Source organism: Spermophilus citellus (assembly GCF_964194105.1).
Source record: "Spermophilus citellus genome assembly, chromosome: 16".
NCBI lineage: Eukaryota > Metazoa > Chordata > Mammalia > Rodentia > Sciuridae > Spermophilus > Spermophilus citellus.
In genome coordinates, this window is record NC_138196.1 from 11016820 (window position 1) to 11160998 (window position 144179).

A 144179-nucleotide genomic window follows, 5' to 3' on the forward strand; every position below is an offset into this window, starting at 1 on the left:
TTCATATATTTGCTGAATGTTGGAGGTGGTAAATGGTGGTGGTGCAGAATAAACAAATAAAGGAAGCACCATCTACCCTTAAAGGAACTCAGTCTGATTACAGAGACCAAGGCAGGAAGGGTTATGAATGTTTGAGCCAAATACACTGGTTTCCATTCTCCTGTTCCAAACTAGAGCATTGATATTATGGTGGATGCCATCTTAGGTCAAATATAAAGTGCTACACAGAATTGGAAAATCTGTCCAATGAACATTCCTGGAAGACCTTAAAATTGGAAAATTATTTAGCCATGACAAAAACAAAGACTTTTTTTTTAAATCCCAAAATTTTAATAAAATGTTTGTCTTGATACATTGGAAGTTCATTCTTGTTGGTAAGTGTTGTTTTGTCAAACACAGGAAGCCATTACCCTTCTGCCCCCAATCTTTTGGATTTTCCACTTCCTCTGGAGCACCACTTAGCCAGAGCCTAAAATTGGAGCTGAAATTATGGGGTACTGGAGTTGGAATTATGGGTTAGGGTTTCTGCACATACAACCATCTGGTTTGGATCTTACCGTCCAATTTTCTTCATTTCCAAAGTGGGAATAAACATGCCTAATGTACCTGCTGAAAGTATTTGGCTTTATCATGCAAAAAGGACCTTAAATATTTCATTTTATCATTGAGGTAAATAAGAAATTGGTAGGTGGAGACAGGTATATAGTAAAAGATGAAATGTCTTAAATGTGGTTTATGAATTATGAATTCCTATCAAATATTGAATACTAGTCACTGAACATCATGACACCACCACTCATTTGTTTTCTGCTTAACTGAGTTTAGGGTACCTAGACATAAAGGAACGATGTGTCTCACCCCAGAAAGGCTTAACCCCAGGATCTCCCTTTTTAAGTCTAGACCTCTCTCTGCATGGCTCTTCACAGCCCTCGTTCCATCTTGAATGTGGCTCTGAGGTTTATGTTCCTTCACTTTCCTTCTGTGGATCAGACATCCCTGGATTCACTTTCTTTTCTGTCTTCCTTGAACCCCACAGTTGACCAGACAAACCATTCTTCAATAGGAGAATCAATTTTTTTGACACCCAACCCATCCTTCCACCCAACTGCCTAATTTGGTGCCATGATACAAGCAACCTATTTAACCAAATATTAACCTCCCCAAATTTGGGTTTGGAGACTTGGTAGAAGAGCTTTATTACCCTTGGTTTAAATTTAGGTCTAGGTTAGAACTGTGTCTAACACAACATCTCCTTAACTAACTTCTTGGTTTACTGTTTTCTGTTTGATCTTTGGAAAACAAGTGGACCTTTAGGAAAGCTTCCAGAAGTTTGGGGTTTAAGGTTTTGTGTGCTTCTGAATTTTCTGTATAACTTTATTAAAATGTAGTTTTTAGGTACCTGAGCCCACCTCTGTGACATAATTTCAGTTTATTAGGTTAGGGCTGAGACTTGCCTTCTGCATTTTTAAGAATGTTCAGCACTGTGGCTGAATCAAATGAAAAAATAAAATTTTAGTGTCACTACATTGTTTCTAAACTTGGTGAGATGTTAAAGTGATTCAGCAGAATTTTCATGGCTGTTCTGTTGTATCAGTTGTTATTAATCAAAGACATCCATGAAAAATCAGTTGTGGTGCTTTTAATATCATCAGTGCAAAATATTCATCCTTTGCATTCACCCACTCACTGGTTATTCAGGACATTACTTTCAGGTGGGTCCTATCTCCCTTATTCTGTTAGGAAAAAAAAAATTACAGATGATTTACATTTGGTATATGTGTTAGCTTTCTGTTGCTGTGACAAAATACCTGAGATAATCAAATAAAAAGGAAAGATTTATTTTGATGCATAGTTTCAGGTTTCAGTCCATGGTCAGTTAGTCTATTGCTTTTTGGGCCTGTGACAAGGCAATATATCATAGTAGGGATCATATAACACCGGAAGCATAAGGGAGAAAGTGGCTGGGGTCCCAAAGTCCCCTTGAAGGGCACACCCCTAATGACCTTACTTCCTCCTAATAGGACCCACCTTTTAAAGGTATTACCACCTACCCAATAGTGCTATAGGTTGGCAGGCAAACCTCTAACACATGAGCTTTTGGAAGAGCTTTAATCTTTTTTTTTTTTTACAAGACAGTCTGTTTTTTATTGGTTGTTCACAACATTACAAAGCTCTTGACATCATATTTCATACATTAGATTGAAGTGGGTTATGAACTCCCAATTTTTACCCCAAATGCAGATTGCAGAATCACGTCGGTTACACATCCACAATTTTACATAATGCCCTATTAGTAATTGTTGTCTTCTGCTACCTTTCCTATCCCCTACTATCCCCCCTCCCCTTCCCTCACATCTTCTCTCTCTACCCCATCTACTGTAATTCATTTCTCTCCTTGTTTATTTTCCCATTCCCCTCACAACCTCTTATATGTAATTTTGTATAGCAATGAGGGTCTCCCTTCATTTCCATGCAATTTCCCTTTTCTCTCCCTTTCCCTCCCATCTCATGTCTCTGTTTAATGTTAATCTTTTCTTCCTGCTCTTCCTCCCTGCTCTGTTCATAGTTGAGCTTTAATCTTAATTATAGAAGTATGGTAAGATACATCTGCAACAGAAATAAATGCATGTTTTGAATAGTAGCATTTCTGTTTAGGATAATAATTGATAAGTGTAAAGATAATATTTGAGTTATCCACAGGACTTAGAAAAAGTCCCATGAAAGTCTATAGATTTACTACAGCCTTAAAAAATATATATATTGCCACAGCATAAACACTGAAAGTAATGTTGTGCTTTCTCCATTCCTCACTGAAATCACATTTAAATTCAGAGTCACCAGTGCTGGTTTACATTCAATTTAAGACAGCAAGGCCAAAAATAGCCTTAATGACACATGCAAAACATTTTCCTAGGAACAGACTCTGGACTTATTAGTGTCTGGAGTGATCAGTCAATACTCATCTGGGGCACTGGTGTGCCTTCTCCTATCAGTCACTGGTGAATTAACGTAACTGGCTTTAAAGAGCCCAAGTGGAGAAGGAGATTGACTTTAAGTTTGTTCCTGCTTCTTAAAATATGTTATCTTTTCCTGGCTGTAAAGTAGCAATTAAAAGCTGTCCTCTAAAGTGAAAAATAATTGGCTTCATGTTGCAGAACTAGGCTTAGGGTTCTGGAGAAAATACTGGAATACTGGACAAGAAGCAGAGAGCCCCAAGTGCAGTTCCCTGTCTTGTTCTTCTCCATGACCTTGAGTGAGTCAAAATTGCTAGGATTTGTTTTTTTTTTTTCGTTTTTACAATGAAAGCTTGGATTCTCAGGTGAAGGGCTCTTCTGGCTCTAATAGTCAAGATGTTGAAACACAATGTTTCCATATATTTGACTGAAATTGCTCACAGGGAAAAGGGGCCTTTTTGAAGAGGCTCTCACGGTAGGATAGGGGAACATTGCAAATCTGAACATGACCACAGGTTGCAGAATGACAACATATTAGAATTGAAGGGCGCCCTGCAGACCCCTCATCTAACATACAAGGAAGCCAGCTGCCTGAGAGAAAGCACCAATGGACTCTGGTTCGTTAGCCATCTTCTAGCAGCAGGCCCCATGCTTTGCTGGGCTCATGAAGTAAGATGCCATTAATCAATCACTAAGTGTGTGCCATTAGGCACACACATTTATTACATATGGCTGTTATTTGTTGGATCTGATAGTCAAAATGATAAGACATAACATTTCTAGATACTTCACTGACACTGCTAACACAGAAGAGAGAATTGTACTTAGGGGTGGGAAGGAACTCTTGTGGTTGGGAGGGGGAACATGGCAAATCTGAATGACCACAGCTTGCAAGGTGACCACACATGAGAATTGAAAGGCCTGTGGAGATGCCAATTTTGCATCTATCTTCCTGGGAGTTGTGACCTGTTGGTTCATGCACTTAGTAACAGCTCAGACTTTTGGGCAGAGGGCCTAGGTGGATAAGCTTAAAGCTGTGAAGCACGTAAAAGCATTTACTGCCTTTTGAAAGATCAAACTCAGTGCTGGCCACATTAGCCTAGGGTGGAGTGCTGAAAGAAAAGTCTTATTTCCTCCCTCACCTCCTGCTACTATCTGCACCTTTTGTACCAGATGTGGGATTTCTGCATACCAAGCATACTATAAACTGGAGAGTTTTCTGCAGGTATCAGCTTGGTGTCTTAGTCAGCTCTGTGTCACTGACCGAAAGACCTGAAAAGAACAGCGTAGAGAAGGAAAAGTTTGTCACTCAGGGTTTCAGGGGTCTCAGTCTATAGACATCAACCCCATTGTTTGGGGACCAAGGTAAGGCAGAATATCATGGTGGAAGATAGTGGAGGAGGAAAGCAGCTCAGGATGTGGCTACCAAGAAGCAGAGGGAGAGGTCCACTCAGCAGAGACAACATATAGATCCCAAGCACATCCCCAGTGATATGCTTCCTCCTTCCCCACCCTACCTGCCTACTGCTATTACCCAGTCAATCCCTATCAGTGGATTGATGTGCTGATTAGATTAGGGCTCTCCTAACCCAGTTATTTCACTTATAAACTTTGTTGCATTGACTCACACATGAGCTTTTGGGGACACCTTATATCTAAACCATAATAGTGTCCTGCAGTTTGATTCAACTCTGGCATTATCTACTAGAGTTAGTGCAAACCCTCCAGGCTAAAGTCTCAGGTCCCACAAGATTGCACCCTACTTCAGACACCCACCCCAAGTGGCAGGTCTCCATGTTATCCACAACTTTCTCATGACATGACTATCAACTGGAAGTTCCCACAACACCTCCCCACCCCAGGTTGGAATTTACTAGAATGGCTCACAGAATTCCAGAACACGGTTTATTATAAAAAGATACAAGTCAGTAACAGATAGATGGAAGAGATGCATAAAGTAAGGGATCAGGGTAAGTTGTGGAGATCCCATGCCTTTCTGGGTACATCATTTCCATGTGTTCATCAATCTGAAAGATTTCTGAATTCCTTCCTTTTGGGATTTTCTCAAGGTGTTGTTACTTGAGCATGATTAATTAAATTACTACTAGTAATTAAGTCAGTCTTCACCCCTTTGCCCCTCCTGCAGGGTCAGAGGGTGGAGCTGAAAGTTTACCCTTTCTCACTGGTGGGTTCCCCTGGTAATCCTTGGTGACCACCCCACATTTTCAGGCTAAGGAACCACACACACCAGCACCACTGGCCATAGATCACTTCATTAGCCTCATTAGCATATAAAAGACACTTTTATATGTGAGTTTTAGGAAATGTATTTCAGGATGTAGGGGCCCTTTCCAAAAATATATTTCTTACTCTATCACAGTAGATGAATTTATGCTCACCCTTGGACCACATTCTGAGTATGGACTATTATTGATTTGGCTCCAGGGATACCTCATTGATCTTTCCCCTAAATCTCCCTCCCAAAGAACAAATCTTATTACTTATCTACTAGTACTGGAGTGGCAGAACTCAAGGTTGGTTAGGAAGGGATCTCTGAAATTTCATGTATTGATGGCTGCCATTTGTTGTATATCCCTGTTCCAGCACTATGCTGACAACTTTTTGTGACTTGCCTTACTACACATTCACAAAAGCCCCTTTAAGGGGAAGGAAACTAGCTTAAAACAGTTTAGCTGCACTTGCTCCCACAGCCTGTCCAGGGCTAAGGTTGGAGTCACCCAGGGCTTAGTCAAACAACGGCGGCATTCTCATCTGCTTTCTCACCGAGTCACTGGGTAGAGCCCTGACTTCTATTTGACCACAATTTTCAATTCTGATATTGTGGTTTTGATTTTTCCCTTAAGAACAGCTTTCTGTTGTGAGGTCTTCAGAACTTGTTAAAAATATTTAAAAATGCATATAATAAAAATATGTGGTGTATTGGTGTGGCCACTTGGTATTAAGCATGAGATACATAAGTCATGAACTTTTTAATCTGCTAAAACAAAGGACAGCATGTTGGCTGGGAGCCCAGTGATGGTGGTATCCACGTTTTTTACTCACGTAGGGCCTTTGTGGGAAGTTCTTCTTTCCACCATGAGAGGCAAAATATGGATACAAATTGGGCCACTTTTAAGATTGAGGCAGACTTTAGGAACACAGAAGCATCAAGCAGAGAGCAGTTAGACACAGAAAGCTAAGGGGCCACTGACTTAGAAAGGAAAGTTATTTTTAGGTTCCTCAACAAATTGGCATCAGATTTTTGTCTTATGGCAACCACTAATGGAAAGCAACATCCTTTGAATAAAACTGATAAAGTACATATTTATAATGAACTTCAGGCAGCTGCAGACAGGCTGCCTTGAGTAAAAAGGGACCCTTGTAGGCAAAGACTGTCATCTGGGCAGAAATGAACCAGCTGAACCCTGAGATGTGAGAAAGGAAGTTCTGTATTGGATCAGGATAAGACAACTTGTGAGCCACTGAATCATAGGCAGGAGTAAGTGGCAACTAATATAAAACTCTGAAATAAGCCATTTATAATTTGCTTATCTTGCTGTAACACAAGGATAATTATATATGTTGCATATGGATTTAATTCTATAATGAGACTTCCATTTTTTTCTTAATCCATTTGTTGTCTGCAATCAAGATTCAGATGAAAATTTCTCTCCAGAGTAATTTCTGGTGTTCTTTTGCTCAGACGGAGATTACAGTTAACAATAATGTATGTTTCAAAATAGCTAGAAGAGAGAATTTTGAATGTTCTCACCACAAATGATAGGTTTGAAGTGATCACATAATCGCCTTCATTTAATTGTTGTACAATGTATACATGTATCAAAACAACTCACTGTATCCCATAAATATGTATAATTATTATGTATCAATAAAAAAATGATATTTTATTTGTACAAAATAAATCCCTCCCTGTTACTGACTCTGGGGATCCCAACAAACCAGGTCTGGCCACTTGCCCCCAAAAGCAAACAGAATAGATAATGGTGAAAAGAAGAAAAGGAAACTTTAGTTAATCTGGCCATACTGAGAAGGCAGAGTGAGATGCAGCATCCCAGCTCTGTCTTCAGGTAGTTGACTTGAGCTACAGGTTTCAATAGATGGAGAACTGTGACAGGGATTGAGTCATAGGCAAGATTTAGCCTTCTCAGTCAGACTGTGGTCAGGATGATCAACATTTCAATTCTGGTTAAGCAAGGCAGTTCTAGAAAAGTAAGAGTCACTTGAGGGGGGCAATTTTTGTTTATTGTTCAAAATGTTTATCTGCCAGACCTGTGAACCCAGCAGGAGTAGTAATTCAGTCCCCATCAAATGATTGCTTCTGTTAAGGGGGCACATTTCCTGGAAGGTGTAGGCCAATGACCAATGACTTCCAGGAGTCTGAAACAGAATGCTACAAATTGTGTCTCAGTATTGAAGGGGAATGATATAGGCATAGGAAAATTTAGGGCTAATAAACTTTGCATTATTCGTTTTTTAGCTGTGAGCAGAGAGATGAGTAGTTCACAAAATTTAAGGTAATAAAGAAGCCAGATACAAAATAAAGGCAGAGGTGCTGGGCTGTTCCTACTTTCAGTTAGCCATTAGGTTTCTTCAGGACTAGGAAGAGTTGCTGCTGTTAGCAAAGGCAGCTTCTCTAAGTCCTTGTTTGATCCAGGAACATCGATATCTGTTCTGGAGTTCATAGTGGGCCCACCTATTAAGCAGAGCGATTTATCAGGAAAAATGGTCATCAAGGTTGTTTCTTACTCAAGAGCACTACAGATCACTGAGGTTTATCAGCCCAAACCAGGGACAAAAGACCTAGCTTGACACCTGAGTTTAAATAGAGAGCAGGATATACAAAATGAAAAAAACTGAATTGTAGAACATTCCTTTGTTAGTATTTCTTCCAACTACTATTCTGCATTGGAGGGGAGAAAGTTCTAGAAGTCTTTGACTACGTGGGTGTGTAAGATTATGGCTAATATTCAGTATTCCTTTTAAAAAGTAGATAAACTTGGTTTTGTATGTCATACATATTTTTCGTGTGTATATGCAAAGATAGATTCTGTGATATATAAACATATATTTGACGTGATATCTTTTATATCCTGAAACCATTTCCCTCATTTCTTGTTTTTCTGCCAAGAATGAGCACAAAGGACCATAGATTCCAGGATACTATCTCTTGACAGATCTGTGCTGAGAAATTACTGTAGGAGTACCTGCAGTTCTTCATAAAAATTTCAGAAGCACAACTTTATGGGAACCATAAAAGATTTAAGAAAACTTCTGGGACCCCCTAGAAGGGCCTGACATTCTCTCAAAAAAATGTTGACACATTGTTTGACTGTCTTAAGACAGCGTGCGAAGTACCAAAGGAAGACGGCTCATTAAGTACCCAAGGAAGATGGGGCTCATTACTCTTAAAAGTCAGGCAATGTTTTTAATTTAAAAAGCTTATCTCCCAGGTTGATCATAGGCCTCATCAATTGAACTTGGCTTTGAATGACTCTGGGCTATTTCAGAGAGTGAAGTTTTTCTCCAAGGAAAATGAACTAAATGTTTAGGGCATTCAAAATATTATGCCTTTAGTTCTGGTGATGTTTGAAAATTATTTAAAATTCATTTTTTTCAAACAGTGAAGCAACCCTGGAATATATCTGTGTTTTTCCAAGGATACCTTTTTGAAAAGACCAACATTGACTTTGATAAGTTTGTATATACTTGATTTTTTAAATTACTCAAATTATTTAAAGAGCATGAATTTGTTACAGTAGAAGTGTGGATATTCTCCCCCTCTTTTGGTTGCCACACTGATTACTAAAAAGCTGGTTCTCCTTGCCCTTCCAGAATAAGGCAATCCAGTGCCATCCTCTGCAACTTATCTTTGTAAAACCAAGCACAAGTGCAAGAATGACGCAGCTGTCAGTTGAGTATGTTTCTCTCCTGCTAGAGTACCAGCCTCACAGAACAAACTCCATCTCTCCATTGCCAAGAATGTGTCCTGCATGGAAGACATACTTAATAAACATATGATGAAGAGGAAATGATTCGATTTTTGAACTCATTCTACCAAACATAACTAGTTCAACCACAGAAAGCAGAATCCGGAACCGTTATGTTTCCAGCCTATCAATTTGGCTAGAGCTTAGGAGCTGTGTTTAGGGCAAAGAGAACATAGGTAAATTTATCCCCTGCTGAGGAGCATCAGAATCAGTCAACTTTTCTGGGAGGAAATTTGGTAACACATATTAAAATCTCACACCTTGCGATCCTAAGAATTTGTCTAAGGAAATAAGGATAAAAAGTTTTAGACCCTTTTTTTTTTTGGTACCTTGGATTGAACTCAGGGGCGCTTAACCACTGAGCCACATCCCCAGCCTTTTTAAAAATATTGTATTTAGAGACAGAGTCTCGCTGATTTGCTTAGGGCCTCACTAAATTGCTGAGGCTGGCTTTGAACTCTCAATCCTCCTGCCTCAGCTTTCCCAACCCCTGGGATTACAGGCGTGCCCCTCAGTGCCTGGCTTTTTTGACCTTTTGAAAAAAAAATGGTAATCACAGAATAGACCTCTTGAAATCTTTTTGGCCTCACCTGCCTCTGGGGCCACCCATCTCTGTGGCGATTACCATAACCAGGGTCCACAGGTCCTCCCTCTTAGGATTCCACTCATGGCCCTTGAATACACAGACCCACAGGGGAGTTGCGGCCAACAGGCAAAGCTTCGACTAGCGGATTGGGCTGATAAATGACATCTCCCCTAACAGACTGTCTTGAGGCATGGTTTACATGGCTCATCAGAGGATAGTCCAGAAGGATAAGCAATCAATCATACCCAGCTGCAACTGGCTCACATTGTCTTTCTTGCCTCCTCCTCTTGCCACTACTTCCATTCCTGCAGTTGCATACCTACTTAAACTGTTACCCCCTGCTTCTGCTTCTGCTTTTGATTCCTGGGGAATCCCGGGGAACTGAGAAATTGTCTAATTGGTTAAAGAAGCTGTGTTATCTCTGAAAAGAGATACAGATCAGTGCAGTCTTTAAAAATGATATGGGCTCAGCAGAGGCTGAGGCAGGAGGATCCCAAGTTCAAAGTCAGCCTCAGCAATTTAGCAAGACCCTGTCTCAAAATAAAATGAGGCCAGGGATATGGCTCAGTGGTTAAGCGCCCCTGGGTTAAATCTCTGGTACCAAAAAAAGAAAAATTGAGGGGCAGGGAGGCAGTGACTTTTTAAATGAGATAATTGTTACAAAAGTCTATTTTATGATCCTGTATTTGTTATTTTAAAACCAGGTATATAATTTCTGAAATCTTAGCTAGATAATGAGAGCACAGATGTTATTTTCTTTCTCTGATTTCCTGCATTTCCTAAATTTTCTACTTTTATTAACTTTTTAAGGGAAAATTCAGTTGGGTATATTTTCTATAAGAATTTCAACTGGAAAATATAAAAGGTTATAATGTAAAAGCTGTAACCAAGGAACAGTAAATTAAAATTTTTTGAAGAGTTACCATAAATATAAATTGGTAAAATTTTATAAGAGCTTATGAATTGTAAACTTCACAGTATTTTCATTAGTTTTTATGGCATATAGTAGGAATTTTGTAAAAATTGGAAAATATGTAAAAATAAATGAAAGTAAAGTATTACCAAAGAGGCTGTGATCTCTCTTAATGACAGTATAGTGGCTCTGAGAGAGCATGTGCTCTTATAGTTAAAAACAAAACAACAAAAAAGAACCCTTAGGTTTGAATTCTGGATTCTTATTCACTAGACACATGATCATGGGTGACCCAATCTTTCTTTGTAGTAATTAGAAGTAACGCCATACAATTTAGGTATTTTATGGGAACTAAATATGTTTAAGTGCAGTGATTCTATATGAAGCAAGTACTCTAATATAATTATTAATTACCACTTTTTAATAATATCAGGAAAAAGGTGTGTACCAAGCTAACTCATACCATTGTAAGTGCTACAGATTTGTTCAAAGTTGGAATTGATACTCCTCAGATTTGTCTACAGTAACTAATTGCTTTGTTTGAAACCTTAATTCACAGAAATCTATAAGGAATTTGGAAATGTCCCCTAATTTGATCACAGATGATTTGGGGGATATTTGCAACGTCTTTAACCTTTTAAAATCATTACAAGTTGCCACCAGAATTCATTTGTAGGTGTTTAAATGATAAGTTAGCATCTAAAAATATGACTTAGTCATTGTTGAACATCTATCCTTATTAGACAACTCTTCCTCTATTCACCTGATTTTCTCTGGTGTCTGATCCTATAGACCTTGTTCTGCCCTCTCAAGGAGAATGTCAATCAGTCACCAAGCCTTGCTGCAATGTGTCTCAGGATACTGAAATAAGGGTAATTGCAGAAATTTTAAAGAATTTCTAAAGTGAGCAACGAGACAGGGTCTCATGTTCTGAACTTGCCACCCACAACTGTCTGCACTACTTTTATTTTTTTATTTATTTCTTATTTATATATGACAGCAGAATGCATAACAATTCTTATTACACATATAGAGCACAATTTTTCATATCTCTGGTTGTATATAAAATATTCACACCAATTTTTGTCTTCATACCTGTACTTTGGATAATAATGATCATTACATTCCACCACTATTAATAACCCCATGCCTCCTCCCTTCCCCTCCCACTCCTCTGCCCTATCTAGAGTTCATCTATTCCTCCCATGTTCCCGATCCCTATCCCACTGTGAATTAGCCTCCTAATATCAAAGAAAACATTCAGCATTTGTTTTTTTGGGATTGGCTAACTTCACTTAGCATTATCTTCTCTAACTCCATCCATTTACCTGCAAATGCCATAATTTTATTCTGTTTTATTGCCAAGTAATATTCCATTGTGTATATATGCCACATTTTTTTTATCCATTCATCTATTGAACGACATCTAGGTTGGTTCCACAGTTTAGCTATTATGAATTGTGCTGCTATAAACATTGATGTGGTTGTGTCCCTCTAGGATGCTATTTTTAAGTCCTTTGGGTATAGACAAAGGAGAGGGATAGCTGGGTCAAAGGGTGGTTCCCTTTCTAATTTTCCAAGAAATCTCCATACTGCTTTCCATATTGGCTACACCAATTTGCAGTCCCACCAGCAGTGTATGAGTGTACCTTTTTCTCCACATCCTCACCAACACTTATTGTTATTTGTATGCATAACAGCTGCCATTCTGACTGGAGTGAGATGAAATCTTAGAGTGGTTTTTATTTGCATTTTTCTAATTGCTAGTGATGATGAACATTTTTCATATATTTGTTGACTGATTGTATATCATCATCTGAGAAGCATCTATTCAGGTCCTTGGCCTATTTATTGATTGGGTTATTTTTTTTTTGGTGTTTAGCTTTTTGAGTTTTTTATATACCCTAGAGATTAGTGCTCTATCCACGGTGGGAGGGGTAAAGATTTGCTCCAAAGATGTAGGCTCTCTATTCACCTTACAGATTGTTTCTTTTGCTGAGAAGAAACTTTTTAGTTTGAGTCCATCCCATTTATTGATTCTTGATTTTAATTCTTGTGCCACAGGAGTCTTATTAAGGAAGTTGGGGCCTAATCCCACTAATGGAGATTAAGGCCTACTTTTTCTTCTATTAGACTCAGGGTCTCTGGTTTTATTCCTAAGTCCTTGTTCCATTTTGAGTTGAGTTTTGTGCATGGTGAGAGATAGGGGTTTAATTTCATTTTGTTGCATATGGATTTCCAGTTTTCCCAGCACCATTTGTTGAAGAAGCTATCTTTTCTCCAATGCATGTTCTTGGCATATTTGTCTAATATAAGATAATTGTAGTTTTGTGGGTTAGTCTCTGTGTCCTCTATTCTGTACCGTTGGTCTACCAGTCTGTTTTGGTGCCAATACCATGCTGTTAATGTTACTATTGCTCTGTAGTATAGTTTAAGGTCTGATATAGTGATACCACCTGCTTCACTCTTCCTGGAACAAGACAGGGATGGCCTCTTTCACCACTTCTATTTAACATACTTCTTGAAATACTAGACAGAGCAATTAGACAAAAGAAAAAGGTATACACATAGGAAAAGAAGAACTCAAATTGGCACTATTTGCTGATAATATGATTCTATACCTAGAAAACCTTAAAATTTCCACCAGAAAACTTATAGAACTAGTAAATGAATTCAGTGAAGTAGCAGGATATAAAATCAACACCTATAAATCAAAGGCATTTCTGTGTATCAGTGGCAAATCCTCAGAAAGGGAAATGAGAAAAACTACTTTATTTTCAACCTAACGAAAGAGGTGAAAGATCTATAGAATGAAAATTACAGAACCCTAAAGAAAGAAATCAAAGAAGACCTTAAAAGATGGAAAGTTCTACCTTTCTCTTAGAATTAATATTATCAAAATGACCATACTTCCAAAAGCACTATACAGATTTAATGCAATTCCACTCAAAATTCTAATGACATTCCTCATAGAAATAGAAAAGGTAATCATGAAATTCATCTGGAAAAATAAGAGACTAATTTTATTTCCTGCAAAAAAAAAAAAGGTTTTGGTCATGGAGATACTGTGCTTAGTATTTTTGGTTTAAGAAAAACAAGACACTTAATGCAAAATAAACAATAAAACAAATGTACCCAAACCTGCATGTCTTTGAATCACTGGAAGTCTGTGAACTTGACTACGTCCGCAGCTGTTGGAGCAGAGGAGCAAGTGAAGATTACTGAATTAACACAAAATATAATGTGTCTGCCTGTGTTTGTCAGCATGTACTTTGTAAAGGCTTTCCTTGCATTTGCTTAAGAATGCTTCTTTGAAAATTCTTTGCAGTGTGTAATTTTCTAAATAAGGACAGAATAGACATTTTATAGCAGTTTAAATGTTAAGCAGTAGTTTAAAAGGGATACCATTATTGGTTTCTCTTAATTCTTCCATCTTTGTGACAGAATATAAATGGAGAGAAACCAAGATGGCAAAGGAAAACTACTCAGTGCTTGAGGGTCTGAATGAGTGCCAGGCCAAGGGACTTCAAAGAATGGTGCCACCTGAGCCTAAGAAACAGCCTCCTCTTTTTGCTTTTTTGAGTTTTTATGTACTTTGCAAAACATAAAAACAATAGTAGGGAAAACCACCTAAGAAACAGGACAGCTAAGTTGACAAAGTGTACTAGAAAAGCAAAGAGAAAGAATATTAATGAAAAGGTTTTTTTTTTTTTTTTTTTTTTTTTTTTTAAGAATTGGAGGCAGCAACTACAGAAATGGTGCAGCCAACCAATACTAGAGAACTCAACCACATATGGGAATCCAAGCTTTAGCTTAAGTGTTTTGTCTTAAAGTGATACAGGCATAAACTCCCCCAATAGGGTCTCAAGGATCATAAGAAAGGAAGTCCTGCACTGTCCTGTCCTTTCAGTGTTGGATGTTAATAGATGCTAAGTTGACGTGTGTTGAAAGGAGGAGGAGATTTTTATTGACATGACGTTTGCCTAATTTTTTCCAAAAAAGCACATAAGAATTTAAGATAAAGAAATAATCTTTGGTTATTAACAACTTTGATATAAAAAATACAAATAAAAGATCTGTTTTTCCCTAGAAATATGAAGCATCATATTAATTTGTTTAAGGTAAATCAATAATTTTTTTTAAACAGGGTTTGGTGTGGTTTTACCATAAGCAGTCTAAAGCCACTACCAGTTGAGCCTTTGTATACCTCAGCTGAGGAGCTCAGACCCAAAAATGATTGATTAATTCTGATAGGCAGAAGGAAAGAGTTGGGCTACATTTCTTTATGTCTGTCATTATTCAAGTTCGATTCATCGTGTATATTGTTTTTGTGACTGTAAGCACTATCTTGATTTCTGCATTCATCAATATCGCCTTTATTTTTGCTTTCAAATGTATTTTTTTAGAGTTACTACAGTTTTGAAGAATTATTAGTCATTACGTTGAAAAAACTTGGCAAGACTTTTATCTCCGTTTAAATCATCTATTTAAAAAGATGTAGGATATTTTTTTATTTATAATTTTATAAAATATTTATATTTTTTGCTTCATATACAACTTTGACTTCTAAGTTTCATGCTTTTAGAGTGATCAGATTTCAAACATTTAGATATTTAGTTCTTTTTAAAGTTCTAATGAATGTAGCTACTTTAAATTTAATAAATATATGTACATTTGCATTTACATATGTGAATGTTAATTCTGAGACAAAATCCTGAGCAAACCAACCTGATTTTTATGGTGATTTTGCCATTTGTCCCAGAGCTTTGCACAGAGTAGTTACTGAATTGGTGCCTAACATTCAGTTCTTCTAACAGAAAGGAATCAATTTCTTAATTGATTCCTATAGCAGTTACTAATGCACATCTAGCACTATAGGAAATACTTGGAGGCTGGGATAAAAAGCAAAAAGGAGTATAAATCACTTGCTTGAAAGGGGTTAATAACCTACTTCAGAAAAAAATCGAGGGAAATGGATAAAAATGCCCTCAAACGCAGAAAGAATATATTTGTAGAAAATTCAAAGTGAAATAGGAAAAGGTGATTTTCCAGCCATGTTATCTTAGTGAGAGATTATGCCTATTACCTGTGTGATGATGTTCATTGCATTCTAGCATGACATGACTATCGTACTATAAATCCATGACCTTGCCTCTTCCCGGGGCCTCTGATGCTGCCAGGCTAGCAACCGTAGTAATTCACTCGTCCATTTAATCTTCCACATTCTTACAAGTCTGTATTGTATCACCTCCTGTCTCCTCCAATGCCTAATACCTTCTTCCCTGACTTTAATTCCACCTTCCTATTTTGCAGAGACACTAAAAACAATTAGAAGATGATGGCCTACCAATCACTCAGTGATGACCATCTGTGCATGTATGTGTATGCTCTGTCTCCCTCTAAGACCTGGTCCTTGACCTGTGTGTTGGATCCTACTGCTTCCTCCTGTCTCAGCAGGGGCACTGCTTTTACAATTCTGTCCTCTCTTTCCCGTATCATGTCCTCTCTTATCCTGTATAATACTGGATCATCCTCATCAGCATAGAAATAAGCTGTTTTTTTCTCCTACTGTAAAAGAAAAAAATTAAAAATGTTACAACATTTTCCCTGCCATTTACTACTCCATATCTTTCTCCTCCTTGGAAGAATCGCCTATACCCACCAAGTTCAATTCTTCTCCTCCTTTCTTCACTCCAGTAGGACTTTCATGCCCTGCTAGATGCTGACTTGGCTTTTTTCTGAATCAACAGTCACTTCTGGCTTGTCAAGTCAACGTGGCAGTTCTAGGCCTTCATCTTTTTGACCTATTTGACAAATACTGTGTAGTATTTGACACAGCTGATTGCTTTCTGCTATTTGGAACACTGTCTTTCCTAATCTAAGAAGTCATTCTCCTTACAGCTGAGCCTTCTGAGCCTCTCTTGCAGGCTGGAGGGCTCCTATGTGTGCTTGTTTCCTTGGTGATCTCAAGCAGACTCGTGGCTATGAGTCTGTGCCTAAGACTCATGCCTAAGACTTAGAACCTTCTGTCTGTAGCCCAGATTTTCCTCCCAAACTTTCACTTTGAGGACTCTGCCACACTCTACATAAATGTTGCACACAATCTCTTACTTGTTTAAAACAAAGCTTCTGATGTTTGCCTCATCATCATCTAAAATCTTCCACATCCCTTGATGGGTAATCCTTCAGATTGCTCAGACCCAAAACATGTGACAACATCTTTGACTCTCACACCCACATAAAGTCTGAGAAATCCTGTTGATTCTATCTTGAAACTGTATCTATAGCCCCACCATTTTTTCACTACTCCGTTGCCTCTGCCTTGAGTGACCATCATTTCTACACTTGGATTACTGTGGTAGCCTCTGCCTGCAATCTGTTTCCATTCCTGCCTGTCATGTTCCTTTTCAACTTCATAGTCCTCTTAGTCCTGTCAACATATCAGCCCAAATCACTTCTCTGCTTGAAAGCCTCTAGCTACTTCTCATCTCACTTGGAAAAAAATGCCAAACATCTTGTCTATGACCCGAGAGCTCTTACTGTCATCTTTTATTCCTTTCCCTGGCTCTCTCCACTTCAGCCATTCAGAAGCAAACTCAGCTGTCCTGCTCCAACTGTAGCCATTCCGCAGTGGCTGTCCCCTCTGCCTCGAGTTCAGATACATGCATTCCCTTACCTTTGCGCTTTTCTTCAAATATCCTTGATGTAGATTGCCTGGACTCCTCATTTAAAATTACACTTCCTTTCTCACCTTGCATCCTGAATTTCCATACTGTGTTTCTATTCATCCTTTTTTCAACAACACTTATCGCCTTCTAACATGTTATATACTGCATTTGCTTATCCACCTCTCCCCTGTAGAATGTAAGCTCCAGAGGGTAGGGAATCTATTGCTATCAATCATTCACTGATATATTTCAAACTTGGCCCAAACAGTGCCTGATATATGAGTAATGAGTGTGAATGAATGAACTGATGGATGGATTCACAGGAGAATGCAAAGAAGGTTTTCCCTACCACTCCATTTCAAGTTGCCTGTCCACCCTTCTCCATGGTTACTCTCTATTCACATCACTTTAGTTCACTTTCTTTGTTATTGGAAATTATATCACTTACAGTATCTCTTCTACAGGTTGTGTGAGGGCAGTGACTTGAGACAGTTATAGCATGTACAGTAAATATTAGTTAAAGGAATTCTGGAGAAGACATTTGGATTTCTCAAATCAGTTAGCAGCATGTATAATTTTTATCTTATGATTTTTGTGATTATCTGCTTATTCAGTCTGACTCAGTGTTTAGTTATCAGGTTACAAAAGTAATTGTTACATTCTTTTTATCCCTATGATTTGATGTTTTGCCATCAGAAGAATTCTAAAATTGCCTTTGATCATTTGTAATCAATAAAGCAAAGATTTTTGAAAGTTCAATGATTGGCAGAACTCCAGGTAAGATTTTTCACAACACATTGTAGAAACTTTTGCCTATCTACCTGGGATAAAATAAAATTGAAATATTTCTTATATTACAAGGATTTTTTTTCCCTGTATTGTGGATTGAACCCAGGAGCATTCAACTCTTAGCTACATCTTTAACCTTTTTTTATTTTATTTTGAGACAGAGTCCTTCTCTACAACTTTTCAGTACCATTTTGCAACTTGTGATAATCAAAAATCCTGGTCAAATACCATGAGGCAAGCCTGTAGTTCCAGCAATTTGGAAGGCTATAGCAAGAGGATTGCAATTTCTAGGCCAGACTTGGCAATTTAGAAAGACTCTGTCTCAGTTCTGTGATGGATTTAGGTTATGCTGCAATTAGCAGTTCAAAAGGATATGACTGTTTTAGGGAAAAATACAATAGAGTAAAATTTTAGAAGCATAGACTAAGTTTTATAATAAGTTATGATATACCATAAGAAAATAAGTGTTAAAATCTTAAGATTTTTTTAAAACCTCTTTTCTATTGTCTAATAGATATTTGGGTAATATTTTTAAAGTTTATCTCAAAAAGATTGCAAGTTGGGAGTAGTTAATATTTAAGACAAATCCAATATATATCATTTTATATTGTTTCTTTTATATTGTTTAATAAAGAAAATGAGAATGCATGCTTTGCTATTTCACATAGTAAATCTTTGTAATAAGAAATTAAGGAGTCAATACATGGGACACTAACTTTTTTTTTTTAAATACGGGGGATTGAAACCAGGGTCACTTAACCACTGAACCATATCCCTAGCCAGTTTAATATTATTTAAAGACAGAATCTCACTAAGTTGCTTAGCGCATTGCTAAGATATTGAGACTGGCTTTGAACTCACAGTTCTTCAGCCTCAGCCTCCTGAGCCACTGGGCCTGGCCTAACTATTAATCATTTGTTTATTTATTCATTCATCATGATCAGAAATTAATTTTTAAGTGAATTTCACTTAGGGTTTTTTTTTTTTAATACTGTACTTGATCCCAGGGGTTCTTTACCACTGAACTACAACCTCTGTCTTTGTTATTTTTTATTTCGAAACAGGGTGTTGCTAAATTACTGAGGGTCTTCTCAAGTTGCTGAGGCTGGTCTAGAATTTGTAATCCTCCTGCCTAAATCTCCGAGTCACTTGTATTACAGATGTGCACCATCACACCTGGCTTCACTTTGATTTTTTTAATGGTAGATATTCTGCTACTTGCACATTTTTTTAGTAAACTTAAAGTAAACATTATGTTGTATTTGTTCAAATTATTAGTTTCACTACTTGTTGAGTTATTGTTTAGAAAGAAAGCTAGAAATGGAACCATGAATTTGTGCTAATCTGTTTATTCTACTTCATGATCAGAGATATTTTTAAAGTTAATTGTTTTCTCTTTATAATGATAGCTTTTTAAACAGACAAAGTCTTAGTGATTCTAGAAGGTTGTGAGCAAATAAAACTGCTCCTGTTATAATACATCTTTGACAGGCTTCCACAGGCCAGGCCTCTGAAGAGTTAACAGAGCTTCCTTTGGATGTAAGAAGAAACAAGTCCTGTATGCACACAGCTGTCCACAGATACCCTCATGGACATGCCAGACGGCCCTCTCACATACACATCTGTTAATGACTGGTCTGGCATCTGTGTAGAAAAAATGGAGCATATGGCAGTATGATTAAGGCCTGAAGGTAGGGGTTACAATGCCTGAGTCAGCAGAAGCATCTAGAACTTGGAAAGTCGGATAGATGTTTCTGAATACATGTTTTTTCTGGATCATCCTTTCAGGTCTTCAGACCAAATGTTATTAGAATTGGAGTCCAGGGGCTGGGGATGTGGCTCAAGTGGTAGCACGCTGGCCTGGCATCTGTGCGGCCCGGGTTCGATCCTCAGCACCACATACCAACAAAGATGTTGTATCCGCCGAGAACTAAAAAAAAATAAATATTAAAAAAAATTCTCTCTCTCTCTCTCTCTCTCTCTCTCTCTCTCTCTCTCTCTCTCTCTCCTCTCTCACTCTCTCTTTAAAAAAAAAAAAAAGAATTGGAGTCCAGGTGGGAAGGAAAGTGGTGAAGCCAGGCATTCTAGGTCTTCAGCAGCATTTTTAAGGTGCCGCAGTCTTGGCTGGGCACAAGATCACGAGCCACTCACAGCTTTGTAGATTCAAACAGCAATCTTTATTCCCGAACTCACACCGGCCTCTACACACATTCTGGGGCAATCCCATTCTGCTGCCGCCCCAATCACCTACTCCACGAGGCTTTTCTTTTCCAATACTTTCTTAATCTCACGAGAACTCCAAGGGAGCTCAGGTAGCAGGAACGCCCTATTTCCAGCAGCAATAATCCTCAACATCGAACTTCCCTAAAACCCATAGTCTTAAACCGGGAACGCCTTAAACCCAAGGAGCGGGATACTTCCTCAAACCTGCAGGATACACCCTAATCCTGGATCCACCCTGGTCCTTGAGCAAGGTCACCTTACATGCAATGTCAACAGTGAAATTCCAAGGCAAGTCCATTTAACATGGGGTACGCTGGCAAGGAAATTCCGATGCGTCATTCCTACTTGGCAATGGCCCTCAGCATTAAGGTGACTAAATTGCTCTGTTTATGACTAAGTATAATCATTTATCAGAAGAAGCCCACCCTAAAAGTCATATATCAAGTAGAACTATATGAGTTTCTACAGTTGAGCCACCCAGATGGACTCTAAGGAATCCTGATATTGCAGTGTATTGAGCCAGTATATCCAATGCTGTTACAGGAGAGAATGAATGACTATTGCATATGACTTGCTATGTAGCGCATGCCCACCTGACAAAGAGAAGGTACCCAAAGCAGGGAAAGAAATCAGTTGTATTTTATCATGGCATGAGGCAGGAGAAGCAAAAACTAGTACAATAATCCACCTTGACCTCAGGTGCCTTTTCCTTTATAGCCACAAAACAAGTTATAAGGAATCTAAGTAGAAAGAGACAGCAAATGTAGACTCAAGTTATACTGATGTGAGAATAAAGTCCTTATGTTACTAAAAGAGTTAAGTGAAAGTGGTATTATGGACCACATTTGTTACAGGATCAGTGGGTTCTTGTGCTCTGCATCAGAAGAAGCAGATAAAAGTACAACTTCAACGGGAACAAGACTCTTTTTTAAAAAATATTTTTTACATTTTTAAAAATGTATTCTAATTTGTTATATATGACAGCAGAATTCATTACAATTCATATTACACATATAGAGCACATTTTTATTATCTCTGGTTGTATATAAAGTATATTCACACCATTTGTGTCTTCATATATGTAATTAAGGTAATAATGTCCATCTCATTCCACCATTGATTTTACCCCCATGGCCTCTTCCCTCCCCCTCCCACCCCTCTGCCCTATCGAGAGTTCATCTAATCCTCCCATGCTTCCCCTCCCAACCCCATTATGAATCAGCCTCCTTATATCAGAGAAAACATTCAGCATTTATTTTGGGGATTGGCTAACTTCACTTAGCATTATATTTTCCAACTGCATCCATTTACCTGCAAGTGCCATGATTTTATTCTTTATTATTGCTGTAATATTCCATTGTGTAAATATACCACATTTTCTTAATCCATTCATTTACTAAAGGGCATCTAGGTTGGTTCCACAGTTTAGCTATTATGAACTCTGCTGCTATAAACATTTATGTGGCTGTGTCCCTGAAGTGATGCTGTTTTTAAGTTCTTTGAGTATAAACCAAGGAGTGGAATAGCTGAGTCAAAAGGTGGTTGCATTCCCAGCTTTCCAAGGAATCTCCATACTGCTTTCCATATTGGCTACACCAGTTTGCAGTCCCACCAGCAATGTATGAGTGTGCCTTTTCTCCCACATCCTCACCAACAGTTATTGTTGTGTTCTTAATAGCTGCCATTCTGACTGGAGATGAAATCTTAGGATAGTTTTGATTGGCATTTCTCTAATTGTTTAAGATGTTGAACATTTTTTTTAATATATTTGTTGATTGGGGCTGGGGATGTGGCTCAAGCGGTAGCGCGCTCGCCTGGCGTGCGTGCGGCCCGGGTTTGATCCTCAGCACCACATACAAACAAAGATGTTGTGTCCGCCGAGAAATAAGAAAAAATAAATAAATATTAAAAATTCTCTCTCTCTCTCTCTGTCCCCCTCTCTCTCACTCTATCTTTAAAAAAATATATATATATATTTGTTGATTGATTGTATATCCTCTTCTAAGAAGTGTCTGTCCAGTTCCTTGGCCCATTTATTGATTGGGCTTTCTTTCTTTCTTTTTTTGGTGTTTAGCTTTTTGAGGAACAAGACTCTTTACTGGTAGTTCTTTCATCTTTCTTTTTTTTTAAAAAAAATATTTACTCTTTTTAGTTGTAGTTGGACATCATACCTTTATTTATTTATTATTATGTGGTGCTGAGGATCGAACCCAGGGCCTCACACATGCTAGGTGAGCACTCTACTGCTGAGCTACAACCCCAGCCCTCTTTCATCTTTCTTGAGCAGGAGATACAGCATTGACTGAGAGTATCAAACTGACCTACAAACAAAGAAGGTAGCTAGTTTTTATTCCCATGTAAGGAACACAGGGATATACTAGAATCTAGGAATTTTAATTGACTTTGAGCACATCGTCCAAGGTGTTTTCTTTGTGGGCACTGTGCACACACATTAACCTTGGAGGAGCGCAATCAGCCAAATGTTACATCTCTCTCAGTAGAATCTTCTTTGCCTTGGGATAAGAATGCATGGCTGCAGCTGTGAGGACAACACATATGTACGGTGGGGGAAGGAAACAAATCACGTGAGCAACAGGTTAAGAGTCCTGGGAATTTGCTATTTTGGTGACTCCTCCACCATTGTTCTTTGTCATGAGAGTCACAATGAGGATTTCCTGGCTTTACTGATGCACCTGACTTTTGAGGCTGATTAGATGGTTTTAGAGTAAGCAAGTGAGAGATGAGCAAAAGGCACATACTCATAATAGTTAACAAGCCATTAGTTATTGTAATGGGGCTGGAGGGCTGTCTCATTCCCTCCTCAAGAGTGTTTCTTTTTATACCTCTGCCTCATTCCTTTCTTCTTTCTTTCCTCTTCCTCTAGCCATCCAGAAAACCTGGAAGACCTTGGAATAGAGGGTGGGGGGGAGGACAGTTTTATCACAGATTTCAGAGCTCATCGTTACTTTTGGTCTTGGGGTCTGCAGGAGCTTTGCTTCCCTCAAGATCTAGAACACCTCATTAGTGACCCATAGTTGTCAATCTATTGCCATAATCCCCTCTGTTCTGTGTCCCCAGGAAGCCTCTGTTGGGCCAAGGTTTCTTGACTTCTGTTCTTGCTCTGGGGACATTGCTTTCCTTTTTAGGGATAGGGGGTGTGAGTGGGGAGAGAAAGATGAGAATATAAATGGCTACTGACCTCAAAATGTTTATGCCACAAAAATCAGTTAGATCCACTAATTTCTATGAGGTGCTAATTATCTCAGTCTAAAGATAGTGATGGTACAAGGAAGTGATTTGTGCTGGGCCTTAGAAGAGGAGGAATAAATGTGGGGAAACATTTACTTATATATTTATTTTGGTATATAGCAAAATATGTCACATGAAAAATGTCAAATTAAAAACTAGATAAAAATGAAATATATTATGATTATTGTTCTTGGAATAAAATTTACATATTTAGGAAAATTCCAAGAAAAAAATGGAAGTAGCATAATGCTATCAAGGATTTTCAGGGGGCTGGAGTTGTGGCTCAGTGGTAGAGTACTTGCCTGACATGTGTGAGGCCCTGGCTTCGATCCTTAGCACCATAAATAAATAAATAAATAAATAAATAAATAAATAAATAAATAAATAAAATAAAATAAAAGATCCATTTACAACTAAAAAAAAATTTAAAAAGATTTTCAGTGGTAGAACTATGGGTGATACTTATTTTTACAAATTAAAAAAAATATACACACATATATAAGCATGTATTTTAAATTTCGACTTAAGGAGCAGTAGCCCTTGTATCATTAAAATTCGTAATGGATACCAAAAATTGGCTTGTCAGATATTTCAGTTCACTTTGTGTCTACTGTGCCTATATCCAGAGTGTGGGCCTCTTTTCCTACTATGCAAACTGTGAGTAGACCTGAGTAGGACTCTTAGCTTAGTCCCCAACCCAGACAGTAACAGCACAGATTAACTGTGGATTTTTCAGAAATAAGACAGATCTCTACTTTACTCTCCCTTGTCCTTCCTGGCAGGTCCAGATGGGCACTGGTTGAGTAGGGCAAAACTGTTCAGAAAACATCCACTTGTCCACAATGTGAAATACAGATACCAGTTAGAACAATACCCCTTTTTCATCCTTTCTGAGCTTGCTTACTTTGTTCATCTTGAGGATAAGCATTTGCCCTCTATCGGCAGTACTTGCTTATCTGAGAATTCTCAAGACATCAAATAATGAAGGATGACTTAATTAATGTTATCTTTAGTGGCTGAGTGAACTCAAGGGGGAAAAGAGAATGAAAGGTCACCACTTTCAAACTTCCCTGTAGCCATGAATAATAGTGTTAAAGTTGTTACATATATTCTCTGATCCTTTGTCAAAATATTATGTCTTTAGAAATCATGTCTTTACTAATTATATTAGATGTTTTAAAGTAGGGGTAGGGAGGCAAACTCTGTCTTTTCCAGTTCCCAAACTAATGAACTGGGCATTTGTATTCCTGTTTGTGATTCCTGATGTCCAATTACTATAAGCTGTTATTCTGTAAACACTCATTTCAGATCATCTTCACCTTTATTACTTGTAGTGCTTTCAAAGAGAACAATGGCCTTTTTCTAGTTCAAAAATGGGTGGTATATAGCTGAGAACTATTTCATGCATTGGGGATACAAACAAGTTGTAATGTGATAAAGAACAAAAGGGGAAGAAAATGATTGCAACAGGTTTTCATTGTGTCTTTTATTTGATGGGGGAGATTGGAAGGGAGCGATTGTTTCTTTCCTTAATTTTTTTCCCCTTTTCTTCCTTAGACAAAACCCGTTGCATTTGCAGTTAGGACAAATGTCAGCTATAGTGCAGCCCATGAAGATGATGTTCCAGTGCCAGGCATGGCCATTTCGTTTGAAGCAAAAGATTTTCTGCATGTTAAGGAAGTAAGGAAAATAATTTTAATTTCTATCAGTTTTATTTTTCACCTTGAAACATCATTTTTCATTTCTTATTATTGTGAAATAGCCTGAGTATACAGCTGCAGTTGTATAATATACACTGAATCAATGACCCTCAAGTTTTTCTGATATAAATGTACATTTTTAAAGTGGAAAGGAATCAAGGGCTTCTGGCAATAACTTCAGGGCTCCCTTGGGCTCTGTGGCCCAGATATCAGGAATTGTTACAGTAGATTATCCTTTTTTATGCTTAACCTCTACTTTTTCTTTTAAGGTTTAACCTTGACTATGTGTAGATTTTTCTGATGTCTGAAGTTTAGCCATCAGGGGAAGGTTTAATAATTTCCAGAATTCACGAGTCTTCTTCTCTGCTGACAATGTCTAAACTCAGATTACGCGTGCCCTTTTTCCCCCTTGAGTGCTAAATTTCTGTAGTGAAAGGGAGAATGGCAGAAGTTGGAGCCAGTGAGGCAAGAAAGAGATATTAGGAAAATTATTTTCCTCTATGCCATATGTCTCTACCTGTCAGTTAATAACAATATAATGTGCAAATTGGAACAATTCACCCTTATGTTTAAATTTTGTTTGGACTCAACATGTATGAAATGCCTGCTATGTGGGACATTTTATTAAGTGACAGAAAGTCCCCCTACATAATATTGTGTGTGTGCACATGATATTTTTCTTGGATCTGGAGGGATTTACAATTGGAGCATTTTACATATGTCATAGTGTAACACTTTACATATGTAAATTTAACTTATCAATGCACTAAACATTATAAAGAGGTAATAAGTGCCAATTAAAAGACTATCATTTCAGTAACATAAAAGAGATATAAAATATTGGTTATATAGAAAAGATAGAAAAAGTTTTCAGAAGTAGTAGTGTGCCTAGAACCTCACTATAACAAGAAATTAGAGTAACATAAGGTCTCCTCTTGATGGATAATGCTCAGAGGAGAATCTCTTTCTACCACGGAAAGAAAAAGAAAACAATGAATATTCTTTTTTGAAGTGTTCCAGAATAGACTTATTCAGTTGAGGAAAATGAAATTAAATTATACAGACTAAAGATAAATATTCTACCTATAGGAGATAAAGTATCAGCATCAACATAAAGAAAAATCATGTGTGAATTCTGTTAGCAAAATTTACCTTTGTGCAGTTTTACAAACACAAAATATTTCAGATAGATTCCGGTATTTATCTCACTCTTAATTTTTCTAGTTAATCTGATTATTTAAGGGAAAAATCTCTAATTCTTCCTAGTTCCTGATGGTCTTTCACTAGGAAGAGCTATTAATCTCTGAACCTAGAAAGCCTGTCCTACTCATGGTGACAACAGCAACTGTGACAGAATTCTACCCCATCGTAAAGGCAGCACTGAGCAAAAGAAGAAAGCGTAAAGCCTTTAATGGACTGCTGCACACACCAAACGCATTAAACCCATGAACCTAAGGGCTTCTTGAGTTATGATATTTAAGGCATAGTTCATTGTAATTGTCACATTCTCTCTCCATTGAAAATGGTTAATGTGGAAGAAAAAGGATTCAAAGATTTGAACTTCTGATTTTAACACTTCTGATTTTGTGTTTAGAAATTTAATAATGACTGGTGGATAGGGCGACTGGTTAAAGAAGGCTGTGAAATCGGATTCATTCCAAGCCCAGTTAAACTAGAAAACATGAGGCTACAGCATGAGCAGAGAGCCAAGCAAGGGAAATTCTACCCCAGGTATGAGAAAAATGTCAAGAGTTTGTGCAAAAGTTCAGAGTATAACATCATATTTATACTGTTTGTATTCTACAGTCTTATGTATTTGAAAGTAGCCTGGTGATATGGTCTATTGATAGCATAAATACTGCATTTTAAAAACTTCATCCCATTTGGTAGAGAACTAAAGTTAAATATGATCATTAATGAAAATAGCTAAGGTCATACAGTATTAAATTCCAGCTTCAGTGCAGAGGAAATCTGAAGTCCTAATCATTTGCTGAAAATACTCTGGCACAGAGCAGCCGTGGTGACTAATCCGAGTGTCTTTAGCTGCCTGGCATGGCAGGGAGATGTTTTAGAGATGACAGTCTCAGACATGATTGGCAAATAGCAGTTCTTGTCATCTGTTAGTTTCATTTTCACCTAAGAAACTCAATTTTCAGTTCTATCCACTTTTAAGTATTTAAAGAGACACTAGGTATGAAACAAGTTAAAACTGCCTTTGCAGATAGCGATTATGTGAGTTATGTAATCGGCTGGGGCTGAATAATCCTTCCTAGCAGGCTTGAGGTTATTTACCCTTCACTGGACAACTCACTAGGGGGCTGCCCAGACAGGTGGTGAATTTTAAACTGAAACCTATGCAGACAAGTCCAAGGACATACATGACAAACTTCTCCCCACATGAAGGATGGGCTACAGGCAAGACTTTAGTTTAATCTGAACAGCTTGGTTTCTGTTTCTCTATGCTTTATGTCTTGTTTGTTCATATGATGATGCAAATTCCTTTGTCAATGATAACATTTTAAATGTCAGCAAGGATTTTTTTACCCAAGTATCAACAAATGAAATGGAATGTGTCAGTTTGGAATAGCCATCCTCATTAAGTAGCATTTACAACTGTCAAGTTCATAGCATCTTATAATTAATTCCAGGGTTAACTTTTCAGATAGAAGTATAATCTTTCCTTTAGTTCTCAGGATTCAGCCCCATCTCTAAACACAAACTTGCCTAAGTGAATAAAAACACTTCCTGCCTTTGTAGGTTTTTTTCATTTGTCTCCTAACATTAAAAAAAAAATTAAGACAGAGTCTGGAGCAGTGTTTCAAAATTCCAGTAAACTATCAAAACGAACAGAAAAGGCGATTACACTTGGATGTGGTTTACAAATTCGGCATTTTTTATACAAGTAAAAGTTAAGGACTGGCTGGGTGCTGTGGCACATACCTATAATCCCAGTGGCTTAGGAGACTAAAGCAAGAGGATCATGAGTTCAAAGCCAGTTTCAGCAAAAGCGAGGTGCTAAGTAACTTAGTGAGACCCTGTCTCTAAATAAAATACAAAATAGGGCTGGGGATGTGGTTCAGCGGTTGAGTGCCCCTGAGTTCAATTCCCGGTACCCCTCCCCACGTCCCCCCAAAAAAGTAAAGGGCAAATTTGCAACCTGGACATTTTAACTGAGGATTATCTGTCAAAATACTACACAGCTAAAATAATATTTTGACTATTAAACTGCAAAAAGAATGTAAAATAAACCCACACTTAAACTGAAATTATACTTAGTGTTTTAGAAAAAGAAAATACAATAAACTTCTGGAAGAAAATGTTTTGGTTTTGGTAATAGGTGTCCTTACATAACTGCCAGAAACTGCCTCTATAAATACTACTTCTTACTAATTTTACATACTGTCTGGTTACTTATTAAATATAAAGGAGTATCTCTTAAAAACTTAAAATAGATGTAGAGCCCCCCTGGTAGTTACTTAATAGGTTTTTGATATGTCATGTTTGTTTTATATATGAAAATGCTAGAATAACAGCAATGATTCAGTTTTTTATTATTTACTGTTGCTGAGATTTCATATTAATATTCACTATAACATTAATATAGTGAATATTGCCCTTTGATTCACAGACACTGTGACGAATTCTTTCAACTAGATTCTTGCTCATGCATAATAAACATTAAGCAATGGGATCATTTTGCCCAAATTCTGTGTCCTCTTTTAAGGTATTTCTTGTCAGGCTGAGGTTGTGGCTCAGCTGTAGAGTGCTTGCCTTGTACATTTGAGACACTGGGTTCAATCCTTAGCACCACATAAAAAAATAAATAAATAAAATAAAGGTACTATGCCCATCAACAACTAAAATATTTAAAGAAAAAGATGCTGATTGCCATCTTCATTTGTGAATTTGAGTAATATGTTATTGCCGTTCTTGTACACTGATGAAAACCATAAATGCTTTTTTATTTGGTACTGGGGATTGAACTCGGGAGCACTCAACCACTGAGCCAGGTCCCCAGCCCTATTTTGCATTTTATTTAGAGATGAGGTCTCACTGAGTTGCTCAGCACCTTGATTTTGCTGAGGCTGACTTTGAACTTGTGATCCTCCTGCCTCAGCTCCGAGCCACTGGGATTATAGACATGAGCCACCATGCGGCCAATGCTATTGTTTTAATATTAGCTCCAAAGGTTCTAAGATGCAGAAATGTATCTTCTATCAAATTTTAGAATTTGGTGGTTTTCAAGGATATGCTCTTCAGATCATTTCTAAATTAACCCAGTTTAATTCTCCATATTAACTATGCTTATGAAATATTCTGGGTACTAATTGCTGATTAAATCATAAAGTACTCTGTTTCACATTTTTTTCATGTGAAAGGTTAGCAAGCTTTAAAATTGCTTTGTTTTACTTTTATAGGTTGCCCATGAAGGCTTGAGCACTTTGAATCTTAGTATAGTAAAAATAATGAAGCTAAGACAAAGGAGCTGGAACTAAACAAGAAGAAAACATTCAACTTGGGTGTTAGCAATAATATTCTTTGTATTCACTAACTCAGAAGGCCTCCAAATTAAAAAAAAAAAAAAAGCAGAAGAAGTCTCTGTTGTTTAGTCACTTCTGATCTGGCTAGAGAACCTGAAGCCTGCAGAAATTATCCTAGTTTGCTTCTATTCTCTGAAGGCTTTTTAAAATAAAATCTCGGATTTGAAAATGTGAACAGAGACCATCACATAATCATTTCAAGTACTCCAGAGTCTCCACCAGGAAATTACTGTTCACATTCTTGTAAAGAAAAAGAAAAAAGAAAATACATTTTAAAGTTCAATAAAAATACAATCAAGTAGCATGTCTATTAAGCTGTATGAATGTTTTAGAATCTGAAATAAGTATCAGATTTAATATGAGTTTTTGCTTTACTTCAGTAAATCAGGAGGAAATTCTTCATCCAGTTTGGGTGACATTGTTCCTAGTTCCAGAAAATCTACACCTCCATCATCTGGTACGTAGGTGATAAGTGCTGAACAGTATATACTGCATTTCATGCTTCCCCCAGTCTGATCTAGTTTCATGAATTCACATACACTGAATCACTCTGTCAATCCTACAAATGCTAAGATATATCAGAAATCAAAACTAACTAAATAAAAAACTAACTTGTGGAGTTAGCAAGAATTTGGAGAACTTTTTCTGGCTTTGGGTGAAAAAAAAAAGTGTGTCAATTTACTCTGAGTTACTATAGATGACCATAGCAATAAAGAAGTGAATGCCCGCCAACTATCACAGTATAGTGTGAGTTGTAGGGCTTCAGAATTAAATAAAAAGAGAACATAGCATTCAAACTTTAGAATAGAGTGAGGAATGGACACTTAAGTGAAGATGGAGTGATCAGCTTCTCAGAAGAAACACTAGACAGGCTCTGTGGAAGACATAGACAATGCACAGAAATATCAACAAAAACTCTTGTAGGCAGAGTAACACTACTTATTTTTTCCAAAGCAATGGATTTATTCTTATAAGTGCTAAACAAAATAAAGGACAGCATTTAAAGCTGAAAATTTCAAGTAAACAAAAATAATCTTTAGTCTAAGTATGTATTTCATGGGAAATACTTAACACTGAAAATTTATGGATCCTACTTAAACTAAAAAAATGTTTTTATCTGGAAATCAAATTTAAGTGTATTTTGTTTTATGTGGCAACTCTAGCATTTTGAGTAGAGCTTACATTTCTATATCAATAGAACACTCACTGTCTTAGCATGAAAGCTCATAATCAGTGCCTTGGATTTTATACGACATAACTGGGGGTCAGTAGGATTATAAGGATTGGCTGCCAGAGTGTTATAGCAAAATGATCTTGTGTGTGATTTCCAAGAAGCTGGAAATGAGAAAAAAAATCATAAAGAGAATTATGCATCTATAGAAAAGTAAGAAACTGTCGACACTCTGACTACAGTGTCTTAAGAACACAATTCTTCTATTAATAATCATACCAAGTTCCTGAATGTGGACAGCTTTTAGAAACTAGAGATTTAGCAAAAACTACAGATTTCTTTTTAAGTGAGCAAAATCTGAACACAATGAGAAATTAGGATGCATATTGATTTCAAAAGCAATGAGCTTATAACTTGCAGCAATTCTAAGATGCTCAAAATGAAGTAACAGTGTGGTTGAAGGGAAGATTAAACTACTGTAGCTATTATGTGAGGCTTGTATCTTCCCTTGAGCATTAGGAAGAAGGTCTTCCCTGAATGCACAGAAGAAAGGAACCTAATCCTGCTCCACTCAAATGTGTGAAGCTGTACAGATTCCTACATAGACTCATACATTTCCTATATATGTAAAAGAATATCTCCAGGATTCCTGAGGACTGCTACTAGGCTCTTAAGATGGAAAAAATGCTACATCACATTGTGATAAAGCCCCTCTTTTGTCAGCCAGTACAGTTCTTTCATTTCCTCTAACCAGACTGTAGCCATCTAATCATTCTAGCCATATAATGAAAACCAGTGCGTGCATTTTGGAGAATAAGTTAGTGTATATGTAAAATAAAATTTCATTTTATAGTCATATGTTTATCATTACTAAAAATAAGTTCCATGAAGAATATAATAAAATAAAGATGACTTTAAACTTCACCAAAGTTTTATACAGACACAGGACTTTGGAATAACTTCTCTGAATACCAAGAGAATAAAACATTTGACCGACTGGCTTGGAGATGTGATCAACTGTGAAATGAATAATAAGCATATCTTTTTTGTGGTAATTTTTACATCAATAGCTCAATAGATCTAAGGTAAACCTTCAGAAAATTTTAGAGGATCCAGGAACAACTACCCCAATTATCAAGTGTGGATTGGCCTATAATTTCATCTTTTTGTTTCTCAGAGGCCCTATCTATAATTCCCCTCAATCATTGCTAGACCAAGGAATATTAGCATCTGACTGAAGTAAATGTGCATGGATGTTCTCAAGGGTGTGGAAAGGAAAACTTTCTACTTCACATTTGCATAATGGGGAAGTATGCCACACACCTGCATGTGTGTAGACACATCACCCTTGAGCTCTGCTCACCTTGACCCAAGTTCTGAGATAAAACAAAATATACCTTTCAAAAAATGTTCCCAAGGCTCTGTACATAATTACATACATACATGCATATACATGTATGCACATATATAAACATAAATGCTACTAAGGAGGACTGAAAAAGCTATTTTCAAAGTATTTTTTCCAACTAAATATTAATGTTTGCCGAGGTATGGAAATACAGTTCTGAATTTAAAAAGCAGTAACATCTCTTAGTAAAAGGAGAACCATGTGAATCCAACATACTATACAGAACTGTGAAAAAAAGATTCTCTTTTTGATGTGTTCTGAAAGTGAACACATATTCTTGAATTATCAGTGTTATAAAGAAAACCCAAATGCTTTTAGACTTAAGTTAACTAAATTCAGAACCAGTAAGTTGGAAAGTTGTCTCTTTGGGATATGGGGCCCCTGTGTTGAAATAAAGATAAATTTTAGTCTTCACTCAGGCTATGTGTGTGGGTAGCCAAATATCTGAGCACATCACAACATTTATGCATTTCCACTCTTCCTTTTAAAACAAATTCATCTGATGATCACAGCAGACAGGGTTTAGTGGGCAAAGCATAAAATTCAGTTCATGAACTTTGCCATCCCAGAGTACTATCAACTTTGACCTCCAATTGGGCACCCTTAGTTTCAGAAAGGCATTCAGAGGGAACTGTCCCTTGATTGGAGCCTTACTAAGCCAAATAAGAGGTGGAAAAAAAGAAAGAGTATGTGGAAATCTATGGCCAGAAAGGAAATGTATTTAATATTGGTTAAGACCTGTTACAGGAACAATGAAATAATGGCCCAGATCCTCTCCTTAGTCCAGAAAAGTACTAACAATAGTCTTCCTTTTTAGGATTCCAGAAAAATTATTCCTCAAAACTTTCTATTTTTCAGACTTTTCCCATGATAATCATTCAATAAGCCCCATAATGAAACATACCTATATGAGCAAAGGGTTAACCATAGTGTGCTATAAAAGCCAGGGTAGGTTCAAAGCCCTGGGCACATTTTATAATTTCTTGGCACACCACACACTGAACCTTTTAGTTACTCCATATGCATAGACAGTAAAAAGAAAGACATATTTACTAGGTAAATATGTGGAATTAATTTAGTTTATTACTACTTTCCCTTGATAGAAGACGGTACCTGATCTATTATGCAAGCCCAAACTGGTATTTGTAACACTGTACAAACAGTGCCAGGTATTCACTCCATCACAGGTTTTTGACCTTATCAAATGAAACAGAAAAATTAAATGAGATCCTAATTTCCAAATGGCTGAATGATCTAAAATCCTTAATAACCACAAAACTGAAAAATAACATGCCTATAAGATGATCTCCCCTTCTTTGGAAGGTTAAAAGAGACTATTGTGAGCATCAATTCAGCTTGTATGTCACAGGAATGTATATGTGTTGCAACACCAAGCAATCTGTTGTTCCAAATGGTAAATCATTCCTTCAATCTGAAAGTACTGTGGTTTTTGTTAGAGGGCTAACATGTATGATATGGTGTTTTCCCACATGGTAAGTAAATTTTCTTTTCATCTTCCTGATCTAATCTCAACTATAAAATAATTTTCTAGTGAGCTCAACTCTGTGATACCCTCCTGAATCCTGATACCAAAGACATGACCCCCTTGAAGAAGCAAAAGGAATTGAAAGTGTGTGCCCAGATTGAGAAGGACTGAACTGGGGGGCAGCATGGTATAGGGACAAGAATGGACTCACTGCAATGGGAGAACTAGGTTCTGAGTCCTGCCCTGCCGAGTTATTACTGAGAGCATAAACTCTAAGTTCAGCCTTTAAATCTTATATCAACGTCGACCATCTTATTTTTAAGTGCTTCTATAGTTGAAAGAATTGTATCATAATTACGTGTGGAAACATTTTTATAAACTCTGAGATTATGCATCCTTTTCCCATTTGCTACTTTTTAAGAGTAGTATTTTTATGTTGAACGATTTCAAATGGAAGGATGTCAAGCAACAATCCCAAACCCTCACTGTACAGTGGAAAAGAACAGTGACCTATTATCTTAGGTCTTTGTGCCCTCCATTCTGCCTAATGGGTTATAACCAGTGGCTTCATAAGTCACCACAAGCCTTATTGTTTTTATTAGACTGATTTCATTGGGATATCATCAGATCCAGTGTTTTCCAATTAGTCTTTGATCAGGCCTTTCTGAGTGTGCACTTGCCATTCATTTTAATCCTGTCTATCCTGAATCCCTCTCTGTGCTGTTTGGATTGAGGATTTTCTATTCTCTTTCCCTCAAATGCCTGTTGCAATTGTAGTAAATCTTTTCACATGGCCCCTATTTTCCACAAAATTAGAAATATGAGACAAATCCTGTTAAGTTTTCAATATAGTTGCCTATTATCTAAAAGCTGGGTTAAGACACTGTACAAAGTGAAGCAGAATGTTCTGTACTGTAGGTTTATATAGTCTATGTGGAGAATAGCAACATTATATCTGAAACTATAAATTAAAAATATTTCTCAAAATATTCAAGAGATCTAACATGGAATAGATTTGCTCAAGCAAACAGATATGATAAGGGTATCTTTCAGTTTTATCAGATTTGATTACATTGCATTCTTAATGTGCTGTACCTTTAAATTTTACTTTCTTTGTGTACTGTGTTGAACACTTATTTATGATAGCTCTTTTATAGTGGTTAGTTTATTTGGTTTCATTTTATTTTCTTTATAACCTGTTTTTCCTCTCCTGTCCACCTGATGATTTTTGAATTGTTTGTCTGTATATAGCTATAGACATAGATGCTACTGGCTTAGATGCAGAAGAAAATGATATTCCAGCAAACCACCGCTCCCCTAAGCCCAGTGCAAACAGTGTAACGTCACCCCACTCCAAAGAGAAAAGAATGCCCTTCTTTAAGAAGGTAACATGAACTTCCCAGCTCCCGTTGTCCACCCGCTCAACTGCACTGTGTCACATTTCTAGTCCTGTTGACTGTCTGTGTCCTTTGACAAGCCAATAACATGCATGCTCTGTTATTCTTTGTTTCTTTTCCACGCTGCTGTAGCTAAGCAGAAGCAGAAATTGGTAAGTTTACATTGACATAAGCTGTGTTTATCCTGCCACTGGCATCATTAGCATTAATTCTCACAGTTTTATTAAATACAATAATTTCTGTCCTAAGAAAAGAACCTATCAACAGCTAATTGAGTCCATGCATTTCAAACCGGCTAAATTCAGTGACCTGTTAAAATACCATTACAGTACTTATTCTTTTTGATGGAATAATATCTACCACCAAGGGAATTTGTTTCAGCATTCAAAGGATGTCCAACACTGACAACTCCATCTAATGCACCTCAATTGTGCATGCTTATTCTGTCTGTCTTTGTTTCTTTCTTTTTTCCAGAAATTTAACTGATAATCAAGCATATTAAAGCAGTTATTAGATACTGATTTATGATATCCAGATACATAGCTTGTACTAAAAAAGATGATTCAATTTTTAATTTAGTCAGTATTTAAACTTCTAATCCACTAGGTGCAAAATCTGCAGATGAACAAGACCAGTGGAAAACTGCAGGCTTGTTTTGGCGGTTTACTGTGAGTTTTTCCTATTGTCATATATAAATACTCTCCCAATGTTCTTGCCTTCTCCATCAGTCAGATTTCAGCATCTCACCTGTTGGACAATGGGGCTGGTGGCCATGCATAGAGCCTTTGCCATTGGCCAACCAAGATGCTACGCACTGATGCTGCTTGTCCCCTGACTGGAAATTCCAGGGAATTCCTGAGCTCTCTTTATACCAGATAGCCTGATTCCTTTCAGCATGTTTTGTAGCTTCAAGTATTATTTTTTAAAGGAACACATACCCCCAAATTTCCATTTTTCCCCTTCATTTATAAGCCACTTTCCAGAAGCTACTCTGCTGTCGTTTAGACTCATATTTCCTAATGTCACCAACCTAGCACAAACATGGGAATACTCTCTGCCCCATAGTTTCTCAATACTAAAATCTTTTCCTCTGCAAACAAGTATTTTACTCTGTAGAGGAACTCTAGGTTAATTAACTCATTGTATCATATACTGAACCCTACACTTAGTTGTTTTTTTTTAAAAAATAAATTTAGGATACCTTAAGAAGGGAAGACCTCAGAACTTAAGGCAAAACTTAAAACACCTGGATTTTTGTGTTAATACAGAAAGCCCCAACTTAATATTCATCCACTCCAGTGGGCCTATCTTTCTGGTCCTATCTTCTGATCACAGCTAAATCTTGCAGCCAAGTGACCAGCAGTGTCCACAGGTTAGGAACTTAGAAAACCATCATTGGTAAACCACTCTGGACATCACAGGACAAGAACAGCCACTTAAACCATGATGCTGGTCAAGATAGTGTTTGAAGTTTGCTTACCCTTAAATTTCACAACTTTAAAAAGAGCTTATCACAAATTTTTCACTAAATGATTCAAACAAAATAGGGTAAGTAGGAAAGGGAAGATAAAATAGACGTATTCTTGGCTGGGTGCAGTGACACATGCCTGTAATCCCAGCAGCTCAGGAGGCGGAGGCAGGAGAATTCCGAGTTCAAAGCCAACTTCAGCAATTTAGCAAGGTGCTAAGCAACTCAGTGAGACCCTATCTCTAATAAAATACAAAATAGGACTAGGGATGTAGCTCAGTGGTTGAGTGCCCCTGAGTTCAATCTCTGGCACCCTTCCCCCACAAAAAAGACATACTTTTTATCAATAGGGAACAAAGTACCAATATTCCATCAAATAAGGTAATTTCTGTAGCTACCTTATTAAGAAGCCAATTGATTACCAGCATGGGAACCCTTTGCTAGTTGGCAGTCACAGATTGGAGGAACGAAAGAGCTATTAAACACTGTGCCACTTTAGACTTAAAGACTTGGAAATAAAATTTCTTGGTAGCTGTTATTAAAAATGCATGCAATTTATATTCCTAATTATGATGGTGGGAAATGTGTTCTTATACTGCATAGTTATAAGGACTTGGCTTCTAAACATTTTCAGTAATATCCCAGGTGGTATAACATAATAATTTAGTAAATATGCTTATGATGCCTTCGGCACTGGTATTCATTCTTCTTATGTTATCAAATCTGTGGTAACTTTCAACATAGAGCTCAGGAAAAAAAAAAAAGCCTGAGATTCAACAATAAGACTGTTTTCTGTGTTTTAGGTTGCTTTTAGAGTGGTGCTTGTGTGGCATTTGTGCTGTCACTGTATTATGTTTGTCTCTTCTTTTTCTGTTCAAAAATGTATCCTACCTTAATTGTGTCTATTAAAATTAATTTTAAGAGCTAGGTAAAATTTTAATCAGTAAAATGTGACAGCACAGTCACAGTAATATTTTTCTTCCCCTTGATCATGCTGTCTACAAATATTGGTGAAATCTCAGACAGAAACTATTGAATTTGAAATGCTTTTTAAATCATTCCCACAAGCAACTTAAATTCAAACAAAGCGAGAAACTTTATAATAAGCAATTTTAAGCAACAATAAAATGTTTTTCAATGACAGGCTGATACAAAAATTACATTTGCACATTAGTTTACCAAATTCTTAAAATACTTAAAAAGCATTGTTCTTTTGGTACATGTAATTCTTTAAGTATATATATTTTCATGAATATATATACTTAGTGGAGAAGGGTACTCCTTAACCAAAAAAGAGTTATATAGAGAAAAAATTAATATTAACTTTCCCAGTGTCTAAGGCCATATTTATTGCTCTCCTGCATTTCTTTTTTTATTAAAAAGATTATTTCTGGATCAATTTAATATTTTCTGTTATTAAAATAATACAATATACAAATACTATCAAACAAATCAGTCTTAATGTAATCAAATTAGGTAATATATAATTATTTTGAAAAAACTGTATTTGAAGAAAGCTAAAAAATGTTGATAGTTTTAGAAATTACAACAAAATTTATCTCCTCCCCTGCACTTCCAGAAAAGAAACAAATTCCTGCAGAAAAACATGAATTAGTTATGTAATAGAAACACTAACTAAACTACATTTGAGAAGTATATTAGATATGCAAGTTGATAATTAATCTTTGGAGGGCACTGAAGCACTGTTGAATGTTATTACACATTAATCATCTTCTGAGACACAAATCTTACATTTATGTTTTTAAATGCCAACATATAAAAACTAAAAATCCAAAAGCATTAATTATTAACCTGGAAACAGTGCTCATAATTACTGTTTACTGGAATATACATTCATGCCAACTTAAATGCTCACAAAACAGAATTTTCAAGTATTTGGTAATGAGATTCACAATGTTTTGAAATTAGGCTTTATGCAGGTAAGACAAACATCTAAGATACAAAGAAAATAGAATCTTTCTTTTTTCCGTAATTATCCATGATCATCTCAATTCTTCAAAAAACTCAAATGCATTTGAAAAGCAATATTAACTTCCAGTCAAGCCTATGGCACATATTCTGCATGAGGCATGTTTCTGTTTGTTCTACAACTAGTTTTTTGTTCAAAAGTGGCACTTTATGCTTTTGGAACTATTATGATAATAGCATTTCTTGAGATGAGCAAGAAAATCTCTGCACTATTCAGTAACGTGAAATTCAGGAAAATAAACCCACCAACCTTTGATTGGGTTTATTTAGAAAAGAGGCAAGTAGAAAAAAATTTAAATGTCTGGAAAACCAGTGCCTCATATTAGAGTTCAGCAAAGTTATTTTATTAGATGCAAAATCCTACATTTCCCCTGTCTGTGAAACATCTAAATGCATGTCCTCTCTCTGCAGACAGAGCACACTCCTCCTTATGATGTTGTACCTTCCATGCGGCCAGTGGTCCTAGTGGGCCCCTCTCTGAAGGGTTATGAGGTGAGTAGCAGCCTTTGCCTCGGTAGCACACTTGACCTTCTCATGTTAAACTGCTTTGTGATTCTACCTCCCACTTTAAACTATGGAGTTTGAACTTAAAGAGCCCAGAGCAGCAAAGCATGTTGTTTTTTTCAAGTTGTGGTATATGTTGTTTGGTGTGTTCTTGTGGTTGTTGTTTAGGATATTTCTGCTAGCTACAGTTTCCTCAGTCCAGGAAATCATATTAAATGGAGAGTAACTGAAACCATTTGCAGTCTAATTTATTGTCACTAAAGTATCAGGATAAGTTTGGGGAACTCTTTTGAATTATCTTTGCATTGGAACTTAGAAACAGAAAAATATCGTAACCTCACATGCTTCTTTTTCCAAATACAAAGTTAAGGTAATTTTAAGAGTTCTTTTCATTTTTTCCTTTTTTGTATTTTATTTTTCTTAAATTATTTATTTATTCTAATTGGTTACATGATGGCAGAATGCAATTCATTTCATATCACACCTGTAGAGCACAATTTTTCAAGTTACTGACTGTACACAAAGTATTTTCATACCATTTGTGTCTTCATACATGTACTAAGGGGAATGATGTCTAACTCATCCCACCATTATTCCTACCCCCATGTCCCCTCCGCACTATCTAAAGTTCCTCCATTCCTCCCATGCTGCCCAGCCATCACCATTATGAGTCAGCATGCTCATATCAAAGAAAACATTCAGCCTTTGGTTTTGGGGGATTGGCTTGCTTTACTTAGCATTATGTTCTCCAACTTCATCTATTTACCTGCAAATGCCATGATTTTATTCTCTTTTAATGCTGAGTAATGTTCCAGTGTGTGTTTGTGTGTGTATACACACACACACACCAAAGTTTTCCTGTCCATTCATCTACTGAAGAGCATCTAGGTTGGTTCCATAATGTAGCTATTGTGAATTGTGCTGCTATAAACATTGATATGGCTATAAAAATTGTTTTATCAAAGTAGTAATATTTTATCATAATTTATTGCTTTCTCACAGGTCACAGATATGATGCAAAAAGCATTGTTTGATTTTTTTAAAACACAGATTTGAAGGGTGGTGAGTATTTCAGAATATTGGCCTTTGTGGATTTTTGATTTCATGATAACCAAACAGTGGTGGGACAGTTATATGATCTCAAGGGTAAACTGCCCACTAATATCTATATGATGACAGAAATAAGTTTTGTTCAAAGTTGAATCAGAATCAATAAACATTTGTCATGTTTCTTTTCTACATCTGCAATCCTGGAAAATCTAGTTCCTATACTTACATTTATAAGCTGAACTTGGTCATGGCCTTCAGTTTACGATCAACCAGCTCTCATATCACTGCCCAGACATCATAAATAAATATTCCTTTCAATTCACTTTCCTATTCTTCCCAAAGACTTTTCAGCATCTCTTCTTAAACTTTCTCATGTCAATCTCTTTTTATGAACTTGCATCCTATATCACTGAGAAAATGGGGGCAAATAGAGGAGAACATCCAGTAGGTCTCATCACACCTATCCCAGCTTGTAAATCTACCAGAATGTTCTGCTTAGTGTTAAGATACATTCTAGCAATGGTTAACCCACCTCACAATCACTTGAGCATTAGATCTCATTCAAACTATCTAGATAAAAAACTATCACTCCTTCCCCATCTCTGCATCAGTATTTGCTGTTCCAACGGAAACTCCATACACATAAAAAAATGCATTTTCTCCTCATATTTGACTTCATATTCCCCTCAAACTGTCTTTTCTTCATATCTTTATAGCAAGACTTATTTAAAGACTTGTGTATGTTGTACTTGCTCTCCTTTTTTCTCTCACATCTATTCCAGTTATGCTGTCACAAGAACTAGTCAAGATCAAGAGTGATCTGCACACTGCTAAATCTAGAGGTGAATTCTTACCCCTTATGTTACTTAACCACAAGCAACAGATGACATGGTGGACCATTTTGTCCTCTTTGAAATAGTTTGCTTGGTTTCTGGAACCACATTTCTGGTTTTCCTTCTATTGCCCTAGCTACTCCTTTGTCGATTCTTCCTCATCAGCTAGACATCTTGGAGAGCCCAGGGCTAAACCCTTTGGACTTTTCTCTCTTCCAAATACATTCACTCCTTTTAAAGATCATTTCATTCTTTGCTGATATTTCTCTGAATTCCAGGCACAAATACCAAACTGCCTATTCAGCATCACCACTAAGATGTCTACTGGAATTCTTAAACTCAACCTCCAAACCCCCCAAACCTCCCGTCTTCCTAACCTGATTTAATAACTTCTTCATCTTTCATTCCCCAAACCCTTCAGCCCCACATCACTGAATTATCCTCAACTGTTCTTTTTTACATCCTCCATCCAAAGGCTGTTGTCTGTATCCTCAAAATACATCCATCTCTAACTACTTCTCATACCTCTTCTACTCTCTATTAGCCTTTTGGTCTGAACACTATCGTATTTTCCCTAGATTTGTCTCAGTGCTTTTTTTTAATGCTCCCTTAAAGTCTGCTCTCAGTTCAGCAGCCAGAATGTCCCTGTTAACTGTGGGCTGGAGCTCACCATTCTTCCATTTGTGACTTTTCACTCGGATTGAAAACCAAAGTCCTTTCTGTGGCCTGTATGACCTCTGGGATCTAACCCTGCACACACCCTTTATTTTCATCTTTCACTACACTCCCGCTTGCTCATTCTGCTTCAGCCACTCACTTCCTCACTGCTATGTCCCCAGACAGCTCAGATCCATGTCCACATCAGTGTATATGCACTTTGTAGTTCCCTCTGATAGGAACACTTTTTCCTCAAATATTCTCCTTGGTAACATGTGCATATGTACACACACACTCTTTACCTTCTCTGTTTATGTATTTTACCTATATATTGTTATCAGCCTTCTCTGACTAGAAAAAACTCCAGGAGGATAAGGGTTCTTAAAGTTTTGTGAACTGTGGTACCTAAAATGCTACTTGACATGAACAATGAATGGATTAATGCTGATTCAATGTCTGCTGTGTACTCTGTGCTAAAGAAATGCAGAAATGTTGAAGCTACTGTCTTTATGAAGGACTCATATGAATACCATAAGTTGAAACGTCTAGCAGTAAAACAGTACACTGATGAAGGGGCACCTCAGTATGTGTAGCACAAGGTATAGGTAGCATAGGAGCAATTAATACAGATTTAGTGATGTCCCCAGATAGTATGGGGTTTTAAATGGACCTATGATCTTACCAGTTGAACCAGGAGGAAGAGGAGAAGAGCATGTCTAGTAGAGTGTGCAGGTAGCAGGGTATGATGTACTGTATGTGAAGTAAGCCACCTAGAGGTCTTCAAGGACCTATGCAGGGAATGATTAGTAACAAAGCAAGAAGCTGTATCTAGTATGGCACACCAGTAAGCTTGGACTCAATCCATTACCTTTCCTCCCCTTCCCTTCCCTTCAATAAAGCCAATGTTGTGTATTTTTTTTAAATTGAACAAATTATGTATAATTATAAAGCATCAATCTCATTCCCTAATACCTTCCTTTTTCCTCCCTCTTCTCTCCCTGATCCACTTGATCTCGTCTTATATATAAACTCATTGTAGCATGTTTTTACATGGACATAGCATAATTTGGGAATTTCATTCCCTAGGACTTCCCTATATACTCTCCTCCTCCCTTCCTATACGCAATATTGAGTCTCCTTCCTATTTGGGGAGCTCTTTTTGTTTTTGCTACCCCTTCCCTACTTTCCACATATAAAATTCAACCCTCGACTTTTAGTCTGGGTTATTTCACTTATAGCACGATATTCCCCAGTTCCTTCCTTTTACTAGCAAATCACATAATTTCATTCTTCTTTATGACTGAGTAAAACTCCAGGTGTGGGGTATGTGTTTCATATTTGCTTTGTCCATTAGTCTGTTTATGGATATCTAGGCTTGGTTCGACAACTTGATTGTTATGAATTGAGCTGCAATAAACATTGATATGCATATATCACTACAGTATGCTGGTTTTAGTGTTTTGGGATATACATACACCAATAGTGGGACAGCAGGGTCATACACGAATTCTATTCCTAGCCTTTTGAGGAATCCCCATACTGCTTTCCAGAGTGGTTGCACTAATTTGCAGCCCCCCCAACAATATATAAGTGTATCTTTACCCCCACATCCTCACCAGCAATTGTTGTTATTTGTGTTCTTGATCATTGCCATTCTAACTGGAGTGATATGAAATATCAGTATAATTTTGATTTGCATTTCCCTCATTGCTAGGGCTGTTGAACATGTTTTCATGTTTGTCAGTTATTTGCATTTTTTCTTTTGAGAAGTGACTGTTTATTCTTTTGTCTATTTTTGATTGAGTTATTTGCCTTTTGGTGTTGAGCTCATTACATATTCTGGATATTAATCCTCCCTTGGAAAAGCTTTCAAAGATTTTCTCCCATTCTGTAGGTTCTCTTCATGTTCTTTTCCTTTCCTGTGCAGAAGATTTTTCATTTGATGCCATCACACTTATTTCTGGTTTTTATTCTTAAGCTTATTAAGGAAGTCACTACCTGTGCCAATATGTTGGAATGTTGACCCTATGTTTTCTTCTAGCAGTTATACTGTTTCTGGTGGAATTCCCAGGTCTTTGATCCACTTTGAGTTATTATGCAGGGTGAAAAGAATGGAATCTAATTTCATTCTTGTTCATAGGGAAATCAGTTCCTCCAGCACTGTTTGTCTAAAAGGTGATCTTTTCTCAAGGTATGTTTTTGACAGCTTTGTTAGGGATCAGATGACTGTGTCCCTGTGGATTTCTCTGCACATTCTAGTCATTGATCCTCATCTAGTTTTATGCCAATATCATGCTATTTGTTACTACAGCTTTGTAGTACAATTTGAGATCAGGTATTGTGATGCCTCTGCAGCCTAAGCAAGTCTTTATTGAGTATATTCCATGTACCAAGAATTATGAGGTGTCAAAGCAGACAAGGGCTTTAATTTCATGAAGTTGACTTAGACAGCCTTGAATCAATGGGTAGCATAGTAAAGTTTAAGTTAGCTCCTGAAATATCAAAGACATGATAGGAGTCCAAAATTTAAGAATAGATTATAGGGGACTTGGGAACATGCTGGACTAGTACATATTTCTCCATTCTAAATAAGATAAATTTGCTGCCTCTTTGCCACACTCCTTTCTCTGATCCTAATAATATAAGTACAACAGACAGTTTTTAGTGTTCTAATAAATTTCTTAATATTTTCTAGATCATACTTATTCCTCCTATCATTCTAATTTACATTGACCTTTAAGGCAGGGGTGTGCTAGGGATTAAAGCTAGGGCCTCACAATGCTAGGAAAGTGCTTAAGCTACATCCTCAGCCCTTATATTGGTTTTTGACAGGAAAGGCAAGAGTAGGGAGGGAAATTTTTATGGCTGGACAGATATTAATAAGCGTCAAGCAAAGATCTAAAAGGAATTGAAACTAGTTTTCCTCTAAATACAAAAAAATATATATTCTTTTCTACCTACATCAATACTAATTAGATGTTTATTGTTCCATTTAGTAAGTGCCAGGAAATGGCTTTTGGTTTGGCCTGGGACTGTCAGGCACTGACCAAGTTTAAAAGGCATACATCTAATCTGCCCAATTGTTTCTTTATTCTCAGTTCTGTCATTTTTCACAATTTGGAATTGTCTACATGAACATGCACACCTAAAATATTCTGCTAAAATAGAAACTGTACTGTCATGAATATGTTAACTCACTGCCCTCTCCTAAAATGGAATGGAATTTATTGACTTACCACTTCTAAGTAACCGTTACTATGATTTGGATTGGAAGGTGAATTCCAGTCAGGATGCGTATCTCGGAACCATGTTCTATGGTATCATTCAGATTGATTTCATTTAGGAAACAAAATATCTGAATGTTGGATCATGTACTGATTCTCACCAGAAGTAACTTCCATATGGCTTTACTAATGGACCTGCCTTGGGCCATCTTGAGTCATAGAGCTGGAGTTCACTACCAATTAAAGATCCACAAAGGAAGTAACAAAAGTCCATAGGTATAATTTCAAAAGATATAATGTTTTTGGCAAGGCAAGACAACAGTAGAAAGTAGAAAATCATCAGAAGGTGCCAGCTATATGTGTATCCATTATATTGTAAAAGGGAAAAAATGGATTATTCCTTTAGGCCCACAAGAGAGAAAATAAAGGTTCTAGGTATTTGGGAATTCTTTTTCTGTTCTGAAACCTAGTTAATTTAATTTGTTAATAAACCTAGTTAATTTAACAGCTCTGGAGAATTGTTGGAATCACTCTTCCAGTTATTAGTGTTTTGTGTGTCAGGTCAAAAAAGACATGATAAATCATCCTCTTTTTGTTGTGTACAATAGAATAGCCCCTAACCAACGGTGTCATGCCAACAAAATAATCTCCAGATTCACCTTGTAGGACAATGAAAGGTAAATTAACAAAATCATGAACAATAAGGAAAGCTACCATTTGGGACAAATTGTTTTCTCCACCAGTGACTTTTAAAATGTCAGCTATCAGTACTGAAGTGTTAGGAATGTGTACTGAATTGCTATAAAGATACTGTATACCAGTGCCAGAATCTTGTGTGAGTAAACCTTATTGGAAATCAATAATCCTGGGAAACACTGTATCACTTTTTTCTGGTGTAAGTAAACATCTTCAAAACAGGTTTGGATACCTATCAGAATCACGTTAAGAAAACTTAAGGGGCCTTTTGCCACTTTTGTCTATTTAATATCAAATGTCTGGGGGCAGGTTGTGAGATTTCTAACTGTAGAAGTATATATAGTGATTCTGACATACCATGAGAATTGAGACTCACTGCTCTAAAATGATTTGTTCCTATGAATTTTGCTATTTAGATCTTCAAGGTCTGCTGCTTGGCAGACAATGCCCAAATCATGACTGTTAAGAACTCAGATAGTGGCCTGTCTCATGTAGCATATTCAGATAACCACATAAGCAGGTCAATAGAAGCCTAGCTGAGCAGTGTCATGTTTCCCCAGGATGTCACCATCACAGGGCAGCTGCTTCCCCATAAGTTTGCAGAGCTCTTTCAAGGCATATAACTAGAGCTCTGGTCATCAGCAGTGCTCAGGTCTCAAACAGCTGTGATAATCAAGTGCCTAATACTTTAGGTACTCACTCTTATTTCTGTTAGGAATCCCCATCCCATAATAATATACCAGGTCACTCCCTCCCTCCCTCAGGTCTCCAACAAATGTCCCCTTACCTGAAAGATCATCTCTGAACATTTAATTAAACCTTTCACAGCATTCCCATCTTCATCCTCACTATTCTGCATTTCCAGCGGCACTTATCATGACTCGACATCAGGTATCTGTTTGCTTCTCTCCATTCTCTGCCTCTTCTGTAAGAATGTAAGTTCCATAACAGCACCTAGAACAATGATCGACACATAATTGGTACTCCATAAATATGGATGAAAGTAATGACTATCTTTGCACTATGCAGGTGTTTAAAATAAAGGAGTCCTATTACATGCATTACAGCTGAAAATTCCCTTTACATTCCACACCAATCCCCAAGTAAATAGGAATTTTAAAGTAATCATTGAGCACTGGTTCTTCCTACCTCTAGCCTGATTTCACTTGTGAATGCATTCTGAAATAATAAATTATTTTTTAAATTTATGGGTTTATTATTGGGTTTTTGTTTTTCTTGTTCTTGTGGTGCTAGGACTTAAACCTCACACACACTAGGTACGTACTGTACCGCTGAGCTACAATCCCAGGCTTAGTTGTGCTTTTTAATGCTCAAATTTTCATCAAAGCACAAAAATTTTAAAAATCAAGCAGACTTACAACAATGAAGATGAATCTCAAATCTGTTAGGTAAAGAAGCTCAACTTGAAAAGTTAAATATATGTTTCTATTTATATGATATTCTGGAAAAGTCAAAACCATATGGAGACAGTTACTAGTTTTATGGTTGCCAGAGTGGAACAGGAGGAAGGATTCTCTACAGAGGGGCAGCATAAGGGAATGGTGGAGTCATGAGATAATTCTGTGTCATGAATGCACTGGTGGGTGAAGAATTCTATGAATTGGTAAAAACTCATGAAACTGTATACCCAAAATGTCAAAAAAAATCTATTTAAAAATATGTCTATTTTTTTAGTTGTAGTTGGACACAGTACTTTTATTCTATTTATTTATTTTTATGTGGTGCTGAGTATTGAACTTAGCACTTCGCACATACTAAGAGAGCACTCTACCACTGAGCCACAACCCCAGCCCTAAAAATGTATATAATCAACCTTCCCATTTAACTGTTGACTTAAATGGTCAGGGCTTTCTGACTAGAATAGCTTTCCTTCAGAATTTTGAAAGCCTTTGCTCCATTAACTTCTGGTTTCCATTGTTGTTCTTAAGAAATACAAAGCACTTCAATTCCTGTCCTGTTTTTCTTCTGGAAACTTTTAGTTTTCTCTTTGTCCCATAAATATTATGAAATTTATAAATTTTAGTGTATATCTTTTAATCACTACACTAGATGCTTTCAATTTGAAAAATCAGACTGTTAATTCTGGAATTATTTTCTTTTACCTATTCTCTCTTAACTCCTAATCTGTGGAATTTGAACTTCCTGGGCAATTCTAATTTTCTTAGCTTTCTTCTATTTATCTCTTTGGCTTTTTTGTTAAAGATCCCCTTAACTTTCTTTTAAATTTTGCTTCCTACTGTCACTTTTAATTTCTAAAACATCTTATTTTGTTTTTAAACAACTTTATTCCAGTTTCATAGATAATAATTCCTTATTAATGGATGACCTTTCTATTTGTTGTGGCCCCTAATGTAAAATGTTTTCCTAAGATGCCTAGTAAACACTGCTGTGCTCCAATTAATTAATTGGAAGTTCTGTGCTGGTAGTGGAGTTTGCCGATGTTATGCTCACCTATAGGACAATCTTGATGGATAATTTACATAGAAGATATCCAATATACATTATCTTTATGCCTATATATATGTTTTTTTTAAGTTTTTAACAGGCCTTTAAATATTTGTTTATTTATATGTGGTGCTGAGACTCAAACACAGCATCTCACACATGCTAGGCAAGTGCTCTACCTCTGAGCCATAACCCCAGCTCACAACTTTATGCCTTAATTATTTGGCAGTTTCCCCCAATCTTCCTTTCTTACACCTCGAGGATATAAACATAAGCCCGGCTACCAAAATTCACTGATAAATGGCACTCTTTCTGCCTACAGATAATTTGTGGTCTCATACAAGATAGGAAAAGAATTCTCACCTGGCCACTTTTTGTGGCGAGCTCTAATTCTGAAGCAGGTTTTTAAATTGGGCCTGTCAGTAGCTAGTGGTGCAAAAGTGATTTTTAAATCAGTCCTAACTTCACCATCCTCTTCAAAGATATTGTCAGCATTCAATTTTGTTTCATAGTTTTTTCTCCTTCCAACTTGAACACTCATTGAATACTTTTTTGGAATATATCTTTTACTATTTCCACTTCCAGATCTTTTTGCTCATTTCTACCCTATCTAAAATGAACCCACTCAATTCACTCAATATAACAATACCTTATATATTCTCTTCACAATAATCATCATAATCTTTCATTGCTTTATTCTTCATCTCTGCCACTAGAAGGAAGATCAGATTTGCCTTGATCTTATTTTTCATGATTATATATTCTGCAGGGCCTAAGAATATAGGGCTCAGAAGTCTGGGTTTAAATCTGTATATTTAGTAAATACCCACTAAACTTCTCTCCTAAAAGTTTTTGGAATAATTTAATCAGAAAATTCATGTAAAGTGCTTAGTACATATATGGCACTTGAATACAACCAATAAATGCTAAGTAAGGCAAGTACAGGATAAGCAAAAAAGTACAATGAAGTATCCTAACATGTGGTTGGAAAATATGGTCATTATATATATTTCATTCTTGGGATGAATTTTGGGCATATAGTTCAATTCCCTTTTATAAGATTAACAACCTTAGGGTCTTTTGTTATTTTTTCTCCAACAGGATATCTATCACAAGGGTCACTGCTGACATCTCCCTTGCCAAACGCTCAGTATTAAACAATCCCAGTAAGCATGCAATAATAGAAAGATCCAAAACAAGATCAAGCTTAGGTAAGTCTGCAATACTGATGAGCTGAAGCTATGTGGACATTGCTCTCCTAAGAATGACAATGAAGAGATCTAGCCAGATGATGCTTCCACATACTGCACAAACAAAGGGGCATGTGTTGTCAGTAGCTACTGGTACAATCTTCATTTTATTGTGTGGAAAGATTTGTTACAGTTTCAAGTTAAAAATTCCACATGCTATCAGTACTGATGTTTTGGTTGTGGTTTGTTTTCACTAATAGGAGCTGAGAATTTGAATTATCAATAATGAAATCATATTCAGAATAATGTAATTTGTATACATGATGAGAATGAGGAAGTAAATTCAGGGCTATTCTCCATTGATACCAATATCTGTTTTATTTGTAAAAATAGTATAGGGTCTTGGTTAATTTGTTCACAGAGTAGTTCTGAAAATTGCTTATTAACCTATACTGATTAAATTCAGACCTTTCCCAACTATTTCTTCTCTTTGAAATATGTGCTTAATCACTGTTACACATTTAACTTACTAGATTGTTGGGTTTATATTTTTATAAAGTAAATTTTCCAAGGGTTGTGTGATACTTAACCTTTAGTTCTTTTTCATTTATATATTAAATAAATTCTTTGAGATGCTAGCTTTTAACAGAGAAGTTTTTAGTTTAGTCTGATGTAAGATTATGTAAGTAGAAAAACTACTAGATGAAAAGAGACTTATCAGATATCTTAACCAACTGCAACATACACTTGTTAAGAAACATTGAGAGACAAGCAAGGAAATTGAATACTGATTGGCTTTTATGGATTAAAGAATGATAATTCAATTTTAGATCAGCTAATGATAGTGGGTTTTTAAAAACTTACCTTTTATGTATATGTGTGTGTGTGTGTATATATATATATATATATATATATATATATATATATATATATATATAAAATAAACATAATAAAAATATATATTATTTATATATATTATAAATATGTATTATATTATTTATAAGCAAAATTTGCAGGCCTAAAATTTATGTCAAACTTATCCAGAGCATGGTGTGCACACAAATGCCATACATGTGATGTTTTTCCTGTATATGCATACCTACGATAAAGTTTAACTTATAAATTTGTTATTATCAATAACTCAGTAAAAGAAATTAATAACAACTCAATAAAGAAACACAACAATAGGCTGTAATAAAGAATTTTCTCACATGCTCTAATCTCTCTGGAAAGAGTGAAGACATACTGGTATTTCAACCACAGCTTGACCATGGGGTGGGTAAATGAAACCATGGGTAAATGAAACCACATACTCAGATAGGGCAGGGGGGACTGCTGTGTATAAACCACATTCAATATAAAGTGTAGAACACTTCATTAACTAACTCTGACTTATTCCACTTGTGCTACTAGAACAGAATACCACAAATGAATAACTTATAAGAAACAGAAATGTATTTTCTCCTGGTTCTGGAGGTTGGGAAGTCTAAGATCCAGGTGATGGCAGGTTGGGTAACCTGGAAAAGACCACTTCTTCCCTGGAGGAGGGTTGGGGGCTATGCTGCATTCTCATACAGTGTGCAGCTTGCCCAACCTGGGCTGATGATTGAAGCCAGGCTGCACACACACAAAGCAAGAGCTTTGCCACTGAGCTACATCCACAGCCTATGTAGCCTTTTCTAAGACGATCATGCTACTAACTGCTTAACTGTGCAGAGAACACATTCAAACCACAGTGTCAGATGTGCCAGGTAATTTCATTTAATTCATCCTAAATGAAGGACATAATGTGTGGCAATCTTACTTCAATGCAATGAGTATTTTTAGCGTAGCTAGAGATAAGACGAATGATCCAAAATATTCAAGTTCATGAAATTCTAAGTGTTTATTTTTTTAGAGATTCTGCCATTATAAGTATGTCATAGAATCACTTACCTTTTATCCTGCTTTTACTCAAGCCGCTTTTATACCTCGGCTACTATGCCTCCCCAGACACACGCTGCTGCCATGCCTGGCCTGCCATCCTTGGGCCTAGGGCCAGCACAGTACTTGAGAGGACAGCCCATTTTGGTTGACTGCCTTCCAGGCCTTAACTACTCCGCGGTGCCCTCCGACCTGGGTGAAAGGGTGGGTGGGGGAACCCCCTCACACACCAAGGGGAGAGGGCACTCCCACCTCCAGGGGGAGGCACATGGACCTGGGTGTCAGGGTGGGGGGGCAGCTCCCCGCCGAAACCCAGGGAATAGGGCACTCCCCCCTCTGGGGTGGAGGCCTCTCAGACCCTGGTGTCTGGGTGGTGGTGGGGGGAGCTCCCCTCCGCACCCATGGGAGAGGGCACTCCCCCCTTGCGGGGAGGCCCCTCGGACCTGGGTGTTGGGGTGGGTGGGGGGAAGCTCCACCCACCCGCACACAGGGGAGAGGGAACTCCCCACTGGTGAGGGGGGAGGCCCCTTGGACCTGGGTGTCTGGGGGTGAGCCCCACCCCTCTGATCCCAGGGGAGAGGGCACTCCCCCCATCTGCACTCAAGGGATAGGGCACTCCCCCCTCCGGGGTGGAGGCCTCTCAGACCCTGGTGTCTGGGTGGTGGTGGGGGGAGCTCCCCTCTGCACCCATGGGAGAGGGCACACCCCCTTGCGGGGAGGCCCCTCGGACCTGGGTGTTGGGGTGGGTGGGGGGAAGCTCCACCCACCCGCACACAGGGGAGAGGGAACTCCCCACTGGTGAGGGGGGAGGCCCCTTGGACCTGGGTGTCTGGGGGTGAGCCCCACCCCTCTGATCCCAGGGGAGAGGGCACTCCCCCCATCTGCACTCAAGGGATAGGGCACTCCCCCCTCCGGGGTGGAGGCCTCTCAGACCCTGGTGTCTGGGTGGTGGTGGGGGGAGCTCCCCTCCGCACCCATGGGAGAGGGCACTCCCCCCTTGCGGGGAGGCCCCTCGGACCTGGGTGTTGGGGTGGGTGGGGGGAAGCTCCACCCACCCGCACACAGGGGAGGGGGAACTCCCCACTGGTGGGGGGGGAGGCCTCTCTAACCTGGGTGTCAGTGGGGGGAGCTTCCCCCCTCCACACCTAGGGGAGAGGGCACTCAACCATCCAGGGGGGAGGCCCCAATAACCAGGGTGTGTGTGGGGGGCTCTCCCCCTCCCACCCAGGAAAGAGGGCACTCCTGCTTCAGGGATGAGGCCCCTCTAACCTGGGTGTCCAGGGGAGCTCCCCAGCACACCCATGACTGACAGGCACTCCCCCTTCCATGAGGGAGGCCCCTCTAACCTGGGTGTCTGGGGGAGCTCCACAGCACACCCAGGGCAGAGGGGCACTCCCCCCTCCAGGGGGCAGGCCACTCTAACCTGGGTGTGGAGGGAAGCTCCCCAATGCACCCACCACAGAGGGGCACTCCCCCCTACACGGGGGAGGCCCCTTTGACCTGGGTGTGTGGCAGGAGCTCCCCCCTCACCACGCACCCATGTAGAGGGCACTCCCCCCTCCAGGGGTGAGGCCCCGCGCAACTGGGTGTGGGGGTGGTAGTGGGAGCTCCCTAGCGCATCCAGAGCAGAGGGGCACTCCCCCCCCTCCAGGGACAGGCCCCTCTAACCTGGGTGTCAGGGGAGCTCCCCAGCGCACCCAGGGTAGAGGGGCACTCCCAGGGTAGAGGAGGCCCCTTTGACCTGGGTGTGTGTGGGGAGCTCCCTGCCCCTACCCCGCACCCAGGGGAGAGGGCACTCCCTAGTTCTTGGCGGAGACCCTAGGACCTGGGTTTCGGGGTTGTGGGAGGAGTTCCCCAGCACACCCAGGGCAGAGGGGCCCTCCCCCTCCAGGAGGGAGGCCCATATGACCTGGGTGTTTGGGGGGAGCTCTCCCCCACCCCAGCACCCAGGAGACAGGGCACTCCCCTCTCCAGAGGGCAGGCCCCTTGGACCTGGGTTTTGGTGGGGGATGAATCTCCTCCTCCCTGGGCACCCAGGGAGAGGACACTCCCCCCTCCTTGGGGGAGGCCCCTCTTACCTGGGTGTTGGGTGGGGGGGTGGAGCTCCCGCCCCGCACCCAGGGGAGAGGTACTCCCCACTCGGGGGGAAGGCCCCTTGGACCTAGGTTTCAGGGTGGGGGGATTGTGAGCTCCACCCACACAGAGGGGAGAGGGCACTCCCTGCTCTGGTGGGGAGACCCCTCAGATATGGGTGTCAGGTGAGGGGGGAGCTCCCTAGCACACCCAGGGCAGAGGGGCACTCTCTATGGGGGAGGCCCCTCTAACCAGGGTGTTGGGGGGTGGGGAGCTCCCCAGTGCACACAGGCAGAGGGACACTCCCCCCCTCCAGATGGGAGGCCCCTCTGACCTGGGTGTTGGGGTGGGGTGTGTGGGGAGGAGCTCAGCCCAGCACCCAGGGGTGAGGGTATTCTCTCCTTGGAGGGAAAGACCCTCGGACGTGCGTGTTGGGGTTGGGGGGGAGCTCCCCAGCGCACTCAGGGCAGAGGGGCACTCCCCACTCCAGGAGGGAGTGCCCCTCTAATCAGGGTGTGTGTGGGGGAGCTCCCCCGGGGACCCAGGGCAGAGGGCCACTCCCCACTCCAGGGGGGAGCCCTCTCTGAACTGGGTGTTGGCGGGAGCTCCCCAGCTCACCTAGGATAGAGGGACACTCCCCCCCTCCAGAGGGGAGGCCCCTCTGTCCTGGGTGTATGTGGGGAGAGCTCCCCCCAACCTAGGGGAGAGGGCAGTACCCTCTCAGGGGGAGAGGCTCCCCGGACCTGGGAGTCCCCCCCACCCCCACCCTGAATCCAGGGGAGAGGGCACTCCCCCCACCATGGGGGAGGCCCCTTGGACCTGGATGTCACGGGGAGCTCCCCAGCGGACCCAGGGCAGAGGGACTCTGCCCCCTCTATGGGGGAGGCCCCCTCTCACCAGGGTGTCGGATGAGCTCCCCAGCACACCCAGGGCAGAAGGACACTCCCCTACTCCAGATGGGAGGCTCCTCTGACCTGGGTGTGGGAGGGGGGAGCTCCCTGCCACCTAGGGGAGAGGGCAGTCCCCCCTCAGGGGGGAGGCCCCTCGGACCTAGGTGTGAGGGTGGGGGGAGCTCCACCCTGCACCCAGGGGAGAGCACTCTCCGCCCCAGGCGGAGTCCCCTCAGACCTGGGTGTTGGGGGAAATCCCAAGGGCACCCAGTGCAGAGGGTCACTCCCCCATTCAGCGGGGAGACCTCTCTGACCTGGGTGTGTGGGGGGGAGCTCCTCCCCACACCCAGGGGAGAGGGCAGTCCCCCATGGAGACCAGCCCTGGGACACCAGCCCTGTTTCATTGATTTTGTTGTAATTAAAGGGAGCAGATGCTGATAGCACTGATAATACTGATTGACCCTTCTGAGGGATATTAAAATGAGAAGGTGCAGAAGGAACATTACAGAGTACCCTTTCTGCTACCTAAAGCATGGTCTTTGTCCCCATTGCCTATCCAATAAAGATGGCAGGGTTTGAGAAAAATGGGGAAAAGCGTTTTATTGTTTCGCTAGCTAAGGAGAAACATGGTGGTCTCCTGTCCCAGAGGGTGTGATTCTCTCTGCCTTGGGGAGTACAGGGCTGTTAAGAGGAAAATGGGGGCTAGCATTCAAATATCATGGGTAGATATAATTAATGGGTATCTATTGGGTGTCCTTGACAGCTGTTTTTGGAATTCATAGGGTTGAGATTCTCTTTCTTCTTGTGGGCAGTGACAATCTTCCAGTGAATAGCATGATAGCTTAGCCTGGGACTGGGAAAATGTTAATCTTGTTTCCCTTATGTTAAAGATAGAGTTGGAAGAAGGAAAAAACATGTCAGTTTTAAAATAAGCCACCTGATCTGGTATGGTAGCACAAACTTGTATTTCCAGTGGGTGCGGATGTTGAGGACAGGAGGATCACAAGCTCAAAGCCAGCTTCAGCAACTATGAAAGGCCCTAACCCATTTATCCAGAGCTGTCTCAATATGAAAAGGGCCAGAATTGTTGCTCAGTGGTTAAGCACCTGTGGGTTTAATCCCTACTACCAAAAATAAATAAATTAATTAATTAAAATGAAATAAGCCACCTAAGGTGTATCATCAGAAAATGATCCCAACTACATTTCCTTCTTTCTTGGTATAAACCGTGATTAAGTAGGTGTATGCATAGGTAAACAACCATGGTGCTGCACTTTTAAGATCAGTGTATTTTGTGCACTTTCAGATATATGTTTTCTCTCAAAAAATAGAGTAGGTACAAAGATCTTAGATGAGAATTTCAAAATGATATGAGACTGGTAGGACTATAGTAAGTAACACTCCTCCCCCAAACATTTGGGAATACAAATGCACACCAAAATGAGGAGGAGGAGGAGGAGGAAGAGGAGGAAGAGGAGAAGGAGGAGGAGGAAGAGGAGGAGGAAGAGGAGGAGGAAGAGGAGGAGGAGGAGGAGGAAGAGGAGGAGGAGGAGGAGGAAGAGGAGGAGGAGGAGGAGGAAGAGGAGGAGGAGAAGGAGGAGGAGGAGGAGGAGGAGGAGGAGGAGAAGGGGGAGGAGGAAGAGGAGGAGGAGGAGGAGGGGAAGACGTGAGTTGTAAAACAAATGGGGAAAAAACACAAAGAAATGAGAAAGGAGACTTAGAGGTGATCTGCTCCAACTTCCTAACTGTGCTCAGGGGTGATAAACCGCGGAGTCACAGGGCCTGTGCAGGAACAGTCCCAGTCAGGGCAGAGCGGGCTGCCGGCTTCCCAGGGCAGGGTTCCCACTTCACCGCCCGCACACCATGGCCAGGATGGAGCAGGAGGGGAGGGCTGTGGGTCAGGAGGTCACATTAGCCCCAGCCCAGGGCAGCAGCTCTTACAAGGGGCCCTGGACACGAGGTCCCTAGGAGTTGTCTCTGCTGCATCCCTCAAGGGAGTCCCTGATGATTCAGTCTTCCTGCCGCCCCACTGGGAGGAGATGGTGATGACACACAGATTGGCCACAGCCCTGCAGCTTGGGGGCCCAGGGAGTTGGATTCCAGGCACTGCAGAGGCCCAGAGCCTCACTAATTGGCCACTGGAGGCCCAAGTACCAGCCCTGCCAGGTACACAGTGACCCCAAGTGAAGGTGCCTTAACACGCTGCCCAGCTGGCAGGACAGGAGAGGAGGCTGACGTGGGGCCCCTGCACTTCACAAAGCTAGGAGCCTGCTACACACACAGCCTGGGCCCAGAGCCTCACTGGACCTGCTACTGCCCGCCACCTCACTCACTGCTCGGGAGGTCGCAGCTGAGCCGCAGAGGACAAGGGGCGGGGCACCCGCCGCCCGTCTCCAGCACAGACCTGGCTCAGGAGCACAGGGACCCTGGAAGCACAGCCGCGGTCCTAACCCTCACCTGGACAGGCAAGGGCAGCACACCACCTGCTCAGCCTGCCAGGACCAGACGCTGGCCATGATCGAGCAGGCAGCAGGGCTGTGCATGCAGTAGGCACTCAGGCCTTGCCCCAGCAGGGAGGCAGAGACCACTCCCCTGCCCACACCCTGCCCTGCACCCTGGTGGCTGGGCAGGGCCTGTGAGCCTTGGCCTGAGCACCTGCTGGCTGCCCCTTGCTAAGCACAGGCTCCGAGTCTGCAGGCTGGGGCTGCGGCTCCTGCATTTCCACCAGCTCCCAGGGGCCAGGGACGCTGCTGGCTCAGGACCACCTGTGCACAGTGGGCCAGGGACAGTGGGGAGGACAGGCCATCCTATCACACCCAGTCAGTCTTCCAGCTCCCCAGCAGATGGGCACCCTCCCTACCCCGTGGCCAGCTGCTCATTCCACTGGGCCCAGGGATGGCCCTGCGTCCTCACCAAGCTGGACAGCTCTGCTCTGTCCCTCTTCCCACGTGAGTCAGTGACCTTGGCCTTGGGGTGGGCATTCCAAGTGTTTTCAGCTCATCACAAGGACAAGCTGTGCGGTCAGTGTGGGCACCACCAAGGGGGCGTTCAAGAATTCTCTGGTTCAGTGTGCAGCATGGCACTGACACGTCTCTGTCCTCCACAAAAGATGTGACCACGGTCCCGTAACCTGCTCAGTCTCACGGCCTCCACTGTCCTCTGTGCCTGCTGTCCCAGCGCAGGGCCATGCCGACCCTCAGAAACGGAAACCTCTTGGCACTGCCCTTGCAGGAGTTTGTGCTGGAGGGCTTTAGAGGAGGGGTGGAGATTCAAGCTCTGCTCTTTCCTGTCTTCCTGGCCCTGTATGTGGTGACCGTCCTGGGAAACGTCCCCATGATCGTGGTCATCACCCTGGATGCCCGCCTGCACTCCCCCATGTACTTCTTCCTCAAGAACCTGTCCTCCCTGGACCTCTGCTACTCCTCCGTCATCGCCCCCAGTGCCCTGGCCAACTTCCTCTCCTCCAAGGCCATCAGCTTTAGGGGATGTGCCACCCAGCTGTTCTTCTTCTCCTTACTGGCTACCACTGAGGCTTTCCTCTTGGCTGTGATGGCCTATGACCGCTTCATGGCCATCTGCAGTCCCCTGCAGTACCCTGTGACCATGTGCTCCAAGACATGCTCTCGCCTGGTGCTGAGCACCTACTGTGGAGGCTGCCTCAACTCCATGGTACAGAACAGCCTCACCTTCCAGCTGCCCTTCTGCAGCTCTAACCGCATCAACCACTTCTTCTGTGACGCCCCCCCCCCTGCTCCGGCTGGCCTGTGCCAACACGGCTCTCAATGATCTGGTCATGTTCGGCATCTGTGGTTTCATCATTGTGGGCACCAGTCTCGTGGTCCTGGTCTCCTATAGCTACATCGCAGTGACCATCCTCAGGATGCGCTCAGGATCTGGGCGGCACAAGCTCTTCTCCACCTGTGGCTCCCACCTGACAGCTGTGTCCTTATTTTATGGAACACTATTTGTGATGTACGCCCAGCCAGGAGCCATGGGGTCCATGGAGCAGGGCAAGGTGGTCTCTGTCTTCTACACCCTGGTCATCCCGATGCTCAACCCCCTCTTCTACAGCCTGTGAAACAAGGACGTGAAGGACGCCCTGCAGAGGCTGGGACAGAGGCACATCGCCATGTGAAGAAAGTTCTGGTGACAGTGTCCATGGAGCTGGACTGAAGGGCTCCATGGAGATCTCTGATCCTCCAACTGTTCCCTACTTCAAAATGCACCTGAAGGTGTTGGGCACATGTTCGCCAACGTCCTTAGAGCATTTCATGGACCAGATGTTTACTGCGTGTGAGATGCATGGATGGAGAAGGCTGGTCATGGGCACCATGCAGAACTCTGAGGAGGACCGACAGCCTGACCACAAGAAGCCTGGGTGGGCACCACCCCTGAGCGCCTAGCAGGGCCTTACCTTCTGCCTCCTCCTTTGCATCTCTGGGCCATTTCCCAGGCTTTAGTTGGTCAGAGGATAGATATTGTGCATCCTGATTAAAGTTGTCAGACAAAAATGTGTATCTCACTAGCCCAGCTTTCACCCAGACGCAAAGCCTGGCTGGCCGGTGGCCTCCCGTGATGTGAGTAAAGGGTCTGCCTGCCCGCTCCCTCAGCCCATCTTCCACACCAGTGCCAAGGAGCTACTAAAATAATAACTGTTTAAAGATCCACAACCAAGCCATCCCGCAGAGCGAGTCTGGCATCAGGTGGAGCAGGTTTGGCTGTGAGTGGCCCAGTCTGACAAAGAGAGCCTGTGTGCAAAGGAGCTGCAGGGTGTCTGAGCTTTGGGGTGGCTTCTCTTGGGGCAGAACTTGCCTAGGCTCCTGGGCATCACAGCATGGGCACAGACAGCATGGCCCTGGGACCGGCAGCCCCTTCCTAGCCTCAGGATGGACCTGGGAGAAAGTAAAAAGCTGCACTGTGTGTGTGACCATAACTGTATACATCATATACACGCAGTGTGTGTGCACATGGATGCAGAGCAGGACTTATCCCTCCTGGTATATGCACATATGTCTGTACATGCACAATAGAAACACTAATTCCAAGGGAAAATACACAAGTTTCATCTAAACTCAGCAAGTTCAACATCTGCAGGTCAAGAGAAGGTACCGCTCATGCCACCTGCCTGTCCTCACCCTCCGGGTTAGCCTTATCCTGACTAGCCACATTTTCAGGATCTGGGTGACACAAGCTCCTCTCCATGGAAAGTTCTGTGAAGATAAAGTACTTTCCATGGAGAGGTATGCACAGTTCGTCTTCTGTTTGACCACTGCTGCTCACCCATGTCCAGTTGCCTGTAACGGAGCCCTTGGCTGTCCACCGTACATGATGCCATTATAGATGTTCCTCAGTTGCAATGGGATTACACCCCGTAAGCCCAAGGTAGGTTGGAAACATCACAGGCTGCACTGCATCCAATACTTGTCACCTACAGGTCACAGTTCGGCCTGGCCTACCTAAGCATGCTCAGAAGGCTCACATCAGCTTCGGGATGGGAAAAATCATCTCACAGGAGCCAGTGCTGAGGGTCACCTAAATCCTTCAACATGTCCAGGAAGGGAGAGCAGAGCAGTGAAAGGGTAACTCACACCATCAGAGAGTTAGGAACCACTGCATACAGTACTGACATGGTCATTCACTCATCCGCCTACTGACCATGGACATTTTGGTTGTTACTAATTACTGGCCCTTAAAATAATTCTGTGTTCTTTTAAACATCTTTTCCTGTGAATGAAATGAAATCCTGCAGGCATTCTTAAACATGAAATCGTTCACCCAAATAGTTTTCCAAACATGATGCCAATTTCTGCTCACATTGACCAAAGCAAACACAATTTCCGTTGCTGTGTATCATCAGGAGCAGGTGTGTGCTTCAGGAGCAGGTGTGTTCTGCTTCACAAGCTTCCCCATTTGGGGGTTAGTGATCACACATCCCTGCCATTTTCCTTGTCATTTCTTGAGTGGCTCATGAGCTCACCCACCTTTGCACAGAACAGATATCTGGATATTCTTTGGGGAGAAGTATATCTGTTTTGCCCATTTTTCCACTGTTTTCTTTTTCATATTGATTGTAGAAATTCTTCACCTCTCCCATCCTTATGAACCCCTTATTGGTTATTTGATTTGAAAATACTTCTCCCACTTGGTAGTATTCACATCCACATAGTTGTTTTTCTTTTGTTAACAAAGTTAGTCAACTTCATTCTCTAAACTTACTACCAGGTAACTGTGTTGGTCACTTCCTTCATGGTTCTGTGGCATTTAATACTTGCCTATGCTACGTCCCCAAAGATACTCTTCTCTGATATCTTGTTATTTTTAGATCTCTTTGCTGAGTCTTTCATTCCGTGTCCACATGCACACAAAATTGGTGATGGCTTTTGTGCTTCAGGGGTAAACTGTGTGTTACACATGTTTACAGGTTCCCACTGGCCTGACTATGGCCACCTTGAGTCGACCCTGCCAGGAGCCCTGTGTTGGCTGCTTCCCGGCACAGACAAAACCCGTCAGGTGTGGGGCTCAAGTCGGGGGATGCGCCCAATGTCCGTGACACTGCCTCCAGGTAATCCTGTGTTCTGCAGGACGAAGTCACCTTACTGCTACGCAAGCCCCTCCTTCTTACCCAAACTGCAGGGACCTGATGGCCTTGCTGCTTCCCAGGAACACACATTATCACAAGTCCAGGAGGCTGCATGTCAGCCAGCCTTCCTCCATCTTGGGCCCTGTGGCCAGTGCTCATGCCCTGGGTGCAGGTTTTCTTTTTGTAACTTGTTTTTAGATGTGCATGACAGCAGGGTGTACTGAGATATTACACATACATGGGGAGTAACCCATTACAGTCCTGAGCCCATTCTTATGGCTGAACAGGATGTGGAGTTACACTGGTCCTGTGTTCACGTATGAGCACAGGAAGGTTATGTCCCATTCACTGACCTAAGAAACACTTTTTAAAGCACCTTTTCTCTAGAGTTGTGCAGGGTCACCAAGACATTAATCAGGTGCCCCTGGGGGCGGGCTTGCTTCCAGAGACTGTGTTCTGTTCTATTGGGCTATTTCAAAATACATTATGGAATCTTACAGGTAAAATGTTATAATAAAAACTCTTTAATATCTATGGTGTGTAAACTATTAGGAAATAAAGTGTAGATACTCTTGAAAGATGTAGCAGGGTACTGAGGAGAGACCCAGCGTGTCTCTGGCTGACGGCATCCCACATGACAAAGCTTCTGATTATGTGGCACAGCAAACCAGCCAAGGCCTTTCCAACCCTAAGGTGAGGATAGGAGCCACCTCACACTTCTCTGGAAACAGTTTTAAATGGCACAGTGGGAGGGCACGCCCTGCCCGGCTGGAGCAGTGCCACGCTGCAGCACACAGGTCTGGGTGTGAATGGACTTAGAGGCCCTGGCATCTCTGGCCCCTGGCATCTGGGTGGTCTGCTTCTCGGTCCCCCTGCCCACCTTGGCCTTCCACCAGGTGCTCATCAGACCCTGGCAGAGGGCTTCTAAGGCCTCTGCCTTAGGCTTGAGGGGCTGGTGAGACCCGACCCAGAACAGTTAGCCACTCTGGAGCTCTCAGGGACCTCCTGGACCTTCTCCCCTTGTCACGACCCTGCAGTCCTCCCAGAGCCCCTTCACAGCCCCGGGGTGCACCATGTCATTTTACCCTCTGCCCTTCTCCAGCACAGGCCCAGGGTCAGTTCCAGGACAGTCCTCAATGCCCTCTTCTCAGGTGCCTCAACTGTGGCCACGCTTGCCAAATCACTTCCCTTCTCACAGTGAAGGCAGCTGCGTGCGTGCATGTGCACAAGAGCATGCACGTTGGTGCATGCTGACCTCAAGGACAGAGACCACATCTCAGTTCTCTCTAGTCTAGTGCACGGCCCCTCGTGGCTACTGAACACGAGCTGACCTGAGCTGAACCCCCAGAAGCTGCACTTTCTTCTCCTCCTCCTCTCCTCTCTTCATCCTCTCCTCTCCCCGCTCCCCAACCCCTGCAGACCTGCTCTTCATCCTCACCCTTCCTCTAGCTCAGGCAGGTCTGTGGGCTGCTCACCTGTACTCACTCCCAGAAGCATTTCTTACAACAATACTCTAGACTTCACACCTCTGCTCGTGCTACTCTTCACCCCTCTGCAACCTGCTCTCTGCTTCTGCCACTGCTCACTGTCCAGACCTAATGGGCATGTCCCATTCCTTGTCAAGGAAGACCTCTGAGTGGACCCGGGTGCCATCTGTCAATTGCTCTTTGGTGGCTGTCTTCCACTGGTGTCTGTTTGGACACTCATCAAGCTTTGTGCTTTCTAAACACCTCTGGTCATTTCTGCATGACCAGACATCTTTGCTGGGCACTCTTCTCTGTGCTGGCTAAGTACTGGCACCCCTCAGGGGCTGGTCTTGCCCCTCAAATCCTGCAGTCTGCTTTCCCTCCCTTGGTGACCTCCAAGGTCACTCTCCATGACATCCCCCCACCCATCGAGCTCCCCTCCACAGCACACATACACAAGGTGTGCACTCCATGTCTTTCACACGATGCCCAGGCCCTGCTGCCCTCACCAGGACAGGAAACGCTGAGCCAAAGAGAGCTCTTTTGTGCCCTTTATCAATGAACACCCTGCTGCTAGGGCAATCATTATTCTGATGATCTCTAAGAACAAAAATGACTTTTGTCTGCTTAGAGAATCACAGAAATCAGTTCACGTGAGGGAGGTGTATTCTTCGTAGACTTACCTGATGCAGCAGATGCCCCAGGCCGTCCTCCTTGCCGCCCAGGATGGCTGTCCTCCCTGCCGCCCAGGATGGCCGTCCTCCCTGCCGCCTGCGACAGCAGTTCCCTCTTTTCCACTGATGTCCAGTATTCGATCGCTCAAATCATACATCCCTTCTGTGGCTGGTGGGCAGCACAGCTATTCTAACTTGGGGGACATCATGAGCACACCGTTAGGAACAATCTCCTGTGTGTCTTTGATGGTACAAGGAATTATTTCTATTGCAAATATGTCAAGTAAACTGGAAACTGTTGTGTCACGGAGACACGCAGCTTCAGCAGGCCCTGCCAGGTAAGATGGCCTTGGAAAAGCTCTAAGAATCTACAAAAAAAAAAAAAAAACCCTTAGAAAAATAAATCAACCTCAATCTCAGGATTCAAAGTCAGCACACACAGCCAATACGACCTCTACACCAGCAAGGAGTGACTGCAGTTTGGACTTCCCTGTCATATGCAATATGCCAAGTAAACAAAATATGTTAGAATAAACTTAAAAAAATGTTAAAGTACATTAACAAAAAAGTATAGAATATCAATGAAAAATTAAAAAGCCTAAATGAAGGGAGCTAAAGTGTTTGTGAACTGAAATATTCTACATTGCTAAGATACTCATTTGTTCCAATTTGGTCTCTAGATTCACTGTAATCCCCATCGAAATCCAAGAGACATTGATGACCTAATTCTGAAATTTATATGGAAAGAAAAAGCACTAAAATGATTATATTAGCTATCTATTTCTACATCAGCTCAAAAGTCTAGAATCTTATATATATATTAGATCCAGGTGTGCCTCAGGCTCCTCGGGCTTGGTTCCTTAGGTACAATTTACAAGTATAGTCTTTCTTGATCTATAGACCTGGGAGACTAGGGAAGCTGTCAGATCCCTGTGACCATCGTAACGATGGGGGATGGTCAGACAGGCACGGATAACTTTTTTTTTTTAAAGGAGAGAGAGAGAGAGAGAGAGAGAGAGAGAGAGAGAGAGAGAGAGAGAGAGAGAGAGAGAGAGATTTAATATTTTTTTAATTTTGGTGGACACAACATCTTTATTTTTTTATTTTTATGTGGTGCCGAGGATGGAACCCAGCGCCTCGCGCATGCCAGGTGAGCGCACTACCACTTGAGCCACATCCCCGGCCCCGAGCCCCAGTCTTTACTCAACAAACTGATCGCACGCAGCACAACAGCGCTTCATCTATGCTGCTCACGAGAAGAGAGCACCCAGTCCAGGCCACCTCCGGGAGGGTGCTAAACAAACGTGAACACCAGGAGGCAGAGGTCTCTGGGGCCACCGTGGAAGCTGCCTACCTACCACGCTAGTCACAGAAGAAAATATTTGCAGATTATGTATGTGATAAAGGATTACATTATACACAAACATGGTTTTAAGTAAGAAAACAACCAACCAAACACAAATGAGTAAAAAGTGGTTGATTTTTACTTCATCAAAGAAGACATACAGATGGCAAACCATCACATGGCAATATGCTCAACACTAGTAACTAGGAAACACACCTCAAAACCTCGATGGCTCCTAGCACGCTCACCAGCATGGCTGAGACAGAAGACTGCTGGCGAGAATGTGGAAACAGCTTGGCAGTCTATTAAAAAGCTAAGTGTACACCTGCCACATTCCACCCAACATGGTGACCTCCAGCTCTAGCCATTTTTTGAAAAAGATGACTTAATTCTTTTTGTGACTGAAGAATACTCCATTGTGTATATACATATACATTTTCTTTATCCTTTCATCAGCTGACAGATACTTAGGATGCTGTAAATTGTGCCTTAGAAGACACAGGTGTGCATTACCTTTGTGATATGCTGGCCTTAGCTTCTGCAGGTGTAACGGGGTGGCAGGGTCAACTGCGTCACACGTGGTAATGCGACTGCACCCTTTTGAGGAGCCTGCACTCTGGCGGCCACGGTGGCTGTATTTGCATTCCCACTGCAGTACCTAAGGGGTCCTCTCCCCTGTGTCCTTGCCAGCAGGCACTGTTGTTGGTGCCCTTGAAGACAGTCATGGTGACTGAGGGGAGACAGAACCTCAGTGTGGTTCTAATTTGCATAGTCCCAAGAGCCAAAGATGTTCAGTGTATTTGTATAGAATTACTGCCCATTGTACTTCGTTTGAGAGGTGTCTGTTCAGTTCACTTGCCTGATTTTGACTGGGGTTTTTCTTTCTTTCTTTTTGGTATTAAGTTGGCATTCTTTTTTTTTTGAGTTCTTTTTATATTACAGACACTAATTCTCTGCCATGTTTTCTATATTAGGTGTCCCCCAGATGCTCACCTGCAAGGATGTTCAGATATTAAGTGACTGGGTTATGGAGGCACTAAAGGGACTGACTGGGAGTAACTATAGGCAGGTCAGGTTGGAGCTGACCTCTCTCTGCTTCACGGTGCCATGTCCTGAGCTACTTCCCCCTCCATGCCCTCCACCATGATGCTCTGCCCCACCTGGGCCCAGAACCATGAAGCCAACTGACCACAGATTGAAACTCTGAAACCATGAACCAAAAATGAACTTTTCCTCTGCTGTTGTTCTTGGGGTATTTGGGTCACAGCCATGAAGAGCTGCTGAAGCGCTGCTGTCAGAAGAGTGGCTTTCCCCGTTCTTCCAGCTGCCTCTTCACTGTTTCCTTTGCTGTGCAGAAGCTTCTAACTTGATATGATCCCATCTGTCAATCCTTGCTCTTGTCTGAGCTACTGGAGTCCTTACTCAAGAAGGGACTGCCTGGGCCTGAGCCTGGGCCTTGAAGCGTCTCCTGTTTTCTTTGGACACTGCCCTTCTCGAGGGCAAGCCTGCTCTGCCACGCCTCAGGGCCGGCCTTGGGGAGCCGTCCCACCACTGCCTGCTCATGTGCAAAGTGAGCACATACCCACTGGGCAATGTCCTGAGACGACATGACAGAATGCAGATGTGGGGCTCACATGGGTTTCGGTGAATGGCACCTTTTAGGATTTATAACCCTTGGCAAGATGTTAAATAAATAAAAAACAAAACTGTTCCAAATGCTATTTTCATGCCAGGTCCGCCTCAGCAAGAGTTCTAAGAGGTTCTTCCAACGTTTACTTAACTGCACTGGGCACAGTTGGGGACAGAGGTGAGCCTTCCAAGTGACAGTATAAATCAAGTTCAGCAAAATAAATTTTGACGTTGAAGCAGCCAAAAACAAAAAAGAAAAAACAAGCCACCACCAGGGGACAAGGGGAGAAAGCACCACCCCACCACCACCTTGCCCGAGGCGGCCTCAATCTGCAGACCACGACCACTTCCACATCCTGACACTCGAATCCAGGGGGCCGGGAGCTGGCAGACTCCCAGTTGAGCAGACCCTCAGATGCAGGGAGGTTCCAGCTGAAAGGAGGCCCACCTGCAGCACAGTCTGCCACAGGCTGCCCCCAGCAAACTCCCTTCCCAGGTCCAGGAGCAGAGGCCACCCACAGCTCTGGAGGCCAGTCCCCCTTTCAAAGCACATGCTAATTAATGGCCCTTGACCTTGAAGGCCATACCTGCCTTCTTTGCTTTAGCTGCAAACAAGGAAGCAAAGAAAAGGGTACAAGATCGCAGCTTGGGGCTGACTGCATGTCTGGGATGGACAACTGCTGCTCAGGAGCACAGCCCATCCCAGGTGGCCAGCCACCCACCCTGTCCTGCCTCTCAACAGCACACCCTCTCCTGAGGCTCCTCTTCACTCTCCCAAGTGCTTCCTTCCAGGTGAGATGGGGGCCACCTGCTCCCCAGCCCCTACCCACCCACGGTGTGTCCTGGGTTTTCATAGCTCTTTCTCCACAGGCCTTAAGCACAATCCTTCCTGAAACACGTTCACATACACACGGAGCTGAACACACAAGTGTGTGATCACAGCTGGAGGTTCTGGGGGGGCTGCAAAGGTGGAGACCTGGGGGGCTTTGTGTAAGCATATGCCCCACCTACACTCACCTAAGAGCACATATCTCTGCACACAATGTGTCCTGTGTGCACAAACCCACAGATGAACATGCCAAGCAACACGACTCTCTACCCTGCTTCCCACCCAAGGACCAGGTGGACACCTCAGCTCACTGGCTGGCTGTGGGAGCCCACGGGTGGCCACAGCATCAATCCCTCACTTGTTTTTTCCACGCTTGTTGGGTAGTATTGAGAGGTCAGCAGGCACATGGCCCTTCCCTGTTTACCCTTACGCTCTCTCTTTAGAAAAGACTAGGGGTACATGTTGTCCCAAGTGTGGAAGTGGCTGCTGTTGGTGAACTTCTGTGCACGGCTGCTGGGTTCATGCAGTTTGCATGTCCTCAGGGCCAGGGATCCTGGCTGATTTTCCATCTGGTTCACCTGACCATTGCCACTGGGGGCACTGAGATCTCCTACAACTATTATCAGCAGCAATTTCCCCTCAGACCCGCTGGGTGGTGACAGGGGCACATATGACTGTTACACCTCCCGCCACCCCTGTCCCACCAAGGCGGGTGGTGTTCATCCCTCGCTGGCCTGGCGCATGTCACTCTGAGCACCTTCAAACACTTACTGGCCATTTGGCTTGGCTCCTCCATGAACTTTTTTAAGTACTGTGTGCCCATTATTCTTTACCGTATTGCTTCGCTCATGCCTTTGCAGCACCTCAACATCTGACAAACACCAACGCTTCGGCTTTAGGCACTTGACCTTGTTTCAGGAACTCCTTCCAAATCCACCCCTCATTTCCCTCACGGCCTCTTCGGAGAGGGCAGCTCATGATAAGGGCATGGGGTCTGGCACCTTTGTCCTCCAGAATTCTGAGTGACCTGGGCAAGCAGAGAGGTTTTTCGACAAGGTTCAGAATCAGAGTGGAAAGCCGAGCAGAAGGCCAGAGTCCCTGCAGTGCCCAAATGTGCACACAGCAGCAGCGCACATCCGCGGGACTCTGACTCCACGGAAGCCATTTCACCCACGTTAACTCAGAGCCCCTGCCCACCCCACAGGGAACACGTCACTGCTGCCCTCACTTCATAGCCCCAGGCAGACGCATCAGACCACCTCGGACAGCTGGGCTTTGCTGCAGGCATCAAGCTCCAGGGACCCTCAGCTACTGTGCTACTCCCTGACCAGACAGCACATCACATGGGCTGTGTGCAGTGCCTTGTCCCCCGGTGGGTGTCCCCAGGCAGGTCAGGTGTCTGGGGCAGTCTTACCTGCCTGCACCCTTTCTGCTCAGGTGAGGCTGACCATCACACCCCTGGGATCGGAGTTAGGGGCTCAGACAGAACTCTCAAGCCAAGTGTGGCTTGAGGACAGATGGAAACTCGGGCCCCATGGCCCTTGCTACGCATGGACGGCTGCACTCTTTGTGTTGCTGGTGCTCTGGGTCCGGAGGGGCAAAGCATGGGGCTGATGCTCAGCACTTCTCTAGGTTGGCATTTTCTTTCCAGAAAGACCTAGGACTTGGTCATTCCCAAGCCCCTTGCATACTGATATACTGTTATTTCTACTCAACAGATACTTGCTGAGCACCTTCTGTGCTAGAGGCTCCCCCTGATGCTGGGGACAAAGAAATCAAGCTATTTCTTAAACACAGTTACCTATATAAGTCAAGTGACTGCTCTTGAACACTCAGGGTGACAGCCATCTGAGGCACTCACACCCCTCAGAAATTACCCAGCAGCCACTAAAATCATAATTATGAGCAGCATTTTGTGACTCCCCAGGGAGGGTAACCATGATTCACAGAATCCACCGGGCACCTAGGAAAGCTGGCAGCTACTGGAGGCCTGCAAGTGTAGACACAGAACTAGATCCTGAAAAGATACACAGCATCCTGGTCTCACAGTGCCTGAGCCTGCCTCCTGAGAAGGGTGTGGCAGAAGCTCACAGAGGGCTCAGTCCCCTTCACTCTAGGCCAAGACCTGAATCCTGAGCAAAGGAGCAGTCCAGCTCCTGAGTGCCCAGCTTTGGCCTCATGAGAAACAAAGGGACTTCTATCTAAGCACATTTTTCACAGTACTTTCTCACCTTGACTCTAAGCAGTGTCAAGGCAGGAAGAGTTCTACCATCAATAATGTCTTTTTTCTAAAACCCACTTGTTCTGAAGTACCACTGGTACCAAGGGCTCAGAGACTTGTCTCTGGTCCCCAGTGGAGAAGATGGGCATTTCCACCTGACTCTGAAGAGGCAGAGCCTGAGGACAGGGCAAGGAGGTGCTTCCTCCAGAAGGCCTTGCCGGTGACCCTGCCTGTACCACCCAATCACCTCCCCAGGCCCAAGGCTCCAGAGCCCAGCTGTATAACCCTCCTGGCTGGCATCGAGTCACTAGAGAAGGCTGTTTCATTGAGGTTCTCACTTCTATCAGAACTGTAACAAGAACCTTCAGAACATTTGACTTTAGTAGAAAATATTCTTCTACTAAATCATCGCTGGCAGTGTGTGGGTCACCCACTGCTCCCTGCCCTTCAGGAAAAGGTCCTTCCATCAGAGTGGCTGGGAGCCACCACCCTGCACAGCTCAAGCTTGGCTGCTGCTGACTGGCTGGGCCTTCCCCATGTAGTCCCCATGGGACAGAGCCCTGGGACATAAGCCTCAGGTCTGTGACAGAAGCCACTTGGATAAGGAAGCTAGAGGAAGAGACCAGGCCAACGGGGGGTGGGCAGCAGTAAGGCCCTGCCCACTCAAGGAAATGCAGGGTCAGGAGTGCTGCAGCAGGACACCTACAGGTGACCAGCAGGCACCACACCAGAGGCACACCAGCCACCAAAAAGCAGCACATAGCGTCTGATCCTCCTTGCATGCTGATACACAATGCACACACCCAATCCACACACTCGGACAGCAACATCCACCCAGACATGCAAGAATCACAACTGCCCTGAGTGTGATGGTGTGTTTTTAATAAGCGTGAGGACAAAGGCCATTCCACAGGAGATGATGAAGTGTCCAGGGGGTTAAGACAGTCCCCCACCCTTGGTTGGCCAGGTCCTGACTTCTAGTGATCTCCACAAGGTCTCTAAACCATCTGACACCGTCCTCTGTGCAGATTGGTGTGCTGTGCATGGCCATGTGTGCAGCTGGACCGGACTCACTGGACATCATCGTCATCAAAGAGATCTTCAAAATCTATGTAAACAGAACCCCACATTAATGGGCACATAGGGAAAGCATCCCAGAAACCCACTTCAAAATTAATTACAGGTAGTTGAAGACACAGACAGTAAATGATGTGGCAAAGGCCTTTCCCCACGACAGATGCTCAGCTTTAGCTAACAGGGCTCACAATTCAAGGGGACAGTGTGGTTTCTATGTGCTTTTAATCTGTTCTTTCGCAGGAAGACACAGGTGTTGCACACTGACAACCACCTCACAGCTGCACTGACACCTGTGCTAAGGGTGACATGCGGAGGGGCTGCAGAAAGGTGGCAGAAGGACTGTGCCACTGAGAATGGCCTTAGGGGGCCTGGAAGAGGTGAGTTCAAGACACAACGAAGCCCCATTCCTGCCAGAAGCAGCTGGATAAACACACAAGGCACTGGCCGGGTGACCACAGCCAGGGCCAATTTGTCCTTCTGTATTCCTCTGTGCACCTTTCAAGTTCTGGACCTCATGCCAGCATCCCCTTCACCATGGGAAAAGAAAGAACTAAGCCCCCTCCTGTGGGCCCTGGCCTGAGGACGTGGTCAGACAGAGCGCTGGGGCAGGCCCCACACTGGCCTTTTTGGGGAAGGGCAGCTCCTCTGGCCACAGAGGGAGTACTCGCTGCCCACTGACCTCTCTGTGTGGTGCTATTGCTCTAGATACTTCTTTCCCTCTCCCCAGAGCATCCCTCTGCTCCACATCTTCATAAGGAGACACCTTCCAGGGCAATCCCACCCAGCCCTCAGGGTGCAGTTCTGTCCCTGCCTGCCACCTCATCTAACTCCTCCACTGCACTGTGAAACAAGCCAGGGAAGAGAGCAAGTCACACTCATCGTGAGGACCCACTGCCCAGCAGACAATGGATCCCAAAGTCCACCCAGCTGACGAGCCAAAGGGCTGTAGGAGAAATCTCAACTGAAGCCAGAGGCTCCTCGTGGACAACAACAGCCACCACCCAAGATGGGCAGCGCCTGCAGGAGGACTCTGACATGCTCCTGAGCCCAGAGGCAGGTGCACAGGAATCCACTGACTGTCTTTGGAAATCTTTGGAAATCCTTCTCACTGGAATCCAAGGGCCGTCTTTGGAAATCTCAGCACTGACCATTGAACACAGTCAATCATCTCTAATTTAAGAGGCTAGCAAAAGACAAAAGGGACTTTTGAAGATCACTGAACTGTGAATTAATGGTCCAGCACTAGGAATGAGATGGCCCTGCCTGGTGAGAATCCCAGGTGCCCTGCGTAAGCCACCCTCCTCACCAAGGAAGCTCTGGAAGGCGTCCGCCCTTCCGCACCTTGTGTTCCCTTGGGCAGAATTTACAGAAAGGCTACTGAGGCTCTCAAAGCTCAGCTCCAAGGTCATGGGATGTCTGATATCAGCTGGTGGCAGCCATGTCCCCTGGAGAGACTGCACCTTATTTACAGCAAGGTTCCTCTTCCTGGACAGTGAGCCAGACCAGCATGGACTCAGGGGTCATTTGTGAAGGCAGACACCAACGCGGCAAGATCACACCCCAGCTGCTACTAGCGAGTAACAAAAGCTCTTTGTAGGGACAAAAATCATGTGATTACAGCGGGACAGAAAAAGGAGAGAAATCTCATTTACCCTTCTGAGCAGGAAATGTATGTTGTGTTTCCCCTGTTTGAACCCTTGGCAAGGGCCCAAATAACCTGTATGGACAAAGCCTTCAGAAACCAGAGGAATAAGAGAAACATGCCCGCTAGCACACTTGAAGGTTCATGAGAGGTCAGCTTTCAGTGTGTGTTTGGTAAAACTTCCTGGGTAGCTAGCATGAAAAGTTCTGAAACAAGATGAAGTGTGTCCTCGTCCTGACTCAAAGATGGGGAAGGGCTGAAGCTGGAGAGTGGATGCTCCTTGCAAAGACAGCCAAGGGCAGACAAGTATAGGAAAGGAAGAAGGGAGGGAAGATCAGGAGAGTACAGCCACCCGAGAGAACCTGTCCAGGGTGACAGGCCAGCCACAACTGGCTGTTAGCATGTGCTAACATTCATGCCACGTACTCAATCTCAGGCCCTACCATGTGAGACAGGGAGCAATTTCATGCTTCTCCAGATGTGGCCGACAGCCAGTTTGATCGCTTCTGCACTGTACTCTGAGAACGGCAGTGTCTTGGCTTCACTGTTCCATGATCCTAATTATTCAGGTCACAAGATCATCCCACTATATTAACTTACAGGAAAAACTTTTAAATAAAACCAGGCATGCAGAATCCCGGCACCCTTACCATTAAAGAAGTCTGCATGGACTGCTTTCTCATTGGCTGCCAAGTCCATCAGGAGTCCAGTGCTGCCTCCTGCCTGGGGAGTGAAAGGTAAGTTATGTGAGCTCTTTCCCCAAAACAGCTTTGAGTTGTCATAGCACCCCATACCTCCAGGGAACAGGAACAGGGTGAGGGGTGACAGGCAAGTACTCAGGGTGGAGTTAAGAATTTTAGTTGCAAATAAAGAATGTGTGTGAAGGGGGAATTCAAGGAGCAGTTTTTTAAATTCTACATTCCTTAATTTTTCCCTTTCAAAAAGAGAATTTCCATTGCCCTGAGTGCCACTCCTCATCTGTGGACCTCAAGTTCAGCCTCCAGTCCCCTCCTGGACACTGCACAGAGACCACAAGCTTGTGCAACCCCTGCCTTCTGAGAATGCAACCATTTCCCTTGGAAGCTGACCTGCCCTGGCCCTTGTGTGCCCTCAGAGCCTCCCACAGCTGAAGCTCCTCCTGGTGGCAAAATCAGGTCACTGCCACCGCTGGGCAACAGAATGCACTCAGGATTCTGCACGTTGCTTAGTCGCCTGGGAAGGATCAGTGCAGTGTCCTCTGATGGTAGCCGTCTGGATGGCTGGCCACAGGAGCCTGTTCCTGCTCTGGTCCCTACATCCTCGAAGGTGTGTGCTCAACTCTCAGTGCCAAACACCTCCCGTGCTCCGTGTCAGGCTGCTGCCAAGGTTCCAAGACTCCCCCCTTCTCAGCCAGCCTCCCCATCCCAACACTACAGGAAGCCACGCAGACGCCACCACGTAAATCCTGGGTCGGGGTTCTCCCTGCTCTCACCGGCCTTATTCAGGCCTTCTTCAAGTTTCCTTTCTAATTCCATTTTCCAGCCGCCTGGCAAATCGGAGCCTGAGGCCTCCCGCAGGAGCCTTAAAACCTGACAGGAGCTGGGCTCGCGGCCCCGGGAGTGGGATGCGCAGGATCCGCCGGCTCCGTGCCGCTCCGCCGTCTGGTCCTGCGTTCTCTCCTCCCCCCGGTACCCACCCCGCGGGCCCCTGCCAGGCAGGAGCTGCGCACCCCGGCCAGGCTCGTCCCCAAGACGCGCGGGCGTCGCCAGGCGGAGAACCAGCTCCCGCTTTCCGGCAACCGCCCCTACGCTCGGCCAGAACGCCGACGCTCCCACCTCACCTCGTCCAGGTCCACGTAGGGACCGGCGCCCTCGGGGAACATCTCGTCCACCGCCGGCTTCATCTCGGGCCTTCGCGCTCTGCCCACTTCCGGCTCGCCGCGCCTACTTCCGGCGCTCCCACCCGGCAGGTCTAGACGCTGGAGGACTGCGACTCGGTGGTGCCCGCCGCAGGCCCGAGTCAGCCCGGGTGGGCTCCGTGCCGCGCCATCGGGAGCTGGGCTGGTCTCGCCGACCTGCGTGCCCGGGGAGGGCGCCGAGAGCCGGAGGCTGCGTCGCCGCCGACGGGTGGAGGGAGCGGGGAGCTCTTGCACGTCGAAGCCCGACGTGGAGCGGGCCGGGCACGGCAGCTCTTCCCAGAGAAGGATGCGGACGCCAGGCTCGGGGACGCGCAGCGACGTTCACAGCCGCCGCGCGCCACCCGCGTCCGCGTTCTGGGGCTGCCCGCGGAGGCGGGACCTCGCGGCGACCCGAGGACATCCCGGAGTCCTCGGAATACCGCCCAGGGCCGCCCGAGTCTCCTCCGGAGCGCGTCCCCGGTGGGAAGCGGACTCCTACGAGCGCCGTGCCGGGGGCGAAGGCACCAACGGAACGGGCCTGTCCCCTGGGCGCAGTGCCACCCAGGTGGCACGTTCCCCCGCGGTCAGCGAGGGCCAGCCTCGAGGACATCGGATTACTGAAATAAGCCGGTCACCGAAAGACACGGTGTCCTGCTGGAGGCGCCGGGAACGTGCCTGGTGACACTTGAGTATGGTTAAGGTGGAAATTTCATGTTGTATTGTTTTGCCACAATTTGTGACGGAGAAAAGGGGGTAGGGAAGGAAAGGAGGGAGAGACCAGAGCCGAGAGGGAGCAGGAGGCACCTGGCCTGGAGTTGGTCCGCTGCCCAGAGTGCAGCCGCCTCCGGTCTGAGGCCCAGCTCTGCACGTCTGTAAAGCCCAGTTTTAGCAAAGAGCCCTGCTAAGCCAGCGCAGCCAGATGTGATCACCCCGACATCTGATGGGGTTCCTCCGCCCTCGCACCCGTGGGTATCTGAGCTCCCTGGCCTCCTTCCACAAGTCCTGTTTAGCAAGACCCACTGTGTTACCTTCAGTCACTTTCCGTCCATCACCCAGCCTGCTCCTTGCTGTCCACCCCCACTGCTGCTGCTGTTGGAGTTGAACGCAGGCTTTCCCACTGGGAGGCCCCACAGGCCCTTGCCCCTGACTTGGTAGTCCTGAATGGAGTCTCTTACTCCCTGTTAGTGTCCTTGAATCATCTTTTCCTTAACTTTCAGGAGTAGGTGAACATGGAGGTTGGGAGGGGCTGTGGAGGCCAAGGGACAGAGCAGAGATGTGAGGGTATTGTGGCCTGGACAGGGGCCAGCCTGGCCTGAGTGGACAGGGACTGGATTCAGGGCAGAGGAGCCTCAGATGCCAGGTCAGAGTGTGTCCCCTGAGGCACTGAGGGGCTGCCACTGGCTGGCTTTCTTCCCTGAATGGGTGTGAGCCTCACGGTCCTCTTGGCTGGCACACCTTGCACAGACGGGTCTCCCTGCACTGGGGCTGGACCTGAGGCACTCCTGCACTGCCTGTCCACCCTCCTACTCCCACAGGACTGCCCAAGGCCACTCCCTCCTCAGCCTCGGAGCCTGAACCTGGGCCCTGACCCCCCTCACAGCTGGGCTCACCTGTCCTCATTCCCTGCTGCTCTCAGGATGGTGCTCTGTGTGAAGTGTGGACACCTGGCCTGGGCTGACTGCTGCCCAACTCCGTGTCCCCTGCTGGGGACCAGCTGAATGGCTTTAACGATTCAGGCTGAGCCTCTGTTCCTGCCTCAGTTTCCTCACCGGCAATCTGAGGGTTATGGAGAGAACTGGAGGAGGGGGTGACACAGAGGCGACTCCCCATGGATTAAAGTGTGCAGACATTTATTAAAGCAGAGTTCCCAGGGATCAGAGCAAGCCAGGTTAGCTGGCGAGACAATAGAGCAGAGGCACTGTGTGCAGCTGTGGGGTAGGTCAGAGTGTGTCCCTGGCCTGTGGCGCCCCATGGCCTGTGGTGTCTCTTCAGTGAGAGGTTTAGCCACCAGACCCCCACCCTACCATGGCTATGGGTCACCCCAAGGCAAGGGCAGTGCAGCCAGGCAGGCGTCAGGCTGGATGCTGCTCAGTCCTCCTGGTAGGGGATGTGGAAGCCCAGGGTGCTCCCCAGGGGGAAGTGGGCAAAGAAGGTGCGGGCCAGGTCCTCCAGCTGTGGGTAGGCGCCCAGGCTCTGCAAGTACTGCACGTAGTTCCAGAAGTCAGAGGTGGAGAAGGGCCAGTAGGGCAGAGCTGGAGGTTCAGCATTGGGGTCTGAGAGACACAGGAGGCAACCTCAGGGGCTGCCCACTGCCTGGAGACCCCTCTGGGGCAGTTGGACAGCTCAGCAGCACCTGCAGTGGTGGGGCCTTCTGGCCTGGAGCAGGGCCCAGGCTGCCCCTCATCATCCTAGGAACAGGGGCCAGTGTCCCTGCATCTTAAGGGTGCCAGGTCTAGGGACAGAGGAAGAGTCAGAGAGGGGAGGGATGAGGACCTGAGGTGGAAGAGGAGGAAGGGGAGGGGAGGCCACCCTCACTCCTCGGTGAGGTGCTGAACTGGGAGGAGCTGGCTGGTAGGATTGTAGGGGCTTGGGCAGTGTCCTGGGAGGGGTTCAGAGGAGAGCAGAGCTTCCTGGTCCTAGAGTTTGGGCAAAGACACCCAGATAATACCTGTGTTTGAACTTGAGGGAGGGCCCCGGACCAATCCCAGGCCTGAGGGTGGGAATTTCGGGGCTTCATTGGTCAGGTGTGTTCCCAGGCTGCTGGGCAGGGCCTGCTGGCAGTGACCCACCTCCTCTCAGTTGAGCCAGGCTTCCCATCATGTCTGTCTGGTAAAGAAGCCCTGGCCCCAGCAACCACTGCTTCCACCCCACCCAGTTATTGAAGTAAATGAAGAAAGGGCCAGGAAGAGCTTACCTGCCCCCTCCTGCACAGCCTTGGCCCCTGCAAAGGGAAGGGGAGGCCATCAGCCAAGCATCCCAGACCTGACCCACACTGCTGAGTGGACCGCAGTATGGAGGGGAGAGCACCGGAGGGCAGAGATCTGTCCCAGGGTGGCCCCTCACCTGCAAGAGGCCCCAGCAGGAGGCAGAGGGACAGCCCCAGCATCCAGCAGGCCTCCATCGTCCCCAGTTGCAGCCAGTCGACTCCTCAGGTCCACCTGCAGGAGCCCAGAGGGCGAGACCACTGTGCACCAGAGCCAGCCTTTCTGCCACCCTGGGAAGCTAGTGTCTGCCCAGTGACTCCGACTTCAGTGGTTTCAAGCTGTCATTCTCCCATGAAGCCCCCACCTGGTTGGCTTCATTGATTCTGAGTACTTAAAAGTCTGCCTTCCTTGCCCTCGGATACAGTCCCAGGTCCCCAGAGGCTTTACCTTCCCTCCGTCTGCTCAGCCCAGCCGTGCAGCCTGGATGTGTTGCTGCCAGCTCAAAACTTCCTCTTTATACAGGGGCTGGGGACAAGGAAGGAAATGTCACCTGTCTGACTGTCAAACTGAATATCTCATTCCCAGCCAGAGGACTGTGGGCTTTTGTAGCCCTGCGGGCAGCAGAGTCACGGGATCAACTTGTGAGACTTGGATCCAAGATCAAATTGAGAGAAAAGCATCCTTGTGCAGTCTGTTTCTACAGCATCCAGGCCTGAGATTCAACCTTGGCACTTGGAACAAACCCACAAGAGAGCGGGCATCTGCCACTGGGACCCATGGAAGCTTCCTGTCCTGGGGTGATGTGGGTGAGCCCAGAGCTGCCCCAGCAGTACAGCTGGCAGGAGTCACAGAATGACTGTTGAGCAAAGTCACAGGCAGAAAGTGTGGGGCTGAGCTGGACCTGTCTCCAAACCAGAACTTTTGGGCTTCTGCAGAGCCTATCTCTAGTCTGGAGGGAGAGTGTCCCAGCCCAAGGGATGCCAGCTCAAATGCCAAGGGGTCCTGAGCCATGAGAATGCTCCTCTCTGCACAGACCACCACAGTGCCCGAGACCACCCTGCCTCTCCGAGTCAGCGCAGATTCCTGGCCCTACCCGTGAGGGCTGCCATCCCATGGGACACTACCTGTCAAGGGGGCCGGTTCCTTTGTTTTTCCTCTCCACCCCAGGGTGCTTCAGGGGTGCTGGGAAACTTGCTCACCCACATGTTTTGGGATTCTGCACCTAAAGATCCCCAGCTCCACCCCAATTTGCCCACAGATCCCCATCCTAATGGCTGAGGCCCATTCTTTCTCTAACAATGCCCTAAATTTACCCAGAGACCCACAACTTGCATGATAATGCAGACACCCACCAGATTAGACTTTGGGTTTCATTTTCAGAAACCTGGTCCCTGTGGCTATAGGAGGTAACAGGTTCTCTTGGGGGCAGCTGCTCTGGGGTCTCCAAAACCACAATTCACTAAAAGAACACACAGGACTCGTCACGGGGATGCGCTCATGGTTGGTTTTATTACAACAGCTGGACACAGAGGGAAATCTGCATGGGACAGGCCCGGGCCTCCAGTGTCAGAGGAGAGAGCTGCCCGCGGCCATGGCTCCTGCCCTGCTGAGATGGCATCCCAGGATGAGTTAGGAAAAGCACACCCGACAGCAGTCGCTGTACCTTCACGACTCTGTTCCTGACAGAGGACTACTTCAAAAGTCTAGGAAGACGGACAGGAATGGTGTTTGGTGGTGGGGGACTACAGGTGCACATACGTTCTGTCTTCTCTTTCTGTACATATTGTAGATAATTTATCTCGTGTCAGGAAGTCTAAACAGCAGCAGTAGCTCCCTGTGACTGGCCTCCACGTGGAGGCCCTGCCTTCTACACCCCTTGCCCCATCCACTGGTCCTCCCCCACCCCTGCTCTCCTGCAGTGGGCCAAGAAAGTCCTGGAGGGAGTTTGCCCGCCCCCCCCCCCCCCCCGCGTGTGTTCTGGTTTGGGCAGGAGAGAGATGTCCCCATCTTTAGGGATCTCCAGGGATTCTGTTGAAATCAGGTTCTGACTGGGTGGTGGAGCAGGGGGGTGCTCGGCATCACTACCAAGCTGCAGGGCCTGGAGCACACCTGGGGTGGTAAGGCTCAGCAGGGTCCAGGCTGGAGGCCCTGGAGGACCTGACAAAGTGCAGGTGCCACCAGCTCCTCCCCCTCGGAGCTCTGAGTGAGCCCAGCATGGGCTGCGTTTCCAACTTGTTCCCTGTCAATCCTCAGCAGGGTGGTCAGCATCTGTGCCTCTGGCTCACGTGGGAACGAGCAAGGCAGCTTGAAATACCTGAGTGTCCACCTCCCCGCGTGAATCCTAACTCAGCGGTGGACCCTGGTACCGGTGGGTTTGGAATTTGTCCAGCAACTGCTCTGAAGCCTGGTTGACCACCACTCCCTGGCTTGGGGTCTTCCCTGTCTCACCCCTTGTCCCTGCAGGGCATAGGGCCCTCCCTGTAGACGCATCAGAGGCCTCAGGAGGTCCACTGTCTGGAGTAAGAAAATGCTTGGGCTGCATAAAACCATCTGGGTGGACAAAGGCTGCCCTGTACCCTCTAGTGATAATGAGAAGGCGCCGGCTGGCGGCCTCAGCAGCGTGGCAAAGATAAGGTCTCTGGCGCCCCCTCCCGCCCACCCCGGAAACAGCAGGTGTGGCCCGGGTCTTGCAGCCCCCAGATGCCCAGGCCAGTGCCCCAGGGGGCCACCTGCTCTCTTGGGAGACTCAGGTGTTACTGCAGCTCTTCCCCCGGCCTCCTCCCTTCCTGCCCCATGGAGTGTGTGCAGTGTCAGGGCTGGTGCCTGCTCATCGCTCAGACCCCTGCCCTCTCCAGCCAAGAGCTGCACCTCCTTGGGGCTGAGGACAGCCTCCTCTGCAGGCCTTGCTGCCTCACGTATCCCCTCGCCTGTCACTCTGTCCTGGGTCCTCCATCCTGGCAGGTGGCCCTTTTGCCCAACTGTGTCCCTGGGCTCCTGAGAGAGCCTGGTGTCCAGGGCCTGAGCAGTTGCTGGTGGAGAGTGGCTCTCTGCCTTCATCCAGCTAGCCAGGGTTCCATCCCAGAGGCCCCTCAGCTGCCCCCTGCTGCCCCTCCTGCATCACAGGACATGCCATTCCAGTGGCTTTGGCCCACCTCAGTACTGTGCCATACTCCCCCCAAACCTGCTGAGACCCGGGCCTGGGTCCTCGGGAAGCACTGCCCCTGCTCCAGGAGTGGGAGGGACGTCTTCTCATGTCACCTACACTCGTTCCCAAACCCACAGGTTCTGCTCATGTTATTAGCTCAATAAAAGAACTTAAATATCATGAAATCAATGAACATGAACAGGCAGACTTTGGAATGAAAGCCACGGTGACTTAGACACCGGATGGAGCAGGGTCCCAGACCCTCCCTGCGGCTTCAGGGGAAGAGGGCCAGGGCGGACCCCACAAGGTCTCTCCAGGTCTGATCCGCTGGGGTTCTGGGAACAGCATGTCTGGAACGGGGCCCAAAGTGCCTTGGAACAGCAGAACCAGGAGAGGGCACTGTTGCAGGCTGCACAGGGCTGGGCCCTTGGGAGTCCCTCCTGGACCTGGTCCTGATGACTGCGGGGAGTGGGAGGGCTGGACAGAGGGGCCGCAGTGTTGTTGGGGTAGTGGAGGGAGGAGTCGTGGGGCAGGGACATGACCCAAGGCTGAGACTGCCCACAAGAAGGGGCCATGGTCCAGGGACCACCCTGGGACCTATGGGCAGCTGGGGATGCCAACAGACGTCCTCCTGTGGTTGGGGATGGGCCTAGCCGGCAATGGACTGCTGCGGATGGTGGACACTCCTCCCCAACTCTGACAGGCATCATTCTGCTGCTCCCAGACAGGGCCAGGGCTCCAGGACTGCATGTCCAGGCTCCTGTCTGCAGGGGGCCCTTCCGCCAGTCTCTGCAGCCACAGGGAAGCTGACCTTAGGGAACTGTGCGCTTCTCAGCTGCCAGAGGCGCCCAGGCCACAGCGCCCCGCCACCCCCCAGGGTGCCCAGCCTCTCAGCCTCTGAGGGTCTCTGCTGGAGAGTCCAGCCTTCATAGCTTCCCCGGCAAACGGCCCGCTGCCCTCCTCCCTCGGAGCCTCCAGCTCTCTCTCCCAATGCTGAAGGACAGGAGAGGTCTCGGTGGCACCCGGCTGCTGTCCCAGATTCCAGACCTGTTGATTCACACGAGAAGGTGTTGTGAGCCCAGAGTGCGGGGAGTGAGGTGGCCGCTGCTGGGCAGGGTCCAGCTGGGCCAGGAACGCGTCTCTGAATTAAAGGGCTGGTCATGCCTTTGGAAGCCCTGGTAAATCTGTCTCCTGGCCCGGCTGGGAGGTGGCTGTCCAGCCCAGAGCCTGGACAGCAGAGCCCATCACCCATCTGGCTCCCAGGAGATGTCAGCCTGGCCCCAGGAGCAGCCAGTGGGGGAGGACGGAGTGAAAGAGGAATGAAGACCCCCGCCCCTCCAGCCCTAGGCCTCCCTGTCCCAATGAGGCCATGGCGGCCATGACAGGCCCCGATCACACACAGGAATCATAAGCCCATTTTCTCACTGAATGACATATTTGGAGGTCTGCCAGGTCAATATGTATGAGACCACTCATCCTCCTAACAGCAACAACACTTTGATTCCAGTTCCCAACTTCAGCACCATGGACCTCGGGTAGACTGCTAGACGTCCAGCAGCACCCCAGCCTCCACCCACCTCAGCCTCCACCCACTTCTAGCCTCCACCCACCTCAGACCTCTACCCACCTCTGGCCTCCACCCACCTCAGCCTCCACCACCTCAAGCCTCTACCCATCTCAGCCTCCACCTCCTCAGCCTCCACCCACCTCAGGCCTCTACCCACCTCAGCCTCCACCCACCTCAGCCTCCACCACCTCAGGCCTCTACCCACCTCAGCCTCCACCCACCTCAGCCTCCACTCACCTCTGGCCTCTACCCACCTCAGGCCTCTACCCACCTCAGCCTCTACTCACCTCAGCCTCCACCCACCTCAGGCCTCCACCACCTCAGGCCTCCACCACCTCAGGTCTCTACCCATCACATGCCAGCCCCAACCCTGGTCAGGACAACCCTGACTGACACACACCCAGGGGCACCTTGGGTTGGGGACCCTGCCCTGCTGTAGCATGCTGTGCCGATTTAGTCATTTTCCTGGATGGACGTCTGGGGTTTCCAGGACCTGACCACTCTGACCATCTTCACATGCATCTGAAGTTCTGACCCAGATGAGAGCTTAGAGTGGACACGGGGGCGCTGATGGAAACAGTGTGAGTGGACTCCACAGAGCTCCTGCCACTGGCCTCTGTGAGTGAGGCCCCCTGCCCATCCCTGCCCTCTGGTGACGTGGAGCGGCCTGGCATGGACACTGCCATCCTGCTTCTGTCCAGGACCTGGAGTCCTCAGCTGTGGCCCACGCAGTGTCCTGGGCTCTAAGCCAGCCTGGCTCTCCCCTGCCCTTGCTCTCTCCCCAAGGGGCAGCCTGGACAGCCATGCACCCCTGGACCTGCTGGGGTGATGTTGCCAAGAGCAAGCCTGGGGCCGAGGTGTGGCTCTGGACTGGCTGCTGCAGAGGGTCTGGATGCCGCGTGTTTCCAGAACTTACGTGAACAGAGGCGTCCTGTCCTGCCCTGTGGTGCCAAGGCAGGGGGCCTCCGTGGGGCCTTATGCCTGCTCCCAGTCCAGGTGGCCTGGACGAGAAGACAGCCAGGTGGCTCACAGCAACGCAGCCATCCCGAGCAGGCCTTGCTGGGCGCTGCCAGGCCCACCCCGCCTTCCTCCGGGGCCAGTCCGCCCAGGCCCCGCCAGCCGCCCAGGCCCCGCCTGCCGGGGGTACCTAGGCTCCACCAAGCCCACCCTGTTCCCCCAGCGTCCTGCCTCCCTGCAGCCTGGTCCATTCTCAATCTGAGCCTGGCCTTGGCCTCCAGGAGAGCACTGGACACGTCCGCTCAGGGCCCCAGAGTCAGGGTTTGTAACCTAGAGGAGGTAGAAATGGGGCTGCCAGCTGGAGGGTGGGTGGGGCTGGAGTGGGGGCCATGGTGTTGGCTGAAACAGTGGGGTGGGCGAGGGGCAGTGGAGAAGGGGGGCAGGACCGAAGGACGGGGACCACAGACAGCACAGGCCACCACGTGAGACATGCCTCATTGTCCCTGTGTGGGGGAGGCCTGCTTTGTGGGGACTGTGGCGCTGGGGGCCCTCAAGGCTTCAGGGTTGACGATCTCTTGGGAATGACCTGGCAGGAGCTCCCCAGCAGAAGTGCCCTGGTTAAGGGGGAGATGGAGAGTCTCCACACCCTGCCTTCCACAGCGAGGCTCCCCAGGCTGTCCATCAGGAGCCCCACAGGTGGGACCCTGCAGCAGACTGCACCTGGAGAATGGGGACGGGTGTCGAGTGAGGAGGAGCTGAGGAAGGCGAGGGGCCTTGAGTCGCCCTGTCCACACCCTCGGGGCCGAGTGCCCACTGGGGACCCCGTGGCACCAGGCCCGCCTGGGGCTCGCCGTGTAGCGGGCCAGCGTCAGCCTGCAAAGGCAGCGTCAGGACCAGCTGGCTGTCCGGCCCTGTGCCCACTGTGCGCCGCCCTCTTCCTGTGCACGGGAGGCTGGCTTCTGTCCACCAGGAGACACAGAGGACTTTGAGCTGCAGCAAAACCAAGACTGTTTGGGTACAGCTGCAAAAGTGCAGGTGACAGCAACCAGGGAGGTCAGCTGTGTCCAGGGGTCAGGCCTGGGGGCGGGCAAAAGCAAGACTGAGGGGGTCACACGAGGCACAGTGACCACACCTAGGTGCCATCAGCCTAAGGCCACACAGACCTGTTGGCAGATGTCCTGGCAGAGACGCTCCTCGACTGGGAGCCCTCTGAGGCCAGGGCTCTGCCCGTCTTCGGGGATGGTCACTCAGGCAGCTGTGCACAGAGCCCTTCTCCCAGAGCACCCAGTTTTGCTGTTGGAGTTGACCCAAGCGACTCCATTTGGGTTATTTTTCATTCTTCCAACTGAAAGATGCGGCAGTGATAGCTGTGACCTCCAAGACCGAGTCTCAGTCCCCACTGCCTTCCGCAGCTCCGCGGCTTGGTTCAGTGCCAGTCAGCTGCCAGCTGTGACCCCCTGGGGTGAGCCCCAGGTGGCCAGAACCTGAGGGGGCAGCAGCTGGACCTCAGGGCCGAGGAGCCGCCACCCCCACTTCCCAGGCCACGTGGTGGTTCCCTAGGACCCTGGGGTGAGGGCCGTGGACGAGGGTGAGACAGCACAGAGCAGCTCTGAGGTGCCGGCGTCTTGGTACAGAGCCACCCAGCGTGAGCGGAAGCCGCACCCTCCTGAATCCGCCTGTGGCCTCTTAATAAATCCACCACCAGCCCAGGGAACCTGGGGAGGGCTTCGCTGCCATTGCACGTCACCGGCTTGACCTAACACTGTCACTCCATCTGCAGCTGGGAAGGGGCCAGGACAGCCCTGCAGGTCCTGCGGCTTCAGAATGCGGTGACAGGACTCAGATGGCAGCCCCAGCCAGACCTCCCGGGACGGCCCTGATGTCCAGGGAAACACTCCTGATGTGGGAGGTGCTGGATCGATGGCCAGGGAGGTCAGTCGATAAATGGGCTGCAATACATCATGCGGAGATAACTGGTTAATGACTTGGAACAAAATTTGAAATTAGATTTTTCACCTCACAGGGTTTTTCATCAAAGAAATTCAGTCGGCCCAAGGGCTAAAGGAGTGAGGCTGGGCGTCCCTACCACCACCCGCCCGCCCAGCGCTAGTCCAGAGAGAGGGGCCAGGGAGGGAGGCAGACCTGGCAAGGCCCAAAGTACTGGTCCCAGGCGAGGCTTCAGCGACACCCAGAACCCCAGGCTGGACAGGGGCTGTCTTCAGCAGTCAGAAGCGTACATCGACGTGTGGGAAGAGCGAGCTCCGGGGAGCCCCGTGCCCGACTTCCTACGCTGCACTGAGGGCAGGCCGGGGGCTCTGCTGGGGAGTGGCCTCAAGGGGGGCTTCCTGCCGGCCCTCACGCCTGTGGGTCCCATGTGGAAGCATTTCTGGGGCTGGCTCTGGCTCACATCTTCCTCAATCCGTGGTGATGGCCCAACAGCTCTCCCACAGCCTGTGGGCACTGGCGTTCCCACCAGCTGTCCCTGTGGCTGCAGGCTGGTCCTGCCCTGGGGTCCTGCTGGTCTCCTCTGGCCACACTGCTGGGTGGGGGTGGCTCTGTTCCGCTTGGTTGCGTCCTAGCTGTCCCTGAGCTGGAGCACCTGCTGTCCACCACGCGCCCTGCACATGCTCACACACAGGACTGGTCTCAGCCTTGTCCTACCCCTGAGGCCCCCCCCAACACATTCCCAGAAGAGGGTCCAGCCCGAGGTGAGGTGCAGGCCTCGCTGGGGTCAGCAAAGGGCAGTCTCCCGCTTCACCCCATAAACTGGCTACCTGAAAATCGCCATGAAACCTCAAGGGGGGCCACTTCCTGACCCCCCAGGCAGGTCAGCTCCCTGTCAGCTGAGCGGAGGTGAGCGGCAGTCCACTGTGCAGCCGTCTGATCTCCCCATGAGTGACCACACAATGACCACCTTGCAGTCACCACCTAACAGCCTTGTGGTGGGAAAGCCAGAGGAGAGGACAGACACCCCCCCGAACTCAGGCCCGAGTCACTGCCGTCATTTCTGGTGTGTGCCGTGCCCCTTTTTACAAAGGACGCCCGCCCTTCTTTATGGTCACATATTCCGTGTTTGTGTGTGACGGGCCTTCTCTCCTCCCGAGACACCTGACGAGCGGCTTCCCGGCCAGCCACACTCCACCGGGGGCCGTACAGCTGCTGGGTGCCCCGGGCCCTTTCCCTGACCGCTCGAGTTCTCTTGGCTGCCTGCTCAGGCTGATCGGAGCTGTGCAGCCGTGAACAGTGCAGGTGCGTCTTGGGTCACTCGGCTGCTTGATCCTTTGTGATGATTTCCTAAGAGGACCGGGTCTGCGTGAGGCCTGGGCACACTGTGGCCCCTCCTGCCCAGAGCCACGTCCAGTGCGCCTGTGCTCTGCCTGATGGACAGGACGTCAGCTGCTGTTGTCACAGACGCAGGTTCATGAGCATTGGTCTTCGAGCTGATTTCCACGGTTCCTTCACCCCTCGGCTCCCACTGAGGTGCTCTTGCTGATGGAAAGAGCCCTGTCCTCTCGGCTGTGGGGGAGCCTCGTCCCCGCGCTCAGCCCAGGGCTGGCTGTTGGCTCAGGAGGAGGCTGTTTGTTATTAAGGAAGCTCTTCCCTTTCTTGGTCACCAAGATCTCTTTCTTTATATATTTGCTTATCCAAAAATAAATGCTGGATTTTTGCACACGCCTCGGTGCCCCTCAATTTCGTGGTTCTCTGGTTCCTTACTGAGGGGATAGACTTCCCACCTCTTCCTGGTTGAGCCCACCTCCTCGTGGAAGGTGAAGAGCACCCACCTGCACCCGTCTGTCCTGGCCGCCGTGGCAGGACGTCCTCTCAGGGCCTGCAGCTGATCATTGTCCAGCTCACATCCAGGGCTCTGACCCAGGGTTTGGGCAGGTGGGTGGCTGGGAAGCAGTGAGTGGTATCCTTCAGACACCCCACAAAAGCAGGCAGCCCTCCTGCTGGCCAACAGAGTTCGCATTCCCACCACCCCCGGTGGCCAGGGCCGAGGAGGAGGCGCGTGGTGGGCTGGGGATGAGCAGGTGCTGGTCTTAAGCTGGTTCCTGGCAGGGCATGGGGTGGGACAGCAGCGCCTCTCTGGTCCTGCTTTCTCTTCTTCCTGGGCACCAGAGGAGGTGAGAATGCACAGAGCTGAGGCCCTGACTTTGCCTGGAGCTGCCACTCTGCCCCCAGAGGCACGTCCACTGCACTCTGGACAACTGGACTTGGACACGTTGTTTCTTGGATATTTTTTCTGATGCTGGTGAAACAGATGTTGGAGAACACTTTCTGATAAACTCTGACCAGATGTAGGTGAGTGAGCCTTTGACAACAGCGTCTTGTCAATCACCCTCCAAGGTCGGGGTACTTGGCATCTGGGTGGGCTCTGGTGGGTAGAATCCCCGCTGGCCACACCTGGGCACCTGTGTCCTTGCTCTCACACACCCATTCCCATATTCAGCCCACACTGCTGAGCACCAACTCATGCAGGAACAGGCGTGGGGTCAGGGCCGGTGCTGGTGGTCTGCAGAGCGGGGACGAGACAGGCAGCTCAGTGCAAGCAGGAAGTCACAGCACTGGGGTTGTGGGGTGGCACAGGCAGGCTGGGGAGCAGGGAGGGTTTCCAAGGGGTGACATTCCAGCAGGAGTTAAGCCGAGGAGGAGGAGGGAGGGGTGCGGAAAGCGAGGCCCTGGGGACCCCTCTCCCTCTCCCGCTCCTCCTCCTCCTCAGGCCTGTGGAGAGCAGCAGCTCAGGAGCCCCCCCCCCCCGGCCTCTCCTGCCTGCCCACGGGGCCTGCCCACAGGACCACCTCCCATCTTGCTCAGCGGGTTGAGGGGGCGCTGAGGGGGCGCTGTGGACATGAAGGGGACAGCCCCACTGGCTGGCACCCTGGCTGGCACCCTCACATCTGCACAGGTCCCCGACCAGCTGCCACCCCCATTCCTTTTCCTAGAAACCAGTCTGGGGAGGAGCTCAGCCGGGCCTGTCCGCCGCCCTGGGCCCCTAGTGTGTGGTGCTCTACCCTGTATGAGTGGAAATGGACGCTGGCTAGGGTCTGCAGGACTTCCCGATCCCATCCCGTCAGGACCTGTTTGAAGCCGTGGCCCTCTGAGTGGCGCCCACTCAGGGTGGTGAGCTGTCTTTTGTGCAGCCTGTCACGTGGGCACACGTGGGTGACGTGGGCACCTGTGCTCTGCACCGTGTGGTGGCATCAGGTTGGACCCATCTTGAGTGGACATTTTTCGCCACGGGTGCACTCCCTGCCTCAGAGGGACCCGTCCAGCTTCTTACAAGGAAACCATTTTAAAGATGAGCTGAGGACCAGGGAGCGAGTCGGAGACAAGGCCATCTCAGTGACATTTATCTTTGCAAACGGCAGACTCTGTGGAGGTCACGTCAGATAACGGCACAAGCGAGTCCCAACGACCACCCACTCACACCTCAGGGCCGAGGAGCGAGTGCCTCATGGGGCCTCTGGGCCACAGACACAGCCACCCAGGTCTGCCCTGGTGCCCGCTGACGAGCCCCACCCCCTGAGGCAGCCGATCTGAGTCACCTGTGGGGGGTGGGATTGGATTTGGGGGTTTTCTCCTCTACGTGTTGATGTTAAGACGTGCACAGCGTGACCTTGGCTCCACAGTCCTCTGCTCCTGGGCCCCCGAGGAAGCGTTGTTCTTAACTTTCCGTGGTGGGCGTCCATTGCTTACGAGGTAGAGAAACGAGCCTGTGGCTTGGCTGGAAGCCTGGTGGTAATAGTAGGCTCTCCTAGATGTGATGTGGCAGTTCCATGGCCCTGTACGACACCTTCCTGAGCCGTTACAGTGAGTGGCTCATGCCAGACCATCTGCTCATATAGAATATCCTTTGTCACGAAAATGGGGAACTTTGGCCATTAAGGTACTAACGTTTTTGCCTTAAGGAGGGCGATCTCCCCGAGCATAGCCTGGATCCTCTACTCCCTGCCCTTGGCATCACTCCCAGCATATCCATGGCAGCATTTTGCACATGATGTACCCTCACTCGGTGAACTGATGGATTAACTCGACTCCTGCGGTCTTCCTGCTTGGTCAAAGCCAAGTTCCTCACTGATCATAATAGCCGCAAAACAGACAGATGCTCACTAGACACATTTTCTCTGCCTTTTGAGCAATATGCTTTTCAGTGGGAAACACTTAACCAGGAAGAGCTTGGCCCAGAGTGTATACATGTCAACTTGGATCTGTAAACATTGTTGCTCTTGAGTTTAATACTTCCTGACGCTAGACGTTAGTTTCTACTTTGCCTCCAGAAGAAACGCATGTTTTCCTGTTCACACATGGTGAAGTGGTACTCACATGTTTCCATGAGCACCGAGGTGTTAGCTGAATCTGTCCGTTTCAGCTCTTATTGTACAAATTGGTGGTTAACGTGATGTGGTATACCTCCTGCTTTTTGTAGGATTTGCTACATAGACTGCTCCATCTAGTCTCAACAATGATTACCCAAGACTTCCTTTCAAATGGGAAAAATTTCTGCAGTCCTGAGTCTCCTGTGGTTAGCGGCCTAAGTCTGGCATTCTAGTTTGTTAACCATGGGGGACCTTTAATGTGTACAAACAGAGGGCAACACACTTTCTGTACTATAACCAGTAAAACTGGGTTTAAAATGCTGAAGAAATGGAACATGGGAACTTAAAGATGCAGTTATAGCTTGAAACAGATTTTCGCCTATGTTCTTGGGAATCAGCTGTTCTGGGGGAGCACCCTGGTTGATGAGGGGCAGTGGAGGCAGGGCCTCTCCAGAGCAGTCGTGGTTTTCAGATGGTCACAGGTGCCCTAAGAGAAGGGTGCCAGCTGACGCCTGTCACTGCTTTGGCCTTTGTGATTGCTCCTCACTTCCTCCCCACTATTTGCATGGAGCAAACTGGCAGAATTGAATCAAATCAAGGCTGCCTTTGGCTAATGGCTTGTGTAAGGAAATACCTCCCCACCAGCTTCCTCCCTTGGGACATGCACGTAAGGTGGCTGGCCCTGCTCTACCTGTGTGTTGGTCTTTCACTTATTCTGCCTCAGCTCACCTTCACAGTGGGTGCTTTCAGATTAGTAAAGGGTCAGCAGTTCTTAAGTAGGATGAGCACTTAATTGTGGCAACTTGCTTTGAAGGGCCGGGACTGGCTGTGGCCCGAGGGCTTGTGTTGAAGCGAGTTTGTGTGGTGTGCTGGTTCTTTTTACTTAGATTGAATGTTGGGAGGTGTCTGGGGAGGATTAATGTTCAGGGTTACTCAATGGGTGTCTTCTTTCTGTGCCTCCCCTGTCTTTCCAGTGATGTCCTCCTGTTCTTTTTTCTTTGGCCATGACATGCAAGAGGACTGTTCTTTTCTGTGAAGCTATAGTTACCTGCTGCAAAACTTTGGAGGCCCTCGTTATGATCTGTGTGTTAAAATACGCATGTTAAAAACCAGACCCCTAAGGTGATGGGAACAGGAGGTGAGATCTTAAGTAGGGCTCTGTCTTCCTAAAAGGGATTTGTGCCCTTTTACCAGGGAGCTATCTGGCTTTTTCCCATACCATGTGAGGACATGAAAAGAAGTTGAAAGTCTGCAACTGGGATGAGAGCCCTCCCCAGAACCCAAGCATGTGGGCACCCTGACATCAGATTTCCTGAGAAGCAAGTGGCTGTTTGAGTCACCTGGTTTCTAGTATGACAACCCTGCAGGCTCAGCAATGCATCCAAAGCTGAGCTCGCATCTCCTGCTCCCCTCCACTGTGCATTCTGGATCTTGATCAGCACCCAGTTCCTGCTCTCCCCAACTGCACTTATGGGACTTACCCATTTCTTTCCAGCCTTTCAACATTTTCCACATTGATGCAGTCAATCACCAAGTCCTGTTGTTTCTTCCAGAGGATCAAATGGATTTGATCTCTTCTGTCCTTCTTGTTGTCATTCAGGTCATTGCTTGCCCTGGATGATACCCTCTGGGCTCAGCCTCTTGACTGTCATCCTCCCCGCTATCCAGGGATGCTGATGGCTAGCTTTCCTAAGACGGCCCTCCTGGATGTGTCAGGCTCTGCACTGCGGAGACATGTCTTCTTAGCTCAGCTGATCAACTGACCTCAGTACATAACTCCATCTCTTCTATCCTGCCCTCTGCCAAGACCCAGCCTCTAAGAACTCTGAAATAGACTTGTCATCCAAATTGGGTTACTTAAAAGGGACATTCTTAATAGCTAATGGGGACTGGCTTGAGCAAATCAGGACATAGGTTCACTATCACTCTGGCAAATTCCCACCTTTATCTTTGAAACTAACCCAGGTATTACCCGTCTTGTGCATCTTTTACCTCCAAAGAAAACTATTAGCTTCCTCCTTAGTGCCTGCCACAGTCTGATTCCCACTAAGAGTCTTCCCCTGCCAGTACTGACAGAGCAATGTTATTCTCCTCTGTACCCCTAGCACCAGGCCTGACATGTGGGAAAGAGTGAACCTTTAAAACTACTCACCTTTTAAAATTAAGCATAGTGAACTTGAAGCTATGCTCTAGGTCTTATTTTGCTGTTGTATACCTTTGTGATAGTACTTATGTTCATAGAGTGTTTTAGAATGTATAAAGCACTTAATTCATCAGTACATGGTAAATACACAAAATGGTGGGTTTCCTCGTATATGCATGTGACATTTTGATAATCTGGACCCCCATTAAAACACTTTCATATGGCCGGTGCAGTGGCTCACACCTGTAATCCCAGCAATTTGGGAGGCTGAGGCAGGAGGATTGCGAGTTCAAAGCCCACCTCAGCAAAAGTGAGGCACTAAGCAACTCATGTGAGACCCTGACTCTAAATAAAATACAAAAAACTAGGGCTGGGGATGTGGCTCAGTGGTCAAGTGCCCCTGACTTCAATCCCCAGTACCCAAAACAAAACACTTTAATGTTACTTGTGTTAATCCCTCCCCCCACCGTGCCCAAATCTTGTGTATTCTGTCTGCCAGCAGCCTTTCTCTTTACCTGGCTGACTCCCACCTGGGCTTTAGAACTGAACTGAACTATCATGGCTTCCTGAACCTACTGGTAGGTTCAGTCACCTCATGAACATTCCTAGAGCTTTGACATGTAGTTGTCACTCTTGCGACTATATATTTGGGTGATTATTATTCTAGTGGGGGTGACATTTATACTAGTTAAACGAGGAGGAAGAGAACTGTGCCGGTCTCCTGCCTACCATGGTGGCTGCCCTGAAGGAGGCTGTTGATATACAGAGAATGATAAAATGTAGCTGATTCTCATTACAAATAATGTAGTCTACATTATAAAATTTGTAACCCAAAAAATCTATTTCTAGTGCTTTAGAGCTTGGAAACGGCTGAGTGCCTGTGGGTCGTGTGCTCCCAGCTGAGGTGGGAGGAGACGTTCTGTCTAGCTTTCGGCTCAGACTGCAAAAACTGGAGGAGTTTATAGTACACGAAGCTGTTCTTCATACTTGTTTTTGACGTCACTTCTTAAAATGGCCCCCAAGTGTAGTGCTGAAGTTCTGTGCTACGTTCTGATTGCAGGAAGGTTGTGATGTTCCTTGAAGGGAAATCACATGCTAGACTAGCTTTGTTGAAAACATGGGCTCTAATGCTGTTCACTGACTTCAATGTTATTTAGTAGACATTGATGATTCATCGAGGTTTCTTGGGGAGAAGCATAGGTTATGGAGGGATCAATGGATTGAAATGTCAGTATCACAGGCTTGCGAGAACCTCGCCCTGTTTTCCCTAGGAGCTATGGTTCAATATTCATTGACTCGAAGTTGGTGGCAAACTTATAGGATGTAACTACTCGAATAATATGAATCAGTTTGTAATAGTTCCCTTTCTTTCATCGTGGAAATCAAAGCTCCAAGGGTTTAAATGTCTTGCACCAGAGTAGTTAGCTAATGAGTGTAAGACTTATTTGTTCAGCAAATATTTATTGAGCTCCTACTGAGTCGGGCACTGTGTACGTTTGACTCTGCAGCTCCTTGGCCTCCAAAACAAATGCATGTGAAGAGTGTCCTAACTTCAGTAAATTATAATAAACAAATAAGCTCAGTTGCACAAATCATCAAACTCCTTTTGAATTTGACCAAAAATATTTACTGTATGTTTTCAGTTTCTAATCTGCAGGCCCATAGAGACGCCTGTTAGATGTCTGACATGTTTTCTTAAGTTGCAAAATCTTCCAGATGAATTCCACAATGGGAGTATGTTAGCAGTATATTGTTGGAACATCTCCAGGGAAAACAGCTTTGGCCAAAGGGAAGGGGAGGGGAAGTACACAAAAAATTTTAATCTATGATCATTGAGTAGTCACGGGAGGAAATCGTTCAGAGATGTGTTTATATTTTTCCCCTTAGTCCCACAATCTGCCAGGTATTGTGATGTCTAGACAAAAAAGGTATTTGAATCTGCGGTTGACCTTTTAGACATGGCATTATAAAGTTATTCCAGTGTGAGTAGTTCTAGCTAATTACTTCCATGAATCCAATTTCCTAAGCAGTTCAGGAAATATTTCTTGATTACTTCATATCACTTTTTAAAAATATTTTTTAGTTGTAAGTGGACACAATACCCATCTCACTTATATGTGGTGCTGAGAATTGAATATGGTGCCTCACACATGCTAGGCGAGCACTCTACTGCTGACCAGCAACTCAAGCCCCTTCGTAGAACTTTTGAAAAACTGTTTTCACTTATTTGTCAGAAGCTGGAGATGAAACTTGGTTGGTGGACATTACTGTAGGTGACCTTCCCTCTTCGGGAAGCAGTAAAAAGAACACATGCAGAAATGTCAAAGCTGAGAACGTGGACAGTATCTGTCCATTGTGGTACAAGTAGTTTGTATAGAGCAGATTCTTTTTTTTTTAAAATATTTTATTGTTGGTTGTTCAAAACATTACATAGTTCTTAATATACCATATTTCACAGATTGATTCAAGTGGGTTATGAACTCCCATTTTTACCCCATATACAGATTGCTGTGTCACATCAGTTACATTTCCATTGATTTATAAATTGCCTTTCTAGTGACTGATGTATTCTGCTGTCTATCCCATTCTCCACTATCCCCCCTCCCCTCCCCTCCCCTCCCTTCCCCTTCTCTCTCTCCACCCCCTCTACTATAAATCGTTTCTTCCACTTATATAATTTTTATCCTACTCCTCCTTTCCTCTTATATGTAATTGTGTATAACCCTGAGGCTCACCTTCCAATTCCATGCAATTTCCCTTAACTCTCCCTTTCCCTCCTGCCTATCATCCCTGTTTAATGTTAATCTTCTTCTCCAGCTCTTCGTCTCTACCCTGTCCTTGGTTACTCCCCTTATATCAAAGAAGACATTTGGCATTTGTTTTTTAAGGATTGGCTAGCTTCACTTAGCATAATCTAGAGCAGATTCTTAACTTGGGCTCAGAGCCTTTGCCCTCTGTGCACACATACCAGAGTATTACAGGGGCTGTGTTCTGAGAAGAGCAATTAAAGTTGGTATCTCAGAATTGGAACACAGTCCACTGAGAATTGGATTTTTTTTAAAGAGGAGGGGGGTGTGGGGGAGAGAGAGAGAGAGAGAGAGAGAGAGAGAGAGAGAGAGAGAGAGAGAATTTTAGTTTTTTTTCGGCGGACACAACATCTCTGTTTGTATGTGGTGCTGAGGATCGAACCCGGGCCGCACGCATGCCAGACAAGCGCGCTACCACTTGAGCCACATCCCCAGCCCCAAGAGAATTGGATATTTAGGAGACAGATTTCCTTGGTCAACAAAACTGATATTGGTGTAAAACAAAGATTTGGTCTGTAGAAATCGATGTCTTGGTGTTTACAGTTCTGCTCGTGTGTTGGGCTGAGTGATGGTTTGTCTACTTAAGCCCTTCACAAACACAAAACTGAGAACTACTTCTGTTTCCAGACAGGGAACAGCAAGTACATCTGCCCTGGTTTGACTTGAATAGTAGTCTGTCTCCTCTTCCCTGATTGGAGGGAGTGCAGGCTGCACTTGAGTCCCCTAGTTTTCCCCATGTTCAGGGCAAAGCACATAACTTCCCCAGAGTTTGGGATCTCTATAGTTATCCGGAGAGCACACATGCTCTGAAACTCATGCTTTGTCCACAACCTGGCTTCAGAGACGTGATTAATGAGAGAAGAGGAAAATGTTTTGCTGGAGGTGTCGGGGACAAAGGGGACTTGGTGACAGACAGACTTAGAACTGGAAGGGATCACTGAGCTCTTCTCTATATGATCCCTCCACTTCACAGAACAGCAACTACTCCAGGAGGTGCCCTTGACTGTTTGATCATGCATTTGATGGTGGGAAAAGTTTCTGTCCACTCAAACTTTCTTGTCCCTCTGCATGTCAGCATGGTCAAGTACCAATAGGTGCTGTGTCCAGGCCCTCCTGTGCATCCCTGGGACCCAGGTGCTTCAGAAATCCTGGGTACAGTGGCTGGGCACATTCCTGGCATGGTTTTCTTGCTACACATTGGACTTGAAGGGTTTTGTTACATCTCTTTTTCAATGTGCCAAGCAAAGACTAAAAGTTGCTAAATGTGCAACCAAATCACTCTTACTTAGAAATTCTGTGGGCATATTTCTACCTGCCCATCTTACCACCATTTGGTGCCTGAGAGAGGGTCTACACTGTGCTTTAAAAATTGGTTGTTTGAAAACAATGTAAGATATCTGTGGTGTTAGATGTGGCAGTCTGTATTCTGGGTTTTCATATTCAAAATTAGTTTCTACAAAAAACTATGTGCTTAGATTTAACATTATCAAGAGCATTTTAGAAATGTACTTCAACTTCAGTGTGGGAGGCTCTCTTGCCTTTAACAACTACTCTAGTAATCTAGTTCTTACTATTTACAGACCCTTTCTGCAAATCAGAGTACTCTGAATCCTTATTTCAGGACCCCAGTAGCTCTGATATAGATGGATGCCATGTAGAGGCGCAAGTGACATGCATGGGCTTGGGCCGTTACTCTCATCCATTTTAAATATTTTCTGTGGAGCTATGGGCACCAATGTAATGATAATGGAAATACAAATTGGCCAAGTCTGATTATATAGCCTTGAGCATGACTTCTCAGTTCTGGGAACATAATGACATGTAAGAAAGTAGAATTTAGTAGTGCTTATTCAGGATTAGGTGCCTGGTCCTGTTGACTGGTCACTCCATGTCAGCTAATCCTCGCAGTAGCCATGAGAGGAGTTGGGCAGCAGTCATGCTCTCCACCTCAGATGAGTGCACAGACCACCCATTACAGGGAGTCCTGACTGCATCTATTTTATCTAACAAGTTTTCTTATAGTTGTAGATGGACAGCATGCCTTTATGTGGTGCTAAGGATTGAACATATGCCAGGCAAGAGCTCTTCCACTGAGCTATAGACCCAGTGCCTTTTACTACTTTAGGCTTAGGTTTTAATTAAAGGCCTAATGGGTTTATCATTAGTAGTCTTAGGACTCATCTAGAATCAATGAAAGCAATGTTCTCTATAAAAATCATCCCAGGACTGTTGTCCACCATGTGTAAGAACTGTGTAGAGTCCTCCCTGATCAGGTGTGATACAAATGGAGAAGGGATTAACTTTGGGGGTCAGTCTCCCCGCTTTTGAGAGTTTCTTAGTTTGGCCATTTCCTTGCTATTTCTTGGGTGTTTCGCATCCCACACTACACAAGGACCTGCTGGGGGCTTTGGCATCCTCCCTCTGCTCTCAAATCTGTCTTGGGTTTTCCATGGAAGCTTGGCCAAGTTGCTTGGCTAAATCTGAATAATTTATATTACATCCATCATGTGCATGTGATTGGCTTTTTGAGGTAATGTAACTTTGTAAAGGACCTGTAAAAACCAAGGAAATGGAATGCTTAAGGTAGAATTCTAGGCTATGAAAGAAGGAATAGAGACTTCTGAGGGCTGTAACCTGACCAGTGGACAACCTATGAAGCTGCTAAACCACCTCTAAAGTGACCCCTGTCTATCTTCTCAGGTGTAATCGTCTTTTTTGCCTGCTGGGGTCTGTGGGCTATCCATTCAGTGGCAAATGATGGTGATGGTCTCTGGGTGCTGGAGCATCCCGAGAAGGTTTTGGTCCTGTCTACTCTATAACCAAAGTTTATGGCCAAACTAATACCAAGTAGTTTCTTTCCCCTTGGTACTAGGTATTGAACCAGGAGCACTTTACCACTGAGCTACCTCCCCAGTCCTTTATTTTGAGACAAGGTCTTGCTAAGTTGCTGAGGCTGGCCTTGAACTTGCTATCTTCCTGCCTCCACCTCCCAAGTTGCTAGGATTATGCTGTATCTCCGTGTCTGGCTGAGTAATTTCTATAGTACTGGAGGCTTGCAAAATTAGCATCTGGTGTATAAGATTTGCTCTTCAGAAAGACTTGTTTACAACTTCATCATTAAAAATGCTGACCTCTTAAAATATTAGTCAAATAATTGCTCACTAGATGCACCTGCACATAACGAGGCCCAGATGCTATTCTTGACCACCAAGAACAAAGCTAGTGACCTGGAGTCCACAGAGCAGTGATCTTAAATTCTTTAAAGACCAATTTAAAGCAGTGCTTCTCAAGAAGGTATATTAACCTCCTTCCACTTAAAATATATTGCATTGCAAGCTAGCAATTACCAAATACCCAAGAAAATCTAGTGTTCAAGTAGGCCAGTTGCTCTCCTAAAGTTTAATATACCTCAAAATGCTTCAATTGGTCTACAGTGGGATGAGACGACCACGAATGCTTTCTAGGGTTTAAAAAAAATTCTGTTAATAAAAAAAAGTACTGTACTATTTATAAAGCGGAGAAAATTTTAGTCGATTATTGTGTCTTCAGAAATCCTACCCCATCCACTTTAAATGAACACTCTTATTGAGAATCTTGTAATGGACTTGTGCATTGAGAATCTAATTGTGAAATTATAGCATGCAAGTCGACTGTCATAGGGACAGGCTCTAGTCTCAAAAGAAGTTATATTTACGACACCTCCTCTTCTTGCCTTTTCCTCCCACCACCCCCTTGTGCTTTATAACGCTGGTTATCACACTGCAGTAAGGTGAACATTTTGGTATAAACCACCAGGCTGTGCTACTTACAGGTTTGTGAAAACATCCCAAACTGGCTATCGGGCTTTGTAAAAGAATGGTGTTCTCTTTGCTCCCAAGGTGGTAGTGTTTGGGGTGCTTAGGTGGGGCTGCAGTGTCTGGGTGGTGGTGGCACTTAGGAGCCAGAGACCTCAGAAATGGACTTTGGCCAACAGCTGATGCCAGTGGGCTCTGCAGTCCCTCGTGCCTTAGGTGAGACATTTTGACTCAGGAATCGTCCCTTCTCAGGAGTTGCGGCACAGCCAGCTCCTGGCTAGATCTGTCTGTGCCTGCTTTTGTAAATAAAGTTTTGTTGGCATGAAGGCACACTCCTTTACGTGGTGTCTATGGCCGCTATCCCACTGTAGTGCTGGAGTTATTACAATAATACAAGAGGTACCATCTGGCTCCTTGCTGAACTTGCTGAAAGAAACTATTCAAATCATTCAAGTCCTTAAAACCCGTTTCCTGTCTCCTCATGGCACTGACTGGCTTCATGCTTGGTGGTGCTCAGTCTTGATCTGCTCTCCCAGGGAGCGAGCAGGCTTGCAGAGCAGTGCTTGGGGATGGCTCCCATCCATGGTCTCGGACCTTGTCTGGATGTCTACATTGAATAAGGCGCATCAGAGGAGTGGTCACAAACCAGCATTAGCTAGATAAGTGGAACAACTTGGAGATCCCTCACTGATTAGACAGGGATGCAGTGACTGAGAGGTGAGGGACTGCCTGAAGTCACACAAGCAGGTTATTGCTGCCAGGGTCCACCCTGGGCCTTTGGGCCCTTTCTGGCCCTGATGCTGCCATATGTCCCCTCACACCCAGACAAAACACATGTGCTTGGTAAGCTTGTTTTACAGGGAATTTTTCTGCTTTATTCCTACCATATATGACTTTATACCAGATTGGCCAAGAGAAATGCGCTCAGGAGCAGCAAATACCCAGCTATTCAGGAGTGTTTCCTTCCTTGTTCAATCAGCAGCTTGGCCATTGGACAGAAGATGTTTAACACTTCCTGTCACTAATGATATATATTTTTTCTAGCCTAGTTTTAAAATATTGAATTATGCTTCTTTTTCTAATGTGACAACTTAGTGATATGTAAAGCTCCTGGCCCTACAATTTCTAGAACTGAAGGTTTTATGTACTAATGTTCCTTATTAAGCTGATGTTTTTGCTTACAATGTGCCCATTATAGACATTAAAGTTTTGTTAACATGCAGTCATCACATCAGTTTTTAATACTTCTGATTTTTCTCATTGGGATTAATGTTGGATAATAACTTCTTGAATTAAAAAACAAACAAACAAAAAACTAGCCCAGTAAAAAGCAGTAACATGCCACATTCTGAATTTTAGCCTCTGTCAGCATTGGGGGGATGTGGAGCCATGCTGATGTTTGTGAATTTTGGGGGTTTACTAGTAACTTGGGGGCTGACGTTAGTAATTTTCTTGAGCTATAATTTCCTTATCTGAAGTAAAAAAAAAAAATGGTATTGATCTCATAGGGTGGTTGCCACATGGAAACTGGCAGAAGGCAAAAAGCATGTAGTACTGTTTGTGAAACACCCCAAACAGAAGCCTGTAAGCTGTGGGAGCTGTTTGTGCTTTCACATGGATAAGTGAGCCCCCAACCTGTACTGTCAAACAGGTGCATCAACAGGTCAGATGGCTTCCCTTAAGTTGGTGTGAAGTTTTGAGGTCCTCTCCTTCCTAGGAGGGACAGTTGGCTGTTTGGATTCATTGAAGGTTCTCATTAGGTCCCAGGGACAGGAGGCAAGTGTGCCCAGCTGTGGTGCCAGGGGCAGGAACAAGGGCATTCTTAGAGAGCTGCAGGAAGGGGAAGATGGTCAGCAGGATGGCTTTGTCCAGGCTTCTGCCGTGACTTTCGGTGGTTTGGGAACATGGCGAGGTGCTGAGAGGTGAAGCGGTCAGAACAGGAGGAAGAAGCTGTCATTCCAGAGCTTTCTTGGAAAGGACCTTCACTGTGGGGCAGGCATCAAACTGCTGGGACTGAGAGTCCTTGCTGCGGTGGGGGAAGTGTCACTCTTCCTTGGCCCCATGTCAGTGGGACGCTGCTCTTCCACAGTGGCAGCTTCTGCTTCCTTTACCCCATTGTTGCAGAAGTGTTTGAGATCCAAGCTTTAAGGGATTGGAGCATTTATTCTGGGCTGTCGATTCCACATTTAAAGTCAAAAGGGCATTAGTTGGCGTTGGTTTGCATTACTTCTGATCCTCTAGAAACCCAGTAGAAGGAGCTCAAGGAACACATCCCTGTAGCTTATGGACTTGGGATGGATCTCTACTGCTATAATTTGGATCTTGAATGTCCCCCAGGAGCCCATGTGTTGAAGGCTTGGTCTCTAGCCTGTGCAGACTAGGTGGTGGGCTTTAAGAAGTGGGGCCTAGTGGGAGGTCTGAGGTCACTGGGGACACACCTTTGCGGGGAGGATACTGAGAGCCTGGTCCTTTCCTCTGGCTGCCATGAGGTGAGGAGCTCACTGTGATTCTGCCATGATATTCTGCCTCACCACAGGACCCAAAGCAATGAGCCAAGCAACCAGGAATTGAAACTTGTGAAACTGAGCCAGAATAAACCTTCCCTTATTGAGTTGATCATCTGGGGTGCTGTCAGGGTCAAAAAGCTAATACAGCTGCCTTGAATGGCAGAACAAGACCCATGGCTGCTGCTGATGGGTGATAACCATTGATGAAAAGTGAGCTGGGTTCTGCAAAACTTGTTCAAACCCATCAGGGATGAAAGATGGCTGAATTTTCCTCGATTCTTCGACTCCAGGGTTGAGATTTAGGGGGAAGTATATCATGTACACGATGGCACTGGGATTTCACCTGGCGTCCCTCGGGCTGAAACTTCACTAGCTTTGCTCTATTTCTAAACTGAGTGCTATCTTTCTGAGGGTCTTGAAAAATGCCAAGTGAAAGCTACAGATCAACTTGGTCCCTGTCACTCCCCATCTTAGAAAAAAAACCCTTGCTAAGAAATGCTGAGCCATAGCTAACAAATTCTTTGGTTCTCAAAAGAAAATTAACAGTGCAGTCTGGATTTGATTCTGTGATTGCCAGCCTAATATCTGCACTTGGTCTAAAAGAACCCAAACTAGCATGCACTCTTCGTGATAATCTGACTCAAAAGGGTGTAGTCTTGTTCAGAAACGCTGGGTTTTGTTCCAAGCCTAGGCGATATGTGCATATATATTGCAGGACACTTGCAGGAACCCCCAGTGTCTGCTGCTCGAGGGTTCTCAGCACTGTCGTATCCAAAGGAACTTTACCAAAGCAACTAGGTTTTCCTTAGAACACTTTGAAGTTGGGGGAACCCGAGGTCTTTCCCTTTTTGTAGTCTGGGTTTGGCTGCTCTGTTTATGCCTCTAGGGAGCAGAACTAGTGTTATCACAATTTGGGGTGACATTAAGATCCCATTCTATATTACAGGTTCCTTAGGTCTGAAAATGATCTGTTCTTGATAAACTCTTCAGAAAATTCACCTGGAGTTTCTGGGGCTACACCAGTCTTTGATGAGGCTCTGTGGATGGGTGTTCTCTGCTGTCCCTAGCACATGTGCACATTAATCTGTTGCCTTAAAATTCACAATTCCTGCTGCTGAGGACTGACCCTCGTCCTGCTTGGGAGCTACTTGCTGGGTGCAGTGCAAATGGGAGTGTCGTCGGGTGGGACGTGCAAGGTGGTGCCAGTGGAAAAACTCGACAGTAAACAAAGACGCTCCGTAGCTCAAGAGGCGGCTGCACCGCCCAAGCCCAGAATGTGTGAGGGGGACAAGTGTGGTTCTGGAATGTTTGAGCTTTCCCAGGGCATCAGAAACTCTTGACAATTCAAATTCCAGCTGGGATAATAACTTCAGAGGAAATCGCACCGAGTGGAAGCTGGTACTAGTTTTCTCTGAAATGATTATCCTTACACTAAAAGGATTAGGCACCTTTAGCATGTGGGGGACTTTCTGAACCTAATCACGTTAGGATTCCCAATGGGTGATGAAAAGCCAAAGGAACAGGAGGTGAAATGTCACATGGAGGAACCTGGGAGGAACTGCCTCACTCTGCAGGTCTGCAACACTGGTTTTGCTTTGGAGAGGAGCTTTTTGCTTTGTGGGTACATTGGCATGGTCCGTCCATCCATCCACCTGGCATCTCAGCAGAGGTAGACACTGGAAGCTGGCCTTTCTAGAAATCTTTGTTGTTTTGAAGTGGATTATTTTATACTCCAGAGTGAGATTGTTCTGAGGGCAGAATCTCTCCTGAGAGGTAGCTCTGCCCATGGACCCTGATGTATTTCAAGTCATCCTTATGGCTTTGCATGTGGGACCCCCAGAGAGGAGGAAGGGAAGGCTCTGGTAGGTGGCCTACAGCTGGGTGAAGATGGTTCTTCACTCTCCCAAACTGTTACTAAAACAAGTGACAAAGGTTGTCCGGGCCTCTGCCTACCCATGTGCCCCTTCACACAACCTTTTGGCCATCATTTCTGGCCATGGGTAACACAAGGCCCGAGCTCCCTGATGATGGTAGCCGTGGCCCAGTGGCTCCTAGAACTGCAGCACCTTGACTGGAGTGGCCCCTGCCCCAAAACACAAGCCATTTACATCCCTCTACTCTGGCTGCTTTTTGTTATGAGAAGAGTAGAAGGGTGTTTGTTACCACGAAATCCAACAGTAGCCTGAGGTCGCTGGAGAGTACGGTTGAAAGAGCCTGGCTTTAGCATCCAAAAAAGCAGGCCTTGAATTCAGATTCTGCCCCTTGATAGACTCAGGGCCCCACTGCCTCCAACTGTTTGCCTATCAGTAAAATGATTGCTGTGAGAGGAAATAAGCTGATATGTCTGGGTGCTGTGAATAGCTGCTATCAGGCATAGAGCCTTAGTTACCAAAATGAAAAGCCATGTGTAAGTCTGAAGAGGGCGGGGTGTGGGTTCACCTTGCTTGAGCCTGTGTTTACTGGGGAACATCAGGTGGCTTCTCGGGCTGCTCGGGGTACCTAGTGTATATGCAGGGCTTACAAAGCTGGCTGTGAGGGAGTCCCAGTTGGGAGGGCCAGGGAGCTGAGCCTAGAGGCTCAACCATCAGGCTCAAAGGGGCAGTGCCTGAATCACTGGTGGCCACTGTCCTCCAAGAAATGGAGAGGGAGGGAAGCTTACACAGTAATCATGTGCTTCCCCTCTGTTTAGATAAGCACATTGAGATTTTGAAGACAGTCCTAGGGCTGAGGATGTAGTCTAGTGGTCCGTTCTAAATTGGAGTTGATCATTCACAGTTGGAAGGACAAGCCCATCATGTGTGCATTTTCTTTGTACCTGGGACTCATTTATGTGGTCCAATTGTTTAGTTACCAAACTTAGTTTTCTCTTGAGTCCAATTGCAAGAGCAAAATGCTGACTTTTTTTTTTTTAAAGCTTGGACAACATAGAACACCATGAAAGATGAAAGCAATCTGACTGTAATTGGATCAGAGATGGCATTATTTTAGCATCTGTTGGTACCCTTCCTATTGGTCATGTTATGTATTCTCTAATTTTTAAAATTCTTAGACAAAACCCAGGGCCTTCCATGTGCCAGTCATCATACATACCCCCAGTGCCAAAACTTTTATATATTTTAACTGATATAAAGTAAAAAAATCGCATATTTATGGGGTACCTCGTTTCAATGCACGTATATATTGTATAATGTTTAAATCAGTAAATATACCTAGATCATCATATACTCTTCATAGTTAAAACATTCAAAATACTAGCAGCTTTTTGAAAAACACAGTACATTATGGCTATCTACACTTGCCTTTCTGTGCAGTAGCACCCCTCAACTTTTCTCTAACCATGATTGAGTATACATTGACCAACTTTTGGTTTTTGACTTAAAATTATAGTGGACATTTCCCATATTCCCATAACACTAACTACACAGCCATTAAACTAATATGGAATAATTATATGTGGGGATTACTTTTAATAACTCCACTTTATTGTTGAACATCTTAAGGCTGAACTTACTGTTATTGAATATGTGCTGGATATTTTTAGGCAGACATGAAGCCAAATGTAAATAGAGATTAAAGAAAAAGGTCTGGGAAACTGTTACCACAGTTTCTGTGTAGCGTCTGACTTTGGCTTTTTGCTTTAGTCACCATTTCTATTATTAGACAAATCCACTCAGCAAATTCCTTCTGGAATTCATGCTCCCATCCTTTGGATCCATACAATGACCAGAGTGGATGCAGAGACGAGGTTTGGCTAAGACTGGCGGTCCCCAGTGTTTGATCAGGGTTCACGTGGACTTAAAATTTCTAGGAGGACATGTACCTGGACCCTGAGCATTGTCATAGGTCCTCCGTATTCACATGACTCTGGTCCCACTCACAGCCTGGCTCGCTGTGAAGTCTTTGGATTGACATATCAGCTACAGAGGGGGGCTATCCACCAGGCCTGTCAGAAAGGATAGTTCTGGAACTATTGCTTCAAGACACCTGTCAATCTCTGCTGAGGATTTTTTGGGGCCCTTTATTCCTTTAGGGCAGCTATTCTCACACGAGGGCACACATACTTCTGTGATTCTGAAAACATAAAATGCATGTGAAAGTCTGCATTTCACGTGGTTTGCAGTTCCTCTTGCCCAAGCTTGTTCCCAGGTTGAAGGCTTGGATTAGATGCTCTGGCCCCTCTCCCTACCTGAGGCCCCCATCCGCCTCTTGGTACCTTTTCTGAGCACAGGCCTGGTTCCTCCCCATGGCACGTGGATTCACCTCCTAGTAGTTCTTGGTCATGTACTTCTTGGGAACATTTCTCCTTCCTGGTCCCTCTTGGGGCAGTCCAGTCCTGCTCCCTCTTTTGGGTCTGTAAGTGGCCCACATAAAATGCTCACTCTTGGCCCTGATAACTTCTCAAAGGGATCTATTTTTAGAATTTTCCACATGATTTCACCACTAGTCGCTGTGCCCTGTGAATTCCAAGGGGCACTTGAGAAACTTCACATGGTTTTCCAGAACGGCTCTTGAATTAGGTTGCACAACCATGCATGTGTCTCACCTAAGTGGCCTGCAGCTTCTGTGGAATGAGGCAATAATCCTTGCCACAGAGGGTTTGTGTTAGCTTGTGAAGCCTCTGGATAACCTGAGATGGAAAGTATTCCACCAACATCCAAGCCTAGATTGTTCTCTCCATGGCTGAGAGACCTCAAGAGAGCAAGGTAGAGGAGGGAATTTGGACTGAGAAGTGCTACAGGTGTGCTGGGAGTATCTACAGGACTGAATCTGAAAGGAAAAGGGTAGTTTTAAAGTCATCTTCTTTTTTTTTCCTCACCGAGTAGCTGGAGGGACTTGAATCGGCGCGTTTTTCATGACCTATCATATCTTCAACCAGGTGTAAAATGGTTCTCAGAAGCCATATGCAAACCTGTGTTATTCCTAGGTGTTCTCAATTTAATGGATAACTTAGATTGGGAGCCAATATAGTATTTTGAAATGGGCATAATTGTGCATTATTATGTCTAGGAGAATAAGAATGGACAGCAACGATGAGATACCTCTTTTTTTCCCACTAATACCTGGTGAGAAGCAGGAGAATCTTCAGGATTTCACATGCTTGTAAATAATACTTCTTTTGAGGAGTTAGCAGTATGTCCTTATGGGAAGAGTGACATAGGTGGAGTCTTTTTTTTTTGTGAGTTTATTTATTTTTTTATTGGTTGTTCACAACATTACAAAGCTCTTGACATATCATATTTCATACATTAGATTGAAGTGGGTTATGAACCCCCAATTTTACCCCAAATGCAGATTGCAGAATCACGTCGGTTACACATCCACAATTTTACATAATGCCCTATTAGTAATTGTTGTATTCTGCTACCTTTCCTATCCCCTACTATCCCCCCTCCCCTCCCCCCCATCTTCTCTCTCTACCCCATCTACTGTAATTCATTTCTATCCTTGTTTATTTTCCCATTCCCCTCACAACCTCTTATATGTAATTTTGTATAGCAATGAGGGTCTCCCTTCATTTCCATGCAATTTTCCTTTTCTCTCCCTTTCCCTCCCATCTCATGTCTCTGTTTAATGTTACTCTTTTCTTCCTACTCTTCCTCCCTGCTCTGTTCATAGTTGCTCTCATTATATCAAAGAAGACATTTGGTATTTGTTTTTTAGGGATTGGCTAGCTTCACTAAGCATAATCTGCTCTAGTGCCATCCATTTCCCTGCAAATTCTATGATTTTGTCATTTTTTATTGCTGCATACTACTCCATTGTGTATAGATGCCACATTTTTTTATCCATTCATCTATTGAAGGGCATCTGGGTTGGTTCCACAGTCTAGCAATTGTGAATTGTGCTGCTATGAACATCGATGTGGCAGTATCCCTGTAGCATGCTCTTTTAAGGTCTTCAGGGAATAGTCCGAGAAGGGCAATAGCAGGGTCAAATGGTGGTTCCATTCCCAGCTTTAGGTGGAGTCTTTTCTCAACCCTACACACCAAGCTGGAGGTTGGTGGAAGGAGACGTGGAGGGAGAATTGGAGGTATTAAGGAGACATGTATACAGGGGAACATTGTACCAGTTCAAGATAAACTCGTATTTAGCAAGGAGCTTAAAAGGGCAACTAGACCTTGAAAGGCTTAACTACAGGCACATGCAATTGGATAATCAAATTGTTCTGAAGTAATGATACTCATGAATGGGAAAATGTCCTTTTGGAACACTCAGCTCTTCACTGTTAAGCCGGGTTAAAGTAGGTGCTAGGCTAGCATCTGGCAGGGGTGCCTTGTATATCTAAAGAGCATAGGAACAGCGAAAGTTCCACATTCAAATGTGCTCCATAAACCACTAACCCTGTGGGCTGTTACTGGGAGGGAGGGTCTGTGGCTAAATGCATCCATTAAGTACTACTTGGTCTATCTCGGACTTCACAGCCAACACCAGCATGTTGAAGGTTGTGAGGCTTGTAGTCCAGAAACTTGTTTAACTGGGCTAAAGTGTTTTCCTAAGTTCAGCTGGGGAACACCCTCCGCCTCTGGTGTCAGGGCTATGCATTTGTCATATTGGGCCACCTCCTCTCTAGAGGTTCAGATGCCTTCCTTAACAGCTGTTCTTGAAAAAATGCTTTTCAGGTTGGATCAATTGCCTTTGAGCCAATGAAGAATCTGGTGTGAAATAGCCTCTTTAGCTTGTCTTCATTTTGGGGGTAACTTTGAGAACCAGTCAAATAAAGTCTGGTTGAAAGATAAGTAGGATGATTTCAGAACCACTGCTCAGTACAGTGTGCAGTTGACTTGGTTAAATAGAAGACATCATTTATGGTGAAATTTCTAAAGTATTCCTTTAAGCTAAAGTATATTTGCAAGGAGTGTGTCCAGAGGGTTCTGCGAGTTAAAGAAATCCAACTCTATTATATACTGGATATCTTATTTTGAAGTTATGAACTTGTCAAATTTTATTGATCACTTTGATTTCTTGATCACTCATTTTTCTAATCTTAGGCTCCTGTGTCTAGGATAGAAACCCCATTTTTGGTTATGATGCTTTCCTTTCGTTGTACCTCGTGAGACTCAGCTTGCTGATATTTTTGCATCTATGATCACAAGTAGGATTTTTCTGTAATTTTCTTCGGGATCTTTGGTTGTTATCCAGGATATGTTAACTTCAGGAACTCATCACCTTTGTTTCTGGGAGAGTTTGTAAATTGGAATTACCTGTCCTTTGCAAGTTTTGTAGAGCTTGCTAGGGAGTGATCTGGACCTGTTTTTTTGTTATATTTTTGCTTGGATTTGATGTACTAAATAGTTATAGGAATGTTCTGATGTCCTACTTGCTCAAGAACTGTTAAGTTGAATTTCACTAGGAGTCATGTTTTCATGATTTAAAATCAGTTTGTAAATTCTAGGCATGGAATTATTCATTATACTGACTTTAAAAAATCTGCATCTAAAATTTATCCCATTTTTCTCATTGATCTCTCCAGGGGTTTCCCTATCTTTTTTACAAAGAAACTTTAAGATTTTCTCATCAGTGTACTTATTTCTTTTTGGGGGGTGGGAGGGGGATGCTGGGGATTAAAACAAGGGGCATTTTACTACCCAGCTACATCCCAGCCACTGATTTCTTTTTTTTGAGACAGGTATTACCAAAGGCCTTGCTAAGCTACTGAAACTGGTTTTGCACTTGTGATTCTCTTGCCTTAGCCTCCTGTACTTTGCTTTGTTCTGCTTCTCTCGTTTATGTCTATAGCTAAAGTTTTTTGTCCTATTTCTTTTGCTTCCTTTTGGATCCACTGAGATTTTAACACTTACTTGTAATTGGATGAATCGGCTACCAAGCTTTCTTTTGTTTTAGTGAAACTTTTTGTTGACTTCAATTTGGTTGGATTAAAAAAATGATCATTAACATTACAATGTGAGATTAATGGAACTTGGATCACCAAAGGTGGAAATACTTCAGATCATGAAGAATTAAGATTAGTTCATGTTGTAAGACGGTGAACTCACTTTATAATTGAATGTGTAAATTCCAAGTGGTGAGGCTGGAATTCAACCTTTTGGGTTGTATATATTATAGAGCCTCCTACTTCCTTCCTATAAAAATGCTTGTGGAACACGGCAGGGAAGTATATTCTAGCTTGTAGGGAAAATGAATTTACCTTTTCCTCCTGAATCCAGGATTTCATTAGAATGTTTTATTTTGACCATTCCTTTCTATTCTGCCAGGAATTTTTAATCAGTATTTTAGAAATGTTTCAATTCCCTAGAGACCTGTTAGTTTGTAGATGACTTTTGAATTTCTCCACGTTTAAGTTTCTCTGCTTTTTTTTCTTATTTCACTTCAGATCCTGTGATTCTTAGATCCATCCTTCAGTTCCTTTAAAGCTGTTCAGACTTTTTCATTTGCTAAAAATGATTCTGTCCTATTTCTTGAAGGCCAATTTAGCAGTGTGTACACAATTCTAGATTGATAGTTATTTCCCAACAGCACTTTGAAGTTATCATTTCACTGTCATCTGGCCTCCATTTGGAGCCATTAAAGTCTAATAACAAATTGTCATTGCTTTGAAGTAATCTGTACTTTTCTTTTGCCTTTATACTCCTTGCTTCATTTCAACTATCACTAGGTCCCTTCTTTCCTTCCTTCCCTAATTAGGATATAGTTGTGCCTTCAGAACATGAAGATTTATCTTCATCAATTCTGGGGAATTCTGAGCTCTTTAAATCATTTCTATTTTGCCTTTCGCATTTCCAAATTAGACAGGTTAAACCTTATTCTTTCATCTCTTTTCTCTGTTCTGTGTACTTGGATGTTTTCTGAGAAGTGATTCTTCAACTACCTAATCTACTTAGCCCATTTCTGAATTTATGATATACTAAGATTAAACATGTGTGTTGCATACTTAGAAATTCTAAGATCTCAGTTCATTTAACTTAAGTTCCTTGCTCATTTTGTTTCAATTCTTCAAATCTTTTCAAATTTGGTTATCGCATACTATGGAAGATCCTAGTCATTTGGAGAGTCCGGGGGTGTTCTGATTCTCTAATTTGCTGTTCCTTGCGTTCAACAGCTCTAGTTGAAGGAGTTTTGTTTTCTGAGTACTTTTCACTAATTTGGGGGGAACTGAGTTGTCTACAGGACTGTTGGAAGGCCTGCCTGCCTGTGATCGTGATTCTCCAGGAAGTCTTGTGCCTTCAGTAGGGACTAGTGTAAGTTAATCTTGGGGATCCCAGATCATGCACTTGGGGTAAATGCAAACTCTGGAGCTGTGTGAAAACAGGTCTAGAATTAGATTCCCTGAAGAGCAACCTTTGCTCTCCACTTGGCACCGAGGCCTAGATGTTTTCTACTAGCTCCCCATGGCGAGGGGCCAGGTTTTCCTAACTCTTCCCCTTATGAAGAGTATACTTTGAGGACCCTGATTCCATTATGCAAAATGACGATTTGACTTTATTTTATTCTGGACTTTGCTTCCCAGCTGGATTCAGGTCCCTTGGATGTTCAGGCTGAGACCCAATTTACATAGAAATCCTTCATTTTTCTTTCCTACAATTTTGCACACACATCTGCCAGGCCTGTTTCATTTCCCATGTTGCCTGTATTTCCCTTAGGGGTCAGTGATGAACACTTTCCTATGCTAAGTCATGCTCTCCTTAGCTTGGGTGTTTGTGCAATTTATAAAACCTACTTGTGGGGGCCCATGTTAACTAGAATGTTGACACAATAAGTCTAATTTTTTTTCAAAAACTGAGTGTGGGATTAGTACAGGAAAAAGCAGCCTGTCTTTGGATAGATTGGCCACTTCTTGCTACTCAACCTCTGAACTAAATAGACGGTGCTCTCAATGTCTTGCCTCAGGGGTTATTGCTGGTTGACTATCCTTCACTAACTGTATGGATCCAAAGGAGCCTGGAAATGCAGCTTAATGAAATGTACAGATGATGCTTAAAGGAGGGATTTGTTCTATTCTCAGCGGGGGCAGGAGCACAATAGCAGAAGGAAAAACTAATGCTACTAATAACAATGAAACAAGAAAATATGCCTGAATTTGGACTGAGGAAAATTGTCTTTGGGAAAACAATCTGCAGCGATTCTCAGAGCAGTGATCCTGGAGTGAGAACTAGACCCAAGGAAGAAATGTGAGAGGGGAGAATGGGGAGCTAAACCACGGCTGCCACTGTGAGCTCTTTGGTCTTAAGTTGAGCAGTATTACGTTCTGGTTTTCTTAACTCTTACCCTGTATAAGAGTAAGTGCGGTGTAGTGCTTTACTGCTTCAAATCTGTTAGATCCATCACTGAAGGTCATTTTTGGCATGTGCTGGATTTTAGATGTCCCACCTCTGAGCTCCTGGAGATGGACTCCTCGTAGGTGCTTGGGAAGGAGGAGGCTGTGCGGATCATTCCCTTTGAATGAGGTTATTTAGGCACAGAACACATGAAGCCAGGAGAGGCCTGACTTGTCTGTGTGGTCCTCCCCTTGGTCCACTTCACATCTTCCTTCACAAACTTGAGCCCAGTTGTCAAGTCATGGCCAGAACCCATGTCTACAGTGAGTCCTTGGTTTCTCCTGGGATCCTGAGGTCTCCATACAACCTTTGGGGTCTTGGCTTCCTCATCAGTGGAACGAGTGGTCTGGAATGACTTTTCTAACACCAGGTGTGTGTCTCCTGTGGTTCTTTTAGCTTGTGGCACAAATGTTCGGTGCTTCTGAACCAAGCTGCTTTTGCATGGTTGCAGAGTTGGTGTGTAACTAGACGGGCGGGGTAGCTTAGAAAGCCTTGGGAGAAGATCAGTTCTGGCTGAGCCACCTCACGTTCAGAAAGCAGGACTACTGGCCATCCACAGAGATTACAAGTGGGAAGAGGGGATACACAGACCTGGTGGCCAGGGATGAGGACTAGGGTTTTGTGATGAAGCCCTTCCCCAAAGACTGCTAGGTGGCCTCAGGGCAGAGTGGACAAACAGCTTTGTCACTGTAGCCTGGGCTTGGGTTCTTTGTAGATTTCCTTTTTCAAATTCATGAGACAGAAGGGTGAGAGTAAAGAGGGAAGAGTCCCAAGAAAGGGATACCCAAGAGTGGCTATTGTCTCTAGGGGTTTATACAGATCTACAGGTTTCAGGAAGTCGGCCCCCTGCCCAATCCTAGGTCAGGCATTTAGTGTCCATGAAGTACTTGTGCAGCCTTTAATCCAATCAAAATAACAGCATTGTCCCCTCTTTGGAGAGGCATGGACCCTAGTTACATAGGTCCTGACTTAAAAACCACCTTTTTCTAAGTTTCTTAGCAAACATTGGCAGGTGCTGTCTGTGCTCCACTGCCCAGGAAGTTCCCCAGGGCCCATCTCCCTGTCCTCCCAGCCTTATCACCTCCTGATGTCAGCATTGGGTTTCAGAATGTGTTCCAGCCCATCATGTCTTATGACCACCATCTGCCCCACAAAGCTGTGACATGGGGACAGGATGTGATGTCTCACTGCACTGTCCAAGGACTTAATTTGGTGCTTGTGTGTTTGGTGTTGGAGAACAGAACCTGAAAACTAGCATGCTAGGCAAGCACTGAGCGATGTCCCCAACCCAGCACTCATTTTTAATACTTACCTGTATTTGGAAAAAAATAGTCAGGAAACTCTCTGAAGCCCTGCAGGCATCAGTATATTGTTCCCCAACCTCCTGTCTTAATCTTAGCTTCCTTTTATGTCGAGGGATTCTGGTTTCCATTTGTGACTCTGGTGTCAGCCTTGGTAGCATATTAAGCATATTAGAGATACTTGTTGAGTGGGGGTAGGAAAGATGGTGGAATGAGATGGACATTATTTCCCTAGGTACATGTATGATTGCATGAATGGTACATCTCTACACCATGTACAACCAGAGAATTGAAATGTTGTGCTCCATTAGTGTATGATGAGTTGTACATGACAGCAAAATGCTTTATGATTAAGAACAAATAAAAAAAATCTGAAGTGTGTGCTTTGTTTCTGTGCTGGGGATTGAATCTAAGGCCCTGTGCATTCTAGACAGGAGCTCACTGAGCTGCATCCTCAGCTCTCTGAACTTTTAAAGTAATGAAAGTTCTATACTGTGATAATACTTAAAGGAAGAGTCATTATTGCATTTCATATTCTTTCCTCTCATTTCTAGTTCCACTGTTCTTATTCAGACTTTGGATCTCTGGAATCCAGCCTGACCCCCATGCTGTTCAAGCAATGAAGGCTGTGGGTGTATGCCCCACCCCATTCTAGAAACTGCTGTGATTCCTTTGTAAATGCTCGTTTGATACTCCTGCACATCACCATCAATTTCTAACCATAACTTACTATCTTGTTTATCCATGACAACATGTTTGCTTCCCCCAATTGCCTCCCCCAATACTGGGGATTTAATCTAGGGATGCTCTACTGCTGAGCTAATACCCAGCCCTTTTTGAGACAAGGTCTCACTAAGTTGCTGAGGCTGGCCTTGAACTTGAGATCCTCATGCTTCAGCCTGAGGAATTGCTGGGATTACAAGTATGCACCACGATGCCTGGCCTATATGCTTATTTTTTTTTCAGATTAGTGTATTGAAAGTACCCCAGGTGGTGACAGAAGTGATGAAGGTTTAACTACGATGAACCTGAGGGAGGTATAAGTGGACCTTGATAGTGGCACTTGACCACAGTAGTAGCAAAAGTCTCTCTGAGCTTTTCCAAGGCTGTTTTTCCCCAACATTAAGAAACTCGGAGGTGAAATGCTTGATCACCACGGAGTCCAGGCTGGATCCCATTAAAGATCCAAAGTCTGAATGAGAATAGTGGAAAAGGAAATGAGGGAAGAATAAAATATGAAATGCAGTAATAGTTCTTCATTTAAATATTAGAATAGAACCTCCACTGTCTTAGAAACACTTCTGATTTCATGAATTGGATCTTAATTTTTTTTGATTGAAAAGTTATTTCACATGTGCTTGGCACCTAGATGTGTAATTTTTCAAAAGAAAAACTTGGCATGCTTGATGCTACTCCGTACTGTGCTAGAAGGAAGTGGGGTCTCCTGTGGGACCTGGGTCCTTCACTCTGTGGCCACCTACATGACAGTGCTGAGAAGCTCTGCTGTGCCCAGCTTCTATGGCAGAAAGCCTGACTCTGCAGTTGGTTGCCGTGGCCCCTGGAGTACAGCAAGGTTGGAAAGTTGTGTTCCCTAGGAGTTGGTAGTTCCAACAATCATACTTTTAAAACTTTAAAAAAACAGCTTAAATCTATCGCAAGCCTCGTCTTTTTCCACTGCCCTTTATTCCCACCATAGCCTCGTCTCCACCCTGAGATGTCTTTGCCTTTGCAGCCGAGTCCCCGTGTTCCCTCATAGCCTTGGAATGGCTGTATCGCAGGCCAAAGAGTTTCAGGCTGAAATGGGAAGGTCTGGCCAGTGAGAGGGAAACAACATCAATAATGTTGCCGGCCAGTCCATGGCCTTGAAGTGAAGGACGGGGCGGGTACCCTGCAAAAACACCAGGAGCTCCGCAAAGTGGGCAGCAGCTACATGTTCTCTTCGGTTGCGTTCTGGTGACCTCAGCCAGGGCCCCACCAGAAAGGTAACACTAAGTTTATAGTCCCTGCCACTTATCATTTGGAACTCCTTACTGCTAGCGGCCTGTGGTTTGGGTCTGTGCACCGGGGAACGTAGTTAATGAAAACCACACGACTCACCCTGTGATAGCCTTGGCCCATCTCTCTTGAAGTGAGAAGTTTCTGGTGACGTGACGGGTTTCTATTTTCAGTTTGTATTTTTTTGGTTGCAAAACCAGGCATTCCTTTGAATTCGTGTGTGTCCTTAAAAACAGACCAGCTGCATTTCAAGAGTTCAGATGTGCCCCTCGCTAGCTGCTGGTGGGCTCCTTTATCCTTCAGCCAGGAGGGGGTGGCAAGCGATAGTCCAAACAAAAGGCCCCCCCTCACCTGCTGCTTGAAGGGAAAGGAGAAGCCCCCATAGTGCTGCCCTGCAGCCGGGGGTCTCCCAGCAGGAACAGGACGAGACTGAGTTTAAAGCAAACTCGCAGTATAGGGTCCTCCTTCACTGCCTCCTTGGTTTGATCTTTCCAGAACGCCATCTAGTTGGAATCCTACAGTATGCAACCTTTTCATACCACCTTTTAAAAACTAAGCAGTACTGTCCCTTTACCTTTGTTTTCAAATCATATTTTGGCTCTTTGACGTCCAGAAAATGTGAATAAATCTGAATTTCTACTCCTGAGAACACTTAGAACAATATTGTAGAAGGTTAAAAATCGCCATAGAAGCTTCTCCCACAAATAATGAGAGGCAGGTTGGTTGGATGACACAGGCGACCACTTGGAAGGGCAGGCTGCTCATTTGGACAGATCAGTCTGAAGGGCTGTGCCTGTCTGATCTGAGCAGCACAGAATGGTGTGGCCTTGTATCAGCCCTGTACATGGATCTTCATAACAGGAAGCGCCCTTGGAGGTTACCATGGAAGAAAGAATAACAGGTGTGAAACCTGACCTGGGCAAGTGAAGGGGGACTGAAAAGGATGTGCTGAGAGCAGTGGCTTCGGCTTAGTCTTTGCGAGGACGGGAAGAGCTGCAGTTTGGGGAGCATGCATTTAGGTGAATTTTCTTGCACTGTCTGAGAATGTCAGATGGTGCTAGAAATGCATTTAGGCAGAGTGTCAGGGGAAGTCCATGGCTGGACTGCAACCAAGGGTGACGTCATGTGTTGCCTGTGGTTTATCATTTGTGCAGCAGGCTCCCCACATAGAGTTCAGCTGACTTACTGAAGCTTCATTTCTGACGTTAAGGCAAAGAATAAAGAGGCAGTGGCTGTGGTCCCCAGAAAATAGGCCTTCTCTTTCTTTGGTGCTCTGGCCACTTATGGTGGAAGTGTAAATAGGGAAATCTGAGCCCACTGACTACAGTATGGCTCTGGGGTAGGTTGGGCACCTCTGAGCCTCTTGGTGCTTACTTGCAAAATGGAGCCAATGCATGTTTCTTACTTTTCACTTCTAACATTTTTTTAGTTGGACACAATATCTTATGGGGTGCTGAGGATTGAACCCAGGCCTCAAGCTTGTGAGGCAAGCACTCTACCACTGAGCTCCAGCTCCAGCCACTGCTGATGGCTATTTTGGGGATTGCTTATTGCCGAGGCCACATGATGTATGAGTGTCAATTATCCTTTAGATTTACTTGTTCCCCATCTCTCTGTTATGGGGCAAGAGTGGGTGCTCAGCAATCTCTCCCGTCTACCAGCAGCTTCACTGATGGTTTTGAGGACAAAACCTGTGACTCCAGTAGGCCCAGGGTGGGTTGTGGACAGAGGAACAATTCAAAGACTTACTCCAAGTCCAAGGGGAAGGAGCCACTGGTTGATCCTGTCCCAATGGGCTGTGTCTCTGCACACTGACTGGGGTTGGCTCCAGGAACAGTGTCTCCTCTTCTGGTCTGAGTGTGCAGGGTTGGTTTCTAGCAGCTTGTTTCAGAGCTGGGTCCACCTGGAAGTGATGGATCACTTTCCTGCAGCCCCTGAGCCCCAGCCACCTGCTCTTGAGGCTCTGGAGTCCTGAGAAGCCCTTCTAAGAACAGTGTGGGCTTCCAGGTCCTTGTGTCCATGTCTCACTGTTGTTGGGGACTGGGCTGCTGAGTTGCACTGCCCTGGGATCTGGGCACTCCTCCTCCTCTGGTCCCATGTGCTTGAAGCCTCTGTGGCTTCCTCCATGGCACCGTGAAGCCTATTTGCCCTGATGTCCCTGGTCAGCACAGGGACATTATCCTGGAAAACCTTCCCATTTGACACCTGAACTGGCATGCTGCCACATTATACAACTCTGGGATTTGTGCAGTCCCATGTAGGTTTTAAAAAATTCATTTTTAAAGGAATACTGGGCACAGCTTTCGCTGTCGGCTGCAGGGCAGTGGCTATACCGCAGAGGGGAATTCCATCCTGTCAGTGGTCCTTTCTAGCTGCTTCAAAGTTCTTCAACCAGGTATGTACCTAGTCCTAGATGAAGTGGGGTTCTGTTGATCTAGGGCTCTCTAGCACACCAGAAGAGTAAAGAATGAGGAAGCTTTGGGAGCTGAGGTGCAGGGGAGACTCCTAGCCGGCACCCCAAGAAGCCTGGAGCCATGGCTTATAATGTGGGGAAAAGTGTGCAGGTGTCTGTCCTCTTTCCCGCTCTTCTCCCCCTGCCGGGCCCCCTCCCCCAACCTGTTTTGAATAGGCTTACAGTGGTGCCAAAGCCTGCAGCTATAGACCAGCCCTGGGAATGTCTTGTGTCCAGTTCTCTGCCCCAGACCCCTCTGCTTGGCCAGCTTGGCCTGAAATCTCATCAGTGATGTAGACTTAGGGGTTTGTGAACATGGTTTCTTCAAAGCTGAAGTTAAACTCGGCTTGGAATAGTTTTAAACCTCTTTCCTGAAAGCAAAGGGGAGTCTTAAAAATCTATGGGCTTAAAAACATCTAGAATTCATCTGGGGCCATCCACCAGGAAGAATATGTAAGAGAAGTCCATACAAGAATTATGAGATGTGGCCAGTCTGACCAGATAGTAAATATACACACAGTGCTAAAAATTGCTTTTCAGTCAGTTTGTGTTGGCCAAAGTGGAATAGAATAAATCAAAGAACTTTGCATCTCTGACTGTAACATATAATAAAGCGGGTATCAAACCAGGAAAGAACTGTTTATATAGGTTTAGTACAACTGGTTTTCAAATTGAAAAAGAAAATAGTACTTTCTCACATGATTATTCAAGTAAAGATTGGGAAATAGCAAATTTTGAAATTTTCTCTTAGGATTTGGGTAAGTACATAATATCTATGATGGTGGCATCATTTCCAATGTGATTATGCTTTTGGAGTAAACTTTTGGGAGCTAATACATTTTCAAGATTTTGATATTTTTCTTTAACACTTTTGGGTTTATTCTAAGGAAATTTCAATTTTTTAACAACTTTATGTGAAAAACTCTAGTTCTAAAAAAGCTATCATATTAAAGCTAACGTTATCCAATACAATTAAATAATTTATCTTAATGTACCGATTGTATCTCTAATTCCATCTGTAAGACCTCAGGAAGTAGATGTGGTTGAACTATCATATAGAAGCAACCAGTTTCTGCTACAATTCATATATTGGAAGGAAATTTAAATTACTAAATGCCAAAGACCAATATAAACTCTCTAACAATCTTAATATAACTTTGAAAAAAAGATGGCATTTTATTCAGTGCCAGAATTGGCAGACATCTGTTGTCTTCTTTGCTACATATAATAAAGCATAATTTTAAAATTTCCACATCAAACTATAGCTTAAAAAAAAAAACCTGGGCAGGTCACTGCACACATAATAAATCCTGTGTACTTTCTTTTATCCTGAGTAAAGATGGATACCTTTTAATGATGCTCAAGGTTTAGTTCAAAGAAGGACTTTTCTGATGAGGATGTTTTAAATGTAAGTGTCAGAAGGTCACCTTGTTGGCTCCTGGGAGTTCATTGTCTATTCCAAATCTTACATGTTTAAGTTGCATACAAACCACCATAAAATTGGATTAATGCCTAGTTGTGGGAGACCCTGAACTTTGTGTACACAATCTCCTCTAGGTTAGTTCATACTGGTTATTTCTTGGTTTTCCTGGATTTTTAACTACTTTGAATAGAGCATGTCGATTCTAGATCCACTTACTCAGCAAATCTTTTGAAGACTGGCATGATCCTTTGATTAGGTTGTGGAACACCTGACTAATTCTGCATGTCAGCAAAGTCACTCACTGGGCTGATTAGTCCAGGTACTGGGCCTGTCCTTTAGCCGGGGGCGGTGGATCAGATACTAGTGTGTTCAGAGGTGGCAGCGTGAGATGAGTACAGGTTTGACTCGGTAATCCCCAGATGAGGAAAGTTGACATGAAAAGTGTCTTTGCTAATTTGGGTCCCTAGAGGCCCAAAGCTAAGAGCCTGTGTGGTGAAGTCCCCAAGAAAAGGGGTTGATCTGAGAGGAAGGCAAGGGCAGATGGGCATTGCTTTTAACCCATTTCGAGGAATCTCTGGAAAAGTTGCCCGAAGCGGTGTTGCCCCCTGCTTTCATCCCACCACCTGCCCTGTGACCTGCTCTTGGCCAGAGAATGACAGACAGTCACCCCATGGTGGAAAATTGCATCTCTCTCCATTTTAAACAGAATCGCCTTTCTCATGTTTCCTGTTCTGTTTCTCTAAAGCTGACCCTTGAGCTGAGGAGCAGGTCTTAAAATGATGACCTTGCCACAGGCCAGGCTTGGGATCACCTAGGTGTCGTCTTCAAAGGCAGTTTTGCTAAACAATGAGTCCGAGACTAAAATTTGTAAGTCAAATTTACATCAAAGGAGCTGCTGAATGTCTATGGTTTGCAGGTTAATGATGGAAAAATAAAAGGAATGTGGTCCCTGCTCCTCAAAAGTATGCCTGAGTAATTCTCTGAATTTCCAGATCACAGGAACCCATGATCAGTGATGGTCTGGATCATTACCAGTATTGCCATCATCACGTGAATGGGTCAGGTGTTGTAATTCCCTGCTTTGGGGGCTTCTTTGAATCATGGGAAGCTTCAGCAACTGAAACCTGGGTTCCAGACCTAGAGATCCTGATGAATCGGGTGTGAAAGCTGGACAACTCGGTTTGTGCAACAGACTGGGTGGCATCAGCTCTGAAAGCAGAAGCTTAGAAGGACAAAGTGACTTGCCCAGTTGTGCGATACAATTGGTCAGTGGCAGAGCTGGGATGGGAAACCAAGGCTTCCCTTGGAGTGGAAATCGAAGCCTGGTAACCCATTTATCATGCCATGGCCCCTGTGTGAAATTCTTTGGTTATTACATTAAGAATGTTTCTGGGAAATTCAATGGAACTTTTTAGTCCTGGAACCTTTTCAACCTTGTTAGACTGTCTCCTGTGCCTCAAACTCCTGGTGCTGGGTGGAGACAACTGGGACCTTGGAGCCAGAACTGAAGGAGTGGGTTTGGCCCCAAGCCTTGGAGTCTCACAAGAGACTCATTCCAGCCCAGACGGGGTGCTGCCGCCTCCAGCCCCAGAGACCTGCTCCTCCCTGGGGGGGGCATGTTCTCCAAGAAGAACAAGGGCAGTACTCGAGTGTGTCCCGTCCTTAATAACTATACTTGAAGCTGATCCTGTTTCCTAAACATTTTCTTTCTAAATGTTAGATAATGCTACTTCACCTGAAGTTTCTCACCTCAGAGCCTGTTGACCACATTGGGATCTCGTAAATCATGTAGCCACCATTTCCCAGGACCCCCACTGGTTCCCCTTTCTCTTTTCTCTTTCCATTTTGCCAATTTATCCTTTGAAACAAGCATCTCCCAAATCTGTCATCTCTCGATCCTTTTCCCTCCACCCTGCACCACATGTTCCCCGCATAGCCCCCAGAGCTGCCTGGCTTGTTTGAGACTGCACTCTCCACACCTCTGTGGGGATTTGTCTCCCACTGGTCTGCAAGCAAGCCCTCGGAGAGGGATGCACTTGGTGTGTGCTTGGGCAGGTGGGGAGCTAGGTGCTTGTGTCACAGGGTCTGTGACTCGTCACTTGCTCTGGCTTCTCTGAGGCCTTTCCATTTTCCTCTTGATCCCAATATGGCCACAGGAGTGTGAGTGTGAGTGTGTGTGTGTGTGTTTGTGTGTGTGTGTGTAGTGGGGAGGGAGGAGGAGGGGGGGAGAGAGAAAGAGCGGACCTAGGTCTAATAACAATGGCCCCCTGGGTAAGCCCTTTTCCCCTAAAACGGCTTGTTTGCTTTCATCTTTGTTCCCTTTATCTTCTGCAAATATTGAGTACCTATGATGTGCACTATTCCAGCCAAGTCAGTGCCCAAAAAGAAAGGTCCCAAGTGCATTGTGTCTGCTACAGGGTTTGGGAAAGGGAAGGATTTATTTAGCACCTATTTTCTGCCAGGAATAACTTCATATGCTTTATGGAATAAGGCAGCAAGTTAAATAAATAAATGTCAAGTACTGCATGGAAAAAGAATAACTTCTGGCCTTATGCTCACAACCTATTTAAGAGAAATAAACATTCAAAATTCTTAACTCACCTCTTAGGTATTTCCATTAATTTTTCTTCTTGACAGCTTGGACCAGTGAAGATGATGCTAGAAGTGATCTTAGAGTAGTGGTGTCTGAGCAAACAGAAGGTTGCTCTATTGAGAAGAAAGTGGGTGGGTGAAAGAGTAGTGAGCCTGAATGAGTGGTTTTGGGAACAAAGAGGAACAGACCTGGAAACGGAGCCTGGATCAATAATGGGGGGTGGGTGACCCTGCAGCTAACTGGAGACCATCCCAGGTATTAGACTTTGTGGGCTGATGCCACCAGAGCTGTGTGCTCCCAAACTCACTTGGGTGGTCACTGGTATTAGAGGGACTGGCTGGGATTCCAAGCCATGGGGGGGGGGCAGCCTTGGGAGAAAGTGACCAAATTTGTTGATTTGAAGGAATGGTACAAATTAAGTAGATGGCTTTTGCATGCCTTACAGAAAAAGCAAAGGTAACCCCAAAATTCATCATCTTGGTGACCAGGGAGGTTACCAGAGGGAATGAGAAAGTTGGCCTGAGACTCGGCTCTCCTCACCATCTCTCACCATGTGCTTGTCAGATAGTCTGCGGTGCCAGCTTCCGGGGCTTCCATCTCGTGTAAGTCGGTTACATGGTCACTTAATTCTTTGGATTTCACCTGGTTAATCAGATAATGCATCTCAAGTGGGAGTTAATCTTGTGGCCAGTTTGTGCAGTTCCAGTAGTGACAGGCTCCCTTTTTTTCCCCAAATGTAAAGCAGATTACTTATTTTAAAACTTTTTTTTTTTTTTACTTATCTTTAAATTTTTTGGTTATACATGATAGTGAAAGGTATTTTCACATACATACATGGAGTATAACTTCTCATTTTTTGTGGTTGGATGCGATGTGGAGTTACACTGGTTGCATATTCACGTGAACATTGGAAAAACGAGTAAGACATAATTTTCCTGTCTCTCCCATTCCCTTCACCTCTCCTCCCCACTCTCCCTGTCCAATCCAGTGAACTTTCCCTCCTCCCTTCCCTTTGCCTATTGTGAGTCAGAATCCACATATGGGAAAATTTGGCCTTTGGGGTTTGGGGATTGGCTTATTTCACTTAGCATGATAGTCTATTTTTATTCATTTTCCAGAAAATGCCATAAGGCTGAGTAATCCATTGTGTATATGTACTACAATTTCTTTATCCGTTCATCTGTTGAAGGGCATCTAGGTAGGTTCTATGGCTTAGCTATTGTGAATTGAGCTGCTATAAACATTGTGGCTGTGTCACTATGGTATGCTAACCTTAGGTCTTCTGGGTATATGCTAAGAGGTAGAACAACTGGGTCATAGGGTGGTTCCATTCTAGGCTTTTCTGAGGAATCCCCATACTGCTTTCCAGAGTGGTTGCACCAATTTGCAGTCCCACTAGCCATGTACCTTTCCCCCACATCCTCGCCAACACTTATTGCTGCTTGTATTCTTGAAAATTGCCATTCTGACTGGAGTGAGATATAATCTTGGTAGTTTTGACTTGATTCTCTAATTGCAAGTGATGCTGAACCTCTTTTAAATTTTTTGATTATGTTTCATCTTCGAAGTGTGTTCAATTCCGTTGCCCATTCATTGACTGGGGTTTTTTGGTGTTTAACTTGAGCTCTTTATACATCCTAGAGATTAATGCTCTGAGGTGTAAGTGGTAAAGATTTTCTCCCATTCTGTGTTCTGTTCACATTCTTGTTTCCTTTGCTGTGAAGCTTAGTTTGATAACATTCCATTTACTCTTTACTTTTACTTATGTTTTAGGAGTCTCGAGGAATTTGGTTCATAAGCTGACATGATGGAGACTTGGGCCGACTTTTTCTTGTAGTAGGTGCAGGGTTTCTGGTCTGCCTAAGTTCTTGATCCACTTTTGTGTAGGGTGAGAAATAGGAGTCTAACTTCATTTTGCTACATATGGATTTCCAGTTGTCCAGCACTCTTTTTTGAAGAGGCTATCTTTTCAATGTATGTTTATGGCACCTTTGTTTAGTATGAGATAATTGTGGATTTGTCTTCTATGGCGTTACACTGATTGTGTATACCATTGGTCTTCATGTCCGTTTTTGGTGCCAATACCATGCCATTTTTGTTATTATGGCTCTGTAGTATGATTTGAGGTCTGGTATTGTGAAGCATCCTGCTTTGCTTTTCTCAGAGGATTGCTGAGTATAAAGCACTTTCCACTGAAAGCAGCCTGTTCCCCCCCCATCACCATGGTATGGTCCCTTTATCCTGAGGGAAGGTTTGGCCACCTCTTTGGTTCTGTAGCTTCATCAGTTTTGCAGCATGTTCTCTCAGGTTTGTGAATAAAGTGCTTGGAAGGATCTTCAAAGCCACGTAATTGCCATCAAAGTAGTAATATGTGGGCAGGTAGCTATAGGAAGCCTCCAAGTCCTGGTGGTAGTTTGGGTGTACCGGCCAGGGGATGCTGATGGCTGCTTGGTGCTGGAGTGGGGTTGGAGGCCTTGGGGCATTCTGAGGGTGCTGTGAGGTAGTGACAAAGGGCCCATGGCTTGAGCAGGCCAGGCTGAAGGATTGAGCACTGTTGAAGCAGGAGACCTTGGTGACTCAGTGAAGGACACCTCCCTGGGGAGTCGTCAGATCAAGACTTGTGAGGGTCTGGTCTCCATGGACAGGGTACTGGATATATGCTTGTGATGGCTGTGCTACGTGGGGGAGGGACAGGAGTCACAGTATTCCTGGTTTCTTGGATTTGTAGGTGTGCCATTCAACTGGAAATGGAATGTGCTATGCTCCTTGTGGAGGTAGAGGGAACATGATAAGCTGAGAATTAAACACTAACACTTGTTCTGAAATGAACCCTGAGACACTGGGTAATGTCACCTTGGTGTATGACAAGTGAATAGACCTAAGAGTCTGCATCAGCTCAGCTTTAGGAAAAGTGGCCACAAAGATGGACAAACCTTGAGGGAGAGATGGTCTAAGAGCCACTGGGATGAAAACTGCAAGCTGGGCTTGGAGGAGCTTGGCTGTGGTCCTGGTGCTGAGGATGGTCAGAACTGCGGTCTCTAACCTGCCTGCAAGTGCTGGATGTGCTCCTGTGGCACCCCTCCTGGAGAGTGTTAACTGCCTGGGGGAGATCGCCCCAAGCATCTGCTGCTCCAGATTTTGTTGAAGGTGCTGGGCCCAGATGGAAAGGATCTTCCAAAATGAGCTTGGGAAGACCTCTTTCTTCTTTAGTGGGAGAGCATTTTAAACTTAATTTTCTTGTTGACTGTACATTATCTTACGTACTAGTGATACTTAGAAATTAAAACATTGTCAATTAGAGAGAAAAATGGTACTCTAAAAGTAAGAGGTCTAGATTCAAATTTATAACTCTGGGAACATGAGACATGAAGAACAAATCATGGTGGTATTTTACATTCTAAGAGTTAAACAACTGAAGTATTATAAAGGAATGAGACATTTAAAAGTTCTGAATACAGATTAAAACATTAACAGTAAAGTTTAAAAAAAAATTCCCCTCCAACAAAAGCAAAGCCTTCCTGATTTGGAAGTTTTACTTTAGTTCTCTAGAGTATGGATCTGAATTTCAAATTGAATACATTGAACTGGTAACTTTTGAAATACAATAAAATAACTTTGAATGATTTCTGTACACAGCACTTTCAAGGGTACCAGAAAACCAAACTAACCAAATAGATTGCACTGTATCTTGACACAGCTGAAATGGTGGGAGGGATCCCTGTGCCCTGCCTGCCACCACTTGTCTGTAGTGTCCACACCTGGCCCACCCCTCCCCAAGCCGGGCACACCTGCACGCACATGCACGCACATCTGTGTTGACTGTGGTCATTTTCCCCAGAGTGCTGGTCACTATCTTCCCCGACCCTGTTCAGGAGCTTCCTCAAGATCTGTCTTCTGTCTGAAGATCTGTCTTCTGTCTGAATTCCTTGAGGGTTTAAAGTCCATACCTTGCAATTTAGCACGTAATTATATACCCCTTTGTGACAGCTTCTAATTCTTTCAGTGTGTATAAATGTTCCAACTAAACCAGGAACTAGTTCCTCTTCTCCACATCTTGATGTCAACCATCTGATAAGCTAAAGACTCTCTGGGCTGTCTTGAGGTTTTTCCCTAACTACTTTTTGGGGACAGGAAGTCACAGGGCATATTTTAAGAATCCTCTAAGCAGGAGGCTCCCACGGCATAGAGCTGTGCTGAGGCTTCGGAATGCCTCTGTGTTCACATCTTGGCTCATTATTTCCTAGCTGTGTGATCTTGGCTGTTTTATCTCGGCTGTCCAAGCCTTGGATTCTGTGGGCCTTACCCCAGAATCTGGCAAATCGCTAAGCTATGGTCATAAATATTCATTGTTGCTGGTAAAACCAGCTGTCCAGAAACTTCAACCATTCTAAGGAAGAGCAGAATGGCAGCGTGGGATGTTCTTCTCTGGACAGCCCAGAGGGGAGGGATAGGGGCAGTGGTGCTCTGTTAGAGCCCTGGGTACCTGTTACCTGTTTACTGCTGCCCTGCAGAAGGCCGGAGGTGGGGTCCTGTCTGGACTTGTTCCAAGTTGTTGCTACAACACTGAGCAAGTGCCTTGGGGAATGTGAAGAACCAGTGCTTCCGCCAAAGGATGAGGTGCTTCTTGGGCACCTAGGGTTTGCCCCAGTCCCTCTGAACCTATCAGAAAGTGAACAAAATTTGAAGATGCCTTCCAAGTCCATACCCTAGGTTTCCAATTTATGCCTGTGAACTCCAGGATCTCTTGGTATCATCTGGCTCAGGGTCATGAAGAACCATCATGTTATGGTGTCCCCCAAACATTCCTGTGGCCGTGTAGGAGTATTCGGAGGTAAGTCATTGGGGCTGTGAGAGCTATGACCTAATTGATCATCCTAATTTGAATCGACTGACTGGTAATTGTAGGTAGGAGGGTGTGGCCAGAGGGGTAGATGTGCCCTGGAAGGGTGCATCTTCGCTGTGGGCCCCTTTCCTCCCCTCTGCTTTCTGCTTACCCTGAATGGAGGATTCCTCTACTAGTCTTCTGCCATGATGATCTGTCTCCTCTTGGGTCCAGAGCAATGGAGTGAGCCCACCATGGAATCTCAAAGTAAACATTTCCATCTCCCAGTTGTGCTTATTTGGTATTTTGGTCACAGTGAGGGGAAACTGTGACCAAGACACGTGGAAAGTCCCAGCTGCCTATCGCATCTGAGCAGAACTCCAAGGTGGAGAGTGAATAGCTTTAAACCTCACCTTGATCCTAAGACTATTCAGATGTTTTCTTGGTGATAATGTATTTCAGTCAGTAACCCTGAATTGTATGCTCAAGCCTCAGGGTCAGTTTTGAAATCCTTAGTTCAAGGTCATGACTGTCTGTTTTCCTGCCCTCCATGAACAGAAGTATTTTCATGATGGTGCTCTGCTATGACTAAATGTGGGTTTCCCTGAAAAGAGCATAGCCTCCTGTCACATTCTTATTGGTGTACTAGTTGTACATAATATGGAGTTTGTTACACATACAGTATGTACATACAACAAAACTACAACTTGGGTGATATCAATCCCTTCCCCCCTCAGCCCCCCCCCACCACCACCAGGCAAAGAGCTTTGAATCACTTGGTTGCTTTATTTCTTCGCTCACTGCTCAGGGACTCGGAAAGGTTATGTGCGAGCCTGGGTCTCCCAGGTCCTCTTCTTTGTGCACTCTCCAGCCCTGACTAGGGCTCCTGTCAGCCTGTCCAGAAGCAGATGCTGAATGTGACAGCAGAGTGACACCTGATTAAACCAAAAATCAAGTGCCCAAGTGCTACTGTTCTCAGGCTGGAAGAGCCAGAGCCAGCTGGGCGATGGGCTGGCTGACATACCATTCAGGTGCGCTGAGCTGGCTGGCTTGTTTCCCTAGTGCTAAGGTGTGAGGCCCCACGGGGCGAAAGCAATTGAGAAAGCTGAACAGAGGCTTGACTCTGGTGCCTAAGGAGGTGTGAACCCTGTTGAATGCTGGCCATTGCTTATTGGCATCCCATGATGACTCCGGGCTTTGGACAGGGAGGAGCTGCATTCTAAAATGCACTTTTTGGGGACGGCTAGCTGGCTTGGAAGCTGATATGCCGTTTCTCCTTTGTCTGAGACTCGGCTCTGCATGTCCCCACCTGGGGGTTGATAGGTTTGTTTTCTAGATGGGCTCTGGAGCCTTCTCAGGAAATGGCTGCAGGTACCAGTGCTGCTTTCCCTGTTCAGACTGGTCACGGGAGTGTAGTTACATCAGATGTGTGAAACGAGAGCCTTTCTGAAGGTCAGCTCTCGGACAGACCGTTAGTCCACGTTGTATCCTGGTGGACTCAAATCCTTTAGTCTGAAGGTGTGTGTGTCTGTTTTTGTCAGATATTGCTTGACAATGAGTCCCTTTGGGCTCTAGCAAGCTTTTCTGTCCAGTGGTATATTGCTGTCATTTTGTTACGGGGAAACTTTGGGGAGGGAGAGATTGGGTAATTGAGCCTAGAATAATGATAAATGATCTTGACATTAAAAAAAAAACTTGGAAACTGGGAAATAAGATATTTAATACATATAAAAATGTATGAGGAAATATAAAACATGCCTTGTACCCATCACCCAGCTTAAGAAAGGGATCATTTCGGTGAAGGCGATACACCCCTTAATCACCTCTTCCTGATTTTAGCCCTCTCAGTTCCAGCCAGATAGTCATGGCCCCAAACTTAGATAATAGTATATGTGGGAAGAATATATCCTACATTTTCACATATGTATATCTGAAGCGACAGAGTATTCACATTTTAACCTTTGTTTTAATATTGTGTATCTCTTTTCCTGCCCATTATTGGACATGTGTGCTATTACCATGTAGCTCTCCTTGGCATTCTTCTATAATTCTCCATTGCATGAACACACTGAAGTTGGAGAAGGCATTTATTGGTATAGACAAAAATGGAAGTCTGTCTTTTGCCTAATCACGTTGAAATGACTGGATCATTGTCCAGTCCTTCATGAGTATTTATATTCTAAGATTTGAAAGGTTTTTGGTAACTAAAAAAGCTATTGATTGTCTACAAGAAATGTTGCAAAATGATTTAAATAAATGACAGTGTTGTTTGACACCAAAAAGTATGATGTCCCCAATTACATGTGGCAGTAGGGACTGAAAGAAAGATCTAAGGGATGTTAAGAAGCAGATGCTGAATAGAAACTAGTACTTGGTGGTCCAGGTGGGAGACTGAGGGCAGAGGAGGGGGCAGGAACGACTCCTGCCTGGTTTGGTCTACCAGGTGGAATTCCTAGGAAGCTGCTGTTCAAATGATAAAGGTGGCTGTTAAGAAGATTCATGAGGGTTTGACTTGTGACATTCAGAGACGCAGGAGGAACTGTCCAGAAGGTAACTGAGTCTAGAGCATAGAAATGATGACTGAGGCAGAGGTGGACTTTTGAGAGTTACTGGGATATGGAGGTGGTTGGAGCCGCTTCAGGAGGGAGAGTGCATGGGGAGAAGGGAAGATGGCTGGAGATGAAACATGGAGAGTCCAGATACATGTGGGGAGGGGTGGGAGGGGAGTACCAAAAGGAGGGAGAAAGGTGTTCTGAACAGAGGAAGAAATTCCGAGGAGGAGGAATTGGTCAACAGGACCAAATGTGAGTGGGTGGGTCAGGGAAAGTGCATGAGTTAGTATCAGAGGACACTGACTTCTGGAGGCCTGATCAGTAGAGGTTAGGGCTAAGAAGCCAGGTTATAGATGGGTAAAGACTGGACAATGAGAGAAAAGGGACCAAGAATGCAGACCACGAGAGATTGTGTTGGGCCTGAGAAACGGATGACAGTAGGGAGTGCTTAAAGGGTTGAGAAAAGTGTGGCTTGGTTCATGGAAAAGACCCAGTGTAGAAGGGAAAGATGATCATGCACTAGTGCAGAGTTGGTGGACAGGTGGGCAGGGATGGGGTCTAAAATGTGGAGCAGCCTTGGGAACAGACGGTATTCCTTTCCCACCTTAGCAGAGTGCTGATTATGTGGATAAGCTTGTAATGTGGGAGGCCAGGAAGCTGAGGGTGTTTCTGTCCCTACACACTCGGAAGATGATCTTTCAACCACACCACTTATCCTGAAAAGCTTCTACTTGTAAGCCATTCAGCATCATAGCCACAAGTGGCTAGTGCTATTCTTGAGGATATGTAACCTCCATTAAATTAAAAACTGGAAAAAGTTGGCTCGTCATTCTGGCCATGTTTGCAGGGTGCAGTGGCCACATGAGGCTCATGGCCGCCATACTGGACAGCACAGGGGCAGACTAGAGTGATTACGGCATAAGGTTCTGGGCGGTGCTACTCTCCAGTCCCCCTGGGAACTCTCCCAGTAAAACCTCAGCCTTCCTGCTAAGTGTGGTGGTCCTCCTGAGCTTCTTTGCCAAGATGTATTTTGTTTGTTCACCTACAGTGTAGACTGCTCGTGAGATGCCTTTAAATACAGGCTTCATCTTTATATCCCAGTAGCCAGATCAGTGTCTGAGTCACTGTCTATATTTGAAATTCGGAATGATTGTGATTGGAGACCTAACCACTGTTCATATTTTTCCAGTCTAGCTCATCTGAGCCTGTAATAATCCAACCTATAGCTAGTTCAGTTGATCAGATCCAGGACTCGAGGGCCTTTCCCATATGTGAGCTCGTATGCCATCTTCCACAGTGTGAGTTGGTATGTGGTTCTCTAAATGAGCCAAAGACCTGCAGCATTAAACTAAATGGGAAATTGCAAAAATACATCATGTCTGTAAGAGTCCTGGACAGGATTTGGGGGTCAACCTTTGCTTTCAAGACTAAGTACTACACTTTCCCTTTACCAAGTCTAATTTAATTCATTGAGTGTGGGCATTTGTCAGAAAAGAAGGCTAACCCATTTTGGTTAAAGCAGCAGTCATGCTTGAAGTGAGATTTCTCCAATAAAAAGATTTACTGAGTTTTTTTCCACTCTAAAACAGCTGGAGTAACAAAAGATCCGAGATTAGAATAAAGCCCCTGGAGAGTTTCTTGATACCCCACCCCACCCCTGCCAAGGTACAAGGTAACCTTTGTACGTTACCCAGTTGCCCAGTGGCAATGCTAAATATCTCCAGTGTTCAATGAGCTCTAAGACGGGGCCTGACAATCGTGGAGGGATCTATATGAATGTTAGAAGAAAAGTTGCACTTCTGATTTAGTTTGAAGACACTTTGTAATGAGATGTCATAATAGGCACATTAAATATGTAGACGATGGAAAGGAAGCCTGATTTCTAAACAACCCGGCAAGATGCCCAGGAAGTCTGCACTTCACACATGCACTGTGGTTTGCTGTGGGTGTTTTCTTTGCCACAGATGCCTTTTGCTTTCCATGACAGGGTCACTGTCCCTGTCAGTTGAGGAATTCCATGCTAAGGAAGTCAATGAATTTCTGGGTGTTCTAATGCCTCTAAAGTTTGTCATGGAGTATGCATAAAATAGGTGTGACCTCTGCCCTTAGAGCTTTGGCAGCATATCTGAAATAATTCATGAACAGTTAAGAATTAGGACTATGCTTGCGTGACAGTCATTTAACTTGGAACCTAGAGTTCAATCCTGAATCATCACGGAAATTCATGACTGCCGAGTGAGAGTGGTAACATGCTTCAGGGAAAAAGCTGGCAAGGTCCAACATCCCGATTCCTACATCCAGATTCCTAAGGGTCGCAGGTTTAAAAAACAGCTGGGGCCTGGCCCAGGCAGCTCTTCAGAGGACCAGCTCTACTTTCCTCCAGAAACATGGCCAGGAGGAGAACAGGCTGTCCCAAGTCTGCTCTGAGCAGTTGTCCCCTGTTCTGGAGGCATCCTCTGGCTTTTCTTCTCTGACCCACATACATCCTGAGCCTCAGTTTGAGGGTTGGTGGGGACATGGTTCCATCCTCCATCTAGGAATGTGTTGTTGGGACAAGTGAGAGGCAGAGGAGGGTCCCTGGAGACTGAGTAGGCAGCCGTCATCTTCCACTCCCCTGGCTTTCCAGCAACACCCCCAACAAAGGGAGAAATAGCAGGGGAGGGGGATGCCGGCCTGCTGCAGAGCTGTGCCCACGGCCTGCTTATCTCTGCCCCAAATCACCTAGTCTCACCTGCATCCCGCAGGTGATAGAAATGGGGTTCCCCTCTGTGGAATGGGCTGCCTGAGAAATAAAAGCTAAGAAGAATTAAAACAAAATCGCAGGACACAATAGTTTTGTAAAGCTGGGGCAGAACGGGAAAGCGGATCAGACAGATCGAGCTTCTGTACTCTGGCAAAATGGAACCTGCACTTGCTTGACTTACATGAGGGGGAGGAACATCAAGGGCAGTGTCTTGCCGTCAGCAGGTTGATGGACATCTTGGCAGGTCATGCCCATCTCGGGTGCTGTGTGAGATCTCTGGCAGAGCTTGAGGAAGTTGACTGCATCAAGTGATCAGTCCCCAGGAGGGTCCCAATGCCAGCCTTCTCCCCTCATTAAGCTACTGTGCACAACAGTCCACACATAGCCCATGGATGGCTTGTGGCAGCCTGGCTTTGCCACCCTGCGTCCACCTGGACCACTTCTTCTGTCCCTGGGGACTTGGCTAGAGGGATGTCCCCGCATAAAGCCTTTCCTCTGCAGAGCAAGGTGCTCCCCTTGGGCTGGAGCCTGGTTCACCACCTCGACCCACACCTGCCTGTGCTCCTTTGGGACATAACCTGTCTTCATCTTGACATCCACCAGTGACTGGCTTTCAGCAAACGAAGGAGTGGTCAGGTTTGGATTGTAAAGTTTAGTTTTTACCTGTAACATGTTCTAGTTCTTTTTTTAATCGAGAAGACCACGGTTTGTGTCTCTGCCAGATGGAGACTCTTCCTCAGTGCCTCGTGGGTAGCACTGTGCAAGGCAGGTCCATCGGCTCCTGTACTGTCCTGCAGTGGATGCGTTCCTGGACCTTTGCACATCTGCTGGAACAGTCACCAACTGCTCTGGTGAAAGCACTACTTAACCCTTCAGGGTGAGCGTTTGGGTCTGTGGTTTGTAAAATGGGGGTCTTGCCCTCTGGGGTCTTTCCAAGCTCCTTATCAATAGCTGGCTAAGAGTGAACGATGTGTCTTCAAACGCTTGAAACAGTTTTAATGCAAAGCTGGCACAACTAGGCTGTGCACAGTTCACTTTCTAAGAATCAAGCTTCCTGGTCTAATACCTCAATTATCCTCAGGAGTAGTTTAAGTTGAACATCGGAGCAAATGCCTGTTGAAGCAATCATATGGCACGGTGCCATTTTCTTTACTAAATCTCATACCTGCTTGTTTCACATCTTTGAATAGCTAATGAGTTAATTCTGCTTTCAAATACAGGTAGCTGCAGCCTTATACAGCAATAGCTGATATTGAAGGAGTCATCAGTGCATTCTTTTTGTACTGGAGAACCTGGAGGTATTCTACCACTGGACTACATTCCTTTTGAATTTTTTCGATCTTGTTTTATATCTATCCAGTAGACATATGGGGAGGGTCTGTGTAGGACCCTCAGAAGCTGGTCTCTGAACAAGGGTGTCTTGGGCATGTGTTCCACAGCTATATCCACAGGAGCAACACAGTCCTGGCTGGCAGGTGCAGGAGATTTTGTCTGCAGTTCATGTGGCCCTGTAGCAGTGACCCTTTTAGGGAATAAAGAAGGGAGCCACTTAGGCAAATAAGGAAGGGTCTAGTAGAGATAGGTAAGTTTTCCAGTTTTTTCTACCTTCTAAGAGATGAAATACAGGAGGGATTTTTCCCCCCGGTTGTGTTTAAACAAGTCACAGGCAACAACGGTGACATGCACTGAAAGGCTTTGCACTCCTTTTCTATGACAGTGCTCAGAGTCATGCCTTCTGCATGTGGAAATGGGGGCTGAAGGCCTTGAAGTCAGAGCACAGCTTGGATGTCCACTTCAAGTGCTGGGTGCTTCCTTGGATCCCCTTCATGTTTGAACTCTTCTTTCTCCTTGTTTGGTAACTTATGGGTTCAGTTTCCAGTAATTAAACAAGGGTATGAGGCTCTGTTTCTTAACAAAACAGTGTTGTTGTTGTTGTTGTTGTTTTTAAACAGTTTTCTAGGGTGAGGAAAAGAACCAACAACAACCTTGTAGTAGGGAGATGATGCTGATTTCATTTTGTGTTCTTGCTGGATTTAATAACAATGTAGGGACATATAATTACTTAGTAGATAATTTTTTAATTACTTAAAGATGAGCCAGAAACTTGAAAACGACCTAGGAAGTTGAAAGGCCTTAAGACGGGGAGACATTCTTCTTGTAGAAGGCCAGAGACTATTCAAGTCAGATGTTTTTATGGAGAGATGAGCCATCTTTATCTCTAAAGGCCAAATTCTGCCTCCTCACAGGGGTGGAGGAGAATGATCATCTTTGGAATCATAATAAAAACTTTATTTACTAAAACCTTTCAGCCAAGGACCTGAACAGCCCAGTTGACATGAATTCATGAATCCTTGCAGCACTTGGCTTCTCTCGTTTTCCACCACTTAGAGTTTAAAGCCCCAGGGACCAAACTCCATGCCTTGACATTGGAGGCTGCAGGAGTCACAGCTTTACTTGTGAAGGTCATCTGGAATTTTCTGAGAGCCTGGGGAGCATATGGCTATGGTGGGCATGCCCCCTAAATTGTTCAGGGATAGTTTAAAATGAGGTACTTTGTTCTCATAGTCCTGTGTGTCAGTAGCTAACAAATGGAGTATACTTACGGCTCTAGTACCTTTTATCCTGGGAGCTTGTGGGTCCCACTTCAGCCCTGCATCCTTCAGTCCTCAGGATAACACCACGAGCTTGGTGTTACCAACTTTACTTGTGGCTCGAGACACAGGCTAGGCAACATGTCTGGGGGCACCGAGCCTATAAATGTGATATGGGGCTTTGAGCCCGGATCTGGCTGACTCGATCCCCGAGATCTTAACTTTGGGGTGCACTGTCTTCATTTTGTCAGACCACGTGTCCCGATTTGGGGTCAGAGATGATGGCCTCTGTACCTCCCTCTCCATGGTGGTAAGGCCCTGCTGCTGTTGGGTAAGATAACTTATGTCCCACTCTTCCTGTGGCTGCTTGGATCACTCTGGTAGTTAAGCCAGGCTCAAAGGGATGGCATCTCTCTGTGGCATCACTTTGCCCTGTGCCCGTCACTTTGCCCTGTCCTTCTCATGCCTCAGGTTTCCCATGAAGCCTTTCATGCTTATTCTGGTGACCACCCTTTCTCAACTTTGCCCCACTCTTAACTTGGCCTTTTCCTTTTAATTACAATGTCTTATTACATACTCCCCCATTATTAGATGCATTTTTTTTGTTTTCACAGGGCGACATCTTTTATCTTTAAATGGGAAAATGCATTCGCTTCTTACACTACTCTGTACTATTCAGTTTGCTGTTATAACAAAATACCCAGAGGCAGGATACTTAGGCAGGAATATTTTTTAAAAAATTTTTTTAATGTTTTTTAAAATATTAATATTTTTAAAATGAGTTTGAGGTTCCAGGACATGGCACTGACATTGGCTCAGCTCTGGTGAGGGCCTTCTGTGCTCTATCACATCATGGCAGATGGCAATGGTGGCAGTGTGGGAGCATTACTATATCTTTATTACATACTCAAACAGGAGGCCAGAGACTTTCAGGTCAGCTTTTATAACTTGCTCTCACGAGAATTTTCCCATGAGACCAGTATTCCCTTCCAAGGGCAGTGGTCCCCAGTGACCTAAGGGCCTCCCATCACGCACCCTCTCTCAAATGCCCCACCATCTCCCAGTATTTCTACACTAGGCACCAAGCTCTGATACATAAAACTTCAAGGGGAGTCGAACCATATCCAAACCATAATGGTTTATCCAGTGGTTTCATAATACATTTACATTCTTCACATAAAAGAACTACAAATATAAAGGTTGGTGTTTTGAATCTTTAGTGCAATTGTAATGGATTATGATGGAAGAAGGAAGGACTAAATGAGGACGCTAGAACCTCATGCTGTTTCCTAACATTTCTATAAGCAGGATACGGAGAAACGGATGAATGTTAGTCTTGATAAATTATCTCACCTCATTGCTCCAGCACCTTCTTATCCCATAGGGTATTTAGTTTTAGATGCCTGCTGGATCCCTAACTACATGTCTCTGAATTGAATGTGCATGTGTTTATGCACAGTCTCCTAAATAAGCTCATTAGTCCCAAGTAAGATGATGGAATTGATGGCACCCAGCATGAGGCCTAGCACTGAATATAATTTATAAATCTTCACTATAAAAATGCACAAATCCCTCACCACCAGCCTTGATCTGTTCATCATGCCTCTTTTCTAACTTTTTTCCTTTGCCCATGGCCTTGTAATTTGGAACCCAGCATTTTCATAGTTCTGCAGCTTCTCACAGTGGTGGGTGAACGGATTGTTTGTAGCAGGGACAGTGTGATCCCTGGGGATGGGGACATTTTTGTGCAGCTTAACCTAGCACTTGCCTTCCCGAGCTTTGAAATCCACTGTTTCTGCAGATCACAGTACCTGGCAGTAACTCCCTTTGTTAACTTGCTAACCTGGTCTCTGCTCACTGTCGCTGTCCCTCTCCCATACAGAGCTGTTAGTGGATGGGGGAGGAATGGACACTAGGCAAGTGATAAGCAGCACTGCACACGTCCACCATGGTCCCTTGACGCTGTTGCTCTTTGCTGTCTCCCTCTTCCTTCTCTCTGCATCCCCTTGAAATTCAGGCTGTGAAGCTCCAATTTGTGTCCCTCAAGGGTTAGAAGTGCACTATTGACCCCCCTTCCAGATTGTTAGGAAGTACCACTAAGTATTTTGGAGATTCTGACCCTGGTGCCTGACCTTGGGTAGCTGTGTTCAGTGTCTGACGCTGAATTCTCATGTCTGTAGACGGAAGTAATAAGACCTCATGGTTCTCTATAAAGATCAACTAGTGTGTCTCCTGCACGTTCCCCTCAGGACTCCCCAGTATGAGCCTCTTTTCCTCCCAAGCCTTATCTTTGCCCCTTGTTTCCTTTTCTGATTTAAAGTTATGTCGACTGATGGCTATTAATTGAGCTCTTGTTTTAGGAATCCAGCAGGATAAAGTGCTTTTGGGGCATTAGCTCACTTAATCTCGACACCATTTGATGGTGCTTTGGTTATACTGAATAGATGAGATGGAGGTCAGGGGAGAGAACTAGCCTAAGATGACCCAGCAGGGTGGGGGTGAATCCCATGGGAATCTGCCAGGCTGATGTGGGCAGTAGTCATGAGCTTGGCGGGCTCAAAAACGGCAAGGTCGTGTGAAGGCCTTCAGGGGTGGAACAGGTGCTGCCTTCCCCTCCTGAAGATGACTTAATAATGTCCTCGGAGCCTGTTTGCCGATTCATCTGTGAAGTCGTGCATGCTTCCCCATGGCTATTTCGGTGAGGAGCACCCTTGGGTGACCTTATCTGGGCGTGAGTCTGTTGCAGTCCTCTTTTCACTGTGACTAAAGGACCCGACCAGACCAATTGTAGGGGAGGAAAAGTTTGAGGGCTCACGGTTTCAGAGGTCTTAGTCTGTAGAAGGCCGGCTCCATTCCTCTGGGCTGAGGTGAGGCTGCACATCCTGGCGGGGGAGAGTGGCCGAGGGAAGCGGCTGACATCAGCAGAGACTCGGCTTGCCAGACACATCCATACCTAAAGCCACGCCCCCAGTGCCCCCTCCTCCAGCCACATCCCACTTCAGTTACCCCTCAATTACTCCCTATTGGGATTAACTCACTGGGTTAAGACTCACAACCCAATCATGTCTCCTCTGAACCTTCTTTGTTTTCTCATGTGAGCTTTTGGGGGACACCTCACATCCAAACCATAAGTGTCCTTGGGCTGTTCGTAGAACTTGCCCCATGGTGTAGGTGCTCCTTGGGTCCAACCGGTGGCTCACGTTGCAGCTGAGCTCGGCTTTAATGAAGTGAATGGCAGTGCCTTCTGGATTCCATACTTCATTTGTGGTCGAGTCATATGTGAACCTCAGGAAAGAAGGTATTTGGGGACCCTTGCCCCCCTCAGTTCTGTTAAACAATGGGACAGGAGCGTCGGCTCTTCTTGGTGTCCATTGTAAGAGCCTGGACTTGTGGGCGGGGGAATGGGAGGAATGAATGTAGCTTCTATAGTAAAACTGTCATTTGCTGCTTAAACCCTTTCCCCTTTGTCATGTGCTGTAGCCAAGAGTGATTTCCTGCCTTAGCATACTTCTGAAATAGTGTGTTCTGTCGGCTAAAGCTATTGTAAATGATCCAGATACTGAAAAGGAAAAATTTCCCTAATGGTCAACTTACATAAATGCTCCATGTACACCTTTAGTGTTAAACGGGGAGAACAATCTAGCAAATAATTTTTAAAAAGCAGACTTGAGCCATTATGATTTGATCTCCAGAGTCGGGGGAGTGGACCCTGATGTTTATACTTTCCATGCATCTTTTGCTTCCTTTTTGCTGCAAAACCCAATGTTTTGAGCTATACTTTCAAAAAAGTGGTTTATTGAGAATTGGGGGGGAAAAAGTTACAGGGCAACCAACCACTGTTCAAACCTTCTGTTTATTTAACTGCATCCTTCGGTCATTTATTTTAAATCAAATGCTCAGGTGGAGTTTTATAGAATCAAGTCCTAGACAATAGGTAGACCAACTTGTAGATATAATTTTTTGAAAATGTAGTTTTTTGAAAGCTGGATGCTTCCAGGAAATCTGCAAGAGTTCTTGCACCCAAACCACATCTTGGTCATTTCTTGGAAGCATCGAAGTCCTTGGCGTGCCCATGGGGGCAGTCACCGAGGGACCCACTTATAAGAATTTAAACATTCAAATGTACCAAGGCATGAAAAACAGTTCAATGTCTGGAAATATCTTAATGATGTCTACACACTTCTAAGTTGTTTAATGCTGTGAAATTTGAGAACCAATAGTAGTCACTTTTAATATGCATTAAAAGCAGCTGTAGTCACCAGAGTGGGAGGAATACTTCTGGCTAAAGGAACTCGCCCTAGTTTTAGAGGGATCCCTGTGATAAAGAACACTGAAACTTAAAATGAATAGGTTCAGTGCTAAGTGATCTTCTTGTGTCACCATAGTTAATCCTGATGATGCCACAAAATTAGTGTTAAAGTTTTTCTCAGATGAGGAAACTGAGGCAAAGAAACAAAAGGAACTAAGTTGCCTGTTAATAAGGAACAGAAATGGGATACAAATCAGTTTCCATGCTGGGACTCACGGAAGTGGATCCAAGTTTTGTTGAAGTTGGCAGAATCGTGGGGAGGAGTGGGTCCTAGCTGGGGGGAAAAATTGCAAAATCCTAAAACGGGTGCTAACCAGGGCTCTACAGGGGAGGAACCCTGGAGCTTTGCTTCCTTAAGCTTCCTGGCAGCCCACCTGGGCAAGCTCACACTATCAACGTGTTTCCTGGGTGCTGCCATCATGCACTGGAGGTGCCCTGAGGTGGCAAGAACCACGAGGGAAGAGCTATTTTTCATGAGGTTGCCTTGCTAGTGAAGCAAACATTTCCTGCCCCTCATCCAGACTTCTGGGGACTTTGAGGATACAGGGAGACCATGAAGTTCTGCCAGGGTTTTCTGAGGGGCGTTTTGGGGAGGTTATAGGATTCTTGACTGCACAAAGTAAGAATAAGACGATGCCTTTGGAATGGGAAGGCCCCCTTTGAAAATGGTACCCATGCAGGTACCCACCAGCTCGTGTGGCACCCCCTCTTTTAAAGTCAACCCTTTCAGTGATCATTTGTGTTAATAGCTTAGGTACTAGATAATCGTTACAATTTGCATAACTAGCTGCTAGAAGCTGGACAATAGAAACAGCTTTGACTTTGCTTTTCATCCTAAATGCTTTAAATGATCAAATGCCAGTACAAATCAAGAATCTTAGAGCCATTCAAGCCAAAACTGCCTGCAGCCAGGATTATAAAGATTACAAATATCTGGAGAGTTCACAGAACTTCAGGCCTTATCTTGTATAAAAACACTTGGCCTCTTTTAGCAAAATGGGGCTATATTTTTATAATCAGTGCTACCAAAGAATTGTGTGCAGATAATCTAAAACAGCTGACAGAGCATACAACTTAGAATTTATAGTTGGTACTGGAATGCATTACAAATGTTGTTGGTAATACTTAAAGCCTATTCATTTTTTTATAGCTAATCTCAAAATTAGAATGTTCATCAAACCTGCAGCAGCCAATAGAAAGAACATGTCAAGAAATTGTATTGAGTGGCAGGAAAATACTAGCTAAAGAGTTGAACACTTGAGTGGGAATTGATGAGAGATAAGGCATTGTATTTAAAACAAACAAACAAAAACTCTTGTAAAGTGAATTAGTTCTAAAATATCAGAACAACTGTACTGCTTACTGTAAGTCCGGCAGCTAGCAATCATCCCCAAGGTCAACTTTTTTTTCCTTAAGCAACCTAAAGGCTCTCCACATACTGTGTCCTAAAACACAAATCTTCTCTCCCTCCCCCAAAACTCCTGTCCTGACCAGTGCCTCCTTGCCTTCACAGTTACATCACCATGTGTGCACCCCCAGGCTCTAGAATGTTCACATTTTAGAATTCCAAATGCCCCCTCCATCTCCTAACCTACCAGTTTTCCTCATCCTTTCTTCCTGACAGTCTGCCTGTTAGACATCTTAGGCCCTTTTGTAGAGTTTCCCACAGTTTGTGTTCTCAGCCTTGCTGAGGTGATGTGTGAGCATGTGAAACATGGTTCCAAAAGGCCAAGCTACAAGTGTACAGAAAGTGTCCCTCTTCCCTCAAATCCCTTTATTTCATTTGCATTTACGAATCTCATTAGTTTCTTTCTATACAAATAGGCATGATTGCTAATATCTAGTTCTGTCCCTTCCTTGAGTTGGAATACGAGGTGCTTTTACCTTTTCTGCACTTATACATTATGAAGACCCCTGCATATCAATGCATAAGGATCCTTTTCTTGCAGCTGCAGAGTATTTCAGTATGTGGATATGCTGTAGTTCATTCACCTTATATGTAGGTATTTACTCTTCCCAATACTTCGTTATTACACATAATCCTGCAATATGCACATGTACTTTCATTTTGTTTGAAGTCTGAATTCCTAAGTGAGATTGCTGGAGTTGAGAGAGATGCTTTGGTAGGATTTTTGACTGAGGTATTGCCTAATATCTTCCATAAGGGCTGTAACAGTCTTATGCCAACACATGGGCATGCCCATTTCTTCAGAGCTTTAGCAAGAATGTATTTTCAAACTTTTACTTTTTTTGATCTAATATGTGAGGTGGTATCACTGCAATTTTAATTTGCTTTTCTTTTGTGAGTAAACTGGAAAATATTTTAATGTATTTAAGAACCATCTTTATGAATTATCTATTCATAAATTTTATCCATTTTTCTATTGAGCTTTTTGCCTCCCTCTGTCCAACTTTTGGTTTTATGTTTGTGTATGTAATATAATATGAGTTTTATTTATGTAAAACACTGTTTTTCTTATGGCATTCTTCATCTTGCAGAGGTTTTTTGATATGTAGTCAAATTTATTAACCTGTTTTAAAAAAAATTGTATCTGGAGTTTAATCATACTTAGAAAGCTGCTATTTATATCTAGGGTACAGAGAAATTCCCTCATTTTTTCTTGAACTATGCATAATTTTTAATCATGGTTAAAATACTACATTTTTTCAGAATCAAGATTGTTTAAATATAACATGAAATCATGAGATGTTATAATTTAAATAATGAATTCTGGGATATTTCTATCTTCATGTAAATTTTTTTATTTACATATGACAGAATGCATTACACTTACTACATATATAGAGCACAATTCTTCATGGAACCAACCTAGATGCCCTTCAATAAATGAATGGATTAAAAAAGTGGCATATACATATACACAATGGAATATTACTCAGCAGTAAGAATAAAATCATGGCATTTGCAGGCAAATGGATGGAGTTGGAGAAGATAATGCTAACTGAAGTTAGCCAATCGCAAAAAAACAAATGCCGAATGTTTTCTTTGATGTAAGGAGGCTGATTCATAGTGGGATAGGGAGAGGGAGCATGGGAGGAATAGATGAACTCTAGATAGGGCAGAGGGATGGGAGGGGAAGGAAAGGAACATGGGGTAATTAATGATGTGGAATGTGATGATCATTATTATCCCTCATGTTTTCTTCTAGCCCTTTTGTAGTTTAAAACTTTACATCTATATCTAAGGTCCATTTGGTGTTGGTTCTTACACATGGGATGAAGTCCAGATTAATCTTCAGCTATTTTGTTGTCCTACTGTGACTTATTAAAAAGTCCCTCTTTGCCCCAGTGACTTGAGATGGTCCATTTCGTATACTAAATCTCCAAGTAATGAGGTCTGTTTCTGGAAATTTTTTTTAGGTTTTTTAGTTGCAGATGGACACAATACTTTTTTTTTTAATGTGGTGCTGAGAATTGAACCCAGTGCCTCATACATGATAGGCAAGTCCTCTATCACTGAGCTACAACCCCAGCCCCTGCCTCTGGATTTTTAATTCTATCCCGTTGGTCCCTCTGTCCTCATATGCTGCTCCCTCCCTGTTGTAAGAAGGCATGTGGTGTGTTCATATCTGGCAGGACTGTTCACCCATGTTTCCTTTAATTTCTGTAAGTATTACATGTTTTCTACATGTTTAGTATCTGGCTCCATAAAAACTAAAATTTTTGATATTTTTATTGATCATAATTTTATGGGGATTTATAAATTAAGACACATTGCCGGGTGCAGGGGCTCATGCCTGTAATCTCAGTGGCTCAGGCGGCAGAGGCAGGAGGATCTTGAGTTCAAAGCCAGCCTCAGCAGTGGTGAGGCATTAAGCAACTCAGACCTTGTCTCTAAAATACAAAACAGGTCTGGGGATGCGGCTCAGTGGTTGAGTGCCACCGAGTTCAATCCCAGTATCCCCCCCCCAAAAAAAAACTGACATCTGTCATCCTGTCCAAAAACAAATAATGTCTTTGCATGTTGGAGCCTCCTTTTTTGTGTTTTAAAAGTGTTTAAAACTATTGTAGATTTTTTGCAAACTTATTAAGTATATTCCTAAATACATCATCTTTACTGTTTTACATGCTACTTTACTAAATCATTTCACTGAGGAAATTGTTTTTTAAATGTTCTTAGTTGTAGATGGACACTATCTTTATGTGGGGCTGAGGATGAAACCCAGGGCCTCACATGTACGAGGCAGGCACTCTACCACTGAGCCACTGCCCCAGCCCCATCACTATGAAAATACTTTGTTCTTACTTTTTTCTAGGTATACTATCTTATCCTTTGCACATAATTTTACTTTCTGAATTCTAATGTCTCTAATTGAGCTTGCTTAACCAAGTTGGCTGATTAGACTGGTGTTAAGTAATGTTGTATTCAGTAATAGTGGAGGCATCACTTGTATCTTGTTCCTGACTATAGTGGAAATGCCCCCAATCTTTTGCCATTAAGTAAGCCAGGTAAGATGCTGACTTTGAGTGTAAGGCAAATAGCTGGTTATTCCTATTTGAGAACAATAAAGAATGGATATAATTGAACTATATCCAAGCCGTTTTCTTAAACCACTATAGAAATAACTTTATGGTGGTTCTTCCTACATCCATTAATAGAGCAAATTGATGTTTGGTTCAGTGGTAGAAAACATCTCGGGACACCCTGGTCCTGGTACATTGTAATTTTAATGAGTGATTAGATCTCGTTTCTGTTTCTTAGAATTCTATGCTGATAATCTTATAACATCCTTTGGTGCCATCAGTAATACCATTCATGCAACTGTTGTACCTAGCTGTTCCTTGACAGTTTAATATTTTTATACCCCCATCTAAATAAAATACAATATAGGGCTAGGGATGTGGGTCAGTGGTAAGTGCCCCTGAGTTCAATCCCCAGTACCCCTACGCCCCCCAAAAAAGTTAGAGGCCAACCTCAACAACTTAGCCATTTTATTTTATTTTGAAACAAAGTCTAGGGAGGTAGCTCATGGTAGAGTAGAATACTTGGTAAAAACTCTATGGGCCTTTGGCTTTAGTGAGGTAAAATTGGTCCTCTGTTTCATGTAGAATGGATTTGTACAGGACTTCTGTCACTAACATTTTCCAAAGAAATTGTATACTTGATGTAGGTTTGTGAATTGACAGTATCAGAAGTAGTTACTAACCTGAAGACTGACATAGACAAGAGGTTCCCTTCTCCGCTGTCTGGTCCCCAGGGGTTCTCAAGAGTGAGCTCCAGACATAATTTTACTTCCTGAATTCTAATGTCAAAGCAGTGGTGCAGTGTGTGGCAAAGTTGCTAAGGTGCTCTGCTAATGGAGAGCACCTTAGCTAGGTCTGTGTCACTTTTTGGACTCTGCTTTGAGTCTATAGACATTTCTTTCTGTGAGCAAGGAAGATTTGCATGCATTATGGGAGTCCTCCCTCTAGGCTGCTGGGGAAAGACATCTATTGTACCTCACCTTGAAAATCACTGAAGTCACCATAAGTTTACAGGGAAAGTCGTTGCAGTAGTCTGCTTCAGAGCTACCAGGGAGGCGTCGGGAATGGATGTGTGCTTCACAGGTGACCTTCCACTATACAGCAGTTGGGGGTGGGCATACCAAGAGGAGCTGACACATGCTGGGCACTGCAAGAGCTCAGTGCTAAGAAGCAATTTACTGCAGGAACCAGAGCTAGTGAAGCCAGACACGGCTGCCTTGCAGGATACCCTGGGCTACAGTGGCTGCATAGAGGGCCATGCCAGAACCAAGGAGTTCTTCCTGCTGATAGACAATTTGCCTTATTTCTTGTGGTTGTACTAGTGGGAATTGAACCCAGGGCACTCTACCACTGAGCTATATCCCTGAGTCTCTTAAATTTTTATTGTACTGGGGGTTGAACTCAGGGGTGTTCTACTGTTAAGCTTTATTCCTAGCCCTTTTATCTTTAAAAACTTGTGGTACTAGAGATTGAACACAGGGCCTTGCACATGCCAGCCAAGCACTGTACCATGAGCTACCTCCCTAGCCATTTTATTTTGAAACAAGGTCTCAGTAAGTTGTTGAGGTTGGCCTCTAACTTTTTTGGAGGTGGGGTACTGGGGATTGAATTCAGGGGCACTTGCCACTGACCCACATCCCTAGCCCTATTTTGTATTTAGATGGGGTTCTACTGAGTTGCCTAGTGACTTGCTTTTGCTGAGGCTGGCTTTGAACTCCACATCTTCCTGCCTCAGCCTCCCAAGCTGCTTGGAATTACAGGCATGCATCACCACACCCAGCTGGCCTCCAACTTTTGATCCTCCTACCTCAGCCTCTGGAGTTGCTGGGATTACAGGGAGCATTACCACACCTGGCTATGCCTTACTATTTAAGTATTGTAAAACAGGAACATACTACATGGTTCCAATTATAAGGATGAAAACCAGGCAAAGCTAATTGCTTATGATGGAATAGTTGGTGGTCCCTTAATGGAGAGTTATAATCTGGAAAAGGTATGAGGGGGACATGTTTATGACTTAATTGGAGTGGTGGTGACATTGCATTTACATATGTAGAAAATAATTAGGCTGTTCACTAAGATTAATGGAAATTAAAGTTTATTGTATGTATGTCACATTCAAAAGCAGTTAATTTTGGCTATCTACCCTTTTTTGTAATGTCTTATGCTAGTGATCCCAAGGTTCTTTTGGATTTTGTTTTGTAATGTTTTTTTCAATTCTCATATCTTCTATTTTTCTTGCCAAACTTAGTAGCCAAGACTTCCAGAAAAGTGCTGAATAGGAGTGGTGGTTGGAAGAGTAAGCCAGCATTTTTCCTAGCTAGGTCTGAGTCACTTTTTGGACTCGGTCTGCTTTCAGTCTATAGGCATTTCTTTATGTGAGCAAGGAAGATTTGCATGCATTATTTTGCTGAAAACTTTAAGTGTATTATTAGCATGTCTTGTCCTAATATAATCATATGAAAACAATCATTCCTTTCTAAAAATATTTAATGCCCATCATGATTGAACTCTATGAAATACTTTCTGCCATCTGTTGGACTAAATGATTTTTCTTTGACTTATGAATATCTCAAATTGTATTATTTGCAATGTTAAATTCCCATTCCTGAAGAATCCCAGACTGGTTATAATGCATTCTACTTTTTTTGCTGGGCTTGGAGTGCTAGTGTGTTTTCGATTTTCCCATTGATGCTCATGACTAGAACTTGGGTTCCTTTTTCATAATTTCTGACTTGGTCATTACACTTTATAAGTCCTTTTATAAGTCCTTTTATTAACTATTAACTACTTCTACATGTTTAAAGTTGGAATGATTCTGTCTAAACCTGGAATTCACCAGTGAAATCAATTCTTGCAGGTTCACCAGTTTTTATTTCTAAAGGAATCCACTTCATTCCTTTATTACCGTAGATTTTATTTCCATGTTAATGTTTTGCTTCATCTGTTTGCATCTCTGCACTCACTGAAAGTTGCTACTTTTTAAGAATGTAACGTACTCAAATACTTTGAGAATACTTCCTCATTTTTTTTCTTGAGGTCACATCAAGTGAATTCCCTCCCCGGTGACCCTCAGGTGTTTC

The 144179-nt window shown here is 44.6% G+C and overlaps 3 protein-coding genes and 1 pseudogene across 6 annotated transcripts; 2 read left to right on the top strand and 2 right to left on the bottom strand.

Moving 5' to 3' along the window:
* Positions 1 to 24893: 24893 nt before the first annotated feature.
* LOC308635086 (voltage-dependent L-type calcium channel subunit beta-2-like) lies at positions 24894 to 41106 on the top strand (the record flags this gene model as incomplete). The annotated part of the gene is made up of 6 exons (XM_081269341.1): positions 24894 to 25070; positions 26685 to 26821; positions 30012 to 30088; positions 34948 to 35081; positions 38962 to 39042; positions 41074 to 41106. The coding sequence occupies exons 1-6, from the start codon at positions 25026 to 25028 to the stop codon at positions 41104 to 41106; spliced, it is 507 nt and encodes a 168-aa protein (XP_081125467.1). The 5' UTR covers positions 24894 to 25025.
* Positions 41107 to 57242: 16136 nt separating this feature from the next.
* On the top strand, positions 57243 to 58191 carry LOC308634932 (olfactory receptor 9S13-like; annotated as a pseudogene). The gene has a single exon. The product of its transcript is annotated as an olfactory receptor 9S13-like (transcript).
* An 11470-nt stretch (positions 58192 to 69661) lies between these two features.
* LOC308634943 (COP9 signalosome complex subunit 9) lies at positions 69662 to 73502 on the bottom strand. 2 transcript variants are annotated; one of them, XM_081269146.1, is made up of 4 exons: positions 73339 to 73502; positions 72170 to 72242; positions 71530 to 71594; positions 69915 to 71444 (listed from the first exon to the last, which is right to left on the bottom strand). In XM_081269146.1, exons 1-4 carry the CDS (start codon positions 73399 to 73401, stop codon positions 71391 to 71393), a joined length of 255 nt encoding a protein of 84 aa, XP_081125272.1. In that variant the 5' UTR covers positions 73402 to 73502; the 3' UTR covers positions 69915 to 71390. The 2 variants fall into 2 exon arrangements, with proteins under 2 accessions (XP_081125273.1, XP_081125272.1); XM_081269147.1 differs by lacking the exons at positions 69915 to 71444; positions 71530 to 71594 and adding an exon at positions 69662 to 69908 and having other exon boundaries at positions 73339 to 73491.
* Positions 73503 to 74639: 1137 nt separating this feature from the next.
* Positions 74640 to 76803, bottom strand: LOC308634942 (otospiralin-like). Of its 2 annotated transcripts, XR_014019115.1 has the most exons (5): positions 76767 to 76803; positions 76459 to 76553; positions 76310 to 76336; positions 75420 to 75668; positions 74640 to 75171 (listed from the first exon to the last, which is right to left on the bottom strand). XR_014019115.1 is itself a non-coding variant. In XM_081269145.1 (4 exons), the coding sequence occupies exons 2-4, from the start codon at positions 76514 to 76516 to the stop codon at positions 75484 to 75486; spliced, it is 270 nt and encodes an 89-aa protein (XP_081125271.1). In that variant the 5' UTR covers positions 76517 to 76553; positions 76767 to 76803; the 3' UTR covers positions 74640 to 75483. The 2 variants fall into 2 exon arrangements, 1 of the variants encoding a protein (XP_081125271.1); XM_081269145.1 differs by having other exon boundaries at positions 74640 to 75668.
* Positions 76804 to 144179: the final 67376 nt, after the last annotated feature.

Coding starts and splice junctions, on each gene's coding strand:
- LOC308634943 (XM_081269146.1), bottom strand. CDS start 73,401: ATGAAGCCGGCGGTGGACGAGATGTTCCCCGAGGGCGCCGGTCCCTAC. Junction 72,243..73,338: donor CCTACGTGGACCTGGACGAG/GTGAGGTGGGAG, acceptor TTCACTCCCCAG/GCAGGAGGCAGCACTGGACT. Junction 71,595..72,169: donor CCATGCAGACTTCTTTAATG/GTAAGGGTGCCG, acceptor TTGTCCATACAG/GTTATTTGGGCCCTTGCCAA.
- LOC308634942 (XM_081269145.1), bottom strand. CDS start 76,516: ATGGAGGCCTGCTGGATGCTGGGGCTGTCCCTCTGCCTCCTGCTGGGG. Junction 76,337..76,458: donor CCTGCTGGGGCCTCTTGCAG/GTGAGGGGCCAC, acceptor TTCCCTTTGCAG/GGGCCAAGGCTGTGCAGGAG. Junction 75,669..76,309: donor GGCTGTGCAGGAGGGGGCAG/GTAAGCTCTTCC, acceptor TGTGTCTCTCAG/ACCCCAATGCTGAACCTCCA.